Source organism: Drosophila bipectinata, chromosome 2R (genome assembly GCF_030179905.1).
Source record: "Drosophila bipectinata strain 14024-0381.07 chromosome 2R, DbipHiC1v2, whole genome shotgun sequence".
NCBI lineage: Eukaryota > Metazoa > Arthropoda > Insecta > Diptera > Drosophilidae > Drosophila > Drosophila bipectinata.
Genome location: NC_091737.1, coordinates 1194540 through 1338718, shown reverse-complemented (window position 1 = coordinate 1338718; position 144179 = coordinate 1194540). Strand labels below are relative to the sequence as shown.

Here is a 144179-nt window from a genome sequence, read left to right as displayed (position 1 = left end):
GGCTCCTCTTTATCTGCTCTAAGCATCGCCTCTATATCTGCACTACTAGAATGTTCGCAACATAAATATTCTTAGCATCATGGGTCCCGCACTTTATCTGCCCGCATGCCCGCACTTTATCTGGCCCTTTAAAAAATGCATAGACTTAAAATGAATCCATTGAGAACCCATTTCGTTGAGGGTATCAAGTCCAGCGTCGCCCGAACGTTCCGGTGAAAATTTCCGTAGTTCAACTTGAAACGTGTCCCTCAACTGTTTACATTTTTATACCCTTGCAGAGGGTATTATAATTTTATCCAAAAGTGTGCAACGCAGTGAAGGAGACATCATCGACCCTATAAAGTATATATATTCTTGATCAGGATCACCTCCTGAGTTGATATGAGAATGTCCGTCTGTCCGTCCGTCTGTCTGTCTGTTTCTACGCGAACTAGTCTCTCAGTTTTAAAGCTACCGTCTTGAAACTTTGCACACACTCTTCTTTCCTTTGCACGCAGTATATAAGTCGGAACGGCCGGGATCGGCCGACTATATCCTATAGCTGCCATATAACTGATTGGTCGGAAATCGTATAACTTTGGTGTTTTTAGTGTTAGAGAGTTCAAATTTGACATGAGAGCTATTTTTGGCAAAATATTACTGCATGCCAAATTTCATCGGCCGACTATATCCTATAGCTGCCATATAACTGAACGATCGGAAATGGTATTTGATAGAAAAATAAATTTTCGTATTTTTTGAAGATAGAAGCTTTGTACTTTTTTTTAGATTTTTTATTTTAATTAATTGGTTTTATTATGATGCTTTGCCTTCTTGTTTTAAATAAGAATATTTGTGTCCCTCCATCTAAGTAGCTGGAGATCGACTTTAAGAGGTCTGTAGAAAATCCCAGCTTATTCAGTTTACTCAGCAAGAGTGAGTGATTGACTATATTAAATTCTTTGATAAAGTCTGTGTAAATTACATCGGTTTGATATCCCTTACGAAAGCCATCTATGACAAAGGATGTCAACTCCAGTAAATTTGTGGTGGTGGAGCAACGCTTAATAAAGCCATGCTGACAAGGAGTTATAATCGAAGAGCAAAGGTTTTGCAAATGAGGGGTAATTAATTTTTCAAATAACTTTGGAATTGCCGACAACTTAGAGATGCCTCTGTAGTTGGCAGCCTCGGACTTTTTCTCTTTTTTTAATTTTTTTTATGTAGGTGAAAAATTGAGTTATCCAAAAATAAGTTTAAAAGTCGTATAAAAGGTTTGCACAGAGCCTGGTACTCCATTGGGGTCTGGTAAACTAGCCAGTTTGACCCTTAGAAGATCAGATAATAAACTATTCTCGGAGAAAAATGGACAAAAAAAAAATTTGCTGATTGGATGTTGTATACGTAAGGCTGATCTGTCAATTTAGGCGGAGAATAAGTTGTTTGAAAAAATTCGAATAGATCGGAAATGGCGTGATCAGAGGTCGCAGATGAATTTTCAAACGTAAGAAGAGGTGGAAGAGATACATGTTTACGCTTTGTGTTTACAAAATTATAAAACTGCTTCGGATCCTGAGTAAATTGAATCCGGCAGCGGCGAATATAATTCCTGTAACATTCAGCGTTATGCAGCGGAACTAGGCTGATGTCTTTGTACGAAAATATTCTCTAGCCAAAAACTGGGTGAACAATTCGTCTTGAACACCAATGCACTATAGGCCGGATGACTTGGTACCACTTTTTTTGGCCAAAAACCCATTTTTCGAATGTTCTTATAATTAAGATTTTATGACGTCATTATATTAGTATAATATCACGTGCGCTTGTTATCGGAAAAAAGAGTCCGTTTAAAGCTAATAAAAAAGGCACTAAACCTAGTAATTTATAAAAAAGTTTTTATGGCGTCGAAAGGCAGTGGTTTGTACTATATGTTTTCAATTCTCGAATGTTGAATTGTTTGTGATTGTCCTTTTAATTGAGTGTTTTTAACAGAGCTTTTGTGTGTGTTAATCAATAACAAAAACTAATGTTTAGTTAGAGATATAAACGGTCTTTAAGCTAGTTTGACCTTAATATTTATACTGGGTTGAAGGTAATTCAATTCTTGTTCGTATGAATGTAATATTAAATTGCCCTTTTTCGCGCTTTCTGCGTAATTCACTTTTTAAGGTCACAACCTCAGGCTCGCCAACATGGAGTTGTTCGATGTTTGGAGATCTGCTGCCACATAATGTGCGAAAGAGAACGCAATATTGGCTAGATACAAAGTTTCTATAGCTGGTTCTGTATATGAAGCCTAGAAAAAGCATGTGAGAAAAAGCAGTCAAAGCAACAGTTAAAAGGACGCATTCCACAGATCACTGGATACATCAGACCCTATAATATCATCGGTTAACGTAGCCAAGCGTATCAAACAACAAAACAGATTGCTTCTTCCAAAAGAAGTATTAGAATTGCTCGACGGTACCTTAAGGAGCGCTGATAATCAGTTTGAAAATATTGAAGACGATCCACTTGAGTTCAGGGATATGGAACTTAAGACCGAAGAAGATGTTGATTAGGTGCGCATGTGAAACAGTTTAGATTACTTTACCTTTACTTTACCTTTTTAATATTAATTACTTTAAACCAGAGGTCGGCACGGCCCTATCTCGGGGGCATAGGAAATTTCTCTGCCCAAGCTCTGCCACACACACACAGTATAAATGCGTGAAACGTCATCCTCACAGCCTACTTTCTGCTATTCGTTACTAACACTAATGCGGTAAAATCATATCAATGTATTGGGGTGCCGACCACTGCTTTAAACGGTTCGGGCGTAGCATTTGTAGAAAAAAAGTCCATAGTCCTGCCAGAAAGAGTCGGGGACACCTCTTTTTTTAGTACCTAAGCTTATGAAAAACCAAAATAAAAAAACCAGACCTTAAAATTATTGTTTGTTTATTATTTTTTTTTATTATTATTAAGTTATTATTTTTTTTTGTTATCAACTTCTGTATAACTTTGGAAGATATAAAATTTAGTTCCGCCCAGAGGGGGCGGTGCCACGCCTATTTTCTCAAAACATGTTCCTTTAGAACACTAAGAACCCAAATCAAAAAACAGAACCCAAATATTTTGTTTCGTTTAGAAGTTATTAATTTTGGCCAGAAAAAGTGGTCATACGGCCTATAGTGCGCTGTTAGGAGATAAGAGACGTCCGCTCGCAACGAGAGATTGTCGAAGACTGTATCAAAAGATAATTGATCCTTAAGCTTCAGATTTAGATATTTTAATTACAATAGCAAATTCGGCTGTATACATTTTTTAGATGGCCATGACTTTTTCAAAAAAATATATTCAAAGTTCCGTAATAATCTTATATATATAAAAATGCTCTGTTCATATCTACTTCCTTTATAGACTTGAAAAGTTCTGAATAGGGTGACCAGGCGTCCGTATTAATACGGACATGTCCGTATTTTTAGCTCTGTGTCCGTTAGTCCGTATTTTTTTTGTAAAATGTCCGTATTTTTTGCGTTTTTGACGAAAAAACAGGTTGCACCTGCAATTTTTCCGAAATGAGTTTCTAGACTTAAACATTCGAAAGCGCCCGCGCTCGCAGTTGACGTAGAGGACGCGCAATCAGTTTAGCACGCGTTATACGGTAAAATTCCCTAGAAATATGGGACGATTGCATACTGTCGCGTACATACATTGCTTATAGCGTTGTTTTGTGTATTTCTGTAACAGCTGACTTTTTATTCTCAATCAGTTAATCTGTAACAAAACAACCAATTCGTAAGTATTCTGAATGTTTTATAAACGATAATTACGATTAGATTAGTTGAAAGATTTATTGTAAAAAAAAAGTGTACTTGTTGTTGCAGATCCTGGAAATACAGGTTTCAAGTAATCGAATGGTCTGAATGTTTTCAACGTGAAATTCGGTAAAGCAAAATCTAACCTGACACCCGACAGGGACAACAAGCTTGTGACAATTAACACGGCATAATGTCCGAGTCACCCGATCCCAAACGCTTGAAACGCCGAATTCAACCAAACGCAAGTGTACATTTACAGAGGAGTTGAGAAAAACTTATTCTCGTAGTTTTAGCGATGGGAAATCTGCATATCTGCTCATTGCATTGTTTGTGATTGTGAGGTGTCAGTTGCAAATAGTGGCTTGTATTTTTTCTTTTTTCCATTTTTTTTGGTTTTGCTCGTTTTGGTTTTTTACTCTCTTCCGCCGCTTTGAGAAGTCTTTTTTTTGCTTTTTGGCATGAGCTGTTTTACGTCCCCGAGCCTGGTAGCACACATTCCTGCAAATTGTTTGCATTGAAAATTTTGTAGAAATTATAAAATTTTTTCAAAATAAAGATTGCGTTGCACTTATACAATCAGAATATTTTTAATGAATCTATAATATGGAATATATATGTATGCATGAATTACTAATTTCTTATAAAATTCAAAAAATAACATGTATTGTCACTGACAATAAAAATGATTTTTTTTTAATTTTTCTAAATATTTTCTATGAATAAGTTTATATATTAAAACTGTCATGTGTTTAATTTTGTTGTAAAAAAAAGTTTGTAACAAAATGCGAAGATTGCAAGCCAAAAATTCACATTTAATTGCTCAGAATTAACAAGAAAAGTGCTACCTAGGTTACCTTATGCTATTCATCCTTGTAAAATTAAATCATGAAATATCGCCTGATTGCTCTTGTGAAATTGTAGGAACATGTGATCTGGAAAAACACCTCCCTACACCAAAACATTAAAAAAAAGTGCAAGATGCATCTACTTCGCGTTCCATTTTGGACTTCACTTATCAAAAATCAGCAACAGAGGCCGCCCAGAGGCAGTTTGGGCCGCTGAAGAAACTTTGGCATACCACACCATAAAACATCATCAAAGCTACAGATCCATGGACTGCACAAGTCAACTCATTCGTTCACTCTTTGGCGATTCTCATGCAGGAAAAAATGTTTCTTGCGGACGTACAAAAACCGAAGCTATTGTAAATCAGGTTCTATCTGTTCATTCCAATGAAATGGTAGTGCAAGATTTGAAAAGGACTGATTCGAGTAATCATGGTAATTTGAAAATGTTCCCATTGATAGTCCATTATTTTAATCCTGCTGAAGGAGGGATAGTTGTCAAATTGTTAAATATCAAAGAAAAGTTTGATGAAAAAGCTCAAACTATTGCTAACATGATAAAAAGTGAATTGGATAAACATGTTTTGACTGAGAAACTGGTCGCATACGGAGGCGATAATATCAATACAAACTTTGGTGGGCTGAATGGCAAAGAAGGAGAAAACGTATTGACTTATTTAAGGCGTGAAATCAACCAAAATATCATTGGCATTGGGTGTTCAGGCTATGTCATGAACAATTCAGCTCACCATGGTATAGATCGGTTCGGTTCTTTCGACATTGAATGTATTGTAATGAAAATTTTCAATCACTTCTCGATTTACACTGTTCGGACAAATCAATTGAAGGATTTTTGAGATTTCGTTGATGTGGAGTACAGGAAACTGCTATCTCACAGCAAAACACGATGGCTAACCCTCAAGCCAAGCATTGATTGAATTTTACAAATTTTTCTACCTCTGAAATCATTTTTTTTATCCACTGACCATCCGCCAATTATTTTAGAGAGTTTTTTCAAAGATGATTTTGCGGAATTGCAATTGCTGTTTATCAGTTTACTTATGAATGTCTTTCACAATAGAATCAAAAGCATCGAACGCGAAGACAATTCTGTTCTAGACGTTTTGTAAATCATTGACGAAATATGGGAGACTTTGACTGAAAGACTCAATTCGAAATTTATACCATTCACAGTTATACCATTTATTTGCTGAAATGGAGCTAGTCATTGCGTTATTTGGAAGACTTCGAATGGTTAAATTTCAAGCCAGGAAAAGATTTGAGGTATGAATCTGTTGAAAAATCTGTTGCATTTCTCGCATCCAAAAATATTCAAATTGATGATTCAAAATTGTTCGACCAGTTTGTTAATTTAAAAAAATTTTTGGAAACGAGAAAACGGTGGTGTCCGTATTTTCCACTTCAGCTATCTGGTCACCCTAGTTCTGAACCGTTTAAGGACAAATTTTGACACAACATGCGTTGAGGTTCCAGCTCGGTTATTGTTTACTTTTGATTTTGATAGCTCATCTGCGTTTGCGAATATATCAGATTTTTCGAATCGCAATGTTGTTATTGGCCGGATGCATCAGGTCTGCACACACTGTCAGGCTCTCAAATTCAACAACGAACTAAAAGGATTGTGTTGCGCTTCCGGGAAAGTGAAATTGTCTCAACTTGAAGCACCACCAGAGCCTCTGCACTCTCTATTAGCTGGATTTACTGCTGAATCGAAACATTTCCTGTCGAACATTAGGAAATACAACTCTTGCTTCAAAATGACGTCATTTGGTGCGGAAATTATAACTGCGCAATTCATACCAACTTTTAAAATCAAAGGACAAATCTATCACAAAGCCGGTTCCCTGCTTCCGTTCTTAGACAGCGAACACAAATTTCTTCAAATGTACTTCATTGGTGATGATGGAGCTGAAGTCGATGCACGTTATGGAATCAATACCTCTGTGAAGAAACCCATTATTTCGCAGCTACAGAAGCTTTTTCACGAACGGAACCATTTGGTGCGTTTGCTCAAAACAGCAATCGATATAATGCCTTCGGATACCCATTAAATTGTCATTCATGCGGACAAAACGCCTGCTGGAGAACATATCAGGAGATACAATGCTCCAACTTTAGACGAAGTGGCAATTGTCATAGTCGGGGATCAGTTCAAACCTCGAGATATTGTTCTCCATCGACGAAACGTTCGATTGGTAAACGTCGCAGAAACTCACCGTTGTTACGATGCTTTGCAGTATCCTCTCATCTTCTGGGATGGTGCCGATGGATATCATTTCAATATGAGGATGGTACATCCAGTCAATGGTGTAGAAACGAATAAAAAGTGCAGCGCGATGAACTTTTACTCATACCGATTAATGGTTCGGAGGACCGATGACAATCATATATTGAAATGTCGTCAGATGTTTCATCAATACATTGTCGATATGTATGCAAAAATTGAAACAGAAGGTTTGCTGTTCCTCCGATTGAATCAGACGAAACTTCGGTCCGAGGAATATACCCACTTGCGGGATACTGTGATGAATGACCGTAATACAACCAACGTTGGAAAGCTCACGATTTTGCCATCCTCACACATAGGTAGTCCACGCCACATGCAGGAATATGCTCAAGATGCCATGGCATATGTTCGTTGCTACGGCCGTCCAGACTTATTTATCACCTTCACATGCAATCCAGTTTAAGACGAGATAGTGCAGCTGTTATTTCCTGGACAAACGTCTACGGATAGGCATACATCACAGCCCGGGTTTTCAGACAATAACTCAAGTCACTGATGGATTTCATTGTGAAACATGGAGTTTTTGGATCTGTGCGGTGCTGGATGTATTCAGTAGAATAGCAGAAGAGAGGATTGCCGCATGCACACATACTGATCTGGCTGTATGATAAAATTACTCCAGACGAAATCGACGATGTGATATGCGCTGAGATTCCACGGGCCGAGGTTGATACGGATTTGCATGCAGTTGTCATCAAGAACAAAATCCATGGCCCATGTGGTACCCTTAACCCAAGTTCACCATGCATGGTAGACGGGAAGTGTTCCAAGCGATATCCTCGAGCATAGGAAGTTAGTTAAATACCCTACGGAGTTTCTACACTCACTTGATCTGCCTAAAATGCCACCACACATATTGAAATTAAAAATTGGTGTACCGATTATCATGCTCCGGAATATGAATCAGCCGAAACTCTGCAACGGTACGCGACTCGCAGTCAAGTAATTGATGAACAACGTTGTAGAAGCAACGATCATAAGTGGTCCTTTTAAAGGTGAAGATGTCCTCATTCCTAGGATTCCTCTGATCCCGACTGATACATCGTTCCAGTTCAAGAGATTGCAGTTTCCCATTCGTTTGGCGTTCGCAATGACCATAAATAAAGATCAAGGTCAATCTCTGGAGTTTTGTGGTTTGGATTTGGATGAAGATTGTTTTTCACACGGACAATTATATTGCGTGTTCCCGTGTCGGAAAACCAAATAATCTTTATATTTACGCGGAGAATGGGAAAACAAAGAATATTGTATACCCACAAGTATTACAGAATTAAATTAATTTGAAAATTATTCTTTTTTGTTTGACTTGTTTCTTATGCGTGCAACCACAATACGCCACAGCGAAACGTGGCAGGGTACTGCTAGTTAAAAATAAAAAGCTTACATAACTAAAATACATTCCACAAATTGTTGTTGGATCTCGTTCCAAAAAGTATCCAAAATTAAACAAGAAAGGAAAGCTAACTTCGGGCGGAGCCAGTTCAAACCGTATCCATTGCTGTTCAAAACGAAAACATCAGATATAGTAGGTCGATCCCTATGAGAATATCATAATATAATCAATTTGCAAATTTCAGTCTGCATAGCTTTCTAGCTTTCTTAGCTTTCTAGCTTTCTTTGAGTTCGGACGTTTACTTTTTCGCTCATTTCGCCTCTCGTTAGCACCGAGTGTAGTGCAGAAGTTACTGCTACCCAATTTTGTGGGTGTGAGGCCGTTCGGTGCGCGTCGATCTGCCGGCGTGCCTACCACATCGGTTGTGTGGATTTGCCCTCGGAGGTTATAAAACTGTTTATTAACATTCCGAACTTAATGTGGCAGTGAGATAGCTGCGTCATTGAAAATTATTCGCATTCCAAAATTAATGAGTTTAATCATAAGGTTCCGGGTTTAGAATCGCTTTTCGAAAGCCTTAATGCCAAAGTGGATCATGCCCTGGTAAATGGAGCAACTGGACCCGCTGGACGCGTCTCTTCGGCTGGGGTGCATGTTGTTGCCTTCTATGCCTACCAGCACTGGGAGCAAAAAGGCTACACTGGGCCAGGCCCCAACGGCATCTAAGTGGGCTGTCCCGAGGAAAAAGCGGATCAACCCTAATAGGCGCCTTGTGGGACAAGCACCCAGTTGCGCTCAGCTTCAAGTGCTTCCCACTTTTAAATAACTTCATGTTGGTAAATTCGCGACATCTACCCATTCAGATGCACTGTGAAAGTTTGTCGCAGATAAGCTGAACGTGGAGCCGAGTGATTTATCCTGTGCTAGGCTGATCAAAAAAGATGCTGACATCAACGCCCTCAAGTTCGTCAACTTTAAATTGGGAGTTCTGGAGCAACATTTCCCCACAGTCTTCAATAATCATTTTTGGACTATTTCGGTAAAAGTCAGCCGGTTGTCCATAAAGAGCCTGCTAAGGTTATTGACTTCCCGGCGATTCGAACTTTACCACATTCGCCATCTTAAAAAAAAAACGCCGCTGGCGCCGTTACTTCTTTTCTTCTCAAGCTTCAGTTTGTCACTCCGATTGCTCTCTGCTGCGCTACCAACAACAAACGGCGTGAGCTTTAATGATAACGGTTGACGCGGTCTTCAATTCCTCCAATAATTTGCTTCGTTTGCTGCAACAACAACAACTTTTTTCAAGGCGAGTTGTTTACTTGTTATCTTCACTTGTGGATGTCCAGCAACAACAAGACGATGGTAATCGAGACGTTGGCAGAGCATCGCTGGTCATCTTATCTCTTTTCGCTGGGCCACTCGCTGGTGCAATAAAAGCCTCAAAGTTCTATTATAAAATATATCGGGAATGAGAACCAAGACCCGGATGGTATTCCTCAATTCTTCTGCCTGCGATTTTGATGTAATCATTCTTGTGGAAACGTGACTCAATGACAAATGTAGCTCATCTGAGTTCTTCGAGCCTGACTTGTAACATGTATTTCGAATAGACCGAGATGCATTCAGTACCCAGTGTGGGCAACGTGGTAGTGTGATCATCGCTATCCGTCGATCTCTTCAGGCTACACCACTGCGTCTTCCGGTGGCCGACCCTCTACTGGATCAGCTTGCCGTTTCAATCCAGCGCGTCCATGGCCCGTTCGTCATCAATAATATTTTTAATGATTTATCCAAAATTCTCAATCTTATATTTTAAAATAATGTAGTTAATAGTAAAGTAGAATTATGCAATGTACCATTAAGTCCATGTGATATACGCCACAAGCCATTAGTAAGTAACATATTGAGTTTTATAGTTTTTTGCCTCCTGCTTCATCCATTCCATATTATCATCTGAATGATACTAACTTGTCACTAATTAATGCCTCTATTTCAGCTTTTCATTGGGTTTCCCTTTTTTCGAATGGCTCAATCGATGATTGTTATACAAAATTCTTGGATTCCCTTTTTAATATTATTGATAAAAGGGCAACCAAGAACTTGCCCCTGTGAGAATACGAAGATCCTATAGGCTTCCCTGGTATACAAAAGGCTTAAAAAACTTAAAGATTAGAAGGGATAAGCATTACAAACGATTTAAAAAAGACAGGGGAGCCTCGAGCAGGAGAGCTGTACCGGCAATTTAAGAGGGAATTGGATTTCCTTAATAAGTTCCTTTACAATTAGTATATTTCCAATGTCGAAGCTAGCCTTCGATCCAATCCTAAAGCTTTTTGGCGGTTTGTTAACAGCAAAAAGTCAAAATCGGACATACCTTCATCCATACGTTATGATAATTTAGCAGCAGACTCGTATCAGGGCGTTCTGATCTTTTTGAAAAATATCATACTTTTCCTCTAACTTGGAGCCAAAGGTTCCTTGGAGTGATAATTCTAAAACTCTTCTTAGCATTGAGCCTTTTATCAATGTAAGTAACATGGACGTATTGGACTGTGACCTAGTTGAAGCCACAGGACATTTTACCGAGTCGCTCACACTTGACTTGGATGGTATCTCCCCATTCTTTCTTAAGAGGAGTATCGCTTCCCTTTCTACTCCCCGTCAACAGCTTTCAACTATAAATTAGGTATTCATTCCTGACTATTGGTTCGAGTCTTCGACCAAGCGGTCTCTTGAAATCTGCACGGGTTATTCCATCAGTAATTATAATCTGCCAGCTAAAGAGGAGGTGTTAAACCTTGGTTCCTTATTTGACAGCAAATTTAAATTTTCTGTTCACTTAGGCAGACTATATTCTGCCTAAAGCGTATGCTATGATGGGTTTTGTTAAGAGGAACGTGAACCAATTCAAAATTCCATACTCGAGCCTCAGCGTCTACGCTGCATTTATTCGGTCGAGGCTAGAATATGCCTCAACCATTTGAAATCCGGATTGTAAAGTTCGTTCCAACAGAATCGAGCGACTCCAGAAAAAATTTTTAAAATTTGATCTTCTGACTCTAAGGTTTCACGATCCTCTACCTTTATTCCAGAGCCGCTGCCTTCTTCTCAATGTTTGCACGTTGGAGGATAGGCGTAAACTGGCAGCCTTAACTTTTCTCTACAATGTAGTCGCTGATAACATTGATTTTCCTATTTTATTGGGACTCATTAAATTTAATGTTCCTCAAAAGGATCTTCGTACCTGTGCCCCCTTTCGGATCAAGTGTCAAAGGGCCAACTACCTTTTAAATGAGCCTATTGAGCGGGCTCTTTCTTATTTTAAGTCGTTGCCGCCAAGCCTCCGAATTACAGGGGGCTCTGATAAGGTTGTCTTCAAACGCTTGTTAATCAGACACCTTTTAAGTTTTTATTAGAATTTTACTATTATTTATTAGTTTGTAAGTTGTTATGTTGTAGTCATGTTAGGATTTTCCCGTTGGCAAAATAAATAAATAAAATTAAATAAATTTATTACAATAAAGCAACAAAAAAGTCCCAAGCCTCTATCTTTACAAATACCAAAGTTGGTATTTTTACCAAATATTATTTCCGATCGTTCAGTTATAGGGCAGTTACAGGATAAAGTCGACCGATCTTGGTCATTCCGAATGGTAAAAATGTAAAGAAGGGTAGGTGCAAAGTTTCAAAATGATAGCTTTCAAACTGAGAGGCTAGTTTTCGTAGAAACAGACAGACGGACAGACTGACATGCTTATATCAACCCAGGAGGTGATCCTGATCAAGAATATATTTATAGGGTCGGAGATGTCTCCTTCACTGCGTTGCACACTTTTGACCAAAATTATAATTCCCTCTGCAAGTCCATCGTCTTGTTAGCCGTTTTGTTTAAACAATCGACGCCAGACTTGTTTGCTTTGTAAAATAAAATTCCATCTGGTTTTCGAGCTTTGCCTTCACAATTCTTCATATAATGAACGGTTGACAGTAAATTTACTGCTTTTTACTTTTTTGTCACGTAGCTACAAAATCGTAGAGCGAAACCAAATTTTCATAAAAACCAAAGTTGAAAGCATTTAGCGCTAGAAAAATTTGTTTATGTCTTCTGGAAGGAAATTTTTATTTGATAAAAATCAAACGGTGCCGATGAATTCGGGACAAGATTATCAAGTCGTTTTGCTCCGTTCAACGTAGTGAAGAAATTCTTGGATACCAATGCACCATGGACAAAAATTTCCAAATTCCCAAGTCCCGTACCAACGAAACTTGGTACATATACCAAAAAAAAAACAAGAAAGGAAAGCTAACTGAGAGACAGGAGGTGATCCTGATCAAGAATATTTATACTTTATAGGGTCGGAGATGTCTCCTTCACTGCGTTGCACACTTTTGGACAAAATTATAATACCCTCTGCAAGGGTATAAAAAATGAATTTCGGTTTTTTTTAATTGGACCACGCCTTCCTTCCCGCCCACATTACCATAAAGTTGGAGTTTTGGATTTTTTTTCAATTTGTTTTAAAATGTTTTAAAGTTGTATATTTCATAAATGTGCACTAAATGTATTTAATTAATATATTTTTTAGCAAATTTGCATTATAAAGTTAGTTTGGATACCTGAAAAATTCAATTTAAAATTCGTAGGACGAGCCACAATTAATAGGTTAGTTAATTAGTTCCACACCTGAGTTCCATGAAACCATGATCATTTTTTTTTTTTTTTTTTTGTAATAGCAGGGTAATGTTTATTTAAAACTCTCCATTAGGGACAACCATTAAATGTTATCACGTAAACTTCATTTATAGATAATTTTAAATATTAATATGGTAGAAATAAATTAGAGTAGTAAGGGGAGGTCCAGCGGGTGTGTCCTTTTTAGTCTTCTGGGCTGCTCGCTGTTGTCCAGCAGGGAGCTGGCCAACCGGTTCGGTTGCTTATGAAGCCTCTGCATGTAACGTGCGCTGCTTTTTTGTATCTCGTCCTTGACCCAAGGGAAATTGAGAACCTCGTGGTTGGTGCGATTGTCATGATAGACGTGGGCCCCAGTGGCGATTCGAAGGGCTCTATTTTCGAAAGCTTGCATAGTTCGGACATTCGTCTTGCTCGCAGTGCCCCAGAGCTGTATGCCGTACGTCCAGATTGGGCGTATTATTGCCTTGTAAATGAGGAGTTTAGTGGAAGTTCTCAGCTTCGATCTCCTACCCATAAGCCAGTAGAAGGATCGAAGTCTTTGATTAGCTTGTTTCCTCTTCTTAATCAGATGGGGCTTCCAGGTGAGCCTCCTGTCTAGGGTGAATCCCAGGTACTTGGGATTGTCTACCTGTGGGATTGGAGAGCCGTTAAGGTTAACTGGAGGGCAGTTGCCTTTGCAGAGAGAAAATGTGGAGGCAGTGGACTTCTCATTATTGACGGCAATGTTCCATCGCTTTTGCCAGTCGCTGAGCAAGTCAAGCTTCAATTGAATCGTTTCGGCTGCCCCCAATGCGCTATCGGCGGTGGTAAGGAAGGCGGTGTCGTCTGCATAGGTTGCTGCGAGCAGGTCAGACCTCTGAAGAACAGGGAGGTCGGCCGTGTAAGCATTGTACATCAACGGGCCAAGAACGCTGCCTTGGGGCACACCAGCGTGAGCTTCTCTAACACCGGAGATGGCCTCGCCACATCTAACAGCAAATTTACGGTCTTCGAAGAACGACTTTAGGAACTGGAAGTATGGTCGGGGTAGGACAGTCTTTAATTTATATAGAAGACCGGGATGCCAGACTCGGTCAAACGCCTGCTTCACGTCCAGCATGACGGCCATGCAGTACTTCTTGGTTTCAAACGCGTCCAGGATGCACTGCACCACCCGATAGCACTGCTCTGGGGTACCGTGTCATCGCCTGAAGCCAAACTAGTGGTCAGGGATCAGTCCAGCCTCGTCAAATACTGGCAGTGCTCTGCTTAAACACTCTCGTTCCAGTATTTTGGAGAGCATTGGTAACAAACTTATTGGTCGGTAGGTTCGCTTCGGGTTTCCCGGGTTTAGGTATCATAGTTACCTGGGCACGTTTCCATGTGGACGGAAAGTACCCTATCTCCAATCATCTATTATAAATCCTCGTAATTAGCTGTCTAATAATTATGCTTGGAGGTGGTAACATTTTTAATGCAATTGCATTGATACCATCATCGCCCGGGGCCTTGTTGTTGCTCATGATGGTTATGAGCTCAGCTGTTTCCTCCTCAGTCACTGGTGGTATTGGATCGGCTTCCCTGGAAGGCTCGGCTAGAAGACGGGCAGTTTCAGCAGCCTCCTCCGGTGAGCAGCGATCGAAAGGCGTAAAGACACCTTCGAGGTGTTCGGCGAAAGCGTTGGCCCTGTCCATCTCCGATCTGCACCAGCTGCCGACGGTTCTTCGTACAGGTGGGATCCTTTTCAGCGGCTGTCTGATAGATTTGGTGACTCGCCATAAGTTATGTTGAGGGTCGCCTGGCTCAAGTTGTTCAACGAACCCGTCAAAGGCCTGCTTCCTTAGTCTTGCCAGAGTTTCTGTCAGACATTTGGTCGCTCTATTGAAGGCAGTTTTGTCCAAAGGATTCCTCGAGAGCATCCACACTCTTCGGAGTCGTCGCTTTTCAAGTTTGAGTTCTTCGACTTTTGGGCTCCAAAAATGGATGTCCCTGTCAGTGGCTCTTGGGCGGTTGAAGGGCCTTGGTGCTGCTTCAGAAGCTGCCGCCTGAATATGGGCTGTTAACTCTTCTACAACGGTGTCGATGTCAACCGGGGAGTCAAGTGTCGGGCTGGGGTCGGTAACGTTGTTCAGGTAAGATTGGTACTTGTCAACGTCTGTTTTCTTGTAGATCAGCTTTTTGCGGGTTGACCTGAGCAAGGCTGGGGCAAAAAGTGACACGGCAAAGGCGCTGTGGTCCGAGAAGAGGTCTTCTACTTCTCTCGCTTGAATTCCGGCAGAATCCAGTCCTCCGGAGATGGCGAAGTCTAGGACATCTGGGATTTTGTGGGGATCCGTAGGCCAGTATGTGGGTGCACCGGTTGCGTGACAGCTCAAGTTTCGGGACTGAATCTGCCTGTATAGGGCCGAGCCCTTTGGGTTCGTAATCCTGGAGCCCCACCAGGGGTGTTTAGCATTAAAGTCCCCTCCGATTATGAACTTGGGGCCGAGGCAATCCAGTAGCAAGTAGAATTCCTGTTCGTGGATGTTGTGCCTGGGGGGGGGCAATATGCTGCAGCGATTGTTATGTCACCGTTGGTAGTGGAGATTTTAATTTGGGCACATTGCACCCAGTCTTCGCACATGGCTGGAAGTGCCTCATACTTGATGCAGCTGCGAATAAGGATGGCCGCGCCCCCGCGACCTCTACCGTTCGGGTGGTTAGCGGCAATGAGGTCGTATCCTCTAATAGTCAAGTATGATCTGTTGGTAAAATGCGTTTCTGATATGAGGAGAACGTCTGCTTGGTGGGTCTTGCAATAAAGCTCGACCTCTGGCCTTCTTTTTACCAGGCCGTTAGCATTCCATATGGTTATATCTAATTGCGTATGCATAAGGATTTGCAAACGGTGGCCATCATTTGGGCTATTTGGCTCAAGACCTTCTCCATCATGCGCTCAAACATAGATTCCATCCTAGCCATTAGGGCGTCCATTGGATTACTTGGAAGACTGGGATCGGGATTGGGGTTGGAGTCAAACTGTGGTGCTCCGTTTTTGACTGCGCTAGCATAGCTGATGTTAGGGTTAATTTTGCTGAATTGAGGTTGCTTGCGTCTTGGGGCAGTCTGCTTGGGGGCGAACGTGCTCTTTGCCTTTTTGTAGGCTGGACAGCCCTTGTAAGAGGCCGCGTGTGATCCGTCGCAGTGGAGGCAGACGGCTGGTTCACTGGCGATTTTGGTGCATTCGGACGATGGGTGCCTATCTCCACACTTTACGCATCTGTACTCCAGATGGCAGTACCGTTTCGTGTGACCGAAGCCCTGGCAGCGATGGCATTGGGGCACATCGTCGAATTTTTTTGGTGGCTCAACCGTAACCACCGTGCTTCATAGCCGCTTGACTTGAAAGGCCTCCTTGTTGTTTTTGGCTGGCTCAAGGTTAATAAAGAAAACGTTTAGTGGCTTCTTTGTACCTTTTTGCGTAGGATTGTGTATATCCCTGACTTTGTGTCCATGGCTGCTGAAACCCACCTTAATATCCTCCGGGTCGGTGGAGAAGTGGAGACCTTTAACGACGATCCGATAAGCGCGCTCGTCTCGGGGCTGGAATGTGTGGTATCGATGGTTATTTTCGCTCAGGAACTTTTTCAGAGTTGAGTAAGTATCCTTGTCTGGAGTCATGACGCGAATTGTGTTGTTAGTGCTTGCCTTGTAGGTCACTTTAACATCCCCGCCTAAGAGGTGGGAAATGTCTTTGGAAAGGCCCTTGATGCTGGATACGTCCGGGATAAAAATTGGGGGCGGTTTGATGATTTTCGCCGTTTTTACCGCAGATTGCTTGGTCTTCTTGACATCTTATTTCTTCATACCGTCAACTTCCATGTCGCTGACACGATCTTCATCGTCTAAATCAGATAGAATTGCATAATAATTTTTTTCAATATTAGCTTTAAGTGCAGCTCTGGCTACTTCGCTGGTGGTAGGTTCGTCTTCCATAATAGGTTTTTTAGCAGACTTCCGCTTCATTTCTCCATGCTCGGAGTCGCTGGAATCGTCATCTTCAAAATTAGAATAGGCTTTCTTTTTCGAAGGCGGCTTGATTTTAATGGAACTGGGTGGGTCTTGCCAGCCCATTGAGTTGGTTTTGCCGGTGAATGGCCGCAAGATTAAGTAAATAAGAGTGGTTTTATATTCGTTTGGTGGTTGGAAAAAATTTTAAATTTTTCTTTTTATTTTTTTTAACAAACAATAAAACGATGCTTTAGGTTCAAAGCCTACCGGATCAATTCAATGATCATGAGTTCCTTTTGGAAACTGTTTTTATTTTGTACAATCTATATATATTGGTATACGAACTACCGAACTGAGCGGACGTGATTTGTCCGAGCTCCGGGAAAACTGCACCATAATACGGCTAACCAAAAAAACTGGGGCAATCCAATATAAGCGAAAAGACGCTGAACTACAATTTACTAAAAGCGACAGACCAGCTTTTTATAATAGTTGTGATGTGCTAAACCAAAACTAGTGCATTGTACAAAAAAAAAAAGTAAGAGCTACGCAATGAGCTCATTGAGCAGCGATCAAAAGAACGAGCGTAGAAGTTCAGTGAACCAAAGAAACGGCTTCTACTCTTACTTTTCAACCCGCGATACCGAAGGGGAAAAATCGGCGATTATAAGCAACCCGGCTTTACTGACCGTTGAAACCCAAAGGGCACGGTCTTGCTCACCCGCACTGCTCACTCCGACTCCCGCGTCAAAGAGTTCGCAGTGTAAAATATCCAATATCGGAAACAAATTTCGCACCAACAACTAGCAGTGCTACAACTTCTGCAACAACAGCGAAAACCTCTGCAACTCAAAGTACCGCGACGTCAACGACTACAGCGAGTACAAAAACAACAACCTCGGAAAGTGCCAAAGCGGTAACGGCCACACAGACTGGAATGGATCGCTACATCCAAATTAAGCGCAAGCTTAGCCCGCAGAGTAATCCGGCAGGCAACAAAACAAAAATTAACCGTGTCCTGAATATCGATAAAGACCAGACAGATCCACTACTAACAGATATGCCCTACTGGCGGAGGCTGAGGAAAACCAACCAGCCCAAGACACCGCAAAAAAACCCAAGCCCCCTCCAATCTATATTAGGGAAAAGAGCTTGAGTGCCCTGGTCAACAAAACTGTGTCGTTGATCGGGAACGGTGACAACTTTCATGTTGTTCCGCTTATCAAAGGGAACATCCATGAAACAAAGGTTCAAACCAAGACTGAAGAGCACTTCCGAATCGTGTCCAAATATCTGGACACTGTACAGAAAAACTAGTACACGTACCAGCTGAAAAGCAGTAAGGGCCTACAAGTGGTAGTAAAGGGAATAGAACCTGATGTTACCGCCGCGGAAATAAAAACCGCCCTTAAAGAAAAGGGCTTCTCCGCCAAGAATGTTATAAACATTCTAAATAAAGATAAAAAGCCACAACCCCTCTTCAAGTTCGAGCTCGAGCCAGAAACCAGGTCGCTGAAGAAGAACGAATTCCACCCAATCTACAACCTGCAATATCTTTTGCATCGGAAAATCACTGTTGAAGAGCCACATAAACGCAACGGTCCAGTGCAATGCACTAACTGTCAAGAGTATGGACACACAAGGTCTTACTGCACACTTCGTGCTGTCTGTGTAGTCTGCGGGGACGCCCACAAGTCCGTTTGCTGCACTACAAACAAGGACAGTACCGTGAAGAAATGTGGAAACTGCGGAGGCAGCCATACAGCAAACTATAGAGGATGTATGGTGTATAAGGAGTTAAAGAGTCGCATGCGTCAAGCGACCGCAACGCGCAACCAAAATCCACAGAATGCGTACATTGCGTCAAAAACTACGCCAGACGTCTTCTTCGCCAAAGCTGCGAGATCCTCATTCGGTCCACTAAACACCACCAACGGCTTCTCCTACGCCGATGCTCTACGATCTGGAAGAGAAATTCCAATTCAGCCTAACTCTCAAAGCGCTCAACAGGCCCCAGAACAGCCACACAGCAAAATGGAAACTATGATGCTTACTCTCCAACAAAGTATGATGGAGCTTATGTCATTTATGAAAACGACCATGCAAACGCTTGTTCAAAACCAGAACATGGTGATACAGCTGCTTGTAGCACAACAGTTTAAATAATCTATGCAGGCGCTACGATTATCAATGTGGAACGCCAATGGTGTCTCACGGCATAAGCTAGAATTGTCACAATTCTTGACCGAAAACCATATTGACGTTATGCTACTGGTGGAAACGCATCTTACAAGCAAATACAACTTTCATAAAAGAGGCTACACAATCTACCGCACAGATCATCCAGATGGGAAAGCCCACGGCGGAACTGGAGTTCTAATCAGAGAACGCATTAAACACCACTTTCCAAAAGGTTTGCAACAAATTTCTTGCAGGCCACATCTATACAAATTCAGTCAAGCAACGGAAGCCATTCAATCGCTGCCGTTTACCTCCCTCCTCGTTTCTCAATGTCGAAAGGACAATTTATGGATCCCCAAATTCACTTGGGGATCGATTTATAGCCGCAGGAGACTACAACGCCAAACATACGCACTGGTGATCACGTCTAGTGACTCCCAAAGGAAGACAATGCAATTGTAAATGTGAAAAATAAACTGGACTACGTTTCCCCTGGAAGTCCCACATACTGGCCAAACGATTCACGCAAGCTTCTAGTTCTTATTGATTTTGCAGTGACAAAAAACATACCTAGCAATCTAATAAGTGCCAAAGCAGTCTCGGACTTATCGTCAGACCATCGCTTCTTCAAAGCCCTGAAATAACCGAACAGCCCTTCAGCCTGACGACGACAGAAACGAACTGGTGAGTGAAGAAGAAGTACGTGAGTGCCCACGTAGAACTCACCCCGGAATTTAACATCTAATCGGACATCGACTACACTACGAGCGCCCTGGATGAAGTACTCGTTGCGGCAGCTAAAATCTCTACTCCTCATGGGAAAGAAGTAGACCGAAACAAATACTTCAAATCTAATCACCAAATCTGTTCGAGCTGTTGCTCGTGCGAGAAAAGAGGCACACGCGTCGTGATTGGCACTCAGCAGATCACCAGCTACAAAACAACGCCTTAAGGAAGCAACCTGATCACTCGACCATGTAGAATCTCTCGCCAATAAGCACAAAGTCTTAAATCTTAATAAGCACAAAATCTTAGCGCCCCAATTGAAACGACCACCCCGACAAGAAACTCTTCGGGATGCTGGGCTCGCAGCGACGAAGACCGATCTGAAACATTCGCCACACATCTCCAAAGTGTCTTCTAGCAAAACCCAGCCTCAAATTCATTCCTCCTGCCAGAAATTCAGCCAGAGTCCTCCCCTCAGCCAGCCGCACCTTCATTCCGGCCGAACGAAATTGAAAAAGTCATAAGAGGGCTAAAACCAAAAAAGGCTCCCGGTGGTGACCTATTGACCCCAAAGATGCTGATCGCTATAGAGGTCGTCTGCAAACTATTTAATGGAATCATTAATCTTGGCTATTTCCCAAAAAAGTGGAAGAAATCCATCATTATAATGATACCGAAGCCTGGAAAAGACCACACAATTCCGTCATCATACAGACCAATAAGCCTTCTACCTTGTTCGTCTAAATTGTATGAAAAATGTTTGTTAACTCGCATAATACCACATCTGGAAGCTTGCAATATCATCCCGGCACACCAATTTGGCTTTCAAAGAAACCATGGAACCATCGAAAAAGTGAACAGATTAACATCCGAAATACGCTCAGGCTTCGAACCGCGAGAATACTGTAGCGCTGTTTTCCTCGACGTATCTCAAGCTTTCGACCGAGTTTGGCTCATCGGACTCATGCACAAAATTAAAACGTATTTGCCAACATACACCCACAAGCTACAGGAATCATACCTCTACAACAGGGTATTCTCAGTGAGATGCAACGCAGCTACTTCGGGCGACTACACCATCGAAACTGGAGTTCCGCAAGGAAGCGCACTCGGCCCGTGTCTATATGTTTTGTATACTGCGGATATTCCTACGAGCGCACAACTAACAACCTCAACGTTCGCCGATGATACCGCTATCCTTAGTCGCTCCAGATGCCCAACGCAGGCAACAACCCAACTGGCTAATCATCTCACAATAGTGGAAAGGTGGCTGTCCGACTGGCGCATTAAAATTAACGAACAAAAGTGTAAACATATAACGTTTACTCTTAATAGACAAACATGCCCTCCGCTTTCACTAGACGGTATGCAGATCCCTCAAGCTAACAAAGTAACGTACTCTGGGGTCGACCTTGATAGACGACTAACCTGGCGTAAGCACATGGAATGCAATAATATGCACCTAAAACTGAAAGCCAGCAGCCTCCACTGGATCATAAACTCACGATCACCACTGTGCCTGGACTACAAGTTACTACTACTGTACTTCTGTAACGTTTCTACTTAAGCCAGCCCAAACGTACCACGTTCGATTGTATTCTGAAAATGATATAGGTATTAGTGCACCTAGCGATGTATTATTTATAACAACGGATTCTGAAGTTCCATCTGCTCCTCCGAACGATGTGATGGTAGATGCTTTAGGTCCCCAACAGGTAAGTAAAAATATTTGGTTTAAAAGAAAATTAATATAAGAATAGCTCATTCAGGGCAATGGTACGTTAGCTTACATCACATGCGTGAGATCCTCGCTGCTAATTGTCGCAGTTGTGGAAGAAGGCATCACAGCCTGTTGCATTTTCTGAAGCCTCAGGCATCTACCGGCTAGCCTTTGGTTGTTCCTCCCACGTCAGCCATAGCCGAGGTCACTGATTGCTCAAAGGCAAAGGTGACAAAAAACATACCTCGCAAACTAATAAGTGCCAAGCCAGTCTCCCACTTATCATCAGACCACTCACCTGTGCTGTGCTTCTTCAAAGCCCAACAATTACCGAACATCCCTTCAGCCTGATGACGCTAAAAACTAACTGGCTTAAATACAAAAAGTACGTGAGAGCCCACATAGAACTCGCCCCGGAACTTAACATGGAATCGGACATCGACTACACTACGAGTGCTCCTTCCCTCTACTAAGATCTCTACTCCTCATAGGAAGGAAGTAGACCGCAACAAATACTACAAATCTAATCACCAAATCGAATCACCAAGTTTTTTACCAATTTTTACAGCTCGTGCGAGAAAAGAGGTGCACGCGTCGTGATTGGCAAAACAGCAGATCACCAGCTTCAAAGCAACGCCTTAAGGAAGCAACCCGATCACTCGACCAGGCTCTTTACCAACAGGAAGAAAATTCACAGCTGAGGTACATACAGAATCTTTTGCCAAAAAGCACAAAGTACCCCCTGTGGAGGGCCCAGCCATAAAAAATGCGCATTAAAATAAATGAACAAAAGTGCAAACATATAACGTTTACTCTTAATAGACAAACATGCCCTCCGTTTTTACAAAACGGTATGCAGATCCCTCAAGCTAACGACGTAACGTACCTTGGCGTTCACCTTGATAGACGACTTACCTGGCGCAAGCACATCGAATGCAAAAAGATGCACCTAAAACTGAAAGCCAGCAGCCTCCACTGGATCATAAACTCACGATCGCCACTGTGCCTGGACTACAAGTTACTACTGGACAATTCAGTCCTAAAGCCAATCTGGACGTATGACTCCAAGCTGTGGGGGAACGCGAGCAGCAGAAACATAGACATCATACAGCGCGCACAATCGAAAATCTTGAGAACTATCACAGGGGCACCTTGGTATGTTCGCAACGAAAACATCCACAGGGATCTGGGCATCCTCGCAGTGAAAGACGAAATCCAGAAGTAAAAAGAGTCATACAAAGAAAAACTGAAAATTTCGCACCCAAATTTTCTCGCTCGGGGATTGACTCGGGTTTCTAGCGTATCCCGCCTTAGACGCAACGACCTCCCAACCCAGCAATCGATTTTTAGGGCCGTCTAACTCCGTATCAGTCAATATGACTGTTACTTAAGTTAAAAATATAAGATTTGATATACCTCTTGTTAGTCTCGCAAAGAGAAGATTCAAGAAATAAAAGCAACGTAAAAAAAAAAAAAAAAAAAAAATATATATATATATATAAAAATCTCTGTTCGTATCGACGTCATTTATAGACTGGAAAGTTCTGAACCGTTTAAGCCCAAATTTTAACCCAACATTCGTTGAGGTTCCAGCTCGGTTTATGTCTACTTTTGGGGCCGTCCATATATTGCGTGACGCGCCTAGGGAGGGGGGGGGAGGGGGTCAAAAAAGTCTTAAACTCGCGTCACGCAATATATGGACGGCCCCTTTGATGTTGATAGCTTATCTGCGGTTGCGAATATATCAGTTTTTTACCAATTTTACCAATCAGTTTTTTCATACCAATTAATGGTTCGGAGGACCGATGACAATCATATATTGAAATGTCGTCAGTTGTTTCATCAGTACATTGTCGATATGTATGCAAAAATTGAAACAGAATGTTTGCTGTTCCTCCGATTGAATCAGACGAAACTTCGGTCCGAGGAATATATCCATTTGCGGGATACTGTGATGAATGACCGTAATACAACTAACGTTGGAAAGCTCACGATTTTGCCATCCTCATACATAGGTAGTCCACGAAAATTATTCTTTTTTGTTTGACTTATTTCTTATGCGTGAAACCATAATATGCCACAGCGAAACGTGGCAGGGTACTGCTAGTTCTCTTATAAGAAAGATACATGAAAATCTTAAATCTTTTTAAAACTTCTTGTCAACACACTGCACGCTGACCTGCTATGCGACCCTTTCTTAAGTGCGATAAGCGCAACACTTATGTATTTGTGTTAGGCAGCAGGGGATCGGTTTTAACCCATGCTGTTTATTTCATATTTCCATAGGTCCGATCCCTTGAAAATCAATCTTTGGAATTTGTATTTAAAATCGTGTTCAATGCTTAAACAAAATTAGTTATAGCCCAATATTAAGTTTGGAACTCCATACCTTGATGCCTAGTTAATAATTTATTGTTGGAAGCTCCACAGCGAAACGTGGCAGGGTACTGCTAGTTCTCTTATAAGAAAGATACATGAAAATCTTAAATCTTTTTAAAACTTCTTGTCAACACACTGCACGCTGACCTGCTATGCGACCCTTTCTTAAGTGCGATAAGCGCAACACTTATGTATTTGTGTTAGGCAGCAGGGGATTGGTTTTAACCCATGCTGTTTATTTCATATTTCCATAGGTCCGATCCCTTGAAAATCAATCTTTGGAATTTGTATTTAAAATCGTGTTCAATGCTTAAACAAAATTAGTTATAGCCCAATATTAAGTTTGGAACTCCATACCTTGATGCCTAGTTAATAATTTATTGTTGGAAGCTCAATATCAGGAGATTTCAAAAGAGCTATAACATCTCTTGGTAGCCTTTTTTATAATTTAATCTTTGGCGTTCCTCTAGATTTATAGTTGAAAGAAGTGGGTCAGAGGAATCCATTTAGGCGACTGTTTTTCTCTTCTTGAGAAAGCCTATTGCGTGTGTACAATTTATTGTGGGCTTCTGACGCATTTTCACTAAGAGCACCTAGAGGAAGTATGGATGTTTCCATAATTTGGTGGCCATGTATCAATACTTTATGCACGGTTGGAGACAGTGGATACCAATCATAAGTTTCAACGAATAAGTTGAACGTTTTCGTACATAAATCTTAAAATTTTTTCTGGGCAAACTTTGTATTCACGCGATGCTGCAATTAAAATAAACCATTTTATCCCATAATCTACGTTAGGACCCATTTCATCCCAAAATTATCCAATACTTATTTTCCGTAACACAAGGACATATTTGTCTAAGCCTGTGACTCGCCATTTTTTTTAGCTCTATTCGATATGATACTTTTAACACGAATTTGAAGAATCGTATCAAAGATTATAAAGTACATAGATGGGACATCTCATACAAGGAAACATTTTCTATGGCGGGTTCCAGCAGTAGAACCCGCTGGAACGAGCGGGTTCCATTGCGCGACAAGTTAAGTTTGAGAAATTTTTCGCGCGACAACGAATGAGGAATAGCCGAGTGGTAGAGTGCTTGGCTGGAGTGCAAAGTAAAACGAGTTCAAACCAGTCTCGGGACATCCATTTTTTTTTTAAATTTAAAATCTATTTATATTATTTTTTTTATTATTTTAATGTGTTTTCCTAAATTTATAATCCAATAAAAAAAATACAAAGTTGTAAAAAATAACCTTAACATCGTCTCAGTTCGTAGTGGAACCCGCTGTAAAAATATCTATAAGTGCTGGTTCTACGGCATTTTGGCAGGCCGCGTCGTAGAACCCGCTCTCAAATGTTTTCATTTTTTCCGTCGTGGAACCCGCTGTGATAATGAAAACATTTGAGAGCGGGTACACGACAAACGGCTGGCAGATGAGAGAGGGAAAGAGAGAATTCTATTTTTAGATCGTAACATCTTTGGAACGATGAAAGTTTGAAACGTTGTAATCGAACCCATGTAAAAGTAAAGAGATCAGAAATATCTTTTACTATCTTTACTCGTCAGCTCTGTTTTTGGTATGGATTCTAGCGCCTCCTTTAACACCAATTTTAAAAATCGTAAAATCAACTTCGAGGGTAGCCTAGATAGATAGTGCGCGGTCCTTATTCATGGGGTCCTGGCTTCGATTTCAATAGCAGGCGGTTGTTTCAATTTTGATAAAGTTTTAGTTTTATAATTCTTTTTATAATTAATTTTATTTTTTTATTTTTTGTTTTGTTTTAATTTTTACGTTATTATTATTATTTTTAATTGCATTCTATTACAATTGTTGTAAAAATAAGAGACGGGCATGTCGGGTGGCAAAATACCGGACTTCTTAAAATTTTATTAGCATTTTATTAGCGGGACATAATGAAGAATAAAACAATTCTACAATTGTAAAATTAAAGAAAAATATTACAACTAAAAAATAAATAAAAAAAAATAATAATTATAAAAGAAAGAAAAAGTTCAAAGTCCTTACAAGGATTTGAACTCAGAAATATTACACATAGAGTAACTACTCTATGCATGACGCTACCATCCTGTCTCGAACTGCGGCGATTAAAAATACTATTTGTTCTACCAACTACCACATCGGCGCATCGAAAACAGAAACGAGAAATTGAGATTTGGAAGCCAAAACATTTTTACTCCGTCGTGCGAGCAGTCACACATACATACATGGGTTCACATTTTTGTTGACGGATACATGTAAAGAGTTCTAAAAATAGAATCGTATGCATGTGCGTTCCCCCCTCACCAACAAGCTCGACGAAAAAAGTTGACCGTTTTGGGCCCTGATGATCTATGTACTTTATAATCTTTGATCGTATTTTATTGACTCAATATTTTTCGTTTTCAAAAGTGTATTTGGCTTAATACCACATAATGGGCAGGATGGGCACATAATCAACTTCTCTTCCTTCCATTGAAGCGAGCGGTCGTGTTTTTTTTTGTGCCCACTGCGTTCATTATAAATATTGCCGTAAACCGGTGTTTACTAACTTGAGAATAGAACTTTGAGAAATTTCAGTTTATCCTAAACCGTATCGCTTCGCGAGTGCTGTGGTATATTTGTAGGCGAATTAATAATTTATTTAATTTCATATCCAATCTTCTTTTGTTTTTTTCTTTAGTGTGCAATAGAGGTCTGATCTCTATATCTTCAATTTTCCTTCGCACTCACCAAAGCTCCTTATCCACCAGGCTTCTTATTTGGCACAGTGGTTCAAGGTATAGTGTTTTTTAACTTTTTATACATTATTTTTTTATTGTTAATTATTAATATAGAAATTAAACTGGTCTATTCGATAAAGTCTTGTAACATCTCCTCATCCCAGCCTAAATCCGAGGTCTAAAAAACTTGATTCGGATTCAGTGACTCCAAAAACATATGGTAAACATGATCTGAGCCCAGAACTCGGAAAATAAAAATTTTATCAAGTTTTCGAGGTTTTGTCGTAACCCTGACATTCTGGAGTTTTTTAGACCTCGGATTCGGATTCAGCGACCCCGAAAACATATAGTAAACATGGTCTGACCTCCAGACCGGAAAAAATATTTTTTTTGTGTGGCTGTGATATCGGCAGATGCCATGTACGGCTGTTCTCCCGGCTGGTTTCTCGCTCGGATAGCTTAGTTTCTGATTTGGGCGTCAATCTTTTCGTACAGATCGGGTTCCTACGAGACCTTATGCAGGTAAGGCGCTTCAGAGCGTTACCCCGGCTCTCAGCGAGTTTGTCGATGCCGCCGCGTCACGGAAGTCCAACCTCATATTTTCTTCTTTTGGCAGGTGTTTCTAGAATCTTCACCACCAGCTTATCTTCACCTGAGTATAGTTTTCGTGGTACGAGTGCATCAAGGTTGAAATGTTTCTTGATGTCGTCATGAAGTTCTTGCCAGTCGCAGTCACAGTGGTTCATGAAAATGGATCGTTGTGGGTTCGCCGATCCTTCGATGCTCCATCCTAGCAGGCACTTCGATGCTACCGGCTTGTTCCATTTTCCTTCGCGGATCTTGCGGGAGACTGCCAGTTATTTGTTCCGATTATCAAAGTCGGCTGGGCAGAGTAGGACTATAGCGGCAAGTATCTCAAATGCTGGAATCTGGCGCATAGCTCTTTCATATTGACTGTCTGTCTCGATAATGCTAGGTTCTGAACGGTCTGGACGTTGTTAAACCAGTTAACCTTATCACAGTTCATTTCCGAGATTTGAACGGATGCTTTTACGGATCCACTCTCGAATCGAGTCGTCTCTCCGGTCCACTGCAAACACATTGGCGCTGCCTGGCGTTGTATTCCCAGTCTTTGGAATACGGATGCATCTGCTAAGGCCACGGATGATCCTTCATCTAGAAAAGCGTAGATCTCAATTTGCCTGCTGCCGTAATGCAGCTTGACTGATGAATGACTGAGGAATGATGCGAAAGAACTGACTTTCATGGTTGTTGTCTCGATGCGTACTCACGTGACTTTGTGGTCTGTCTTGGCCGATTGTGTTGGAAAAACTTATTCTGTATAAAGTTACTTATGATGTCTCCTTGTACAGCCATTAGTTCCACAGTTCCCGGTTCGACATCTGTTCCGGTGTACCTTAAGGCAGCAGAAGCAGCCTTTACCCGCTCTGATTACCTGCCACCTGTGCTCCGCGTCAAGGTTCAAGAATACCTGGCATTGTGCTGGGTTGTGACTCGGGTCGCCGCAAGCTACCCACCTGAATTGAACTTGCTGCTGAGCTGCTTCAGTATGGATCGCGTTCGATCGTGTTTGTCCTAGTGCTGGTCCACGCTCATCTGCCTCTCCCTTGTCCGGGCAGCGACTGTTGTGGGAATGAACGGCGCCCGTTTTTCGCACCGTTTTGTATAACGATGGCGCCACCACTAATGATGCTGCCTCTGCGATTTTGTACAGCCAATAACTGCATGCCTTGACTGCATGCCTTGATCTACCAGTTCCTTGACTAGCATTGGATTGTTGAGATGCGCCTTCAGTTCACACGCCTCCATAGTAGCACAGACGTTTCGTTCACAGACAGAACTGCCAGCGCGTACTCTATTAACGCCTCCAATCTGTCTTTGAGTGGTGCCAGTCTTCGCACCTTTTCCACCATTCTCTCTAGGATGTGCTCGGGTCTGCCGAAGAACATTTTCAAAGTGCTGATGACGTCTGGGACTAGGTTAGGAAGTAGTTAGGTAGTTAGGTTAGGAGTTTATCCAGTAATCGCAGCTTCAATCCTTGCTCTCAATTTCGTGTTCTACGCCGTCTTTCTCGAAAGGGTACCACCTCCCACAAACGTCGTACTGTACCCAATTTTCTGACGCTGTCTCGTTTTTGTTCTCGCAAATTCTGCACACTTCAATGTTTATGGTTCGCGTCATCCGGCGTGCGTGCAATATGGCGTCTGCTTTTCCTCTTGACTGCGTGCTTACTCGACCTAGCATGTGGCCGCCCTCTGCCGCCCCTAGAACGCTGCCGCTCCTATGTCGCGGCCTATGCGGCCTATTTATAAATCCAGTACCGTAATGGCGATAAAAATACTTAGAAACATATTGATCAACCACGTTAACCAAATAAGGAAAGAAACTGAATGTTGTATGATTTAAGTAAGTGAACTAATACTCAAGGAACGAGATTTTGTCAGAAATGGCATCCTTTGCGCGGGTGGTTATTATTAATTATTTTTTGTTTTCTGGGCACTTATTATTGATAGCACATCTTAACAAATCTAATGTTTGGGTTAGAAACAATTACACGCAGTCCATCCGCGCAAAGAGGCTTTCCATACTCTATGCTTTATTTATTTATTTCGCCAACGGATAAATCCTTACATGTTTATAAAAAAAAACGTACATACTAATACATAATAGTACAATACTAATAAAAACTTAATAGGTGCCTGATTAAATATGGCTTATCAATTCGGTTACATTATTTTTCCTCGACTCGTGTGAGCAACTGGATGGAAGATTAGATTATTTATTTATGCATCAACCAAACCAATATTTGAATGCCGATAAATCCATCCATTTAACTAATTCACAATACAATATTACACAGCTTTATTCCTGTATCTAAATTGAAAATTGGGTTATTTTCCATTCGAAAACTTGACACAGCGAATTCCTGTAGGCGATCATACCTATTCAGGCACTGGGCAGGATGAAATGCTTAATTGCTCGCACTCCTACTACTCAGGGATAGTATCACGTGTGCAGTATGGTTAAGTTTAACCACCAAGTTACTATCCTACAATTGTTTCTTTTCAATTGTACGCGTAAAAAGTGCACGCGTAAAAAAAGTACGCGTAAGGCAAATTCCCAATCGTACGGTATGAGGCAATGTGTATGAAAAGAAAGAAACTTGGCTCGTGTTGGCATTTTATATTCCAGAACTTTCGAGCGTTGCTTTTTGAATAAGTTGGCTGCAGTTCCCAACTCTCCGCATATGCAGGGCTGACCTCAATGTAATAAACTATTTTCTGTTTCCAAATTTCCACAGGCGACAAAATTGTCCGAAAGGATCGGTTAAAACGGAGGATCGGCTTCTCAATTTCGGCTCTCAGATGAACATAATTACCTCGAGATAGCTGCAGCATATTAATAACAGCCTAACATAAATTCTTTTGGGCCTTGTTATGCCGATGTTACAGAGCACACATCACTGTTGAATTGTTTTTGGCGGCGGTGATCAGCTCAGGTGTCTTTTCGAACTTCAATCGTCGGAGGTTCTAAGCTCGCCGCTAATCGCCGCTAAGCTTGTCAGCTAATGAGCTGTCCCTGATTCCCCTTCGGAAAGACATTGAAAATCTTTATGTATTTCCAAGGGGGGAGGGATGTCTATTCTTGCAGCCGTCTATAATTCGGGCAACTCAGACCAAGCTTGGCAAAGCTAACCGACGCCACATTCAATTGCTGCACTTTCGACCTGCGCTCTCATTGTCCCTTGCCAATTTAATCGATGCCGGCCACCTGGTGGACCCTTTTATCTTTGTAACGCACTAAGCCGCGCTTGCATTTATATTTTTGACGCCACCTCTGATTCTGGATCGTTCGCGACTGATTGTTTATATTAGCTTACATCTAAAATAAACATACATAACTAAACTATCGGGCTAATTCGGAAGGTATTTTGGAACATTAGAACAAAAATAATATTTCCTACAAAAAAAAGAAATTAAAGCTTACTTTGGGCAAAGCCTATCAACTCTGGCAACTAGGATAGTTAAATATTTGGCTAATCCCTATGAGAGTTTCTCATGACCGAATTTTTATTTTTTTCAGGAACCCAGGTGAGCCAAGACCGGAAAAAGACTGCATTGCTGGAAGAGCTAAAGGCTATACCGAAAAGTGATTATGGAAAGTGCTTTGAGGATTGGAAAAACCGTTGGCATAAGTGTATTGTATCTGAAGGATATTACTTTTAAGGCGACAACATGAATATTGATAAATAAATTAATAGTTTTTCTTAAAAATAAAAAGTCACCTTACTTTTTAGACACACCTCGTACATTATTGAAAAGTGTGCAACGCAGTGAAGAAGATATCTCTGACCTATCTTCGGCTTAGCACCATAAACTGGTCTAACTTCGGATCATTCAGTTTGTTCTGTCCGCAGAATAAATAAATTAAAACGTTTTAATTATTTAATTCGACACTTTATTTTGGAGTGGTTTGTCATTGTAAAACATCACTGATCAAACAATCATCTACTTAATTTTAATAACATAAAAATATTTAATGAAAAAAATAAAAATGTCAAAGTTCAATGCGTCAAAGAACAAGTTTAAAGAAAACTTCATTGCACTGGTTTATAATAGTTCAATTACATATGGGTTTTGATAATTCACTAAGAAACTTTTTGACATCCTGTCAGCATAATAGTATTTATGGGATACAATAATTTATTTTTAAAATAAATTTTAAATGCAAACATCATTAATAAATATGCTTAAAATGTGGTTAAGCTACTTTCACTTAAAAAGGTGTTAATATATTTTGGTTTTGTCATACATCGTAGCCGATTGTTTTTAGAAATCTAGAATTTCGTTTCTAAATTTAAGAACAATTTGTATGTTAAAGTCCGTTGATGAATACGTGACGCTTTTTTTTATGTAGCTGATGATTTACGCATGATGGGTGTCGTCCAAGTAGCTAAAAATATTCAAATATAAATATTTAAATTAAGTTTTGCACGTTAGTATTATAGTTATTTAAAAAAATAATATATTCAAATAGTTAAATAAAAAATGTAGTGTTATACTAATTCATAGACTCTATATTATCTATTTATATTTAATTAGTACGACTAATAAAGGATAAGTAAGTCTTAACATTAAAGAAAAGCTAGCTTTGGGCGGAGCCGAAGTTGATAGACTCTTGCAGTTTAGATCGAATATACATTGCGAAAATTGGATACAGGGGATTCAACTTTTAAGAAACGGTATTATTTTTGAAACATATCAATATTGTCTCATTAATCCTGAATAAAACGAGACTAATTTCATAATTTCATTCATTAATTTCATTAGGATTTTGAGGGTGTTAGAAATATTTCAAACACGGTTTTGTACTATATTCGACTTAATAAACAATTTCTACTAGGTTTCTTCAAAAGTTACAAATCACTGTCGCACTGTTTTATTGATCGTTAAATTAGAGTCGGGCAGTCACTTTGGATAACCTCATCGAGAAGTAAAATAAATCGACAAAACCAAAGAGCAGTGAATTAAAGTTCGACACATTTTTGTAATAGTGAATGAACAAAAGTAAAAAATAAATGTAAAATTTCTTTTTTTTTAATTTAAAAAAAAAACTAAGGTAGAAAATAAATAATGAAATTCTCCCCCTTTAATACTCAAATAAAAACCATTAAAGAAGGAAGATGACTAAAAAATACAATCTATAGGCTAAAAGAAGGAAGGTTCAAACCTGGATCAAAAAGCAACAAGAGGAAAAACAAGGAGGACAATTCATGAGCGATTATTCGTGTATAAGAAAGGCGTATAAAAAAATATATATAAAAACAAAGGTGGAAAAACTTATTTCTGCCGTCTCTAAAACAACCATGAGGCGTTATCAAAAAAATCAACGTTAAATGTAGGACGTTTAGTGCAACAAATTGTAAATCCGCTTTATATTTTTTATTTTCTGCAACCAGATAAAACTGGACGATCAAATTGAGATCGGCTGAAAAACGAGTGGGCTTGCGACCAACTAGGCATAATAAATAAACTATAAACTAATTCAGCGGCTGCTGCCTGACCCCACAAATAATGTTGGATGAAAAACGTTTGTAAGTTTCTAAGTAAGCTTCTAATCTATCGAAGATTTTTAGGGATTAGATATTTTTTAATTGTAGACATTTTTTTGGGATCGGTTTTGACCACATTGTGAGAAACAACGCAACATAGAAAAATAGAAACAGAAAATTACTTGAAGCGGATTGTCATTGAAAAATCTCAAACAGATGCAAATAAACATCTTAACAGAAAGTAGCGAATCGGAAAGTAGCGAAGCAGAGTGTTGTTTTGAGAATGTAATACACGAAACCCAAAACCTTTTAAACCAGTTTAACGAACTGGGAGGTAATTGGGAGGTAAAGAATACATAATTCAATTAATGTATTCGGAAATACTACCGTATAATAGAGTATGACACTCCAGAAAACTTTGTATCTATATTAAAGGAACATATTCCACCAAATATAACAGTAGGAGTCAATTTACTCTAAAGGACATTAATAGAATTAATTTTTATACCCAAAAACATTTGTCCTTGTCCTATCATTAATGATTGATAACAAACTAAGTTATTCTTCACCCCTATTAAATCCTTCGCACAAAGAACTGGAACTTTTGGACTTCGTCGTTCACTGCAAGGATGCCCCGATCCCGGTGGATGTTTTCGTTGCGAACATACCAAGGTGCCCCAGTAATAGTTTTCTGCATAGGGATCTGCGTGAGGGATCTGCATACCGTTGATTGAGGGCATGTTTTTTCTATTAAGAGTAAACGTCTTTTCACTTTTGTTTGGTTATTTTAATGTGTCAGTCGGCCAGCCACCTTTCTACTTCTATGAGATGACTAGCGAGTTTGTTTTTTGCTTGGGTTGGGCATCTGGAGCGACCAAGGATAGCAGTAGGATGTTTTCGTAGGAACATCCGCCGAATAAAAAATTTTTAAATATTTCATTAGGAACTTCAGCTTTGTTGCATCTCACTGAGAAAATCCTATTGTAGAGGCATAATTCCAGTGGCTTGTGGGTGTATGTTGGCAAATACGTTTAAGTTTTGTGCATGAGTTCATTAAGCCAAACTCGGTCGAAAGCTTGAGATACGTCGAGGAAAATAGCGCTACAGTATTCTCGCTGTTCGAAGCCTGAGCGTATTTCGGATGTTAGTCTGTTCACTTGCTCAATGGTTTCATGTTTTCTTCGAAAGCCAAATTTCTGTGCCGGGATAATATTGCAAGCTTTCAGATATGTGAGTTAAGAAGCATTTTTCAAACAATTTAGACAAACAAGACGATGTCGGAATTGTGTCATTTCCAGGTTTCGGTATCATTATGTTAATAGATTTTTTCCACTTTTGGGGAATAGCCAAGATTAGTGATCGCATTAAAAAGTTTACAGACTACCTGCGCATTTCGAAAGTTCAATCAACATCTTTAACGGCAGTAGGATATCACCCAGAGCCTTTTTTGGTTTTAACTCCCTAGTGACTTTTTCGATTTCGTTCGCCCGGAAGGCGAGTTTAGTTGGCAGAGGCGTAACTTTTGTCTGAATTAATGTCAGAAGGAATGACTTCGAGGCAGGATTTGACTGGAAGACCCTTTGGAGATATGTAGCGAATGGACCAGCTCCGTTTTCGTTGCTGCGAGCCCAGCCATATTTCTCTTGTTCGATTTGCTGATTTGATTTTTAGTATTTGTTTCGGTCTACTGTCTTCCATTGAGGAGTATAGATTTTAGCTGCCGCAACGAGTACTTTTTCCAGGGCGCTCGTAGTATAGTCGATGTCCAATTCCACATTAAGCTCCGGGGAGAGTTTGATGCGGGCACTCCAGTACTTTTTGTATTTAAGACCGTGCGTTTTCGGCGACGCCAGGCTGAAGAGGTGTTCGGTTATTTATGGGCTTGGAAGAAGCGTTAAAAGCACAGGCATTGTGTTGCTTAGTAAAGGTTACTTTTAAGGTAAAGGCTACTTGATTGACTTGAGAGCCATTTCTCTATTGCATCTAGATGGGTCGCAAGTTGCGCTGAAGCTTGTTGTGGACATTAAGATCGGCTCAGGGTCACGGTGTCATCGGCAAACGTAGAAGGGATATCGAAGGGATATCAGAAGTGTAGAGTAGATATAAAGTTGGCCCGAGAACGCTGCCTTGAGGAACTCCAACTTCGATGCTATTTTCAGCTGACATGGAAGTATTGAATCTTACAACAAATATCCTATTGTAAAGATATTACTTTAAGAGTTTATGCCTGTTATTAGGGAGCATTTATTGCATTTTATGCAATAAGTCGCAAAGCCATACTCTGTTGAATCCTTGAGAGACGTCCAAAAATACCCCAGTGCAGTATTCCCTATTTTCAAATGCACTTCGAATTTTTGATGTTATGCGGTTCACATGTTCGTTAGTCCATGTTTTTCGCGAAAGTCGAATTAAAGTGCTGGGATACTAAATATTATGTCTTCTGAAGTTTGGTATGATACGGTTTGGCATATTGCAAAGAGTTTTGATAGACACGAAACTAAACTTATAGGCTGTATGAGGAGGTGAGCGTGTAGTCGTTTCCAGGTTTTGGTATCAATATAATGATTGACTATTTCCACCTCTTTGCCTATGCATGCATATTGTACTAACAGCACTTGGTGTGACTTCGAATGGCCGAAACACAATTGGTTTTGCAATAAGAAAGTCGTCTTTTGTTTTTGATATTATATTACGCGCGTTTGTTACTGGATTTGGCTGGAACACAGTTTAAAGGTGAGCAGCGAATGTGTTGGCTCTGCCTTTGTCGCTTCGCCCATCAGCCTGCAGGGGTTATGAAATATCCGAGAGAGAACTGGTGCTTATCAGATTTCATGGGATGTTTTATGTAACTGAGAAGTAAATCAACTCTGGCAGTTTCCTAAGGTCAATACGCCAGTGTGTAGGTGAACTAGGGGAAACGCAGTCAAGTTTATTTCTATGTTTTATAATTGAGTAATAGAGTTGTCTTCCTTTCGGCGTCACGAAGATCCCCTATTTGCCTAGATATCGTGAATCGAAAAGTATACCGGTATACAGTATACTTATGCTATAGCTAGATTGTGACAACCCAACTGTATATTGATAGATGTGGCTTACAGGTAGTTGGTAGCAAACGTGTTGTTGAAAAATATATATTCTTGGATTAAGGAATATTATTTTTTGGTAAGTTGGGTTTCTGCAAGTTAAGTTACGTCGATTTATTTGTTATTGAAAAATTAGGCCAGCTCATGTTTGTGCCGTTAAACACCGTTGGCCACCGTTGCTGTGATCTCCTACGAAGTTATTCACTTACCAGAAGTATGCAACCTTCCTAGTATTCCTGGCAAACGTCATTGCTTTTATTAATCTTTAACAGTGATTCTGCGATGCAATAGATACTGGAGATTGTTTATTGTATGGACTTGATTTTTTAAAGCTTTCTGCGTTTTCGACTTGGGCCATTGTTTTATAGTCTAAGGCAAGGGATAGTGAAAGCAGTTATATCCTGCGATACTGGGTCTAGATCAGTGGGGGGCAAACTCTCATTTTCGATAGCATGCGCATGAAATTCTGCTGCAGCACTGCCGGCACACTGACAGTGTGAGAACTTTCAAATTTCAAGTTGCAAAAAGTTTTCTCCATAAAAAATATAGATAGGAGAGCGAAATTTTTATACCCTTGCAGAGGGTATTATAATTTTGGTCAAAAGTGTGCAACGCAGTGAAGGAGACATCTCCGACCCTAAAAAGTATATATATTCTTCATCAGGATTACCTCCTGATTTATATGAGCATGTCCGTCTGTCTGTTTGACTGTCAGTTTCTACGCAAACTAGTCTCTTAGTTTTAAAGCTATCGACTTGAAACTTTGCACACACCCGTCTTTCCTTTGCACGCAGTATAAAAGTCGGAATGACCGGGATCGGCCGACTATATCCTATAGCTGCCATATAACTGATTAATCGGAAATGGGATAACTTCGGTGTTTTTAGAGTTAGAGAGTTCAAATTTTACATGACAGCTATTTTTTACATAAAATTTCGTATCGATCGGCCGACTATATCCTATAACTGCCGTATAACTTAACGATCGGAAATGGTTTTTGGAAGAAATCTCAACTTTGGTATTTTTGAAGATAGAAGTTTGGGACTTTTTTAAATTTTGTATTATAATTAATTGGGTTATATCATAATCGGCCAACTATATCCGATGTTTGCGATATATATCCGGTTTTAACTGCAAAGGTATATCAACTTTGTCTCCGCCCGAAGTTAGATTTCCTTTCTTGTTTATTTGTTTAAGAGCTGCTTCTAGCAAAGCTTTCTTTAAAATAAAATACACTATTTCAACTTTTGAATTAACAAAAAAAGAAATAAAAAACTACGTGTTTTTCGCTCAGTAAATTCTCTGCTCTCATTTTTTTCTCTCCTACGCATACACTCAAATATTAAACATGTGTGCGTTTTGCCCCCCCACTGGTCTGGATATTTGCCAATAGGCACTGTCGCCGCTTGGCCAATCAATTCTGAAGTAATTACAATATCTATTTAGCTCTTACATTTACTTAATTGGCTAACGTACCGCAATTTTCTCTTCCCTCTCCTTGTGAATGCGCAAAACGGTGTAATTGTTCGCCATATATTGTTTTTATTTTTACCCGATTTTAGTGCGACCGAATAACCTGAACTAAAAATACTAGACTTCATAATAATACTGACTTTATAAAAATCCTGACTATCGATAGCGCTAATCCGTTCCGCGACCACGTCCAGGACAGCTTCAAAGCGGGACGCGTTGTCTTGGCTCGATCGTTAGTCCGCACTGCTGCTCGACGAGGTAGAAGAACACCTCTTCCATGACGCCTCGTTTCCACTCCCTTCGTGGTATGGCTGGATCACAGACAACCACCAAATCTCCTCGACGAATGGGCTCGACGTGCTTGCACCATCTCTTCCTGCGCACAAGAGTCGGCAGGTACTCATGCACCCATCGCTTCCAGAATCGATCCCGCATCATCCTCGATATGCGCCACTGCTTCCTGGTAGCGCATCTCACGGGCTCTTGTCCGTCATCCTTGGGAAGATCTGGGACATCGGGTGCTCCCTTCAGCCAATTGTTGGGTGTCAGTGGAGCCTCCTGGTCCACCATCACTGGTAGATGTGTGAGCGGACGAGTGTTCACTATGCTCTCTTGGGCGCAAGTTCCTTCATTGTGTGCGGCAGCACCTTCTTCACACACTGCACCATCCCTTCCCAGGCGCCACCCGCAGCTGGGTCCGCCGGGCAATTGAAGATCCATACGACTCCTTTAGTCAACAGCTCGCCCTGGATCCGTACAGGCTCGAACATTTCGCTGAACCTCTTGGCCTCGCGGTCGGCTCCAACGAAGTTCTTTCCATTGTCGCTCCTAATCCTGACGACGGGTCCACGTCGGCTATTGAAGTTCCTTATGGCGATTATGCAGGAATCGGTAGACAAATCGTGAGCCATCTCCAAGTAGATAGCCTTTGTGGTCAGACACGTAAACAGTGCCACCCACCTCTTCTCCGTGCGACGTCCAACCGTCACAAATAGCGGTCCAAAATAGTCCAACCCGGTGAACTTAAAAGGCCATCCGTTGGCCTCCAGCCGGTCCTCTGGCAGGGGTCCCATCTCGGGCTGAGTTGGTCGTGCTCTTTGCAATTTGCAAACGTTGCACTTGCTCACCATCTTCCGTAGCAGCCTCCGTAAGTTCTTGATCCAGAACTTCTGATCCAAATCCAGGATCGCTCTGATGGTTGAATCCGTGTTTTGCACAATCATCTCCACCAATGCCTCCTCGTGAGACAGTATGATCGGCCGACGCGCGCTGTATGGCACACACGTCGCGTTGTCGATCCTTCCGCTGACTCGCATTACTCCGTCCTCGTTGAAGTATGGGGACAGTCCATGCAGTCGGTTGCCCTAGACGGCCTTTTCTTGGCTGTCCTCAGCAAACGCTTCTCGCTGCGATTGCCGTACCAGTGCGCACTCAGCTTCAACGCACTCCATCGACGTCAGTCCGTGATCTACCGTATCGTAGACCACTGCACCGTCGAATGAATCTGAGCACCCATGCGGTGCTCCTCACCAGTCGATTGTAATTTGAGAACCTCTGCAAGGATATGAAATTTACCATCACCAAGGCAAACTCACATATCATTTCCTCTTCGTCCTTCATCGGAAGGATCCATCCTCCGCTCGATCTTGGCCACCTCTCACCTGGTACTTGTAGAAATGGTGAACCACTTAGCCATCGCGAATCAATTCTCAGGTCCACGGCCTTGCGCGGCCTCGTCGCGTCATCTGCCACGTTTTCGGCAGACGGAATCCATCTCCACTGGGACGCCTCCGAGGATTCCAAGATCTCTGGCACCCGGTTACCGACGAACTGTTTGTATCTCCGGTGAGTGCTGCTTATCCAGTGCAACACAGTTTTTGAGTCCGTCCATAATTCGCAGTTGCTGATAGGCACACCGTGCTAGTGCTTGGCGGTGTCCGTCAGTCTTGTGCCCATTACTGCTGAATATACTGTCAATACTGAAGTTCCAGTCGCGGGATCAACATGGTCCTCATCGGAGCGCATTTCGTCTTGGAGCTTATGAAATGCGCGTCTCCGTTCTCGTAGGTTGCCCGCCAATAGGCCGTTGCTGCGAACGCCGACTGTCTGGAGTCCACGGAGATATGCAGCTGTAGCATTCTCACGCGTCCACCGCCGAAGTAATAGCGCGGACATCGGAACTCTTCGATTTTGCTCATTCCTTGGCGCCAGTCTTCAAAGGCTGCGGTCAAATTATCGGGTAGCGGCTCGTCCCAGTTGACTCCTCTTTTCCAAATCTCTCTCATTAACAATTTGGCAGTCACCATGTAGCAGCTCAGGAATCCAATCGGGTCAAATGTGGACATGACCGGGCTTAGGAACTTCTTCTTGGTAGGGACGCGTACCTCTGTCATCACGCTTCTCGGGACTCGATGATACTTGACGCCGAACTTAAAGTCATCTGTAGCCGGTTGCCAGGACATTCCCAGAACCTTCTCCTCAGCTTCGGTCCATTTAACGCTAGCGATGGGTTCAAGTGGGTTCAACGCTCGGACCACACTTGCCGAACTAGAAGTGAATCGACACCAAAACCTGACAAACCGACAAATCAAAACCTGCATCAGCATGAATCTCTCTCACCCGTGTCGAAATGGCTAGGGCTATACTGCTGAAGCTGTCGACGTAGTCGTCCACGTATTGGTATTCCTTAATAGCCAGGGCGTCTCGTGGATCCGTGCTGCTGTATTGCGAGGCATTCAAGGTCTTCACATAGTCCGCCGATCATGGTGAGCCAGCTGCTCCGAACGTAATCACTTGCATCTCGTATACGTCCGGCTCCTGTTGGTCTTCTCCGTTTCTCCACAGGAACCTCTGGGCACATCTGTCCTGTGGCTGCATCAGTACCTGATGAACCATCTCCTCTCCCGAAAATGGAAGAGCACTGCTGGGAGGGGCTTATAGCGCTGTGGGCCTTTCATTAGCGCTGAGTTAAGGGAAACGCCGTTCACCTTGGCAGCCGTGTCGAAGACCAGTCGGACCTTTCCATGTTTGTTTGGGTTATCCACCCCGATGTGCGGCAGGTACCATAACCCCTTCTTGACATAATCAGGTAGACGCGCATTCGCCTTCTCTACCTTTACATCCGTACACGTTCGTCAGCCCATGGCGCTTTGGCTTGCCCGCTTCACTGATCTGCAGGTCTGATCGTGTGCTCTTTGGCAGATTTTCCACCAAAACACTGCACGTTCAGTTGGCGACTCTCATCTTTCAGGTTCAGGCCGCGGAAGAGTTCGTCGTCGATGAGCGTGACAGACGATCCTTCATCCAACAGTTCATAGGTGTCGATCTGTGTATTCTCCCCGTACAGCGTCACGTGTAGAATCTGGAATAGTAGGTGGCATCCAATCGACTCAACACAGCTGAGATTTCGATGCGGCAGTTCCTGGCGGTCACACGTCGGTCGCCTTTCATCCTGCTCACGCCCCGCGTCTATAACTGCGGCTGATGTAGGACGGCTCCTCTCGTGGGAATCCACTGGTCGTGGCATTCCTCTCCTGCTTCCTCCATCTGCGACTGGCGGCTGTCTCGGATGTCCAGGTGACTCGTGGAGAAGGAAGTGATGCCTCATTCGGCATCCATGGACGTTGCATCCGCGGCTCTTCCTGCAGGACCGGGACATATCTCCGGGCTCCAGACACGAGAAGCATAGCCTCAGCTTCCTCGTGGACTCAATCCGCGTCGTTGTAGAAGCGCTGTTGAACTCCTTGCAGTCCCTGATCTGGTGTTGTCCCTCGCATATAGGGCAACATCTGGGGTGGAAAACTATTTGCGTGCAGGATCCTTCGCTTCGGTTGCTCCTTGGCTCCAGCGTCCGTGACAGTGCACATCAGTCTTACGAATTCATGAAGCCATTCGCTCAGGTGCATCACTGTCGGTACGGCTCTATCGTGATCTCGTGCTTCGCCCAGTCCAACCTCCTGCTCAGCGGCACATCTTGCTCAACTTGACGATCAGCTCCTCCATTAAGGTTGGGTTCTCTAGGTGCTGGTTGCCGATCGGCCTCCTGTATTGGCTGCGCATCGCGCACGCTATCGAGTTGGCTACGGATGAGTAGCTCCGGACGTCCATACCGGAATCGAAGCTGCTCCATAACGGCTCCTAAGTCGCTGGGATGGATTCATTGTCTCACGGGCCACGCCCCTCAAGGCTTTCACTAACCTCAGGTTGTTTTCCAATTGGGTGCACTGGTAGACTGCCGTTGTCTTCGTTAACGCACACACGAATATTGGTCATTCCTCTGGCTGACCCTCAAAAACGGGAAGATCAGGTAGTTTACGTGGCGTCCATCCAGATATGCTCGCCGTCGTTACTCCATATGACAGGGGCGATGGATGAACATGTTCATTCCGTGGTGCACTGCTCACTCCAACGCCGCGTGCTCCGATTCTAACGGGATCTCTGGCGTCCTCTGTTTGTTTTCCATTTGCCTTTTCCAGCTCCGACTCCGACGTTCGATCCTTTCCATTAGGGCAGTTGTGGAGTCCGTAATCTGCCCCGTTGCCTCTGGCTGCAGGTTACTTGCCGCTTTTCTGGCGGCTGTTCCACTTTTCTTTGGAGTCTGTGGCCGCTGCCGATCACTAGCCATACTCGCAGAGCTGGGCGAAATGCCAGTTGCTGTGGCCGTGGTGGTCGCAATTGCGGGAACACCCGAGGCTTCCAGCCTGGGGCTCCGGCGGGGCGAGTGCTTCATGGGCATCATCTTTCAGAGTGCGAATGAAAGTTAATGTCGCCGCTTGGCCGATCACGGGGAATGCCTTTAACAAACGTTGGAGTTCAATTCGTTCGTTTTATTCTGAAATAATTACAATATCTACTTAGCTCTTACATTTACTTAATTTGCTAACGTACCGCAGTTTTCTCTTCCCTCTCAAAAACAAAATATTTAAAAATTGTATCAGAATCTAAGAAATATAAATATTCGGTCGAGGACGCCATTGATATTGACAACAATTCTGCATTATTTTATTAAAAACAATTAAGAAATAACACAAAAATGGCTAAAACTTAGCAATTTTTTGTAGCATTTTTTGTTTTAGCTATTTCTTGCATATTTTTTCTATCAATTTATCTATTTGAGTCCATGAAATTCTGGCAACACTGCTTCTAAATTCTAAATTTAATTCATCAAACGTATTAAACTTCTTTTATGCTAGTGCTTGGACAATGCTGGGATCAGTGCTCGATATGGGCCATTGTGAAAAGTGTGGAATATGAGCTACGAGGTACGAGGTCGGAGCAACAGTGACACGGCGTGGTTACCAGTTTGGGTTACGCCGAGACACGGATGAGCTCTATGTCCTTGCAGCCTAGGCTGACTTCGCTTACTGCCTATTGCATCATCAGATTGGGGTTATTTTTGCACGTGTGCTTGGCTCCTTTTCCACGAGATCTTCTCTGTCCTTCTTTGATTCCACCTTATACCGCTTTACTCCTACCGACCGGTTGCCTTTGTATTTTGGCAACCACCGGCCGGTACTGATAACGCTACGGATCACGCCACTGTAACACAAATATGTCTCACCGAGCTTTCCACTATTTATCCCCTATATTTACCTTTTAGCTAGATTATGTTCCCTTTTAGTTTAGTTATGTTATTGGTCTTAGTGCAATAACTTTGGACCAATACACCTACTACTTGGGCACGTGGCTGCTGTTGCTGTATGATTTTTAGATTACTTATTACAGATTACTTATTTTGATGCGTCTGTTCTCTTTCGATCGCAAATTCAAATTGTCGACAACTTCTAGGCTAACAATCGTCGGCTAACTTCCAGTTACGGAACTTTTCTTGATCTTCTCTATATCTGCCCTCAGTGCTTTCACATTAAGCGCGCCAGAAAGAGAGTACGAATCGTAAATCTTCGAGTCGAAGCGAGGCGAGCATTTCCGACTGCATTTACGAATAAAACTAACCGATTTTCCTATCCCTGGACCCCACAAGCTAAGTCCTTATCTCAACGCTGAAGCCAACGTAGGCAGCTCAGTTAATTCACTGCCGTCTGTTCTCATCTCTGCAGCTCGAACTTCAACACCTTTAACTACAAACACGCAATGCAACCAATAGAAGCCGTATCTACAAATCGAACAGCTCGTCCTCGAAAAGCGACGCTTACGTTGAGAGTGGCGATTCCACAGATCGCCATCTGCTAAGCAAAGATAAAGACATTCCTCAAATCTCAAATCTTGCCAAGTCTTCGGCGCTACATAGAGCATTTACCTAATAAACCGAAGATTAAAATTACCTAAAGTACAAAACACTCACTATAGAGAGCTCACCGAAATAAACATTGATGCCTGTTAGCGAAAAGCTGAAAAAGCACTGAACAATTGAGTAGATCAAGCGGATAACATCAGAAATTCGAAACGGGCGAAGACTTAGAAAAACGAAACGTACTGTACGATCATATATTTTGATGTTTCTCAAGAACTTGAAAGAGTCTGGTCAGAAGGTCTAATGTACAAGATCAAGACAATGCTCCCCTACAACACCCACAAGCTTTTAGAGTCTTACTTTTACGACAGAAAATTTGCTGTGAGGTGCATGAACTGATGATTTTATTATTCGAGCTAGAGTTCCTGAAGGTAACGTGCTAGGGCCAACATTATAAGATCCCTACACAGCGGACATCCCGACAAACACACAACTAACAACATCCACGTTTGCTGATGACAAAGCTATTCTTAGATAAAACTGCCTGATGAAAACTGTTCTGCTAGCTTTTCAAATGGTCGATGGTGAAAAATGGGTATCAGATTGGCGAATTAAAGTGAACGAACAAAAATGCAAGCACGTTACATTCACATTGAACAGGGTAAAACTGACCGCTACTTACAGTAAATAATACTTTAATCTCGCATGCAAACGAAATGACATATCTATATGCAAAGATTATAAAGTACAAGATGGGACATCTCATACAAAGAAGAATTTTCTATGGCGGGTTCCAGCGCTGGCACCCGCTGGAACGAGCGGGTTCCACAGCGCGACAAGTAAAGTTTGAGAAATTTCTCGCGCGACAACGAATGAGGGATAGCCGAGTGGTAGAGTGCTTGGCTGATGTGCAAAGTAAAACGGTTCAAACCAGGCTCGGGACATCTATTTTTGGATGGGACATCCATCGTTCAAATCGAACCAGTGTGAGAGCAAAGAGATCAGAAATATCTTTTACTATCCTTCCTCTTGAGCTCTGTTTTTGGTATGGATTCTCGCGCTTACTTTAAAACCAATTTTAAGTATAATTAAATTAACTGCGAAGGTAGCCTAGATTTATAGTGCGCGCTCCTTGTTGTAATAGAGTAACTACTCTATGCATTTCGCTACCACCCTGTCTCGATCTGTAGCGATTAAAAATACTATTTGTTCTACCAACTACCACATCGGCGCATCGAAAACAGAAACGAGAAATTGAAATTGAAATTTGGAAGCCAAAACCTTTTTACGCCGTCGTGCTAGCAGTCACACATACATACAAAGGTTCACATTTGTGTTGACGGATACATGTAAAGAGTTCTAAAAATAGAATCGTATGCATGTGCGTTCCGAGCTCAGTCAGTCTTAAGAACAATCACCTGGGCAACGTGGTACGTTCCCAACGAACACAAACTAGCGACTTAAACATACTACCACTTAAAGATGTGATCGCAGAAGATAAGGAAAAGTATTTTACCAATCTTTTGTGGCATCCAGAATGGCTATTATTTCGGCAGAAAAGATGGTTGTATGGGGGGGGTAGGATTCCATATTTTAGTTCGGAACTTTTTGTTGTGATAGCATATCCTGTCGATCCATGTCTTTGAGATCCGTGAATGAAGAAAACGGAGGTATTTTTATATTGATTTTCTTGAGTTGTGTTAAATCGGGTGGATTGGAATTTTTTCTTGTACTCGTAGTAGCTCAATGAGGTATCTTCAGTCTTATGGTTCAGGGCCCAGGGCGGAAGTTTTGACTTAATTTTTTTGGTGGGTTAAGTTTAAATTCAAATATTTTGTGAATAGCAATTATTCTGCCAAGAAGGGCAGGTTTTTTATTGATTTTTGGCTCTTTATATTTTTTTATTATTTAAGAGATAGGTGAATCTGCACAATTGATTATGGATGTGAATAAATTTGCTGTCAGGTGTTCTTTTCTATTTTCAAGATTTTAAATGTTAGCCTCATACATGGTGTTGTTAATATGAGTCGTACGAAGAGCGCCTAGGGGAATTCTTACTCCTGCGCGTAGTATTGATGATATTTTATTTAAATATTGTTTTGGGGCTATACCATATAGTGGGAGTCTGAAGGCTATTTTTTAAAGAACAAGCTGCTTTTATTAAGTCGTTTTTGAAGAGAGGTACCCAAATACTTAATGTGTGAATTCCATTTGTGTTTATTATTAAATATAATTCCAAGGGTTTTAAGTTGGTTCACATTGGGGAGTTGAAAATACCTAAAGGATACATTGCATACACAGTGGGGTTTTTTAAAAATATGCATGTGCTTACATTTTGAACGCCTGAATAGGAGCACCAATTTGAAATGTCGTTGGCCAGTTGATCTAAAATAATATGTTTATTTTTGTTTTTGTCTAGTTTAATAATAAGGTTTTTTTGTCGTGTAATGATTTCGGCTAATTTTTGGTACACTATGACAAACAAAACCACAGACAACGGCGATCCCCGATCAAACTCTAACGTTGATTTTTCTGTCGTCAAAAACTTGTCTTACTTTTCCGTATCCGAACGTGTTTCTTCGATCGCTCTCGCCAGATTGCATTTATCTTTGATCTTAGAATTAAAGTTTTCTCCTTTCGCGACAAGTGGAAATATAACGATTAATTCTAAAAATATATTTAATAAGTTCATTGAATTATTTATTTCCTATACAAACATTAAATCTTGTATAGCTATTTCTTTTGCGCTTTAACTACATTAGTCTAACTAATGCTAACTAACGCTTTAACTACATAAAGTCTCTTCGAGCTGCACTCTCTGGACGCAACCCGTTACATCGTAGTTACTGTGGAGTTTGTTGTTCTGCATGACGCCTAGCCTTCGTTGCGCATCTCTTTTGTAACGACGTCTTTTACATCTTATCTGATCGACTACTCTCGGCTACAGAGTGCATATTAAAATTCTTTACACTCTGCTACAGTGGTGCAGTCCGTCAAAAATGTGTCTAATTTGCACAGCCAAAAAATGTGAATTTGATGGATCCATCACGGATGACTCATACCTGTCTTTCTGGCTTTGCAATAACTGCTCACATATAAAATGTGCTGTAGGTGGACACAATGGACGGATAAATAATCTTATCAATAAGAAGATTGGCCCGACGTGGTCTTGCATCGGTTGCAGAGAAATCGAGTCAGAAATGCGGACTTTTATGAAACAGACTAGAAATGGTTTCCTTGATGTTCGCAAGCAATTCTCGGCCCTTAATGAGCAATTTCTTGCACTTGAAACCCAATTCCTTGATCTAAAGTTGTTAAGCGAATCTCCAAAAAGAAAAATTCCGAACACCAACCCGCTGACTGCCAATTTATTGGGTACCCCTACATTCCATGCTGTACAAGTCGATGCATTTTCAACACCAAATATTTTACCGCCGCCTAATTGTCTACCAACTGAAGCTTTTCTTGTACCAAGGGACATGATGACCCTTCCAGCAGGGAGTACAAACCCTGAGCCTTCTATCATCTTGGAGCCTCCATCGTTGGACAACCTACATTCTGCTCCTGCTGTGTTGTCTCCAAGGCTTCTGACTGGTGTGGCGCCTGAGGTTAGATCTGCTGGACTTACGCTGAGGGCGGTTGCTCCCCGTAAGGCCATATTTGTTTCTCGCCTTATGACGGACGCTACTGTTGATGATGTCAGGAGTCACCTGTTAAACCATTTTTAGGCAGCTCCTAAAAAAATGGCTGTTTTTAATTTTAACTGCAAACATAAGCGTTCTATATCTTCTTTTAAAATGGTCCTACCTGATTCCTACCTCGAAAAAGTACTTGATGGCCTGAGCACAGTATTTTTAATGAATTCCTAGCAAAAGACGCTCAGTATCCTAGCCCTGCAGAAACTGGTTCAAAAAAACTGGTTCAAAAGATAAGTATTTTCCTCTTGCTATTAAAACGTTCGAAAAATTCTGGGTAAATTGGGCCAATATTCTACAATGAGTGCTTCTTATGATTTTGATGCTAACTGAAACTTGGATTAATTCCTCTGTCTATGATTACGAAATTTTTGTTCCTAAGTTCACTGTGTTTTGATTAGATCGTCCATCTTTTGAAGGTGGTGTCCTCATTGCTGTTAATAATGAGTACCCGGCTGAACTTTTCCTTTCTCAAATGAGTTCGGAATAGACTTCATTGTGGGGAAAATTGTAACTGGCTCGTCTCATATTTTCCTGACCTATTCCTACATTCCTCCCATGGTTAAAGATATTGTATATTTTCACCACCTTGAGGCCATTAAGTCTGTTTTTTCGTTGGTCAAGGACTCTGATTTAATCCTAATCATGGGAGATTTCAACTTTCCCCTCATTCCATGAAGACAATCCCTGCTTTTCATTTGACAGAACGAGTTTGTCGATGGTTTATCTGATTTTGCCCTATTCCAACTTAACCCAATTCATAACTCTCATGGCAGATTTCTGGGCCTTATATTTTCCAATGTGTCATCCACTGTGACAGTCACTCGGTCCTCGTCGCTATCGCTTCCTGAAGACTTTCATCATCATACACTATGTATTGTGCCTCATAATGATGCTGGCTTTAATGTTAAAGGTCGTTTCAAATGGTTTAGATAGGCAGATTTTTGTGCCCTTCGCAATCATTTGGATGAAATTGATTTTAATTTTCTGTCATCTATAAACAAAATTGAAGCAGCTACGGATTCGTATTACGAAATAATTCATAATGCGATGAATAAATTTGTTTCTGAAGTCCCATCATCATTGTCTACAAAACCACCTTGGTTTTTTAAACACCTTTTTCGTCTTAAGAAGAGAAAATCTAGAGCTTACAAGAAGTTTCCTTCGTCAGGATTATTGTTCCATCAGTCAAACTTTCTAAATATTCGCAACCAGTTTATTATACTCAACAATCAACTGTATAAGCGGGACATTCGCTCTACCGTCGTTTTACCACAACTAACCTTCTTGAATTTACTTCGATCATCCACAGAGTTTTTCTGAGCCGCATGCAAACTGATTTGGTATATACTGATTTTAGCAAAGCATTCGATTCTGTGAACCATTATCTCCTCCTTCATAAGTTGTATCTTATGGGGTGTTCACCACAAATCGTACACTGTTTGACCTCCTATCTATCGAACCGCTCGCAGCGTGTTTTGTTAAAAAAAAAATTTCATCACAGATTATAAACATTTCATCTGGTGTCCCACAAGGTAGTCACTTAGGACCTCTTCTGTTTGTTTTTTTGTTAATGATTTACCTAGTGTTGTAAACTATGCTACTACATTTATGTATGCTGATGATGTCAAGTTATTTCTTTCTTTCTCAGACCATTTCCTTCATAGACATCTGCAATTAGACCTTAACGAAGTCTTCTTGTGATGTTCAATCAATCTCCTTTTACTTAACTGATCTAAGTGTAAGGTTATGACGTTCAATCGCAGTTTGCTTCACATCGTCTCGTACTAACTTGGGAATAAGTGGAGTCCTTTTTGACAATAAGTTGTCGTTCAATGAACACATATCATTGACAGTTATAAAGCCAGGGGTGTGCTAGCTTTTATCAAACATTGGTCAAAAGAATTTGATGATCCTTTTACAACTAAAACTCTACATGTATCATTGGTTCGTCCTATCTTGGAATACGGTTCGTGCGTTTGGAGTCCGAAATACTTTGTTCATCAAAGAAGGATTGAATTTGTCCAAAAGCAGTTTTTATAATTTGCATTAAAAAGCTTAAACTCTCACTGGGATACTCTCACTTGCCTTTTGTAGTGTCATTGCTGGTTAAAACTATTAATCCTACCTGCATTAAAAGAGCTCCGTACGTGTGCTGGGGCTATGCTACTTCATGTGCTTTTTCTTGAACAGGTGGACTCAAAATTATTTCTTGAAAAATAAATGTTTTCTGTTCCTGATAGAGTAACTAGATTTTTCCGACCTCTTTAATTACCAATTTCTAGGTATAATTTTTCTGAACAGGATCCATTTCGCGTGTAAAAATTACAGCTCCTTGTACCATTTATTATCCCCTGAACTATCCCTAGATGTAATAAAATCCAAAATTATGGAATTTTTTTTAACTTAATTTATTCTTACTTTTAATTATAATAATCTAGAACAAAACATCATTATTAATCAACAAAATCTTCAAAAAATCTTTCAAAATTGTATCCCGTTTTATATGGATTTATCTCCTCCGATTGGGTTTTTTCTACTTGTATTGGCGTTACAGAAATTTGGGGGAGCGGGAGGGGGCGTTGCAAAATTTTCAAACAAAATTGAACTGCGTGGCTATTACAAGAGCCTTTATCTCAAACCCTATAGCTCTATCTCTTATAGTCTCAGAGATCCCCGCACTTATACTGACAGGCATTGTAGTTTGACATATGCACAACACAACCCTCTTAGGGTCTTACGTTTGAACTACAATGGTCTCGTTTATGTATTCGCAAGCATATATTAAATTTATTTAAGTAGGAATTTAAGGAATAGGAGTAGTAGTTAATACAAGGGGTTATTAATATGACGGGGAATTGATGAATTGCCGTGACTGCAGCTCGATCTGCAGGGGCTCACGATTAAGTGAAGACTGACTTCAGTCGAACGAGATCGCTGCGCGAGAGAATTAAGTCGCATACACAGGGCCGTAGCTAGCATGGGGCAGATGGGGCGGTGCCCCAGGGCCCCCGAAGGGAAGGGGCCCCGCCGGAGCAAAAGACTTCCGTATAGGGGGCCCCAAATTTACTTGTTGCCCCAGGGCCTCCGAGGCTCTAGCTACGGCCCTGCGCATACATAACACCTCTTAACACCCAGAAGGATCGATGAACTGGGGGCGGCGACGGTCACGGGCCGATCTGCGTGGTGGTCCTCCAGTCCCGTTTGGCTCAGGCGAACGCTGTGGCCCAGCTGGAGTTATGGATCCGCCAGCTACCGCTTTAGCTGGGGTTGGAGTGGAACAGCTAGTTGGTGATTCTGTCTCCTCTAGTGTTGGCTGCTGCGAAGGTCTGCGCAATCGCAGTTGATCCAGATGTCGCATGACTGTTCGGTCGTCCTCAAGACAGACCAAATAGGAAATCGGTCCCGTTCGCTTCGAGAAACAGGGCTGCCTGTAAAAAAAGACTTTTTAGTTTGGGCCTTGCAGATCTTATGACCCATGTCCATATCCATATCAAGATCCATATGACGCCATGTCCATTGTTCTTTCTTGTCTAGAAGTCTATGTAATGGCTCCGCATGGTGGCCTTTTGGGGCAAGAATGAGTGATAAAACTTGGTCAGTCCCAAAAACGCTGGCAACTGTTTCTTCTCCTTTGGCGGTGACGCCTCATAGACGGCTCTAACTTTGTCGGCTGATGGCCTAATGCCGAGAGCATCAAAAGAGTTTATAAGAAAGAGTCTACTATTATAAGATGGAAGGTGAAGATTTGCATCCCAATTCAGACCTCTGAAAGAAAAGGTTAAGAAATTCTTTTGTACGGAATCTCCGCGGACCTGATGTACTCCATATTGGCGACTCCAGACACATGAACCGTACCCCAGTATCGGACGGAACAAAAAAATGAATAATGTTTTGGTTATATATTGGTCATTAAATTCTTTTGACCGCCTTTTAATAAAACCAAGGAATCCTTTAGCCTTATTAACCACTAAGGAAATATGGTCGGCAATTTTAAGTTGAACGTCTAATAGGACACCGAGATCATTAACCTAAGATTTTTTTTCAACGTCATTTCCATAAAAAGTGTATGAAGCATGCAGAGGGCAAGAACGATAAAAAGACATAAGCTTGCATTTTGATCTATTAAGTATTAAATTATTAGCTGAACACCATTTTTGAAAGTTATCAAGGTCAGACTGAAGACTGCATTGGGCAGAGATGGATTTGTACTGAAGACAAAGCTTTACATCATCTTCATACATAAGAACTAGAGAGTTCGTTAAAGCAGGGGGCCAGTCATTTAAAAAAAGAGTAAAAAACAACTGGCCAAGATGACTTCCTTGAGGGACGCCAGATGTAGCACGGACCAGACGGTGTGTTTTTAAATAAGACCCTTTGTGTCCTTCCATTTAAGTACTTGGAGACCCACGTAAAGAGGTCTGTAGAGAATCCCAGCATATTCAGTTTACTCAACAAGAGTGAGTGATTAACTAAATCAAATGATAAGTGATTAAAAAGTGGAAAGAGTGAAGATCTTTTTGCCTTTTTTATGTAGGAAAGATTACTTCCACCTAAGGGGAAAAATCGAGGTTTGTAAGATAAGTTGAGAATTCTTAGAAGAGGTTTGCACTGAGCTCTGGCACAGTATTTTAGCACACAGCCTGGTACTCCATCAGGGCCTGGCGAATAAATGGGTTTGACCTTTGGAAGATCAGATAATAAGATATTCTCGGAGAAAAATGGACAGAAAATAAGATTAGCTGATTGTATGTTGTAAACGTAAGGCTGATCTGTCAATTTAGGCGGAGAATAAATTGTTTGAAAAAATTCTGCGAATAGATCGGCAATGACCTGATCAGAGGTCGCAGATGAATTTTCAAATGTAGTGGTGGGATGTTTACGCTTTGTTCTTACACACTCAAAATAAAATTTACCCTTAAATTTAGAAATTCGCCATAAAACTTAATTTTTTCTAAATACAAGAAAAAATTTCTAGTTTCTAGAAAAAATTTTCTGAAAACAAGAAAAATTTCTTAAATCAAATAAGTTTTTCTCAAATATAGAAATAGTCGCCATAAACTGAAATCGCCTTAAAATCAAGAAAATTTTTCTATAAATAAGGCGAATTATGACTTATTTTCAGGAAATATTTTCTTAATAATAGAAAGGCTCACCATAAAATTTACTAACCCTAAAAAATAGAAAACTGTTTCTACAATATAGAAATCCTTTTCTTAAAAAGATACTAACCCCAAAAAATAGAAAAATGTTTCTACAATATAGAAATTCCTTTTTAAAAAAAAAACTAACCCTAAAAAATAGAAAACGGTTTCTACAATATAGATATTCCTTTCTAAAAAAGATACTAACCCTAAAAATAGAAAACTGTTTCTACAATATAGAAATACCTTTCTTAAAAATGCACAGTGTTACCCCTTAATTTATGTAACCCTAGAAAATAGAAATATTTTGTTGAATATAGAATTTTTTGTATATTTTATCTCTGTCAGTGGTCGGCACCCAATACATTGATATGATTTTAACGCATTAGTATTAGTATAGCAAAAAGCAGAAAGTAGGCTCTGAGCATGACGCGTCATGACGTTTCACACACTTATACTGTGTGTGTGGCAGAGCACGGGCAGATAAATGCAGACTGATCTATATTATATTTTATGTATAAAGTTTTAACATGTTAATACCAAATACATTTTAAGGTTATATGGCTGATGTTCAATGAGGTGAAGCGGTGAAGCTTAGCCTTGTGAAGAGGTCAACGCAAAATTTGATCTTACTTTTGAGTGGCGCAAAAGTTTCTTTTTCTACGACGATACAAGTGTAGCTACACTTAGCTTAGGAGGAATTGCCTATTCTTAAGCAGAATTATGAACACAAATTGGTAATATTTTTTATACAATAATTTTGTTTTATTTAATCCATTTATTGAATAAATTCTTAGATTGTGGCAATTTTTATTTCGTTAAAAGGAAATCCAGAGTTTTATCTTACTAAAAACATTCCCTCAACAAAGCGAAGGTAAAAAGGCAATAATTACACTACCTTAAAACATGTTTTAAAACATTCACGATTAAATAGTATATTGATATATTTATATCGCAATATTAATTGACGTTATTTTCCACAGATAAAAAGGACGCACATGATTCACGCTATTCTAGTCCCCACCAAAAGGGGAAAACGTGGTGCTACTGGAAATTAAAAAGTCAAGTATACAATTCAAGATTCGAGGGTCAAATTTATTATATACCATAAATAAAGTGTTATGTGAAAGTAAGAACTGAATAGAGCTATCAAAGAAAACAAATGTAAATGTAAAAATATGTAAATTTATAATGTAATGTGTAATGTAAAATGTAGAAATAAAATTTCTAGAATTTAGAAAAGGTCACCTTTAATTTAAGAAATATTTGTATATATTGTAGAAAGGGTTTTCTTAATTTTAGGGCGCCTTGCCCTGGGGCTTAGAAAAAAATCGCCATGAAATCAAGACATTTTTTCCTTAGTTTTAAAAAAGTACTTTCTAAGACCTAGAAAAACAAACCCTAAATTAAAGAAATTGTTTTCTATTTTTTAGAAATTTTTTTCTTGTTTTAAGGGCAATTTGCCTTAGATTTTAGAAAGGAAACGCCATTAATTTTATAAAAAATTTACCCTAAATTTTATGGTGCGGTGCCGTTAAAGACAAAAATAGGGCGAATTTCTCAATCTTAGGGTTAATTTTATTTTGAGTGCAATATTATAAAACTGCTTTGGATCGTGAGTAAATTGTATCCGGCAGCGACGAATATAATTCCTGTAACATTCAGCGTTATGCACGGTAAAATTTGACCGAGGTAGTAGATATCTTGAAAAATCGATACTTCTGCATGTTTTTTTATATTTAAGAAAGAGGCACTTTGTAAACCAAGGGAAATTTTTTGAAGCGGACGGAATTTCCATGGCACACAGGAGTCAAAAAATGTATTTAAAGTACAGTTACATTTTTCTAAGGTGACATTAAGATCGGTGCATGCCAGAATATCGGACCAATCATATGTATCGATAAGGCTATTAAGTTTGTGAAAATCAGCTTTACGGAAACAGCGAAACTTATTTGCGACGCATGGAGGCATCTGATCGATACCAGGAATGGTTCCGATTGAGACCTCCAGCTTGGGGTGATCTTCTGGGGTTGAAAGGAGGAAAGCTCTGGAGAGAGCGGTACCATCGGGATCAGATACAAAGCATTAGACTAAAAGCCGATCAACGAATTTCTAACATGGGTAATTTGACCTAGGGACAAGTCAAACATGCCCGCGGTGAAGTCATGGTGAGTGATAATTGACAAAGATGGTGAGTTATCGACGTTGGACCACTTTAATTCTGGGATATTAAAGTCGCCTACAGCGACAAGCAGGTCAAGATCAGTCGTAAGATTAAAAACGGATTGAACAGCGGACAAATGCTGCTAATATGTGGGAGGTTCAGACAAAGGCGGTATATGAACATGTAATGTATAAAGATTTCGCGGACAAAATGATTTTAATGCTAATAAACTCTATGTAACCAAAATCTTGTGAAAACTCTTTAAATCCATTCTTAGTCTGTCTCATGAACGACCTCATTTCGTCGTGGACAGCACGACAATTTTCACAACAATAATGCAAGCCAGACCTACGGGAAATGGAATCCGAAACTGAGGCAGTGAACCCGGCACACTTGGCGTGTACGACGTTTTCACATAGCCAGCAGTGGATGGTAGGCTGGGATAAGAGGATTGTCTTGTTACAAGACTTCATAGAACAGACCAGTTTAAATTCCATATTATTAATTAACAAAAAAAAATTAAAATATAACAAGAAAGGATAGCAGTTGCAGTTGATATACAGTTGCAGTTAAAACCGGATATATATCGCAAACATCGGATATAGTTGGCCGATCCTTATGAGAATATGATAATATAACCCAATTTATTATAATACAAAATCTAAAAGAAGTCCCAAACTTCTATCTTCAAAAATAGCAAAGTTGGTATTTCTACCAAAAACCATTTCCGATCGTTCAGTTATATGACAGCTTTAAGATATGGAATCGTTATGAAATTTGGTATGTCGGGTTAACTGACCAAAAATATAATCTGTACCAAGTTCCAGCTTTCTATCTTCAATAACACGAAAGTTACGAGTAGTCGGCCAATCTTTCGAACACCGAAGTTATACCATTTCTGATCAATCAGTTATATGGCAGCTATAGGATATAGTCGGCCGATCCCGGTCGTTCCGACTTATATACTGCGTGCAAAAGAAAGAAGGGTGCAAAGTTTCAAGTCGATAGCTTTAAAACTGAGAGACGAGTTTGCGTAGAAACTGACAGATGGACAGACGGACATGCTCATATCAACTCAGGAGGTGATCCTGATGAAGAATATATATACTTTATAGGGTCGGAGATGTCTCCTTCACTGCGTTGCACACTTTCGACCAAAATTATAATACACTCTGCAAGGGTATAAAAAGTTAAAAAACACTATACCTTGAACCACTGTGCCAAATATGAAGCCGAAGCGGGAGCTTTGGAGAGTGCAAAGGAAAAATGCAGAAATAGAGATAAGTCGGGGAAGAAGCAGAGCTTAGCTTTGCTTGGAATTCAATTTAAACAAATTATTAATTTGCCTCCAAATATACCACAGCACGCGCGAAGCGATACGGTTTAAGTTAAAACTTTAAGTTAAAACTGCCGCAGCGGCAGCTTCACTAGTGACGGCTCGTTCCATGGTCCGCTGCATTGTCAATTCGTGGTCAGCTAGCAGGCTTCGCTGGAAACCTCCGTCGCGCATGCCACGCACAAATCGGTCCCGCAACATGCGATCTAACATTTGTCCGAAATTGCACCCTACCATCAAACTTCTTAATGCGGCCATGTAGTTACCGACGGACTCGTCGGAGTGACCCTGGGTCTGGGTGATGCTAGCGACACTAGTAACTCATAAAGGGGTGCGCCCGCTAGTGTAAAAAACGCTGCTAAAAGGTACAGCTCGAAACGATCTCGGTACGCCTTTCCAGAAAGGTACGCCTTTTCGAAAGATTCCAGAGTTCCAACTCCCGCCATGGCGACTCCGAAAGTTTGGAAGACCACTTTTGGCTTATCACTACTGGCCCCCGGATTTGGCTCAACTGTACAGCCGCTCTCAGAGAGACTCTCTCGTGGAGTTGATTGATTATCACTTATATTTTGTTTTACCTCTTTCCCGGCGCTTTTCTTAGCTTGACCGACAGTTCGGCGCTTATCCATTTGCTTGCTTCAAAAATAATATAACTACTGCAATAAGACGTATGGTAAATACTCGTCGCCGTGATTTCCGTCTCTCTCTCTTTTTAAGTAATTCAGTAATGAGAAACAGGAGTAACAATTAGTACAGGGGGATATTAATATGACGGAGAATTGATGAATTGCCGTGACAGTAGCTCGATCTGCAGGGGCTCACGATTAAGTGAAGACTGACTTCAGTCGAACGAGATCGCTGCGGAAACTGGAAAAAAAACTATTTCGCCCTCCTACCTGATGAAGACGATATAGATGATAATGACGACATGGAAACGGCCGATGACGATGAGAGATAGATATCTACTAAGTCCCCCAGAAAGGACGACAAAGTAGTCAAAGCACCCAAGAAGATCAAGCTACCACCGATTTTTATCCCGGGCGTAACAAATATGAAGGCCCTCTCCAAAGCCATCTCTGGCGCTCTAAGTGACAAGGTTGAGATCACTTATAAGGCCGACCAGAAAAACTCTATTCGAGTCATGACTCCGAACAAGGACGCCTTAACCAAACTTAAGACGTTCCTTACTGAAAATCAAAAGAAGTTCCATACTTTCCAACCCAGAGTCGAACGCGCCTACCGGGTGGTCATCAAGGGCCTCCATTACTATACTGATCTGGAAGATATCAAAGAGGGACTCGGTCGGCTCGGGCACAAAGTCAGGGAGTTACATAATCCCACACAAAGGAGTACCAAGAAACCCTTAAACATCTTTTTTGTTAAACTGGAGCCAGCCAAAAACAATAAAGACGCGTTCCTAATCAAGCGGTTATACAGCTCAGTAGTGACGGTCGAACCGTCAATTAAATTTAACGATGTCCAGCAATGCTACCGCTGCCAGGCCTTTGAGCACACCCAAAGATACTGCCAACGTGAACATCGTTGCGTAAAGTGTGCAGGTGAGCACCCAAAGGCCGAATGTAAAAAGAATGCTAGCGAACCGGCCCTCTGTCTCCATTGCGATGGCCCTCATGCGGCCTCTTACAAAGGCTGCGCATCCTACAAGAGAGCGAAAAACCTTTTGGCCCCAAGCAGGCAGCTGTCCTACGGTACCAGCCGCCCCACTTTAACAGGATTGACCACACTCTAGCAGGGTTAACCCAAATGTCACCTACGCTGACGCAGCAAGGAATGCTGCCCCACAACCGGAGAAAAGTTCTAACGCCAACCCAATCCCGCCAGGCAACCCACTGGACGCGGTTATGTGCAGAATAGAGGCCATGTTTGAGAGAATGATGGAAAAAGTTATGGGTCAAATGACCCAAATGATCGCCACTGTCTGCAAGTCCTTATGCAAATGGGACTAGACGTCACAATTTGGAACGCCAACGGCCTGGTGAAAAGCAGGCCAGCAGTGGAGCTCTACTGCAAAACTTAGGCGGGGCTCTAGTTAGGCTCGTAATCTCGGCTGTCATACTACAGGCGCTACAACCTACTGGCCAACAGATCCGTTGAAGATCCCAGATGTCCTGGACTTATTTATAAGATGACGGACATCGGGAAATTCCAGTCCTGGATGTGCTCTGCCGCGGATCTTAACAGAACTCTGGAATCCCCCGACCAGATTGAGGCGGCCGTCGAGGAACTGACCGCACAAATCCAAGCTGCAGCAGCCGAGGCAGCTCCAAGGCTTTCGAACCGCCCGAGAGCCACTGACAGGGATATCCATTTTTGGAATCCAGACGTCACGGCTCTCAAGCTGGAAAAGCGGCGACTCAGGCGGGTCTGGATGCTGTCCAGAAACCCGAGGGACAAGACCATCCTGAATAGAGTCTCCAAGTGTTTCTCTAAACTCTTGGCGGACTTGAGGAAGGAAGCGTTCGACGGGTTCGTTGAACAATTGGAACCGGGTGACCCACAAAACAATCTGTGGCGCGTCACGAAAAGCATACGACGTCCTCTTAAGAGGATCCCACCTGTTCAGCGAGCCGACGGCAGTTGGTGCAGGTCAGCAGAAACGGAACCACTCTTGGCAGAGACCGCACGAGGCGACGACAGAATACCACCTGTGACGGAAGAGGAGACAGCCGCCGAGATTTCAGTGTTGAGCAACAACAAGGCCCCGGGCGATGATGGCATCAATGCAGCCGCGTTAAAACTGCTGCCATTTCTAAGCATCAAGATACTGACGAAAATTTATAATAAATGCTTAGAAATTGGGTACTTTCCAAGCCCGGAAAACCGGAAGCTGATCTTGCCTCTTATCGTCCGATTAGTTTCCTATCGATACTCTCCAAAATTCTTGAAAGAGTGTTTTTAAGTAGAGCATTGCCAGTACTGGACGAGGATGCTGGATGTCAAGCAACATAAATTGAAGACTAACCTGCCCAGACCTTACTACCTCTTTCTGGAGTCGTTCATGAAGGAGATGCGGAGAGGCCACTTCCGGACTCAGGGAGGTCCGCACCGGAGTCCCCCAAGGCAGTGTGCAGGGCCCTTTATTATACAATGTCTACACGGTTGATCTCCCAATTTTGCGGAACCCCAACATAATGGCAGCGACCTATGCGGACGATACCGCCTTCCTGACCGCTGCTGACAACGCTACAGAGGCAGTTGCTGTCATGCAGGAGCAACTAGATCTTCTCGGCGATTGGCAGAGAAGGTGAAATATTCATGTTAATAACGATAAATCCACCACCACCACATTTTCTCTCCGTCGGGGAAATAGCCCACCTCAATCCACCTCAACAGCTCCCCCATCCCACAAGTAGAAAACCCAAGATACCTGGGCTTCACGCTAGACAGGAGGCTTACTTGGGAGCCTCACCTAGTCAAAAAGCGAAAGCAGTGTGAAGTAAGATTGAAGGCGTACTATTGGCTGATGGGTAGAAGGTCGAAGCTAAGGACTTCTTCGAAAATCCTAATCTATAAGGCGATTATTTGGACATACGGGATCCAATTTTGGGGCACGGCCAGCAAGACTAATATTCAAACTATCCAGACGTTTGAAAATAGAGCCCTCCGTATCGCCACTGGGGCCCACGTCTACCACGAAAACCAGACAATCCAGAAGGTACTTGGCTTCCCATGGGTGAAGGAGGAGATACAGAGAAGCAGCAGCCAGAGGCTACACAACCACCCCAACGACTTGGCGACCACTCTCCTCGACAACAGCGAACAGATGCGGATGCTGCGCAGAGCTCACCCGCTGGACATCATCCGGAATAACTTAGACTTTCTTATTTTTCCACCTCTAACTTAAGTTACACATAATCCAAGTTTTCTGCCACAATATTTAATGGTTGTCCCTGTTGGACAGTTTTAAATAAAACCACACCTGTCATAATAAAAAAAAACTTGCCTCTCTTCCAAACTTAAAAACAACTTTTTTAAATTTCCTAAAAGATTCTTCTTCTTATTTTTAGATTTTTCTATTCAATAACTTTAAACCGCTGTGCCGTACGTTATGCGCCCCTCGGTCGGTTAGGGTTAGGGCCATTCCAAAGATTCTGACAGACCAGGACAAAAAAATAAAAATTTCTCATTATTTCTTTTGCCATCTATAGTGTCTTCACTGCCGTCCACAGTGATTTTCAAAATATTTAAAAATATGTTACATTGAAAGCTTTCAAATTTATCAAAGGTAAATAAAAGGACCAAATACATATTCAAAACAAGAGTACAAATAATGAAAAAGAAAATAAAAAATGAACAATATTTTAAAAATGTATTTTTACTTACCATTATCAACAGCAACATTTTGGGGTGAAAAAAATTTACTTTTTACAGGAAATTCGTCACATTGTTCACCATCACTATTTAAAATATCATACTCCTCTGAGTCTGACTTACTTAATTTGGAAGAAATATTATTCTCCTTATCAGTGTTTATGTGATTATACTTTCGATTTAATTGAACATTTCTCAATGATGTCGTTATATCGTTAACATGCGTCAATGAAGAATCTAACTTTATTTCAGCGGAATATAGAGGACTGTTAGCTATACAACTGGATGGTTGGATGTTTAATATTTTTCTTATTTGACCTTGTGAGTTGTTTTGAAACACATTTTCATTGTCATGTAAATCAAATTTTGCATAAGGTTTGATACCTTCTCTATTATGGGGTGAAATACTATGTTTAAAAGCTGATTTAGGTTCATTATTACGGTAAGATTTACGTAAAGTTCCATAAAAATGATCGCAACTTTGAGTGCTTGTTTCCATATTTAAACCATCGGTAATCTTGCTATCATCTAATGTAGTGTCACGTGAATCTAAAGTTATTATAAAAAATTTTATATGCACTTTTATTACCTTAAATATTTAAATTTATATACATACATTTTTTTATGCATATTAGTGCTCCAGCTAAGGCAAGAAAAATTCCAAAAATTGATGTTACAATCACTGCTATTAGTTGTGAATCGCTAATGATGGTTTTTACAAGATCCTTTTCTTTGTAAAGTTCATTAATATTTAGGGTTGTAAAGCACAATTCTTCTTTGGTGGAGCCGGCGTTATTATAAGCTGTCACACGCAGTTTATATGCAGTTCCTGCCTCTAAGTCTCCAATTAGGTAACGTGACTTACGGTACAAGGAAATAATTTTTAAATTGGTTAAATAAAATTAAAAAAAGTATGAATTATAAATTTTCCTTACATGTGATTCGACTTTATTTGAAACAATAATCCACCTATTCGAGGGTTCATTCCGCTTGAATTCTATACTGAAATGCGATATCGCGCAACCTCCGTCTTGCCAAGAAGATAATTCCAATGAAATTGAGGTTGTATTTAAACGTATTAAAATATCGTCGTGCGGGGCAACAGGCTTCTCGCCTTTAACAAAAATATTAATGAATTTTTTTTTTAAACTAATTATTAAATTTTATTAGCAATACCTTTTGTTTTTATGGTTTTTATTTCACTTGAAGGGCTTGTTCCAATTCTGTTGTATGAGCTAACAGTAATCTGATATGGGGTGCCACATTGTAGATTTTCTATGACCACTGAGTTTAAGCGGGCATCTAATAAAAGCTCCTTCCATAATCCAATTTCTCGTTTGTACTTCAAAGTAAAGCCTTTTATGAATGATCCACCAATATCATCTACTTTCCATTGAACTGATATTGACTTTTTTTCTATGGAAGTTATAGATACTATTGGTGTTGAGGGTGGGACTGGAAAAAGTATCAGTAAATAAAACGGTCTACTTAAATATATTGTAATCTTACCTTGAACGAATAGTTGATATGTAATTTGGTCGGAGCCAAATAGGTTCTTTACCATGCAGGTGTAGTTGCCTTCATGAGCTCTTTGAATATTTCGAAGACTTAAGGTGTTGTTTTTGCTTATTTCCATTTGAATGTGTTTCTTGGACTGGTTGTTTACAACATTCCATTTCACCGCAGCCTTTGGAGATCCGACGAAAATACAGGGGAAATGTAAATCAACAGTCCAACCCTGTCTTAATACTTGACTAAAAGATATTATGGCCGCTGGTACAACATTGTTGGCTATAAACTTAATAACAGGGGTACTCGGACCTTGTCCGACTTTTGTAGATGACGTCACCCAAGCTTCATAAGTTTCTTTTTTAATAACACCTTTGACTTCATAATACAATTGTTGTGATGGCAATATTTCTTTTAATATTTTAAGTTCCTTTCCCTTTTCAAGAACTCTTATGTATACATCGTATTTAATAATGAGGCCGTTAGGTCGTCGTGGAGGCATCCAGCTAATAATTACGGATGATTCGGAGCTAACGATGGATTTTACACGCTCTGGTGCATCCGGAACCGCTTCTTCAGTGATGCATGACACGGAATTGCTTAAATTGCCTTCCCCTGCGCGGGTGAAAGCTAATACTTGAATCGTATAATTAGTAAAAGGTTGCAAACCATGCAATACAGTGGTAAGTGCTGATGAGACTTTCGTTTCCCGTGCGGTTAACTGATTTTCTAATAATCTGGGCTCATAAAATATTTTATAGCCTTGGATAATGCCATTGCAGAATTCTTTAAGTGGAGGCTGCCAAAACAGTTGAATGTTTTGTGATCCAAGAGCATTACAAGAAACAGATCGAGGGCTTGCAGATGGTGCGTCTTCTAAGGTATGACCTAACACTATATCGCTTGGGGGTCCGTCTCCTTTAATATTATATGCTGATATTGTGATTTCATATTGTGTGTATTTATCCAACCCACTTAGTCGAAAGTTATTAAAGCCATCAGGTGGCAGTCTATTTACCTTTGTATAATTTCTAAAACCAGTAATAAAGCCATTTCTTTGGTATTTAATTGTGTACCCCAATATTTCTCCGTTCCAAGTGTCACGTATAGGTGCTCGCCATGTTATTAAAAGCTGTCAAATTGAAAGAAAATTAATATAATCAAAATATGAATGGGTAGAAAAATTCAAAATAATTAGTTATTATATATAAATGTGGAAGGCAGTCCACAGGTGACGGCGAAAGAAAACCTTAGCGCTTTCTATTTTCGTTTGATCTGAATGATTGATAACCAATACAAATCAGAATGTATTGCTTTAACAAGATCATTTTTGCAAAAAATTCTATCAGTTTGGGAGGAATTTGCGTAAAAATACAGGTATTTTGACACACTTAATTTTGGCTAAGGGCTGCATTTGAGTCTCCATACTTACAAAGTATTTTTTATTTACATTACACAAAAAAAGAAAAATTGGAGGAACTTTTGAAGAGACCTAGTAGGAATTGTTCATTAGGTCGAGTATAGTATAAAACCATGTTTGAAATTTTTCAAACACCCTCAAAATCTTGATTTATTTGGAAAAAACGTTTTTCGGGACTTTTTTGCTCTTAAAAATTCCTAAACGCGTAATTTTAAACCGATTTAAAAATTTTTTTCGTTTTTCAATAGTTAAATGTTGCAGATTTTGAAAAAGAAAATAGATCTTTAATTTATTTCAACAAAAAGGATAAAATTTTTACGCAAGAAACTGACATTTTTGAATTTTTGTAGTGTTTTTCGGACTTTGACGCCATTTTTTCGGTACAACTTCCAAGAAATGCTATCATTTTTAATACATATCAATATTGTCTCATTAATTCTGAATAAAACGAGACTAGTTTAATTTCGAAATTGTGAAAATAGTTGAAGTTATAACGCTTACAATTTATGTCATTTGAAAGGTTTTAAGTTTTTCAATTCTCCTTTTTTTAAACCAAACATATAAAAATTAAAGAAAAAAAAATACGCTGAACTAATTTTAAAGTGAAACTTCTTTAGGCGCGTCGGGAGCCCCAAGGCAGATTGAAAATAGGCGAGTGAAACAGTAAGTTCGGAGAGTTACCAAAAACCGTCAAATGTCGCTCCTTCCCACTCTCGCTTATTCGCTCTCTCTGTAGTTCTCTCGCATCGCAAGCGCTGAACGATGTGAGAGAGCCACTGAGACACGCCGTCTCCAATATGCCTGATGAAATACATGGCAATCCAAGGTAAATATATATTAAGTAAATATATCAAATAAATGTATCCAAAAACAAGAAAGGAAAGCTAACTTCGTGCGCAGCGGAAGTTTATATACCCTTGCAGTTAAAACCAGAAAAAATATAATCTGTAATCTGTAAGTTCCAGCTTTCTATCTTCAAAAACACAAAAGTTGGCAGATCCTTATGATTACATCATAATAAAACCAATTTACTAAAATACAAAATCTAAAATAAGTCCCAAACTTCTATCTTCAAAAATACGAAAGTTGATATTTCTACCAAGTACCATTTCCGATCGTTCAGTTATATGGCAGCTATAGGATATAGTCGGCCGATCCTTATAAAATTTGGTAGGTCGGATTAACTGACCAAAAATTTAATATGTACTAAGTTACAGCTTTCTATCTTCAAAAACTCGAAAGTTGGTCCATTTCCGATCGTTCAGTTATATGGCAGCTATAGGATATAGTCGACCGATCCTTATGAAATTATGCATGTCGTAATGTTTTGACAAAGATAGCTCTCGTGTCAAATTTCAACTCTAACTCTAAAAACACCAAAATTATACCATTTCCGATCAATCAGTTATATGGTAGCTATAGGATATAGTCGGCCGATCCCGGTTGTTCCGACTTATATACTCCGGCAAAGGAAAGAAGGATGTGTGCAAAGTTTCAAGTCGATAGATTTAAAACTGAGAGACTAGTAAACGTAGAAACAGACAGACAGACGGACAAAGGGACAGACGGACATGCTCATATCAACTCAGGAGGTGATCTTGATCAAGAATATTTATACTTTATAGGGTCGGAGATGTCTCTTTCACTGCGTTGCACACTTTTGGACAAAATTATAATACCTTCTGCAAGGGTATAAATATATCACATAAATGTACGATGAAATACATCACGAATGGGGGATTTTGAATACATAACCTTGTTAGCGTGTGGGTTTGAATAGAAAATTCCCTAAACTAGTAATTAATACACAGCTCCGGTAAATTGGTTTATCGCTTTTTATACACTTTTTAAACGAAACCTGAATATGGAAACCTGAATTCAACACGAGAGAGGGGGGAGAGATCTAAACCGAAGCTCGCATGCATGGGAAAACCAACTTAGAAGTTTCACTTTAAGTTTTCCGACACAACGGCAGTTTGAGATTTTCTACAAATTTTTTCCATCCGTCTCCGTTTTGTGTGCTTTGCCATATTTCTCGCCGTTTTTGGCCACTCCGTTATCCATTTGCTTGTCAACGGTCGAGGCATAAGGGCATCCATATATGTACATATATACAAACATACATATATATTTTTTGCGGTCCAATAAATCCACAAAGAAGAAAATCCGCAGCCGGTGTGAATTAGTTCCGGAAATTTCCAAATTTTATTTTTCCAAATTTGTAATATTTTTTTTTTTCCCCAATTTTTCACACCACATAACTTTTCTGTTCCACCAGTTATACTGTCCACTTATCAACAAGCGCTGACCAGCGAATTGGACTCTGAGAATGCCCACGGGAGACGACCAAAAGCCACGTCCGATCCCAACCATCCGTTTGGACAGATCTAAATCCGCATCTCCGCGGACGCCTCTGTTGAAGCCTAAGGCGACTAGTGCCATTCCAAGGGCAAAGAGCGACGAATCCGTCAATAGAACCTCCGGTCCTTCACAGAGGCAGACTCCCTCCGTTGCGAAAATTGCTCAAAGTGCGGTCGAAGTGGCGCTGAAAAAGTTCATCGCCACAACAGATCGAATTAGCCAATTTGAGGCTAACATAAATACTCCGGGCGTCCCAGAAATGGAAATAGGCTCCCAATACATGTGCGAAGTCTATCGGAACCAAATTGGGGCACTGTGGGAGAAGGTGGAGAAGATCTATGAGAGCTGCTCCGATTTGCTAGCCGTGTCCGACGACTATGCGGCCACCTCGACAGGGCTGGAATCGAAGTACAGCTACTGTTACTCCGTCTATTCGAGGTGTATTGCCCAGCTTCGGGAAAAAATTGCCTCCCAATCCACTCAGGCTTCCGTCAATGTCTTCACACACGCCCGCGTCTACAGGCTGCCGGTTACCTCCGGTGGATACCAAGGTCTTCGCGGGTGATTATCTTCGGTGGCCCACCTTCATAGACTTGTTTACGGCCATTTACATCCAAAACTCGCGGCTCACCCCGGTAGAGAAGTTGTTCCACTTTACTGTCAAAAACAAATGGTGACGCCCACGCCATTGTATCTAAGGCTCCGCTTACCCATGAGGGATTTGTCGCAGCGTGGCAAAGCCTCACAGACCGCATTAAAAACCGGCGGCTATTGGTCAAAAGCCAGTTGAAGATCCTTTTCAACATCCAGGCTATTTCTCAAGAGTCCGGGGTCGCGCTGAAGGAGCTGCAAGCCACCATTCAGAGTTGTCTGACAGCCCTAGCATAGGAGGACAGAAATGTCCTCCATCAATGTTGGGGCTTGGGACTGTCTCCTGGTATTTATGATTTCCTCAAAGCTCCCCAAAGTCACACTTTCTATGTGGGAGCAATCCGTACATAATAAGGCCAAAATATCAACATGGATATCAACGTGCCATCGCACTCTGGAGGCCATCGACGACGTCAGGCCTAGTAGCTCCGGGCAATTTCCGCCAAGGTCGGGACTTCCTACTGCCCCTGCTCGGAGGCTCACTTCATACGAGACTCGAGTGGTTCCGGGCCAAAAGGGCTGCGATCTCTGTTCGAGGGAGGACCACCCCATTCGCTTATATCCGCGTTTCCTAGAAATGGATGTAAATGGGCGCTCTGACTAAATTAAGAGGAGGCAGTTATGTTTAAACTGTTTTGCCCGAGGGGCAGCGAGACTGCACAAGCGCCCATACCTGCTTCACATGCTACAGCCGACACCACACTCTCCTGCACCGCGGCAATCCGTTCGCCATAGCTCCAAGTCCACCTATGCCAGCAAGGGCTCGACCCGCACAGACTGCCAGAAGCACAAAAGGCTCAGAGGATCAGTCGGATATGCAGGTGTGTTTCGCTTCCGGGTCAGGAGCCGTCCTACTGGGCACGGCCTTATCAACGTGTGCAGTGCAGCTCCATTCAGACCATTTCCGCGCAGTCTACTAAATTGTGCCATTTCTCCATTCGGTCGCCGTCTAGACCCGGGCAACAATTAGAGACTGCGGCTTACGTTCTTCCGCAGTTGGCAGGAAATCTGCCATCATATCCGATTCCGCCAGATCGCCTCAAAGGGCTGCCCGACATTCCCCTGACGGACCCCAACTTCTTTGACAGCTCCCAAGTGGATGTGTTAATAGGAGCTGACATTCTTCCGTCCATTCACCTCGGTAATTCCAAGACTAACATGTGTGGGTCGCTTCTCGGTCAGGAGAGCATTTTTGGATGGGTGCTGACAGGCCCATTATCTCCAGCCAACCCCCGCAGGGTGTCCATTTTTTCCACACGAGTTGCTCGCAGCCTCGGTGACTCTGGGATTCTGGGAGGTGGAAGATGTGCACAGATCAGTTCGGAATCGGATTCAGTTTGCGAGCACAATTTTTGTCCAGACGACGAGAAGTGACGAGTGTGGCAAGTACGTTGTGATGCTCCCCTGACGCGACCCCGAGCAGAAGGGTTCCGAGCTAGCGGCTTCACGGTCCTTTGCCAGGCAAGCCAAATTATCTATTTTATGTACGTTGATGACGTTCTCGCGGGCGCAGCCCAAGCTGCGATTCGGGAGCTGAAAGGGGCCCTAGAGTCGGCAGGGTTCCCACTTAGGAAACGGACGTCGAATAGCAAGGGTCGCGTTCCGACCACACCTAAAGGTCGAACACCACGGCGTACGGCGCAGCAATTTACGTTCGTGTCGAGGTTGGGTACACGGTAATAGTGACCCTGCTGACTGCAAAGACTCGAGTGGCCCCAGTTAAAACGGTGTCGCTCCCTCGGCTGAACGTCTTCTACTTTTCTCACTTTCATGGCCAAAACGCTTTAGGTAGCTTCGGAAGCACCTATGCCCCCTGAGGGCCTGAGTAAGGTAAAAGTCTACCTGGCCGTGCTTCCTTCTGGTCCGCTCTCCCACGTCCGGAATGAGACGAAACGTCCAGTGTCCCTTAGATGATGCCTCCCATCGCCGTTGCCAGTTTGACAAGCTAGTGGCTGTCGCTTCCCTCTTCCTGGCCGACGACGACCCATGTTGGCCAGCTCCTTCCTCTCTCGGACTAGCTCTTGGATGGGTATCAGCCCTGCGATCACTAGGGCCGCGTCGTCCGATACCGTCCTAAAGGCGCAGGATGTCCGATGAGCTTTCGCCTTTCTTGCCTTGGGCCTCTGATGTTGAGGAGCATCCGCGAGAGGGGTCTCGTCGTCTCGCTCGCCCTCCTGTGGGCGTACTCGAGGTGCTCCCGGAACGAGAGCCTTGTATCCAGCCAGACCCCTAGGTATTTTATGGCTCTCCTCGAGGTTACGGCCACTCCTCCTACAAGTTCTGTCGCAGTCTCGACCTTCTTTCGGCTCGAAATTAGCACTGCTTCCCTCTTATATGGGGCGGGGAGAAGGCCGGCGCTAGACATCCATGCCTCCACTTTCGCCACCGCGGAGTTTGTTAGGGTTTCCACCCCACGAATCCTACGATCGTCGGCGAATCCTACGATGGTAGTACCCTCCTCCATAGGTAATCGGAGTACTCCATCGTACATAGTGTTCCACAAGAGCGGCCCCAGTACAGAGCCGTGGGGCACTCCCGCGGAGATCACTCGTTCTTTCTTCCCTTCCCGCGTGTCGTACAGGAGTACTCTATCGCTCAGGTAGCTGTCCACCATCCTTAGCAGATATGCCGGGATCCTCAGCTCCTTCAGGGCTTGAAGAGTCCGCGGCCAGTTCGCCGTGTTGAAGGCATTCTTCACGTCCAGGGTGGTAACCAGGCAATATTGCTTGGCACCCCCATTCCATCTGGTGCCTTGGATGGCGCTTGCTGCCAGGTTCTTTACCCTCATAATGGCCTCCACCGTTGACTTCCCTTTCCGGAACCCGTACTGCTCCTCTGCCAGTCCACCCTCCCTGCTTATCGCCGCCTGGAGTCTCGTGGCCAGGATCTTCTCCAGTACCTTGCCTACCGTGTCTAGAAGGCAGATTGGTCGGTAAGATGCGGCCTCTCTGGGTGGCTTACCTGGCTTCATTAGCAGAAGGAGCCTCTGCTTCTTCCACACCTTCGGGAAGGATCCTTCATACAGGCACTGATTGTAAATGGCTGCTACCTTTTCTGGTATTTGGGCCAGAACCACTTTTAGCGCTCGATTTGGCACCGCGTCCGGACCGGGAGCTTTCTTAGAGGCTAGGTTCCGAGCGGCCACTAGCACCTCCTCTGCTGTGACTGCTTCCACCGACTCGTCTTCCAAATTCTCAATAGCCGGGCGGATTCCCTCCGCTCTACTGCTTGGGAACAGGACGTCAATTATCGCCCTCAGTGCTACCGGGTCGGAGGGGGGCTGGCTCCCCGCCTTGACCTTTTTTGACACCATTCTGTACGCCTGTCCCCATGGGTCGTGTTCCGCTTCATCGCATAGCTTGAGAAACAACTCTCGCTTGCTGTCCCGTATGGCTGTTTTCAGTGCTTTCCTAGCTGCCTTGAACTCAAGGTGCCTTTGCTCCTGCGCGTCGGTGCCTCGAGCTCACTGCAGGGATCGTCTAGACCTTAGGCACTCTTTGCGGAGAGACGAGATTTGGCTTGTCCACCACGGGGCCGGCTTGTGATGCCGAGCAAAGTTCGTGCGCTCCTTCATGCTTGCCTTGCAGGCCGCATCAAGGACCGTAGCAAGCGCCTCCGCCGATTCGTTGGCTGTCTCGTGGAGATCAAGCTCCGCCGTTCGCATATGGGTTTCCAATTGTTGGACGTCTAGCGTATCCTGCCGAAACGCCTTGCCGCAGGGGGGAATGCTCGAGATCGCTTGGCTGGTTCCAAGCGAGCAAAGTATGGCCTCGTGGTGACTGGCCGTGTAGATGTCGGCGATTTCCCACTTTGATATCCGTGACAGACTTCTGCTGACGAAGGTCAGGTCGATGATGGAACCGGCGCCTGCTCTTTTGAAGGTTTCCTGGTTGCCCTCGTTGAGAAGGGCGAGGTCCAGGGGTGCTAGGATCTCCAGCAAGGCTCTGCCTCTAGCATTCGTGGTGGTACTCCCCCACTCCTGTGCCCACGCGTTGAAATCACCTGCTATTAGCACTGGGTGTTTGCCTCTGGCATCTACCGCAAGCTCCTCTAGAGCCTTGCAGTAAGCATCGAGTGAGAGGCTTGGGGCTAGGTAGCAGCTATACACCCATGTACCTCCCCACTGGATTCTCACGAACCCTTCGCCTCTCCTTACTTGACATGGCCCTTCCGCGGAACTGTTGCAGATCCAGATGGCCGCCTTGCCCTGATTGTTGGTCGCCCACTCCTCGCCTGGCCCGACGCCGTACGGCTTGCTGAGTATAGCTATGTCAGCATTCACCTCGCCTACGGTGTGTCGCAGAAGGTCCTGCGCCGCTCTGCAGTGATTCAGGTTGAGCTGGATCACTTGCATCCTGTCTTATCTTTTACTGCTCCATTGGAAAGCGGGCACCGTCGACTTCCTGCCAGGTGTTTTGCCTCCTTCTCGCCTTTTGATGCGCAAACGAAGCAGGTTCTCTCGTTGGGGCAATTGGCGATCTTATGCCCGCTTTTGCCACAGCGGATGCAGCATCCGCTCCTATCCGTGGGGCTTCGACACTGGCTCGCAATGTGGCCAACTTCCAGGCATCGGTAGCACCTCGGTTGACTCTGCCTCTCCCGAATCCGACACACAGTCCATCCTATCCTCACCCTCCCTTTGCTCGCAACTGCGGTCGCAATTTTGCTGGGTAGACCGATGATAGCGGTCTGCGTGTCCCAGGATTTCGCACGAAGGCTCCTTAACCTGACCGCCTTCCCATCCACTTCGAACTGCTCGGTCAGTGCAAGCCGAATGTCCACTTCTGCCGCTAGCGGATCGAGGTCCCTGATCTCTAGGTACGTCATTTTGCTGTCCTCAGACAGTGCCCGCACTTCGGCAGCCCCTTGTAGTACCTTTTCGAGGTTCTCCCTCATTGCGTCCGTGCTATCCACACGGTTTTTTGCCAGCTCCAGCAGAAGGTTCCCCGTAGCTGTGCGGCGCACTTTGTGAACATTTTGGCTGAATTCCTTCAGCTGGCCGTCCTGCCGTCTGGAGACCAAGGCAAGCACCTCGCTGTACTTCATTCCCTTGGCTTCCAAAACTAGCGCGTCGGGTCGGGTGGACGTCCTTGGCTTCCTCCGTGACGCTGTTTCCCATCCTGGTCCTGACGCTGCGGTCTGTGCGGCCATGCTCTGGTCCCCTGCTCCCGCGGTCCTGGCGTCGGGGTGGCTTGAAGTCCGCTGGGTGGGCCCTTCTCTTGCTCGGATTTTCGGGGCTTTTGCCGAGGCCGGTGGCGCGCCTCTTGGTGGTGGAGCCGCGCTATCCTGGCTAAGCCGTCGCCACGGGTCGGTCTGGGCTGCCGCTTCCTTACGCCGGGTTGGGAGGGTTTGCGTTCTCTGGTCTGTCTTCGCAATATCTGCCTGACCGCACCTCGTACAGACGACCTCCGCCGCTACCGCCGTTGTCCCTACATCGCTGGGGTTGGAGAGGATCCCGCTAAGGCCTTCCTGTAGCTTCTTCATCCTGCAGAACATCCTCTTCATTTTGAGATTGATGCTCCTCACCTGTTTCTCATGAGTTTGCTGGATAATGTCCTCCAATATCGCCTCTAACTCTGCCAGCATGCTGGAGCAAGGCTGCTCTGTTGTCGCTCTCGTCCTCTTGGCTGGAGTCGATCTCTGGGGCTCTGATGGACTGGATTGTTCCCTCGTCCTTTTTGGGATCTCCTTGTCTTCACCCGCGGGAACACCGCCTGTTGGCATCGCTGTGCTCCGCGTTGCCTGCAGAATGGGTGAACGCAGGATCTTGGAGCTGCTCAGAAACGCTGAAGGTTGCTCCGCACTTTGTTGGCTTGTCGCTTTTACTGCCGGGGCGGCCAAGCTAGCCACCGCCTCGTCAGTCGTGGGTTGAATGGTGTTTGGGGCCTCCAGAATCCGTGCCCCGACCGTGGGTTTCCCCACGGGTGGATTTCCACTTGAGTGGTTGCCACCTGGAGTATTTATGTTGTTAACCATCATTCTTCCAGTTGTGCTTTTTATACCTACTGCCTGGTTTGCATTTTATACCTTCTGCCAGGTTGGGGGTTCGCTGCCGGCCACTATGGCTCAGACGCAGACCCCGTAGCCGCCCATTATGGGACAGACGCTACGAGGATTTGTAGTGGGAAGAAGGGGGAGGGTGGGCGTGATCATCAGGGCTACGATGGGGGATATACCGCCCCTGCTCGGTCGCCAGGGCCCCGTTTCCAGAGTGCACCGCCGCGGCGGAGGGGTTGGACAATGGTCGGCTCCATGACCTTGTGGACTGCTCCTAGGATCCCACCCGCCCTCATAAGCGCGCTATGGAAATTACTCCTGGTGCCGCCCTCTGCGGATGGCGTTAGCAACGACGATACGGCGCCAATGGCGCCCTCTTCAGGTACTACCGATTTGATCAGGGCTGGTCACACTGCCAGTCAGCTGTGATCAGCTGGTACTGCGATCCGCATCACTGACCAGCACAACCCAATTTGGGCGAATTTGCAACGCGGGAAAAGCGATGCCACCAAAAGAGAGGGAGAAAGCTTACCCTGCACAACGTGTAAAACGGCTGTAAAACGTGTGGTCAGGATCACCACACGCTGCTGCACCTCGTGGAGAAGCCACAGGCTCGGCTCAAGGCACGTCAAGAGGAGCACCGGTCACGGAGCGCAGGAGACAGGACACGGAGTGCCCCGGCTGGCGCCTGGTCATCATCCGCCAACTCCCGACGCGGTTCGGGTGCTTCTCGGCCTTCGTCCGCCACTTTCCGGCACTCACAAGCCGATCTACGGCCACCGACATCCCGGAGTTCCGCCACTCATCGGTTGTCGTCTACCGCTCATCCGCCCGCGTCATCCGCGCTTAGGTAATTTTTCGCCTCTCGTCGAGGGCCCCCGCAGGACGCGGTCGCTGCGCCCACCCTATCGTCGCTGCTGTAGCGGAACAGCGTCTAGCCCTCATCGACCCGTGCACGCCCTCGAGCTGCATCGACGCGTCGCTAGCGGCGTGTTTTCAGCTGCCCACTACCAGCGTCGGGGACGAACAAGTGTGTTCGGCCACCGTGGGGTCAAAGACCGATGATAGCGTTCGGCCGGAGGTCATCTTTAAGATCGAGCCTCACGTTCGTACGCCGTCCCGAGATCTGAGCGAGGCGGTGCGTGCCCACTTCCGAGGCGTGACATTGGCGCTCAGCTGTGCATAAGAAGAGCGCATCCGCGCTGAAGAGCGCATCCGCGCTGAAGAGCGCATCCGCGCAGAAGAGCGAATCCGCACTCGCCCCTCTGTGCACTCTTTCTCGCTCGTCGGCCGTCGTTGATCGTCCGTTTATTGTTCTAGTTAAGTTTTAATCTCTTGTAAGCAACGAATAAAGCTTTTTTTATTTCGCCACTTCTGAAATCTTTTGCGGCAGCAACGCCTCCCTACATCACTGTGGAAGCCCTGGGCAGAGGGATAGTTCTGAGTAATGAGTAATTCAGATAAGTAATTCTTAATACTATCGTTCTTATTATTGGTTATCTTGAATTGGTTGTATTTTGAACTTGTAAGTTAGTGAAGTCTTAGGGATATGATAGCTTAGGGCGAAGCGCGAGAGAAGCTCATATTCGCCCCTGCTTCGCCGCAATAGATAAGTTAGATAAGTAAGATAAGATAAGTAAGTACGGCTTAAACTTAGAATAAATATAGCACATTATAAAACGATTATAGTACATGTAATATACATGTATATAATACAGTCGAGTCCCGATAATTCAAAATGGCAGGGGGATCACTTTTTTTACGAATTAGACGGGAATTCGATTTATCGAGATTTCTATTTAACGGGGCTCAAAAATGATGTCGAATACATATGTATTAAACTTTTTTTTTTTAAATTTGTTTTTCAAATTAAAGGAAAATTAAACAATAACATAAAATTATAATAAAAATAAATCAAGCAATTAAGCAGAAACATTAAATTATAAAAAAAAAACAAAAATGCAAGCTTTAAAATAGTTGGTAATTTTTGGTAACAATAATTGGTAACAGCAAACTAAACGAAAGCAGTGAGAGAAAAACAAATTTCATAATGCATAGCGACATAAAGGCGGCATAGCTGTCTGCAAAATCTAACGGTGCTTTAACTACAAAAAAATTGGGTCGCATTACGTTTTATAAGAGGTTACGAAACAAAATTACGATTTATAAGAGGTTCAATATTCTTTGCGTTGCGCCAAATACTACGAATTAACGAGGTGACCAAAATGTATGGAATTTTTACGAATTAACGAGTTTTTTCAAGAGGGGTACGAATTATCGGGATTCGACTGTATACAAAATATACATGTTTTTAAATATAAATGCAATCGTTTCCTCACTTTGTCGTATACAGACTTTTTTTTTAACGCTTTCGCCAGATTGCCTATATCTTTGATCATTCAATTAAAATTTCTCTTTCCGCGACAAGTGGAAATGTAACGATTAATTCTCAAAATATATTTGACTTAATAATTTCATTAAACAGTTTTTCTTATATACATATACAATTAATCGTTCGTAGTTATTTCTGTTGCGTTATAACTATATTTTCTATGAAGAAAAATTACTAACGATTCAAGGAATCTTGTTTCTAACCTGCTGACTGCTAATTTATTGGGTACCCCTACCTCCCATGCGGGACAAGTCCATACATTTTTACGCCAACTGCAACATTTTTGTGAAAGCATCATTTCCACTTCACAAAACGGTTTTGCAAGCATCGCTCTACTACTTATTCACTTCGATCATCCACAGGGGTTTTCGGAGCCGCATGTAAAATGATGTAGTTTACACCAACTTTAGCAAAGCATTCGATTCTGTAATCCATCAACTCCTCCTTCATAAGCAGTGGTTGACTTCCTATCTATCGAGCCGCATGTAGCCTGTTTTGTTTAAGACGTTTGTAAAGATGTAATTAAATCTAAAACTATGGAATCTCTTTTAGCTTAATTTATCTTTATTTTTAATTATTGTTGGTCAGGGAGCAAACAATTAGGTTAAGTTTAAATAATTAAATAAAAATGTACACATTGTTGGTCGCAAGCCGACTCCTTCTCGCACACTTAGCTACAACTAATTTAGCATCTCAAGCTAGTGAGCATCCGCTCAGCTATCCGTTCGTTATCTCTATGCGCTGCACCCTAAATTGGCGTTCTTTTGTATATTCCCAATTTCATATGCGACTACATAAAGATTTTTATAACGTTTCAAAATACTAAATACTTTCGGACTTCTTAAATACCGTCATTGAAAAATATTAATGATCAAACATTGGTGACCTCTGACGTGATAGTAAATATATTTAACACATTACTAAAGTCAAACTAGACCCGGGAAACCATATGTGATGTAAAACAAACAGTACATAAACAGTGTTTTCATACGCGGCACGTCGGTGGCTAATAAACAAACAGTTTGTTTTCTTATAAGAATAAACAACTTATAATATATAATAAAGATAATATACCTAAAGACAAATATAAACGGCAGTACAACGAAAGTGCATTCGCCCGCGCATAACTTCATATATATGCATATACGTTCCACAATTTCGCTACGGTTCTGAGCGCACAGTGGGACAGTCGGACAGCAAATAATTTTTTTTTTTTTGTTTTTAAACGTTGCTTTTATATCTTGAATCTTTTTTTTTGCGAGGTATGTTTCCGTTGCGAACATACCAAGGTGCCCCAGGGATAGTTCTCGAGATTTTTGATTGTGCGCGCTGTATGATGTCTATGTTGGTGCTGCTCGCGTTCCCCCACAGCCTGGAGCCATACGTCCAGATTGGCTTTAGGACTGAATTGTAGAGTAGTAACTTGTAGTCCAGGCACAGTGGCGATCGTGAGTTTATGATCCAGTGGAGGCTGCTGGCTTTCAGTTTTAGGTGCATCTTTTTGCATTCGATGTGCTTGCGCCAGGTAAGTCGTCTATCAAGGTGAACGCCAAGGTACGTTACGTCGTTAGCTTGAGGGATCTGCATACCGTTTTGTAAAAGCGGAGGGCATGTTTGTCTATTAAGAGTAAACGTTATATGTTTGCACTTTTGTTCATTTATTTTAATGCGCATTTTTTATGGCTGGGCCCTCCACAGGGGGTACTTTGTGCTTTTTGGCAAAAGATTCTGTATGTACCTCAGCTGTGAATTTTCTTCCTGTTGGTAAAGAGCCTGGTCGAGTGATCGGGTTGCTTCCTTAAGGCGTTGCTTTGAAGCTGGTGATCTGCTGTTTTGCCAATCACGACGCGTGCACCTCTTTTCTCGCACGAGCTGTTCGATTTGGTGATTAGATTTGTAGTATTTGTTGCGGTCTACTTCCTTCCTATGAGGAGTAGAGATCTTAGTAGAGGGAAGGAGCACTCGTAGTGTAGTCGATGTCCGATTCCATGTTAAGTTCCGGGGCGAGTTCTATGTGGGCTCTCACGTACTTTTTGTATTTAAGCCAGTTAGTTTTTAGCGTCATCAGGCTGAAGGGATGTTCGGTAATTGTTGGGCTTTGAAGAAGCACAGCACAGGTGAGTGGTCTGATGATAAGTGGGAGACTGGCTTGGCACTTATTAGTTTGCGAGGTATGTTTTTTGTCACCGCAAATTAAAAAAGGTCTGGGATTTTCCGTGAGTCGGTTTGCCAGTATGTGGGAATTCCAGGGGAAACATAGTCCAGTTTATTTTTGCACATTTATAATTCCCTTAAGCAAATGCCTTCCTCTGGGAGTCACTAGACGTGATCCCTAGTGCGTATGTTTGGCGTTGGAGGCTCCTGCGGATATAAAACGATCCTCACAAGGAAATACATTTGAGCGATACAATTTGGCCCTGTAATTAGTTTCTTTGAGTTGGTCGGAACTTAATTTAATAAATTATGAATTCCAGAGGCGCAGTCACAGGAGCACCCACTCCAACTCGTGGTGCTAAATTAAAGTGCAAAAGTGCAAGGCCCCGGGAATTCTCCAGGACTTACAGAGGATCCAAGGAGCTCTTCAGCCTATTTCCAAGGTGGATAATGCCATGCTACACGTGCGACATGGTCAGATAGCCACCATGTTCAGTGACTTCAAGGCCATCCACGGGGAGCTTGAGGATTGTACATTTCGCAGATCAGTGGACTGTGGACCTCCGATGGACTGTTTCGGAGCTCGTAGCGACGATGCATCCCGAAATCGAGCCTGGGACGACCCTTAACTCTTCTCGAATTGCTCACCACTCCACCCTTGCTAACGTAATGTCCACCATTGCGCACAGGTTGAGTAAAGCTTTAGAAGCTTTAGCAGCCAGCTAAAGCTAAAGCAAAAAAAAAAGCTGCAAAAGTTGCGATCTTGCCTTCGGTAGTCCGCTTTCGTGGCATTTCATTAGCTGGAAGTCTCCGACGAGAATTATGATGTCACGCTGAATTTATTGGAGAAATGATTTAATAGCCGTCTTTAAATATTGTAGGCTCATGTGAACGAGATTCTGGGCCTCAATCTGTTGGAAAGTGGCTCAATAGCAGCTCTTCGAGGTCTTTCGGACAAATTCAATGCCCATATGCGAGCCTTAAAGAATTTGGGTACATTAGTTCAGATCGCCAGCTGCATCATCATCCAAGTTCTGCTTCAAAGGTTGGACCTCAGGTTCAGACGCCATCCCTACTTGGGAGTCGATTGCCAAATTTTTGGAGCAGCGGTGTAGGACGCTGGAGGCTATGGACGTGGCCATGGAGTCAAGGTGCAAATAATAGTAGATCATCCTTTATTGTTACTAATTCGCTTCCCTCTACCTGTGCTCTATGCGGGGGATGGTCCCATATAATGTCTGCATGCCCCCGATTACTATAAATGCCCCCTGAGATCCGCCTTGGTGAGGCCAGGCGACTCGGTCTTTGTCGGAAGTGTCTGCAAACGGGCCATCACATGCGTGAGATCCTCGCTGCTAATTGTCGCAGTTGTGGAAGAAGGCATCACAGCCTGTTGCATTTTCTGAAGCCTCAGGCATCTACCGGCTAGCCTTTGGTTGTTCCTCCCACGTCAGCCATAGCCGAGGTCACTGAGCCTGTAGCCTCTTCGCCGTCCACTGCTAATGCACTAGTTGCTCAAGGTCGCAGCGGCGATATATCGTTGCTTGCTAAAGCGAACATTCTTGTTCGTAGTCGCGCTGGATCCCTTTTTCCATGCCGAGCTCTGTTGGATTCTGGATCTCAGGTGCACGTGATCACTTCCCGGCTGGCAAGTCAGCTGCAGCTCCGGAGGTACAAATCATTCATGGCGGTGTCTGGTATTGGCATAACCGGCTTCTCGAAAGACCGATTCTCTTTTGATGTTCTCCTGCGGCCCCCTGCTGCAAATAATCTGCCATGGTTAACGCTGTCATCGCCGCCAATATGACAGGCCTGCAGCCTAGCTTCAGTTTGGATGTCTCCTGTTGGAATATTGCGGGGAATCTTTCTTTGGCTGATCCTGAATTTTTCTTTATGAGCTGCTGTGTGTTGGGCAAATTCAGTTTTCAGTCGACCTGCCGTTGCTGCAGAACATCCGACTTGGATGGGTCGTATGTGGGGGCGGTTCACATATCCAGAGAAGAGCACAAGTATCCCTCAAAGATGTTATGAAAAGCGCAACTATGCTGGATGATCAGTTATATTATCTGCTCCGCCGGTTTTAGGAAATCGAAGACTGCTTCGAGCCTATTGTGAAGCGGACGAAAGAGGATTTAGGCGTTTACGCGTCTACGCCGTTGAATTGCAGTTCTAATCTTACTCCCAAGCCGTTATACGATTTCTCTCCCTCAAATGGAAGCATCCTCAATTGAAGGAGCAATATGCTGCCTTCATAAAGGAGTATTTGGAGTTATGTCACATGTCTCCAGTCCCTTCTGATGCGAGCGTCACTGGTCAATACTTTCTTCCACACCATTGTGTTTTAAAGGAGGACTGTTCAACAACCAAGCTCAGGGTTGTTTTTGATGGATCTGCTGTCACAACTTCTGGATATTCATTGAATGACGTGTTGATGTCTGGCCCAGTTATTCAGCCAAAGTTACTGCATATTCTGTTAAGGTTCCGATGCCATCGGGTGGCCATTACTGGAGATATTTGTAAAATGTATCGTTGCGTCAGGGTTTTTCCTGAGGACAGCTATCTTCAGTGTATTCTTTGGCGGGATTCCACCCAGGATGAGTTACAGGTTTTTAAGCTGGACACGGTCACCTACGGAACGAAGCCTGCCTCATTTTTAGCAGTTCGGACAATGCATCAGTTGGCAGATGATGAGCAATTAATGTTTCCAAAGGGGGCCGAAATTCTGCGTCGCGACTTTTATGTGGATGATCTGCTTTCCGGAGGCGACTCTATAGATGAAGCTATTAGCATAATGCAGCAAACATCCGCGATCCTTGCCAAAGGCCATTTTCGGTTAAGGAAGTGGTGCTCCAATGTTGCTGACGTGCTGGATGAGGTTCCTGAAGAAGATCGGGAGTCTTTCCTAAAGTTTGATGATGGTAGCAACTTCACAAAGACACTGGGTCTTGCTTGGGATCCTGCAACTGACCGCTTGCTGTTTTCTTTTGAAGGGATTCAGTCAATCTCAAAGCCCAATAGGCGCATTGTGCTTTCTTCAGTCGCTCGGCTTTATGACCCCTTAGGCCTTGTTGGTCCTGTAATTTCAAAGGCAAAGATCTTTCTCCAGAAACTGTGCCGTGAGAAGTTGTCCTGGGATGAAAGTCTTCCTCAAGCTCTCCACTGCGACTGGAATATGATTTGTAGCAGCTTTGTTAGTACGCCGAATTCCCTAGATGGGTGCTAACATCGAAATCCGAGGTGGAGGTCCATGGATTCTGTGACGCCAGCATTGAGGCGTATGGGGCATGCGTTTATGTCGTGTCCAAGGGCGCAGGATCTGCAAGCTATTTACTCTGTTCGAAGTCCCGAGTTGTGCCGTTAAAGACTGTTAGGGTGCCGAAGCTGGAGTTATCGGGAGCTGAGTTGTTGGCTCGACTTATGTCGGAAGTAGAGCAGTTGAAGGTCTACGTTGGAAAGTATTTTTGCTGGTGCGATTCTGCTGTGGCTCTGTCTTGGATTCGAGAAGAACCTTCTCGGCTTAATGTTTTCGTCGCCAATCGAGTTTCGACCATTCGACCAAGCTAACTAGAGAAATGGAGTGGCGCTATGTTCCCACTTCTTTGAACCCAGCAGATATCCTGTCGCGTGGTGCTCTTCCCAATGAATTGGTTGAGAATAAGCTGTGGTCTCATGGATCCCGTTTCTCGTTGGATCCCAAGAGACGTGGCCAACCGCGGTCCCATTTGAGAGATCAACCCTGGAGTTACGTGCAAAGGTCCTGCTCATTCAGTCTCCGTACGAAGATATAACAGCGGTTTCTAAGTACGCTAATTCGTTTCCAGCACTGCAGAAGGTATTCGCTTACGTATACAAGTTTTCTCAACGAATTCACCACAACGGTGTTACGGCTAGCGATATAAAATCTGGAACACAGCTGTTATTGCGGCTAGTGCAACGTGTGCATTTTTGGGAGGAAATAAAGGCTCTTCAAAATGGAAAAGACATAGCGGTATCCAGTGCCCTTGCCTCATCCTCTCCCTTCTTGGACAAATTTGGACTGTTGCGCGTAGACGGTCGGCTAAAAAATTCGTCGTTGGATTTTGATAAACAGCATCCAATTATACTTCCAAGAAGCCATCCAGTTACGCGGGCTATAATTGTTGACTTCCATGAGCGAAATTTACATACGGGACCTCGCGCACTGTTGGCAATTATTCGGTCCCAATATTGGCCAATTAGGGGGAGAAAAACCGTGACGAAGGCAATACACAAATGCATCCGATGCTTCCGGACTAAGCCTCGGTTGTTGGAGCACATTATGGCTGATCTCCCAGAGCAAAGAGTTATCGGCTCCCAGGTCTTTGGAGTCACTGGTGTGGATTTTTGTGGACCGTTCTATTATAAGTCGGAAGTGCGTAATAAGGCTTCAGTAAAATGTTACGTTAGCATTTTCATTTGTTTTGCTACCAAAGCCGTCCACCTGGAGCTTGTAAGGGATCTGTCCACAATGTCTTTTTTGCAGGCTTTGAAGCGTTTTATATGCACCCGCCGAAGGCCTCAACATATTTGGTCTGACAACGCAACCAACTTTGTTGGAGCCAAAAACGAGCTAAAGGAGCTGCGCCGATTATTTCTAAGCGAAGAGCATCAACGGGCACTGCTAGAGTTTAGCTTTATGGAGTCCATCGAATGGCATTTTATTCCTCCTCGATCTCCGCATTTCGGTGGTCTGTGGGAAGCGGCTGTTAAAACCGCCAAGCACCATTTTTACCGAGCTGTCGGATCTGCAGTTCTTGGATTCGAGGAGCTGCGAACGCTGCTGTGCCATATTGGGGCTGTTATAAATTCACGACCCTTATTGTCTCTTTCAGAAAATCCTGCAGACCTTGATGTTCTGACCCCGGCTCATTTTTTAAATGGTGGTCCGTCAGTCAGCTTTATCGAGCCTGATGTCACAAAGCTGAACTTTAACCGGTTGGACAGCTGGCAGCGCATGTCTTTCCTGCAGCAGTCTTTCTGGTCCCGATGGAAGGAGGAGTACCTAAAGCTTCTTTGGCAGTGCCACAAATGGCGTGCTTCCGGTCCTGCCTTGGCCATGAACGAAGTGGTGCTACTCAAGGACCTACCTCCGATGAAATGGCCGCTTGCGAGAATAATGTAGTTAATCCCTAGTTGAGATGGAGTCTTTCGAGAGGCGGTGATTAAAACCTCATCTGGAGTTAACAAGCGCGCAGTATCTAAGCTGTTCCTGTTGCCCCTTAAGGATGAAGTTAAAGAAGAAGCCCCAACTGGGGGGAGAAGGATCAGGCAGCAAACAACTGTTAGGTTTAAATAATTAAGTAATAATGTACGCATTGGCTTCAACTAATTTAGCATCTCAAGCTAGCGAGCAACTCCTCAGCCTATTACTAAGGCGGGCACACTCTCGTTCGTTATCTCTTTGCGCTCGCATCTTAAATTGGTGTTCTTTTGTATATTCCCCAATTTCATATGCGGCCAAATAAAATGTTTTTTTTTATAACGTTTCAAAATTAAATACATTTGGACTTCTTAATTACCGTCATTGAAAAATATCAATGACCAAACAATTATAATAATCTTGAATAACAGATCACTTTTAATAATAATAATACATAATAACGTTATGTTATAACACATAAATTTCTTTAGCACAAATTTTAATTTTTTAAGATTAAAACTGTTATATGAAATAAACAAAATCAAACGCAACAAAGTCGACGCAATACCAAACATTGTCATTAATCAGCAAAATGGAGAGTTAGCCGACCTTCTTAGTGCTGATGGATTAAGTTTAATTCCTGGTCAAGGGAATTTTTTTTGTTTGATGGTATTATGGTCGAAGAAGACGAATGTGTGATAAAATACGCTTCATAACACCAAGGTAAAATACTGCATGGATCATTAAAGCATTGCCTTTTACGGCTCTTTAATTGCACTTTGATTTAATTTGTCTTGTCTAAAAATTTTTAAAAATTGTCAACAGATCAAATTTTTATTTCATAGGTTCAATTTTTTTTTTCACATAAAATTGAATTGAATAGTATTTCAATTTTAAAATTGAAATTGATTAACGTTTTTCAACTTTTTTCTACGTTTTTTTCTCTCAAAAAAAAAAAACTCAAAAAAAAATTTTTGAGCATTTTTTTTCAACTCAAAAGCGAAAAAATCGCCTTTGAGCCAAAAAAATTTCCCTCAAAAATATTGGGTATTTATATGGCGACCTCTACATGTCAACATTGAGAAATCATGGCCCACAGATGGCGCACCAACGAAATTGTGTCAGGTAGAATTTAAGATTCGAAACGAAAGTTAAATTATAATTAAATTAAATTAACGACAGACAGGTCTTTCTTTTAAATTAAAAATTTTCTCATCCTTTAAGATCAAAAATGTAAACAAAAGTTTGTTAAACATGAATTGGACTAATTGCACAATTAATATCATAAATTTAACTCATTTTTAATAATGAAATTGAAGAGCTGTTATATGTAATTCCGGATTAATTAAGATTCTCTCTATCTATGAGTTGGTTCACTCAGGGAGATTTGCATATATTTTCAAATTATGTTTATCCATAGCTAAAATGGATAATAGTTAGTTTAGAAATAGTTAGATAATAGATAGAGGAAATTCTCATATTTTACTTCAATTTCACTTTAATGAAAATCTTGCAGTCTTTTGCCTAAAATAAGTAACAAAATTTAAAAAAATTAAAAACTTAATTTTTATGTTAAAAGTTCTGTTGATCCATAGGGATTGTTAAACTTGGGACTTGACTGCGTTAAAAAATAAAACATTCCGTGGACTTAATTGGAAAAATAAAGATGTTTGTAAAAGAAATGTTTTTTTTTACGCAGAAGGCCAAACAACTTCAGAGTTCCGAAAGTGATTTTAATTCAGAGTACAATTTTAAAAATAAAATGTATTGAATGAAGATCAAATTTATTTTTCCCCTTATTATGAATAAAGTTTTTTGTTGGTTTTCCTTTCAATAAATTTCAATAAATTAAATTCAAATTCAATAAATTAAATCCTTGAATATGTACCTCTAATATGTACTTATCTACTTATCTTACCTATCTCAAATTAGATAATTTTATGAAATGATTTCTGATGAAAAGGGTATCAGTTTAAGAGAATTTAGGGCAAAAGAAAAAAATTACAGCTCCCAGATAAAACATAATTTTATTTTTATACCCTTGCAGAGGGTATTATAATTGTGTCCAAAAGTGTGCAACGCAGTAAAGGATACATCTCCGACCCTATAAAGTATATACCAATATTCTTGATCAGGATCACCTCATGAGTTCATATGAGGATGTCCGTCTGTCTGTTTCTACGCGAACTAGTCTCTCAGTTTTAAAGCTATCGACTTGAAACTTTGCACACACATTTCTTTTCTTTGCACGAGGTAAGTCGGAACGGCCGGAATCGGTCGACTATATTTTATAACTGCCATATAACTGATTTATCGGAAATGGTATAGCTTTGGTTTTTAAGAGTTAGAAAGTTCGGGTGCCTGCAGACACCGACACCGAAAGAACGATCGGAAATGACGAAACTTTCGTGATTTTGAAGATAGAAAGTTCGAACTTCGTACAGATATTATCTGATTTGAGATTTTATTTTATTTATTGATCTTATTTTGTAGTTGATCTGACCTACCAAATTTCATAACGATTAACGGCCGAACAATTACATTAACGGCCGACTATTTCTGATAGCTGTCATATAACTGAACGATCTGAATTTTTTTTATTTTTTAAAATACTATAAGAAATTGACTTTTTAATTATAACCGAATCGATTAGCCAACTAAATCTGATGTCTCCGATATTCCCTATATAAATGGTGAAGTTTTTAAGGGGTTATTTACAGTTGTGATATATGAAAAAATCGATTTTTTTGTTATTGAATATTCTTTAAGTATATTTTATTGGAAATACTCTCACAAAAATTCATAACGATCGGAGCATTAGAACCGAAGCTGTAGCTATTTATAGCGCACTATCTGCATATAAAACTTGAACAAACTTGAAACTTTAAACGCGATTATCTCAGAATCTTTTTTTTGGGAAATTACCTTTGATTACTAAAAAACTACTAATCCGATCAACACCAAATTTTGACCACTTATTTATTATGATATTAGCTAGTCCGTGAACGAGGGATTTTTTTGAAAACTCTTTTTTTAAAGCACAAAAAACGAAAATCTTATACCTTGAAAAAGTAAATTTTTTGTTAAAAACGTCGCCATTTTTTTTTTAATCCATGTTTTTAAAAATCCCTCATTCACGGACTAGACAATACAATATACTAACTAAACTTTTTTGAATTTTGGATTTCGGATGAACCGTTTTCGAGAAATCATGTCCACCGCAAGACACCATCGAAAAGAGACGATCCGGGAATTCGACTATAACATTTTTGTTATGTAATATTTTTTTATGAAAAAATTTAATTAAGTACCCAGAAACATGTACTAAACAACATCGGTAAAACATTTTTCATAAATATTTTCTATGGTGTCAAAAAAAAATCGATAAAATTCCATATTTTTGCGCGGTACAACTGTATATAACCCCTTAAGTCATTATCCCATTTGGCAAAAAATTACACCACTAATCTATCTAAGTGTATTTGATGGCACAAAACCATTGCCCTGAATGAGCTATTCTTATATTAATTTTCTTTTAAACCAAATATTTTTACTTACCTGTTGGGGACCTAAAGCATCTACCATCACATCGTTCGGAGGAGCAGATGGAACTTCAGAATCCGTTGTTATAAATAATACATCGCTAGGTGCACTAATACCTATATCATTTTCAGAATACAATCGAACGTGGTACGTTTGGGCTGGCTTAAGTAGCTGTAGTTGTGTCGTTGTCCGATCTCCAGGCAATCGATTTTGATTGTTATAATCTGTCCAACTATCTAAAAAAATATAAATTCAAAAGAGTTGTCAAAATATTACATCTAAAATGAAGGTTAGAATAAGTTATGTGGAATCTCTCTCGAGGAAACTATACAAAACAAGAAAGGAAAGCTAACTTCGGGCGGAGCCGTAGTTTATATACCCTTGCAGTTAAAACCGGATATATATCGCAAACATCGGATATAGTTGGCCGATCCTTATGGGAATAGGAATATATAATCCAATTTATTACAATACAAAATCTAAAAAAAGTCCCAAACTTCTATCTTCAAAAATACGAAAGTTGATATTTCTACCAAATACCATTTCCGATCGTTCAGTTATATGGCAGCTATGGGATATAGTCGGCCGATCCTAATGAAATTTGGTAGGTTGGATCAACTGACCAAGAATTAAATCTGTACTAAGTTCCAGCTTTCTATCTTCAAAAACACGAAAGTTGGGTCATTTCCGATCGTTCAGTTATATGGCAGCTATAGGATATAGTCGGCCGATCCTTATGAAATTTGGCATGACGTAATGTTTTGCCAAATATAGCTCACATGTCAAATTTGAACTCTCTAACTCTAAAAACACCAAAGTTATACCATTTCCGATCAATCAGTTATATGGCAGCTATAGGATATAGTCGGCCGATCCGGGCCGTTCCGACTTATATACTGCGTGCAAAGGAAAGAAGGGTGTGTGCAAAGTTTCAAAACGATAGCTTTAAAACTGAGAGACTAGTTCGCGTAGAAACAGACAGACGGACAGACAGACGGACAGACGGACAGACGGACAGACGGACAGACGGACAGACGGACAGACGGACATGCTCATATCAACTCAGGAGGTGATCCTGATCAAGAATATATATACTTTATAGGGTCGGAGATGTCTCCTTCACTGCGTTGCACACTTTTGACCAAAATTATAATACCCTCTGCAAGGGTATAAAAACAATGGAAATAAAATGTAATAGTGAAAGACGATTATGGCACGTCAAATATCTATGAATTGCCGCCTATATCTTTGAATTGCGAATTAACAAGGCCAGCTTATGTCAAAGAGTTTATTTTAAACTCTCACACGTTAGCCCGTTTTTATTAAAAAAAGATATGTAAACAAATTAAAATCAAAAGTAAACATCAGCTTCCCTCCGAAGCCCAATCAATTACGCCTTTTGCGTTTCAATTACCCACCAAATTGCATCGATCAGCTTAATCGAATTTCACAATAAGATGCGACATTTTCATCTTAAGCCTCTAATCTAAACACAACTCATGGCTGATGTTATACATTTTTATACAAATGTAAAGCTAAAATCGCCAAGCTTCAGTGCGCTTGCATGTGTAGTCTTGGCCATCCCGGCTACTCAAGTATCTGTTGAAAGAGCATTTTCAGCATTTTCAAACCAAAATCAAAAGAAAGTAAGTCTCCTGCTCTGAGAGAGATTGATTGTCAAACTTTTTTCGGTTGTTCTCTTAAACTGAACAGAAACAAAAAGGTTAACAGTCATTTGCGAGCTATGGTCAAGAGGAATATTTGTGTTACAAAAATGTTTATTTTTGAACGTATCGAGTTTTATAGCACAAAATCTTTAGAACCCATTAAGGCGATTTTGGGAAAGCAAGCCAAAAAAAATTTTAGCAGTCAATATTTTTGTTAAAATAAATAATGGCTCAAAACTCAAATAAAATAAAAATTTAAACCAAAGTTATTTAAAATTCAAAACCTAAAATATTTGTATGAGAAAAGTTCGTGTTTTTATTTGTGATAAAAATAGTAGAAAACGTTTTTTTTGACGAAAAGCAAAGGTTTATATTACATATACGGCAGACAATTTGAGTTTCGGAAGTACAACCTGGAAGCTTACAGGGTTTTTTTTGTCAGCGCGTGATAAAAACATGGGAAAATGTTCGACAGTATCATAACATACATCATTAGTCGGTAGGAACGTTTTCCTATCTGTGCATTTATTTTCCTTTCCAGCAAAAAGTCGTGGGCGCCCTGGTTCTTTTGTAGGATGCAAAGCACAAATACGACCTCCGATCAAAAGTGTGGCAATTGGTAATTTGTGTTATTAACGGTGGGGTAGATTATTCGGTTGAACAAACTTTAAGCTAAGTGCTTTAATTTAAGTGCTTAATATTTAATTCAAGCATACCTATGTGTAAATAGTCGATTTGTGTACTTTTTGCTCTTAACTGGAGTTTTATATCGACCAATAAGTGTGTCCGTAAAGTCTATGTGGCTGTGAATATTTGTGAATTACATTTGGGCAATCTAGAAGAAAACGTCTTTCCTAAAACGTCAGGAAAGGCTTTGTGTCCGCGTAAGTCGATGCAAGTCGCCCTGCCTTTTTGTCCTTCCAAACCTAACTAACATACATAGAATCTGACTTTTGCACCATTCTTCAATCGCTTCTTGATCTTTCTCACTGACAGAATACGATGCCTCGCAAACCGTCAAATTGTCCTCCAGTTCTTATTTTCCGTCCGTGTCAAAGTAAAAAAAAATTGAATTTGAAAATTTCTTAATCTCTAAATATTAATTAATATTTACTCAATCATGTGTACTTCAATGTATCATAAGTTCATAAGTTCATTCATCATAAGTTGTTCTACTTTTAAACCTACCTAATAATTTTTTTCACCCGAATTGTCTCAATGCCGCCTCTTGACGGGATGCGACATATAATTAATAAAAAGCTACCAAAACCTTTTTTTAGTGCGGGTTCCATTTTTTTTTGTCTCTAAGACTATTAGCAACACAGTTGGTTTCAAGCAGAAACTATTAACAACACTTAAAAAAATTTTATTTTGCTCTTGGTAATTATTTTGTTTGAGTTTCTAATTCAAATAACTACGAGATTGCCTTTCGTAAAGTTGCTGAACCAGTGTGCAGCTCGTCTTTTATTTACGCTCTTGCCCACGTAATGATATACAACTGCATTGATCGGAGCTTCTCATAATAAGCTTCGATTACTTTTATATTCAGTATTGATTTGAGCGAATGGAGATTTTAGGGTTAAATTCAATTAATTCAGCTCAACCCCCAAATTAATATTGAAATTGAACTGCAACTTTTTTGCTATTTATTCGGCCGATATAAAAAACTATTATTTTCTTAACATTTTGGTGATCCCGACCTGATTGTACCCCGTACTGGGTCTGCTGCTTCAAGCAGGAAGAGAAAGCTGCGGAAAAGAGCAGAGGTGGACTGTCAGGAATTGTACGTTCTGCACCAGAAGAACAAGGTTGCGATGCGGATTGAAGACTCATCCATTATGACCTTCAAGTCAATGCAGAAGCGTTGCACAAACCTATGCTCAGGCCTTGCATCGGTTCCAATTGCACGAACGCAAGCTTGATCTTCACTAAGCTGCCTCATATCCCTCAATTGAAGCAGCTAAATTATAATGAAATCACAAGTGACTTATTTTGGAAATTATTCAAGCTGGCCATGGACGTGCAGGATATCGCTGCATGAGAGTTTTTTTATTTTATTTTTTTTTGTTTTCCCGGTCTTTCCTAATTTTAAATGGCTTGTGCATCAATTAGAGCATCAGCTAGCATTTTTGTATTCATCATAAAGCTCAGAGGCCCAGACGCCCGAGGGGCGCTCGAGAAACGATTTGTTAGTACATAATAAGCTATTTTAAATTTGTTAAGCTAAGAGGAGTTAGTAAGGAAGTTTAAAATTCTATATTTTAAATTAGAAGGACAGGAAAGAGATGTAATAGAGTAGAGACCATTGTAGTTCGAACATAATACCCTAAAAGGATCGTCTTGTGCATATGTCAAACAAAAACGGCTAAGGAATAGATGACTAAAGTTTCGAGTCCTTCTATTAGGAATGTTAAAATTTAAGCGTGTTAGTAAATGCTGGCTAACTACATCCCCGTTAATATGGTTATGCAGAAAGACTACACCATGCATTGCCCTACAATTTGTTAAGCTAGGTAAGTTTATAAGTAAGAGTCTACTATTATAAGATAGAAGGTGAAGATTTGCATCCCAATTTAGACCTCTGAAAGAAAAAGTTAAGAAATTCTTTTGTACGGAATCTCCGCGGACCTGATGTACTCTATATTGGGGACTCCAGACACATGAACCGTACTCCAGTATCGGACGGAACAAAAAAATTAATAATGTTTTGGTTATATATTGGTCATTAAATTCTTTTGACCGCCTTTTAATAAAACCAAGGAAAGGATTCCCTTATCCTTATTAGCCTTATTAACCATTAAGGAAATATGGTCGGCAAATTTAAGTATAACGTCTAATAGGACACCGAGATCATTAACCTAAGATTTTTTTTCAACGTCATTCCCATAAAAAGTGTATGAAGCAGAGGGCAAGAACGATAAAAAGACATAAGCTTGCATTTTGATCTATTAAGTATTAAATTATTAGCTAAACACCATTTTTGAAAGTTATCAAGGTCAGACTGAAGACTGAATTGGGCAGAGATGGATTTGTACTGAAGACAAAGCGTTACATCATCTGCATACATAAGAACTAGAGAGTTCGTTAAAGCAGGGGGCAAGTCATTTATAAAAAGAGTAAAAAACAACTGGCCAAGATTACTTCCTTGAGGGACGCCAGATGTAGCACGGACCAGACGGTGTGTTTTTAAATAAGACCCTTTGTATCCTTCCATTTTAGTACTTGGAGACCCACGTTAAGAGGTCTGTGGAGAATCCCAACATATTCAGTTTGCTCAGCAAGAGTGAGTGATTTACTGAATCAAATGCTTTGCTGAAGTCTGTGTAAATTACATCGGTTTGATATCCCTTACGAAAGCCATCTATGCCATCTTCCATTTGAGGGGAAAAATCGAGGTTTCCAAAGATAAGTTGAAAAGTCTTAGAAGGGGTTTGCACAGTACAGTAATGGCACAGTATTTTAGCATACTCCATCATTTAGCATTTAGGTACTCCATCAGGGCCTGGCGAATAAATGGGTTTGAACTTTAGAAGATCAGATAATAAGCTATTCTCGGAGAAAAACGGACAGAAAATAAGATTTGCTGCTTGAATGTTGTATGCGTAATGCTGATCTGTCAACTTAGGCGGAGAATAAGTTGTTTAAAAAAAATTCTGCGAATAGATTGGCAATGGCCAGATCAAAGGTCGCAGATGAATTTTCAAACGTAAGCAGTGGTGAGAAAGATACTTGTTTATGCTTTGTGTTTACAAAATTATAAAACTTCTTCGGATCCTGAGTAAATTGTATCCGGCAGCCAGGAATATAATTCCTGTAACATTCAGCGTTATGCACGGTAAAATTTGACCGAGCTAGTAGATATCTTGAGAAATCAATACTACTGCAGGTTTTTTTATATTTTAGTAAAAGCCTTTTTTTAGTAAGCCAAGGAGGATTTGTTGAAGCGGACGGATATTTCCATGGCACACAGGAGTCAAAAAATGTATTTAAATTAAAAGTTTAAAGTTTAAAGACCAATCATATGTATCAATAATGCTATTAATTTTTCTGAAAATCAGCTTTACGGAAACAGCGAATCTTATTTGCCACGCATGGAGGCATCTGATCGATACCAGGAATGGTGGTATCCAGCGTGGGGTGATATGGATCCTCTGGGGTTAAAAGTGGGGAAAGCTCTGGATAGAGCGGTACCATCGGGATCGGATACAAAGCATAAGTCTAAAAGCCGACCTAACGATTTTCTAACATTGTTAATTTGACCTAGGGACATGTCAAACATGCCCGCGGTGAAGTCATGGTGAGTGATAAGTGAAGATGGTGAGTTATCGACGTTGGACCACTTTAATTCTGGGATATTAAAGTCGCCCACAGCTACAAACTGGTCACGATCGGTCATAAGATTAAAAACAGATTAAATAAAAACCAAATTATGCCAAAATGTTGTTGGTTTGGACAAAGGGAATTTATATGAACATGATATTTAGAAAGATTTCGCGAACAAAATGATTTTAATGCAAACAAATTTTATGTCACCAAACTCTTGTGATTTCACCTCTTCAGAAGCAAGAGTGTACCGAAATCAGAACTCCACCCCCCTTTCGGTAAGGTCGATCCCGTCTACTTACTTGGAAAAACTTTGGAGCTAAAGATCTCAGGCTTTTACCAAGTTTCTGTAAAGACTATAATATGGGATGCAAGGAAAGAACTATCAGAATATAGTTTGGGGAGTTTGCTACATAGCCCCTAGTATTCTGATAGGTAAGTGTTAGTGACGATACTGGTTTTGTGGGTTAGTGCACGAAGAAGAGGTGGAAGGTTGGTCAGTGGTTCTAATATGTGGAAGTTTCACTCCCACTTGTTTTTAAACTTTTTTCTGTACAGTATTAGATTGATGTTCTTAGACGAAAATGTTCTCTGGCCAAAAACTGGGTGAACAAATCGTCTTAAACATCAGCACAGGCACACGAATCTTGAAAAAAGACGTGCGCCTTACATAATTATATTTAAATTTCGCTTAGTCCTCCACCTTTGTAGTGGCTTTTGTTTTGGCTTTGATATTAGCGGAGATATCAATCTCTGAAGTATCAGGGGCAAGCCGAGAAACAAATATATGTTTTGGTGTCGCAGGTACGAGAACTGCAGTATCAGTCGGTGCCGGTGGTCCCTACTGTGGAATACCCTGTTGGGTGACTCTAACGGCGGTTTCGTTTACTAGGACCTGTGGTATCACTTAAAGGGATACCACGGAGGACATATCGGATAATTGCTCATTTTCCTTGAGAAATTCGGACGGCAAATTGTTCTCAGTTCTAGCTCTTGGGGTGGCTTAAGATATGAGCGACTGCGTTTTTCATGGCTGAGCAGGCTGAGGCGGATCACAAACAGCGCATTTTTTACTCTTAGGGGACTCATTTAGCAGCTGAAGGTCGCTAAACTGAGTGTCAAGCGCTCAGATCTGGTCATTGATTTTACGAAAACCAGTGATCATCTCTTTAAATCCATTCTTAGTCTGTCTCATGAACGCCCTTATTTCGTCTTGGACAGCACGACAATTCTCACAAAAATGTTAACCAGACCTACGGGAATTGGCATCCGAAACTGAGGCAGTGAACCCGGCACACTTGGCGTGTACGACGTTTTCACATAGCCAGCAGTGGATGGTAGACTGGGATGAGGAGATCGTATTGTAACAAGACTTCTTAGAACAGACCAGTTTAAATTCCATATTATTAATTAACAAAACAAAATTAATATATTAAAAGTTAAAAAACACTATACCTTGAACCACTGTGCCAAATAGGAAGCCGAAGCGGGAGCTTTGGGGAGTGCAAAGGAAAAATGCAGAAATAGAGATAATACGTGGAAGAAGCAAAGCTGAGCTATGCTTGGAATTGAATTTAAACCAATTAATTCGCCCCCAAATATACCACAGCTCGCGCGAAGCGATACGGTTTAAGTTAAAACTTAAGATTCTCAATAAATTCGATTCACAAGCAAGTAAACACCGGTTTACCAACCGGCTCGGTTCTTGAAATGGTGCGTTAATACTCCGGTTTCGTGTGCCTCGTGCGGTATCCTGACACATGCTGTACCTTCTTGCCCAAGGTTTCTCTCCTTGCCAGTTGACAAACAATACCATGAGGTCCGGCGTCAACATTCACGTCTGTGGCTGATCAGGAGCCTTTCTTCCATCCCGAGCGCTACTTGACACCGGCTTTAAGTTCATCTCATCACATCGGCTTCATCGATCCCATGCTCTACGGATGTATCTATGTATGGATACGGATAGAGCATCGGTTAATGTTTGCCTGAAGTATCGCATATCCATATATTCTGTATTCATTGAGGCAGTTGTGGCGTCTCTAACCACAGAGCGTCAACTTGGCCTGAACATAGATGTCCCCAACTTGACGGTTTCTGCCAATCTGCCTTCCACAGAGCGCAGTGTGTGGATTTGCTGATTAGACCCAGCCTGTTTTTTGATCTGCTCTCAGTCTCAATCCAACTAGGAGACGGTCTGCCTCTTGTACAGAAGATGTTTTGGATGGGTAGTTTCTGGAGTTTTTTTCACTCCGGGGAAACCTTGTTTGGCCGCTTCATGTAAGGTGATACCATCCCGCCAAATTTGGGAACTGGAAACCTGCTCTGATTCGGTCGTTTAGGCTTATAACGAGGATCTCGGTTGCGATGCCCACTTCGCCATACACCAAGTTCGTCTTGAATCAGGTGCATATTTGGTTCGTTTTCCAATCAAGCATAGCGTGGAGCAGTTGGGGGTAACCTATGCACAGGCCTTGCGTCGGATCTTCATCCAAATTGAAAGACCAAATATGCTTCGTTCATCAAGGACCTTGATGAACCTGGTTCACATGTCTTTGGATGAAGGAAGGAATTGCAGGAATTGCAAGGTAAGAGCCAGTATTTCCTTTCCCACCGTGATTCAAACTTAGCTCATCCATACCTTGCTTAGGTTTCGCTCTCACCGCTGCGTAAGAGTTGCCCTTGATAATAGCTTTCTGCAGTGCATCCACTGGCGAGATTGTATCCACGATGATGTGAAGGGTTTCAAGCTCGACACCTGCTGTTTTCCTTGGAAGCCCCACCACCAAACCAACCAGGAGATCTATCCTATCTTCTGTTGCGCGGTTTTATGACCCGATGGGCCCAATTATGACCCTATCTAGCACTGCTAAAGGCTGAAGTGGCTAATCTTGGGACCTATAACAAAGATTATTACTGTTCGTTTGACTCCTCGGTTGCCCTATTCTGGATTCAAGACGAACCTGCTCGATTTAACGCCTTTGTTTCCAATCGCATCTCTTCCATACAGGAGCTCACCAAGGAAATGAAATGGAGTCCCTATTGTCCCTATTCCATTTAAACAAAGATTATACAATACATAGATGAGACATCAGGGCCAAAACGGTCAACTTTTTTCGCCGAGTGAGGGGGAACGCCATGCATACGATTCTATTTTTAGAACTCTTTACATGTATGTGTCACAATATTTAATGGTTGTCCCTGTTGGACAGTTTTAAATAAAACCACATCTGTCATAATAAAAAAAAAATATAAAAAAATGTGTGCCTTTGTATGCAAATTAACAACACAGTTCCAGTTCCGATACATAAAAAATAACTTTAATAAAGGTTGGAGTTATAAGCACATTTATTTTTTTCATCCTAATTCCGACTCTCCCAGGCTTGATGACCCGAAGATGAATTCGAATTCTTTCATTCATTCGGTTTAAGAGTTCGTGAAAGCTTTGCGGCAAGACAAAAGCCGCCATAGTACTAATTGTTTATATTTTGTTTATAGTACTAATATAAAATATAAAAAAAAATTCAAGTTCATTCACCCCCTCCTAAGATGAATCGTCCTGATTCATTACATTTGTGCGGCGAAAGAGGAGATTAAATTATTAGGTTCGTTAAATGTTAATTCAATATTTCTTTCTGTTTCATTTTCTTCTGTAGCTTAGATTATGGCATCGGTTTTTGGAATTTGTATTGTTTTTTAAGTTTTAGTACATTTTAACTGAATTTGCTTTATTATTTTGGGTAAGAATTTTTGTGATTTATATATAGTTCCATCGGAGAACCATCGAACTACCGAACTGAGCGGATGTGCTTTGCCCGAGCTCCAAAAAAACAGCTAATCAAAAAAAAAAAAATAACGTATATCCCAATATAAGCGAAAAGACGCTGAACCACAATTTATTAAAAGCAATGGAAAAGCTATTACTAACAGTTGTGATGTGCTAAACCAAAACAAGTGCATTGTTTTACCAACGATCAAAAGCACGAACGATCAAAAGCACGAGCAAAGAAGCTCAGTGAACCAAAGAAACGGTTTCTACTCTTACTTTTCAACACGCGATACCGAAATGAAAAGCAACCCGGCTCTACTGACCGCTGAAAGGCAAAGGGCACGGTCTTGCTCACCCACTCTGCTCACTCCGACTCCCGCGTCATATTGTTCGTAGTGTAAAACCCCCCCTCCAATGCAGTATAGGCCGGATGACCACTTTTTCTGGCGAAAATTAATAACTTCTAAACGAAACAAAATAGTTGGGTTCTGTTTTTTGATTTGGGCTCTTAGTGTTCCAAGGAAAATCTTTTGAGAAAATAGGCGTGGCACCGCCCCTTCTAGGCGGAACTAAATTTTATGTCTTCCAAAGTTATACAGAAGCTGATAACAAAAAAAAATAATAACTTAAAAACAAACAATAATATTAAGGTCTGGTTTTTTATTTTGGTTTTTCATAAGCTTAGGTACTAACAAAAGACGTGTCCCCGACTCTTTCTGGCAGGACTATGGACATGTTTTCTACAGTTGCTACGCCCGAACCGTTTAAAGTAATTAATATTAAAAAGGTAAAATATAATCTAAACTGTTTCACATGCGCACCTAATCAACATCTTCTTCGTTCTCAAGTTCCATATCCCTGAACTCAAGTGGATCGTCTTCAATATTTTCAAACTGATTATCAGCGCTCCTTAAGGAACTGTCGAGCAATTTTAATACTTCTTTTGGAAGAAGCAAATTGTTTTGTTGTTTGATACGCTTGGCTACGTTAACCGATGATATTATATACCGATATTATATTACCGATGCCCTACTGGCGGTCATTGAGGAAAACCTACCAGCGCAAGACACCGCAAAAACACCCAAGCCCCGTCCAATCTATACCAGGGAGAAAAGCACGAGCGCCCTGGTGAACCGAATTGCGGCGTTAATCGGGAACATCAAAGGGAACATCTATGAAACAAAGATTCAAACCAAATATATCTGGACAATGGTCAGAAAAACTATTACACGTACTAGCAGTAAGGGCAGTAAAAAGCAGTAAGGGCCTACATGTGGTATTAAAAGGAATCGAACCTGATGCTACCGCCGCGGAAATAAAAACCTCCCTTTAAGAAAAGGGCTTCGCCGCCAAGAATGTTATTAACATTCTAAATAAAGATAAAAACCCACAACCCCTCTTCAAGGTCAAGCTCGAGCCATAAAGCAGGTCGCTGAATAAGAACGAAGTTTGCATCGGAAAATAACTGTTGAAGAGCCACACAAACGCAACTGTCCAGTGCAATGCACTAATTGCCGAGAATATGGACACACAAGGTAATACTGAACACTTCGTGCTGTCTGTGTAGTTTGTGGGAACGCCCACAACTCCGCTCACTGCACTAAATACAAGGACAGTACCGTTAGGAAGTGTGGAAACTGCGGAGGCAACCATACAGCAAACTATAGAGAATGTATGGTGTATAAGGAGTTAAAGAGTCGCATGCGTCAAGCGACCGCAACGCGCAACCAAAATCCACAGAATGCTTACATTGCATCAAAAACTACGCCAGACGTCTTCTTCGCCAAAGCTGCGAGATCCTCATTCGGTCCACTAAACACCACCAACGGCTTCTCCTATGCCGATGCTCTACGATCTGGAAGGGAAATTCCAATTCAGCCTAACTCTCAAAGCGCTCAACAGGCTCAGCGCTCCCAAAACAGCCACACAGCAAAATGGAAACTATGACGCTTACCCTCCAACAAAGTATGATCGAGCTTATGTCATTCATGAAAAACTTATTCAAAACCAAAACATGGTGATACAGATGCTCGTAGCACAACAGTTTAAATAATCTATGCAGGCGCTACGAATATCAATGTGTCAATGGTGTCTCACGGCATAAACTAAAATTGTCACAATTCTTGACCGAAACCCATATTGACGTTATGCTTCTGGTGGAAACGCATCTTACAAGAAAATACAACTTTCATATAAGAGGCTACACAATCTACCACACAGATCATCCAGATGGGAAATCCCACGGCGGAACTGGAGTTCTAATCAGAAAATGCATTAAACACCATTTTCACAAATGGTTTGCAACAAACTTCTTGCAGGCCACATCGAGACCAAATTCAGTCAAGCAACGGAAGGACAATTTATGGAGTTCTACAATTCACTCGGGGATCGTTTTATAGCCACAGGAGACTACAACATTTGCACTGGGGATCACGCCTAGTGACTCCCAAAGGAAGGCAATTGTACAATATAATTATAAATGTGAAAAATAAACTGGACTATGTTTTCCCTGGAAGTCCCACATACTGACCAACCGACTCACGCAAGCTCCCAGACCTTATTGAATTTGCGGTGACAAAAAACATACTTCACAATCTAATAAAAGCCAAACCAGTCTCCCACTAATCATCAGACCACTACCCTGTGCTTTTAACGCTTCTTCTTCTTCTTAAAGCTGACCCATTCAAAAATAATTGTAGCCTAACCAACATTAATTAATTAGCAAGTAGTAATTAGCAATAAATTAAGTTCAATGCATAACTCTGGCTAGTCGTTTGGATTCAAAATTCCCCCGAGCAAAACTGTGCTCAACTGTGTCACAGCATTTTTGAGGGGAACAATCCACACACGACTACACCATCCATGGTCATCTCCGACAGTTCCATCGAAGTCGTTATTGAAAACCTTATCTCAACACGAAACCATTATTCTCCTTTTCAACTTCTTCATTCTCATCGACAAAGAGGAAGCGAAAATAACGGAATTAAGCTTTGCATCGCACGTGTCAGGAAAACGCTAGCCCATTGTCGCTCTCTCACTTTGGAAGACCATACATACATAGTGTGAGTGCATACGCAAAATGAGCAAGCCCAAGTCAGTGAGCACTTCCAGTGCAGAGCCTGAAACAATACAAAGGGTGGCAACGCCGACAGCTTATTTTACAGAAAGATCTTCACAATCAGCTCAACCAACTCCAGGTAAACTTCAAGAAGGACAGCCCTTCTCGGAAAACTAGCCTTATTTCCAACTGCGCCTTTCCAAACTCAACTTATTAAGCCAGAAATTTAACAAGAATTTAACAAACAGCGTTCTGTTTGATATCTACGGAGTCTGAAACACTTTTCCCGAGTCAGCTGTCAGCGTGCACCGAGCAACAAGCGACGCCTGTTCCTAAAATACTCGGCCCTGTTGCGGCAGTCCAACTTCCAAAGTTGCCAGAACCTAACTTTTCTGCAAACTATACAGATTGTCCAGCTTTCCATGATTTATGCAACTCATTCACCAGAACCAGGCGTAGTCAAATCTTCAGGGGTTCCATTTCCTCAAGCAAGCACTGCCTAAAGAGCAGGACCAAGATGTACACCAAATGGAACTAACGGATGGCGCCTACACTATCGCATGGGATCTTATCAACAACCGCAATAATAACCCACGTTTACAATTCATGCACCTCATGAATGCCCACAACGACTTACCCTTTATCTCAAGGGAAAGCTTATCAGAGATCAAACATATGCTGAACGTAACCAACGTATGCATCAACGAGTTCAATCGTCTCAAAACGAATATCCATTCACGCAATGGATAGTCCAACATTTGATCGATAGACTACCTACGACAATTGTAGAAGCCTGGGAACATTGCTTAGGAAACTCCAGTGACTTGGAAACCTTCCTCAACAACCGCCTCGTTAGCACAAACATCATTAAGAACCGGAAATGTTCCCAGCCCACGCAAAACGCTGCAATCAACAAATCAACAAACAAGCAACTCTCTGAAGTCACACCGCAGAAGCTCGACATCACATGATCACTCCAAAATGTCAACAGTATTTCTTATCATGTACTCTCCCACACCACGCCGTGGTAAAGGAGGACAACCAACAACCAAAGTTCGGGTGATGTACGAAGCATCATGTACCACTTCGAATGGAAAATCTCTTACCGTCATATTTTTCATTGGCCCACCGCTACAAAATGATTTAGGAGGAGTCATCATGAAATGAAGCCTACACCATTTCGTGTTTGCAGCAGATATCCAACGAATGTATCGCAGTATCGACACGCACCAGGATGATGCTCAATTTCAACGCATCTTATGGAGGAATGATCAAAACAAAATTTCCGAAAAATATACAAATATAAAATATACAGCCATACGCGTGCTCCGTCAACTCGCTCACGACGAACAACATCGCTACCCATTAGCAACTTCAGTCTTATTAAATGAAGTATATGTCGACGATGTCCAAACTGGTCACAATACTATTCATGGAGCATTGGAAATACGAGATCAACTAATCGCTACACTAAAATCGGCAGGAATGGACATCAAATCATCCACAGATCTTATCCGGAATTCCTGACCAGTACATGGATCAAAAGAGAAATGTAGAAGTAAATTTCCAGGAGACTATTAAAAATCTGGGACTTTATTGGATCCCATACGAGGATTTCTATAGCTTCAAGGTTCGATTTGACCTTTCGGCCTCCTTTATTAAACGTTCCTTTCCGTTCCGTTCCTTTGATCCCTTAGGCTTTGTAGTTCCTGTCAATACTGCTGCCAAGAGTATGCTAAAAGAAATCTGGCAGTGGCGACCCGAGACATCCGACAAAAAACAAACCCAACCTCGATTGGGACGGCCCGTAACACTTAATTCTTCAAGCTTGATTCCGACATCATTTACCAAACATTGAGAAGTTTAAAATACCTCGATGGCTTGGTCACCAGACCGGTGTACCACAGTCACACCAACAACACGTCTTTTGTGACGGCTCCTCGCAAGCATACGCAGCCTGTGTGTATCTCCAAATACAATATCAATCTGGGAGAGAGAGCACGGCCCTATTAACAGGACGGAGTCGAGTCACGCCCATTAAGCCACTTACAATTCCTCGAACATTCGAATCGCACTCTTTGGTGCAGGGCTGCCTGCCCAATGGGTACTAACGCAGTTTTCATCCACTGGAATTTTCATGTCCGTTTATTTCTGGACTGATACATCAAATGTTTTATATTGGATTAAAGGAAATCCGACCCTTTCGTCTCCAACCGAGTTGGCAAGATGTTGGAACTAAGTACTACAGCCCAATGGCAGCACGTACCTTCGGGAGAAAACCCAGCCGATTGCGCTTCAAGGGGTCTTAACCCTAACCAGCTAGCCAGGCATGACATCTGGGGGTTCGGCCCCGATTGGCTACGGGAGTATAAGAATCGGTGGCCGAAGAACACGTACTCCCATCCCCCTGAAAAACATCACGAAGAAAGAAGACAACCAACCAACAGCACATGTTTGTTCACTTGGCGACTCAATCATCACTTCTTATTCATCATATAACAAATTGTTATTATGTAGCAGCAATTTCTCCACAGATCAACCGAGTCCTGGCACGAAAATCTCTATCCACGCACAGTGCCCTCAGCCCAGCTCACCTTAGCAACCATTCGGCATACATTATGGACAGTCAATGGGAAACAAGTAATAAAAAGGATTCTACGGCAATGTTTTCAATGCTTCAAACATCGCCCAAAGCCTGCCTCACAGTTAATGGGGGATCTGCCACTAGATCGAGTCAATCCACCTGGTCGAGCCTTTTAAGCCACTGGCGTCGACTACACGGGCGCCTTTTACTTGAAAGCCTCCAAATTTCGTGGGCATCACACATACAAGGCCCATATCGCAGTGTTCATATGTTTAGCAACCAAGGCGATACATCTAGAAGCAGTCACAGGACTATTTACTTAAGGGGAGGTTCTTTTGGATTTTTCCGAAAATTAAGCAAACTTTGAATGATTGCGTTTAAATAAAAAAAAACATACAAACTTATGCTTTTGAACTTTTGATTCGTTGTTTATTAACGATTAAAAAAATTATTCAATATTAAGGAAATTCAAAATGGCGGATCTCGTCGACCTCTATTTTTCTGCTTTGGCCGCTGCACTATGGTCCAAAAGCCCAAATTTTTGGCATAAAAGAACTTTTTTTCTATGAAACAATTTTATTTGTTTTATTTTTTTGATATCTTCAATATTAAAATGATATAAAAAAAAATGAAAAGATTTTTTCGCAATACCCATAATATTTGGCGCGCTTTTAAAGTCAGCTGTTCAGTGTCGTTTTGTTTTAGCCTAAAAAAGCGGGAAAATTTTCACAACTTGCAGGTAGTGAGTCATTGAAAGTAAACATTAAAAGGTAAAAGTTTCTTAATGGAAAATAAAGGCCAAGGTACGTAAATTTATAATTTCTAAACGTTTTTCTTTTTTTATCTATGTTTGTTTTGTTTTGTTCAATGTGTTGAAAATGTGTTGTTCTAGGATATTCTAACAAATGTACACGTGTTCTGTAAAGGTTTTTTTTTAAGTGCCTCCAAGTGCCTTGAAGGTAAAAATGTAATGTTGTTAACTAATGTCTAAAAAATCAATTTTTAGTTTGGCTTTTTCCCGTTTTTGCCCCTTTTTGAAAAAACAATACATGTTGCAGGTGTTTATGAGTTTTCTCATGCAGCGCTCCTCGAAGTTTGCGAGGAGAGCAATCGTAAAGACGACGCAGTAAGAGGTTTTATTATAAAACGAATAACAGAAAGCGAAAGAATTGACTTATCTGAAGACCATATGGAGGAAATATTAAACAAAGTTAAATATTTTATTAACTATATTAAAAGAAACTTACCGAAATGCAATCGTATGTTAGAGCGTTTGAAATCAGTTCACTCAAAATGGTTTGGTTCTAAAATGGTTATACGCATTGACAAGCAACCTGTAATTTCGAAAACTGGGAGAAAAAAGACGAATTATGAAGACGCAGGACCTCGCCTTAAAAGAAAATTATCATCTGAGCTGGCCTCAGAAGAAGCTCATTCAACATCTTTCCTTTTACACGCAGCCTCCACATCAGCAAAAAAGTCTAAGAAACCAGAAGCCAAAAGCAGTGAAGACATAGAAGTCTTAAAAAAAAGCTTAATATGAATGAGCCGATTCCATTAAGTCCTGATAGTGCACTGTCATTCTTTATTGAAAATGGGTTTATAAAGCAGCAATATTTTTATGTAAGAGCACTAAATAAGCAACAAGGATGTGGTATTTTCCCTTCATACCATCAAATCGCCGAATCCAATGCAATGCAAGAGGAAGTTTTGGATATTTGGCCAGATGCAACAGAATGCACCTTAATTGTGAGCTATGGGTTCGATGGGTCTACTGGGCACAGCACGAATTGAACGAATCTGTCGGGTTAGATCATTCACTTTTTGTTACATCAGTTATACCGTTAAAGCTTATAGATCAGCGTCATCGGGTTATTTGGATGAATAGGACTCCACAGTCAGTGAGATTTTGTCGACCTTTGAAAATTGAGTTCGTGAAGGAAAGTACGGAACTAATATTAAAGGAGAAAAAAAATCTGGACGCGGAAATAAAAAACCTAAACGTATTATTTTATAGCTACAAAATCAATAAAATAACTGTGAAATACCAAACACATATGACTTTAATCGACGGTAAGGTTTTAAACATTTTAACCGGAACCAATTCGTGTCAATCATGTCCGTTATGTGGGGCGAAGCCTACTCAATTGCTTAAAACAACAGATCTTAACTCGCCGATTTTTAATGTGAAACCAGAAAATTTAAAATATGGAGTGAGTCCGCTTCATGCATGGATACGGTTTATGGAGTTTTCCCTGCGAATTTCCTATAGAATTGAATCAAAGACATGGCACGTCAAAGGGGATAAAAGCTTAAGTTATCCTTGCGTAAAAAACTGATACAAGAGAAGTTGTGGACTGAGCTTGGCCTTAATGTAGATACACCAAAACAAAATGGAAGCGGTAATAGCAATGACGGAAATACCGCAAGACGGGCATTCTCAAATAGTAAAATATTTTCGGCCATCTTGGAATTGGATTATAATCTCATCTATAATTTTTATATTATTTTAATAGCTATTTCATCTAAGCATATTATGACTCCGAAAAATTCAAATCTTTGTGTAACAAAACTTTTAATTTATATATGAAACTGTATTCTTGGTAGCCAATGTCCCCAACCGTACATAAAATATTGGTTCATGACTACCAAATTATAAACCAGTTTGTGGTTCCAATTGGTGTCCTTGGAGAAAACGCATCCGAAGTGAGAAACAAATTGTATAAGAGCGATCGAAAGTCTCATGCCAGAAAATGCAGCCGATTAGCAAATATTGAAGACGTCTTTCATCGAGCACTAGACTCTTCCGACCCATTTCTTTCTACAATTTCTTTAAAAGAAAGGGAGAAAAAAAACCAAAAAAGATCCCTCCCAAAAGAAGTAATCGATCTATTCGAAGTTCCTGATCCAGAACTATATACGATCAGAAAGCCGGATGGAGAAAAAGATGAAGACGATTTTTTTTGCTTAGACATTATTATTTTGGATACAGAAATTGAAAATGAAAACTAGTTTAGTAATTAGAAAATTAGTAATGATAAAAACATATTTTAAAAAAGTATAATGTTTTTTACTTGTGTTGTTTTATAAAACGACTTTACTATATGTTAAACTTTTTCCTCATAAAAAAATAAATTTCTCATAAAAAAGTAAAATTACAATGGTTGCGCCGAAAAGCCAGAAATTAAGCTTAAGGAAATCTAAAATTTGTTTATAATAATATTTATAATAATAACATTTTGAGTTCAAATATTTTTAAAAATACATATGATTAATTTGTTGTCAGTTGTATGGGGGCGGGGGAAGGCGTGGTCAAATTAACACCCAATTTTTTTCAAAATTCTATTTTATCCTCCCTGATATTTGTGCAAATTTTCAGAATCTTAGGTTCATTTTTAGAAAAATTTGGTCTTTTGGACCACAGCGCGCTGGTAGTGAACGGAAATTAGAAATGTATATAATTTATTAAAATTGATGGAACTTTCTATGCCTTGTACCTAACGACAACTAATTTTGGTAAAAATAAACCAATTTCATGGACGTTAAAAAAAAATTGTCATTTTTTCTTTTTTTTTTTTTCTTCGATCTCGTTAAAAATTATAAATAAACATTTTTTTATGCCAATTTTCGGTATAAGGCATACAAAAAAGTATATACTTTTAAAAATTTTTTGAATGAAGGAAATCGGATCAATAGAATGAGCCCTGTGCGCGACAAGAGGTTTGAAAACATGGTTCCGAGAAAAACGAGTTTAAAGTTTTTAGAAACTTTGCCTTGAGATAGCATTCTTGTTATCATGGGTATGTTTGACACGCTCTAGCTCAAGAAATACGCGTCGTATCGAAATATCCCTTGGCACGTATATTCTACACATATGTAACTTTCATTTTATTAAAAAAAATCGATTTTTTCAAAAAAATCCAAAAGAACCTCCACTTAACACTTCCTCTTGGCTTTTCAACGCTTTATCAGAAGTAGAGGTTTGTGCAAGCATCTATACAGCGATGGAGGAACAAATTTCATCGGAGCAGACAATTCTTTTTGCATCTGGCAAAACGAGTTACGAACTGCCATCGACACGGACAACGCACCGGCCCGTGGAATCCAGTGGCATTTCAACCCACCGCACAGTCTTAATTTTGGGGGACTGTCAATTTTGGGAAACTCATCAGTATCATTCCTTTAAACCCACTGCTATGACCTATGAAGAACTATCCACGGTCCTTACCCAGAACGAATCGTGTTTAAGCTCACGTCCACTCTGCCCTTTATCAGCAGTTCCAAACGATCTGTCCCCACTAGTCATGGAAGATGGCTCGAATAATCGATTTGCATCCTGGAGCAGTTTGACAAGTTTGCGTCGCCTCACTGAAAACCGGTTCTGGAACCTATAAAGTTATGTCCATTGCCAATAGTCACCAATACTACTCCAAAATCTGAGGAAGTCCAATAACACATGTACAGTCCAATATCATGCTGATCCTAGCATTCCAGGGGCGGCATGTACGGGCGTTATTTATCTTTCCGATTTATCGCTCCATCTTCAGCAAGCTTGGAATCCACACAGATTTCTCCCAGTAATCTTCGTAAAGCTTAACTTGTATTTTCTCTCCGCTAGTAAAGTAGTTGTTTAAAAATAGTCGTTGAGCCACCAATCGGCGATCAAAGTGTTGGAAAAGGTCAGGGATAAACCACGAGGTATTAGAGCTGACCCTTTCAGAAGTAATTATAGCCGAACCAACATAAAATTAATTAATTAATCCCTACAAAATTCGGAATTAAAAAGAGTCATAAAAAGAAAAACTGTCTTCACAACGAAATTTTCTAGCTCGTGGATTGACTCGGGTTTCTAGCGTATCCCGCCTGCGACGCAACGACCTCCCCAACCCAGCAATCGATTGTTAGGGCCGTCTAACTCTGTATCAGTCAATATGACTGTTACTAAAGTTAAAAATAGAAGATTTGATACACCTATTGTTAGTCTCGCAAGAAGAAGATTAAAGAAATAAAAGCAAAGTGAAACAAAAAAGAGCAGGCAACAGATCAAGCAGTAAAGCGAACTCAAACCATGCGAACCGAGCCATCAGTTCAACCCAAAAATAAGCAATTGCGTATAAATAACAACGAAGATGACTATTTTTAAGAAGATCAGTAGGTCTGCCAAACACGTTTTTAAAATCGTCAAAAAAGAAAAGGTATTTACGAAAACGGCATGTTATGACAAAGGCCTTTTATGGGCGGAATGTCATAGTTGAGCACAGTTGAGCACAATTCTGCTCGGGGGAATTGTAAATCCAAACGACTAGCCAGAGTTATGCCTTGAACTTTATTTATTTATTTACTTGCTAATTAATTAATGTTGTTTATGTTGGTTCCAGCTGTGGAGCTATACTAGGAGCTGGAAGCTTGTATACTGGGAGCTAGTATCTTGTAGTCCAGGCACAGTGTCGATCGTGAGTTTATGATCCAGTGGAGGCTGCTTGCTTTCAGTTTTAGGTGCATCTTCTTGCATTCGATGTGCTTACGTTAGGTAAGTCGTCTATAAAGGTGGACGCCAAGGTACGTTACGTCGTTAGCTTGAGATATTTGCGTACCGTTTAGTGAAAGCGGAGTTTCTCTATCAAGAGTAAACGTTACATGTTAAGACTTTTGTTTGGTTGCCTCTTCACTACTATGAGATGATTAGCGAGCTTGTTTGTTGCTTGTGTTGGGTATCTGGAGCGACTAAGTGTTAAGAGGAGCCCCAAATAAAGGGTCTTACTCCAATGAGTTCCTTTTGGAAACTGATGTTGTTTTGTAAAGTTTTCTTATAAGTAGGATAAATGAAAATCTTAAATCTGTTTAAAACTACTTATCAACGCACTGCACGGTGACATGCTATGCGACCCTTTCTCATGTGCGATAAGCGCACCTTTTATGTATGTGTTTGTGTTAGGCTGCAGGGCATCGGTTTTAGACCATGCTGTTTTGTAATATGCACATATGTAGAAACATGTAGCGAGGTAACACTGTACCCTGCATGCATATAACAAACAAATAAACCAATTCAAGTGCGCGAAATATGACCGCCCAGTTATGAGTTAGGCTAAGTCAGCGTTCCCACGCTGACCGCATGTGCATAAGACTCACTCTCTATACATTTACATAAACTAAGCGTGCATGCTCATGTGACATGCTCGCCCAACAACATACCACCTAAGTATATGTATATAAGAAATGCTGCCGGCTGAACTGGCAGCGCAGCGCGCGCCAAACTTATGTATTTAGACTTAGAGGATTCTTTATATTTTGAATTTAAATCAGAAATAAAAGAGTATTCAAAGAGCACAGACGTGCATATATTATTGATCCTTCTACATGGCGATCCTGCCAGGAGACGAACCTGGAATCTTCTACAGTTTGTCTCTTATTTCATGGGTCCGATCCCTTGAAACTCTAACTAAAGAATTTGTATATAAAATAGTGTTCAATGCTTGAACACTAAGGATAGCGGTATCGTCGGCGTACGTTGACGATGTTAGTTGTGCGTTCGTAGGCATATCCACAGTATACAAAAGATATAGACACGGGCCGAGTGCGCTTCCTTGTGGAACTCCAGCTTCGGTGATGTAGTCGCCCGAAGTAGCTGCGTTGCATCTCACTGAGAATACACCATTGTAGAGGTATGATTCCAGTAGCTTGTGGCTGTATGTTGAAAAATACGTTTAAGTTTTGTGCATGAGTCTATTAAGCCATGCTCGGTCGAAAGCTTAAAATACTTGGAGAAAAAAAAACGCAACAGTATTACAGTATTATTGAGAAGCGTGACAGTATTCTTGCTGTTGGCTGAGCGTATTTCGGATGTTACTCTGTTCACTTGCTCGATTGTTCCATGGTTTCTTGGAAAGCCAAATTGGTGTGCCGGGGTAATATTGAAAGATTCCAGAAATGGTATTATATAAGTTAATAAGCATTTTTCAAACAATTTAGACAAACAAGATAGAAGGCTTATTGGTCTGTACGATGATGATGGATTTCTTCCACTTATTTGGAAAATAGCCAAGATTAACGATCCCTTTAAATAGTTTGCAGACGACCTCTATAGCGCATTTTGGAAGTTCGATGAACATCTTTGGCGTCAGTAGGTCACCACCGGGAGTTTTTTTTGGTTTTAGCCCTCTTATGACTTTTTCGATTTCGTTCGGCCGGAACGAAAGTGTAGTTGGCAGAGGAGTTGCTTCTTAATGAATTAGTGGCAGGAGGAATGAATTCGAGGCAGGGTTTGGCTGGAAGACACTTTGGAGATGTGTGGCGAATGTTTCAGCTCGGTCTTCTTCGCTGCGAGCCCAGCATTCCAATGAGTTTCTTCTCGGGGTGGTCGTTTCAATTGGGGCGCTAAGAGTTGGCTAGGCCCTCCACACTTACTTGGGGGTACTTTGTGTTTGTTGGCGAAAGATTCTGGATGTACCTCAACTGTGAATTTTCTTTCTGTTGGTGAAGAGCCTGGTCGAGTGATTGGGTTGCTTCCTTAAGGCGTTGTTTTGAAGCTGGTAATCTGCTGTTTTGCCAATCACGACGCGTGCGCCTCTTTTTTCGCACGAGCTGTTTGGTTAGCAAACCGATTAGATTATTAAGTAGAAGTATTTGTTTCGGTCCACTTCTTTCCCATGAGGAGTAGAGATTTTGGCTGCCGCAACGAGTACTTCTTCCAGGGCGCTCGTAGTGTAGTCGATGTCCGATTCCATGTTAAGCTCCGGGGCGAGTTCTATGTGGGCTCTCACGTACTTTTTGTATTTAAGCCAGTTAGTTTTTGGGGTCGTCAGGCTGAAGGAGTGTTCGGTTATGTTCTTGACTTTGAAGAAGCCTTAAAAGCACAGGCGAGTGGTCTGATGTTATGTCCGAGACTGCCCTGGCACTTATTGGATTAGAAACTGTGTTTTTTGTCACCGCATTATCAATCTTGCGTGAGTCTGTTGGCCAGTATGTGGGACTTCCATTGGAAAAATACTCCAGTTTACTTCTCACATATATGATTGCACTGTACAATTGCTTTCCTTGGGAAGTCACTAAACGTGATTCCCATTGCGTATTTTTGGCATTTCCATTGCGTTGTCCACGGCGGCTATGAAACCATACCCAAATGAATGGTAGAAGTCAATAAATTTTCTGTGCAGATGATCTGATTGTGTAGACTCTTATATGAAAGTTGTATTTTCTTGTAAGATGCGTTTCCACCAGTTGCATAACGTCAATATGGTAATCGTTCAAGAATTGTGATAATTCTAGTTTATGCCGTGAGACAAAATTGGCGTTTCACATTGATATTCGTAGAGTCTGCAGATCATTTAGACTATTATGCTGAGAGAAGCTTTATTGCCATTTCATGGCTTGGAACCAGTTTTTGCATGATCATTTTCATGAATAACATTAGCCCCATCAAACTTTGTTGGGGTGCTAGTATCATAATTTCCGTTTTTCTATGTGACTGTTCTAGGCCCTGTGGAGCGCTTGTGGTCTGGATTTTTGCTGACCGTTTTTCTTCAATGCACAGTTTTGGAATAAGGGCCTCATCAAATATAACGTGAGCTTATTCATCTGCTTCAGTACAAAACAATAAATTTTTAGTTAGTCAAGGACCAAGGTCAACTTCTTTTTTAGGCGCGCTCAAACAATTTATTTGTGTCCACGATGTAAACCTAGACATTTATGGTCAAATATTGCTACCAACTTTGCTACCAACCAAAAATGGTCTGGTTAATTTGAAGCGAAGATTTCTTAGCCAGGACCTTTCTGCACGAGTTTTGCCTGTCAGAAACTATCGAGTGGCGGTGTATTCCACCACGCTCTCCCCATTTTTGTGCTCTATGGGAAGCAGCAGTAAAGACGGCAAAACACGAGGAATTGAACACCTTGTTATGCTACTTAGCCTCAATCGTTTATTCCAGACCTATTGTTTCGATTTCAGAAAATCCCTCTGACCTAGATTTGCTAGATCCGACTTATTTCCGTAATTGTGTTGTTTCAACAGCTGTCTTTAAAACGGCTTCACGCTTCACTCCGTATATTGGTAGCAAGCCTGTAGAAAGTATTAAAGTTTCGGTGTTGACTGGAAAGTCTTAAGCCACTTCGTGGAGCTGCGTCGCAGAGTAAAGGACGAGGTCGACGCGGTAACACGATACGCATCAAAAAGAGGACGCGTATTTGCATTCATACCATTGCGGCCTCGGCACATGGGGGAATTATACGAGGTAGACCTTGCCTGTGCTTGCGGCGATGGCGGCCTGTGTCGTCAATCAAGCAAATGTTCTGGCAGCGAAATGGCAGAGCCAACAGGAGGACATCCGGAGGACATTGCTTAGGAACAGAATTTACGAGAGCAGTCCGCAAGCTGGTGGTGGGCGGCTACGCGACGGCCGAGTGGAGACATTCAGCGGGACCAGTATAGACTGAGAGGCCATAAAAATTTAAGTTGTTTTAATTTTAAAGTTAAATTAATTTTTAAATAGAATTTTTTTTTTATTTGTTCCGAAGAATTTGTGAGATGACTCCAAGGATGCCTAGCTTAGGGCTACCGAACGGGTCGCACGCTGCGAATAGCGAACGGCTTTTACTAGAAGGCCAGCTGTGAATACAGCAAGGGCCCCATAGTAGGGCTCTCCTCAAAAATAAACAGCCCTAGAAAAGCAGCGTAACAAGCGCCACTTGTGTTGCATCCTCTAGTAAGTAGCCTCACACACTCCCAATTCCCCCCACTCTGAACCTACCCACTTCCCATCTCAAAACACCATCTCAACCATCGGGACTAAGGTGTTACTCGATCCCTGCCAGAGGTAGCCTGGCTGGGGGCCCAGGCAATAAGTTCTGCCAGTCTTTAACGGAGAGCTCAAGGTACCTGGTGACCCCCTGTTCTAAGAAGTCTTACCCGGGTGTCGTGAATCTCCACCCGGGCGGCCTACCCTTTCTCCGCAACTCTTGGGACTATCCATGTAGAATTTAAAGAAACCAAAAAAATACGGAGTCGGGATTTCCTATAAACCCACTAACCTGGCATTGATGAGTCAGTCTAGCCAGAGGCCTAAGGCAGATAAGATGGCAAGGTAGCCCACTCTCCAGAAACTTTGTAAGAACTTTTTTTTCTTTCTAACTACCTTAGCGTCTAGACTTGATGCCATATAGGCAGTAACCCAAAAACGCACGGGTACCTAGAACATACACAAGTAAAAACAACAAAACCCTTTCCACCCATTCGTTTTGTATGTGTGCGTCCGATCCACACTCAAGAAACTTACCGAGTAAAAAAAAGGCATGTACACAAAATCATGGGTGTTTGCTGACACCCGCTCTTTCTTGCATGGTAAATACTTATACCCAAAACTTCGTGCATGAAAGACACTCGTGCGTCTAAAATACTCGATGTTTTTCGTGCGTACTCATTGTGCGAGTGACGTGCTGCCGTTCTCTGGTTCCCAGACAAGGACGATTTCAGCTCCATCCTCAGCCAGATGGAGCAGAAGAGCAACTGAGGTAGAAGTTACAGTGATGGAGGTTTATTTGCAGAATCCGGAGGGACATCCATCCGACAGCTGCCATGCGGCACAGCAGAGAGCCATCCCTTGTGTATTTTTCCAGGGCATTTTCCCCCCATCTCCACTTGTTTCGCGGTAGCTTACCGTCAGAGTCCTCGGTCCATAACTCGTAAGAGTATGCGGCTCTTAGCAATTTTCGCAAATGACCTTTGGAGCTGAGTGCGAAAACGTTTGGCCTTAGGTCCTCCTTGAACATCTTGGGATCGTTCTTGGGAGCTTGCTTCCAGCCCCCAATTTGAAACAGGGTCCTGCCGGATGCTGCTTTGCGGATTTGGCCTGGCAAGTAGGCTACCTCGCCATCTTATGAATTTGGAATGCATTGGAATATAGACATAATTAAAGCCCGGCATAGCCCTTAAACTCAATTCATTTACTTAATTGGTTACCGAGCCTTAAGGGCAGTACAAACGGAGTTAGTAACTCCCATCATAATTTCCCGATCAGAAGGAAGAACCCCCTCGGCAACCACCACGGACAACACTCACCTCCCACACCTGTGACGTCATTGCCATCAGCGAGCGATTAACAAATACACCCTACCACCCATAATCTTACTAACTGCCGCCCAACGTGAAAGTCATGTAAGCGAGCACTTTCATCTAGAAACTCAATAAAAAAAAAAGACAAAAGTAGTGAAATTTTGTTCCTTACATTGGCAGATAAAATCTTCAGCCCTACTGATTTCTTCAGCTGCCGCAATAGATTTCGGCAGTCGTGACGGGGCGGTCGTGGTTGAATTCAAAACGCATTCACCTTTATTCGCTGCTTACAAGAGATTGACCACTTAACTAAGAAGAATAAACGGACGATCGATGACGGCCGACGAGAGAACGAGAGTGCATAGAGGGGCGAGCGCGGATGCGCTCTTCAGCGCGGATGAGCTCTTCAGCGCGGGTGCGCTCTTCAGCGCGGATGCGCTCCTAAGTTCAGCTAAGCGGCGGCCCAACGGCCCCTCACATAAACAACATCATTTAATTCCCATTAATTGGTTGACGGTTTAGCATTAAATTATTAAAAACAGGAAAGGAAAGCTAACTTCGGGCGGAAACGAAGTTTATATACCCTTGCAGTTAAAACTGGATATATATCGCAAACATCGGATATAGTTGGCCGATCCTTATGAGAATATCATAATAAAACTAATTAATTACAATAAAATATCAAAAAAAAAAAAAGTCCCATGCTTCTATCTTCAAAAATACCAAAGCTGGTATATTTACCAAATACCATTTCCGATCGTTCAGTTGTATGGCAGCTAAAAGATATAGTCGACCGATCGTTATGAAATTTGGTATGTCGGATTAACTGACCAAAAATATAAAATGTACTAAGTTCCAGCTTTCTATCTTCAAAAACACGAAAGTTGGGTCATTTCCGATGGTTTAGTTATATGGCCGCTATAGGATATAGTCGGCCGATCCCGGCCGTTCCTACTTATATACTGCGTGCAAAGGAAAGAAGGGTGTGTGCAAAGTTTCAAGTCTGTGTTTCAAGGGTGTGTGCATAGCTTTAAAACTGAGAGACTAGTTTGCGTATAAACAGACAAACGGACAGACGGACATGCTCATATCAACTCAGGAGGTGATCCTGATTAAGAATATATATACTTTATAGGGTCGGAGATGTCTCCTTCACTGCGTTGCACACTTTTGGACAAAATTATAATACCTCCTGCAACGGTATATTAATTCATATAATTGTTTGCATTTAATTCATCTTTTACATTTCTTTTTTGTTATACACGAATTCTTGGTATTAGCTGCGCAGTCTTGGTTATTTATTTTTCTTTTCCGTTTTGTCTCCCACTCCATTTTCGGGAATACGATACGGCCGAGCATGCAGTGTGTGGCGCTTTGGTTTTTTTTTTTTATTTTTCTTTGTTCGTCATAGCGGAGGCTCAGTCCCTGCGCACCCCTCAACTGGTCTCTACTTGGCAAGGCAATATCGCAGTTCGACGAGCTCTTCAATTGAGTTAATGAATTGAGTTTAACGGCTGTGCCGGAGTATTGAATAAATGTCTCTACTTGGCAAGGAAATATCGCAGTTCGACAAGCTCGCACACATAGCTTAAGGGGCAGCTCTGCCACCGCGGCCCACTCACCAGCCCAATTGTCTGTGTGGGCATGCAATTCGAGCATGAAATAATTTTTTTTGGGCGATTTTATAGCTACAGCTCTACATGAACAATCCCTTCCAACAGTACTGGAACACAAGGCAATTCTCTAGTGATTGAAGATTGATTCTCTAGTCCGAGACCGAAGGGCCGGGCAAATTTTCCACATCAAAAAGCGCAAACGCTAGCGCACTCACATACGCAAACATGGCTTTCAGCATGGAACAAATGACAGCCATTAAACAGGCGGCCGTTCAACACGCCGTTCAAGAAGCCAATATCGCAAGCCAACGTAGGGAAAACTGCGCCTGGCTATACACCAGCTGACCGAACAGGTCAACGCAGCACAAATCGCTCCCGCCCAAGCGGAATCTCCCAAAATCAAAGACTATCAACCCATAGAAATTAGGGACAACGTCAAATGTGACAAGCCCCTAGATGCCGTCAAGTGTCTGCCCAAGTGTCAAATTTACGAGAGCAGCGGACGCATAAGTTTCCTGGCGGCAAACGGCAGTAGCCGCATATTATTATATATTATTTTTAAGATTTACGTTAATAGCTCGCGCCATTATCAGGAAGTTATTATTACTAGGAGTAAAATAAGAGGCCCTGCCGATGCCGTGCTATCCTCGTTTGAAACTGTGCTAAATTTCGACGCGATTATAAATCGACTCGACTTTACGTACAGTGATAAGCGTCAGATTCTCGTCATCGAGCAGGAAAAAGATACTGTCAGGCAGGGAAATCTTACTTCCTCCAACGACGTGGTCGAGAAAAAACGTTAGTAGCTTTGTTGGTAAGCAAGGTACGTTTTTGTCGTACGAAGCCTCGGCGGCAAATGTTTTGTGTGACGAATTCCGGGATGACGCACTCCGAGTATTTATCTCGGGACTCAAGCACAGCCTTTGGGATGTCCTTTTTTCGGAAAAGCCGAAAGGTATGCCATCAGCTCTATCTTTGGCGCAAGAAGTAGAATCTAAGCACGAAAAATACTCATTCACGTTTTCGTTTGCCAGAAGCCAGGGGGACAAGGATAAAAAACAATATCCAAATGCGCAAGAACACCAAAAGGGTCCTGCGTAAACAAATGCCCATACAAGCGCTGGCAAAAATTCGTACTACACAAAGCAACACAAGGCGCAAAGGGCGCGTCAAAAAAATGCATCCGTCGGCCCAGTAGATACGCCGTTTTCGGTACATTTTATGCATGGCGTTACCACGATCACGAAAAAATGCTTCATATCCCTATTGAACTTGACGGCCACGTTCTTCATCTTACCATATTTTGTCCTCCTTTGATGCCATTATCGACCTGCTGACTTTGCAGCTGTTATGGTAGCATATGGTGCTAATAATTAATATTTTGAGTATGAGGCATAATAGTTTGATTTTTTCTTAATACATTCCCATTAATTTTTTTTAAATCAGAGAACTTTCAAAAAATGATTAAATGCCACATAAAGTGGTCAAAACCCCATAGTCAGGACAGTGGTGGAGCCACATAGCCTGATTGATGAGGAGCCCATTTATGCCAGACCCTATCCATACCCTATGGAAGCGGCAAATTTCGTCAATCGCGAACTTTAAGACCTACTAAAATATAACGGCATAATCCAGAAGTCGAGATCCCGCTACAATAACCCAATATGGGTAGTAGACAAAAAGAGCACCGACGAATCTGGCAACCGTAAAATGCGGCTGATGTAAGACTTTCGAAAGTTAAACGAGATGACAGTACCGGATCGCTACCCTATGCCAATTATCTCTATGATACTAGGGAGTTTAGGCAAGGCCAAATACTTCACAACACTCGACTTGAAGTCTGGCTACCACCAAATTATATTGGCAAAGCGTGACCGTGAGAAAACCTCCTTTTCCGTTAACGGACAAAAATACGAGTTTCGCCGACTGCCATTCGGGTTGAGGAATGCTGTCAGCATCTTCCAAAGAACCATCGTCGACATACTGCGAGAGCAGATTGGCAAATTTTGCTATGTCTATGTCGATGATGTTATCGTTATCTCAGAAGACGCAAATGCCCATATACGGCACGTAGACGACGCCAGCATGAGAGTGTCGGTCTTCTCGGTCTTCTTAAAAAACAAAAGCGGTAACTTTTTTATATTTATAGTCATCAGCGAAGGAACTACGACAGACCCGGAAAAAGTCAGAGCCATCAAGAAATCCCCGGAACACAAAAACGTGTTTGAAGTAAGATCATTCATGAGATTGGCTGACTGTTATAGGTGCTTTATTAAAGATTTTGCATCAATTGCTAAGCCCATTTGAAACATTTTAAAAGGGGAACGTGGAAATGTCAGCAAATACAGATTCAGAAAAATCCAGGAACAGTTTACCGAACCGCAACGGCTAGCTTTCGAAAAGCTGCGTAACATCCTGGCCTCTGAGGATGTCATCCTTAGCTACCCCGATTATAAAAAGGCATTTAATCTGACAACAGATGCGTCTGCATACGGCATTGGCGCAGTGCTTTCCCAAGAGGGACTACCCATTACTATAATCTCTAGAATCTTAAAGGTCAGAGAGGTTAACTACTCTACCAATGAAAGGGAGGTGTTAGCCATAGTTTTGGCGGTAGAAAAACTGCGCCACTACTTATATGCGGTCAAAGATATAAATATCTACACTGACCACAAACCTCTGACCTTCGCGGTATCAGATGCCAATCCTTGCTTCACTTGCGAGGAGTCATTGCTGGAGGAGCTCGCGGAGTAACTCTGGAGGAAGCACGCGGGAATAGGGAAAACACGAAAAATTGTTATTTTAATTGCCCTTTGCAACGGAACCTTATAGCGTGAACCTATACAGCGAGAGCAATGGGATGAGCTACACTGGTCTTAAAACTCTTTCTTTGATCTGGTTAACTATTTTTTTCTGTTATATCTAATACATTATGTATTTTGCTGTAGCGTTTACTTATTGAAAATTATCCTTTTATAATAAAAGGAAAACGGCTTCTTTAATCTCACAAGCTCATCGGAGCGAATAAGATCACAAACAGACCTTTTACGGTTATTTGCAATGACGTCCGTGTATGCCTCTAACTTGCAGCCCCTTGTTCCGTTTTGCATTAAGAGAGGAGTCTTCTTAAGGGGTTTCTCTGCAAACGGCTCTTAAAAGCGTTGATGAGCCTAGTGAAAACGAACTGTTTTGAAGTAAGCAATTGATCAATAAGATCAATAGGAAATAGGTTTCCATCGTTTTCTATATCTAAAAAGGGCTACGAGTTCTTATTCTTTATGAGACATTCGAAAAGAATACCTCTTCACCTTAGAAATGAGGGTGCTTCTGTAGACTTATCCTTTCTGTAGGAAGAATGGCACTTTGCCTGCATGTGGGATTTGTGCGGGAATGATTTCGTCGGGACCAGCTGATTTGGAAAAAAATTATTTAGTCACTGGTGAATTAGTTTAAAAAAAAATTAATTTTGACTCTTTAATTTTATTTCTTTACTATTATAATATTGTGTCAAACTTTTATTTACTGCTCTTTGGTTCTCTCGGTGTATTTAACTGCTCGTTAAAAATGAGCGCTTGGCTCAAAATTGTATATAAATTTGGTAAGAGCCCTTGGGTAAGCCGTCATATAACTTTTCCTATTCTAAATTGAATCGATCCGATTCATTGGAATTTATGGGTGTATTGAATTTACCTGATTAGTTTATTCTACAATGATATACTCTTTAAGGTTATTTTTATTATAGGGAATATTATTTGTAGATTTGTAGTTATTTGTAGTTGTAGAATTTGTGTATGACTTTGCCGAGGCTTAAATATTAGGAATTTTCTGTATTTGATTATAATTATAAAAATTAAGCACATAAATTTGGTAATTTGGTACTCCCACGCTGCGGTCGGTGGCGAGACAGTTGGGAGAGATCAGTGGGATGACTGGCAGTTGCCGCGGTAGTTACTGGGAAGTTATGTCGGGAGTTTCTAACTTCGTTGATACGGCCATTAAGGCACGGTAACCAATTTCATTAAATGATTTGAATTTAACGGCTAAGCCGGAGTATTGCAATTAATGAGTTCTTTATACATTGAAGCTCAAAGACAAACTGACTTAAAACTAACAAAAATTGGATTTCATAGCGGCTCCGCAAATTTTCTGTGTTTGCCGACTATACAGAAGTATCCGGCCAGACGCTGTGTCAGAAATTTGACCGGAGCGTACTCTTGGACGATCAGTCAGCGTCGCCCGGTTAACTTTGTTGACTTCTCTCCTTTCAGGAATGAGGCCGCCCTCGCCCGACCTTATTGGGCAGGTATGTATCTTTTTTAGCTGGGACGCGGTTCTTCGGGCCTCAGGTCAAGCCGATGCAAATCAAAGCGCGAGCCGGCCACTCCTAGAGCCCTCTTCTGGGCTGTGTCATGATTGACCAATCGAGTTTCGTTGACGATGGCACCTTCTGCAAAGATGACAAGATATATGCCCCTTATATTGACACAGGTGCCATTATCCACACACGCGAGCCGGGCGATCATTTATAATTACAATCCCCTCATCAACGTAGGTAATGGGGTGTAAATCTTTTCGCTCCAGCTTGCAAAATATAGCCCCTGATGTCGAAGAGCAATTTTTACTTTGTGGATGTCACCGTTACATTCAGCAATGACGGTATCTTCCAGTCTGAGTATGGTGTCGTGATGCGACACCGGGAAAACGGTGATCTTTTTGCAGCTTTTTGCTACTCTATAATGGATGCTCATCGAGTCGAGCAGGTCGCCTAGATGGGCGACATCAAAAACCAAGAGTTTCTGCATGTGGGACTGAGGAAACTTAATAATAAAGTGTAAGATGTTATCGGATTGTAAGATTTTAACGGACGATACGGACAAAACATCCCGAATTGCGGTCTCGGTGGGCTCTTCCATACACACACCTTTTAGGTCTGCATGATCTAGGGCTAACTAAATTAACCTTGGCAAGTGCTACCGCCAGTATTAAAGCTCCCTGCAGCTCCATTGCGATCATCATATTTCGAGTTAAAAGTATCTCCAATGTATCAATTCGGCACTTTTTAGCTGACCTCAGAAGTTGGTTAACGGTAGCGGAAATTTTATTAATTTAAATTTGTACTTTATTGATGATATTGACCTGCCTATTGTTTGCATTTATTAATTTGAATTCCCTAAATTTAATTTTTTCAAAGTCTTCCGCGTCCGGCGTTCCTGCCACTATTTTTAACGCGGTCCCTAGGAAGTCTAAGCTTTTTGCTACTCTATAATGGATGCTCATCGAGTCGAGCAGGTCGCCTAGATGGGCGACATCAAAAACCAAGAGTTTCTGCATGTGGGACTGAGGAAACATGTCGGTCATCCCATTAGTTTCTTCTATGACACGCCTATATTCCGAAATATTCGCGGAGTGTTTTACAAACGCGAATTCCTCCTATATTAGAATCCGGCCATCAACGATGGGAATGCATTTGGCTTTAGAATAGTCCGTGACGCGTGCCGATGTTGCGGCCAAATGGAAAATAAGGGATATGGTTGTAAACCTGTAATTTGGCTGTGCTGTAAATTTTGTTGAAATAAGGTAGCCCACCACCAAAGCGTGATTAAAATAATATTGGTAGCGAAAACTTACACCAAGTGGCTAGGAAAAAGGACAATAAAAAATGAAAAATTATCAGGCGAGCGATAATATAGTCATCCTCGGCCTACCTACGGTTGTCTTTGTGGACCACCTTTCCCTTAATGAGAACTATGGTCCCCATGTCCGCTTCAACGGTTTTTTCCTCACATAACGATGAGATTTTTTTTCCTAGGCGTCTGTTGGACTTCACTAGGACTTTTTCGGCAACCTCGGACACTCGATTTGGTCGGTAGGCATTTTCCCGGTTCCTTGTCCTGGGTGTGTTTTTTTTATCCCGTAATTCGTATTGTGGCTCATTCGATTGTGTCTGAACCACGTCGACCGGCCTCTTGTTGATGACCGAATGGATAGATTTGTTATATCTGGTCGTAGCCAGTAGGATCAGCTCTACGGTATTGCTAATGCCTTTATCGATTTTAAGGGATTTGGCAAGCTCTACCAGAGTGCTGTAGATCCACTTGTCGGTTTTAGACACTGTGGAAGGGCGGCGCATTTGAGATGCTAACGCCGAAATGGTTTTCCAGCATGGCCACGATGGAGTGCGAGTTCAACGATGGTGCGTTGTCGCAATATATGACCTTGGCCTTAGAAAAAATGTTCATCATCTGTAGTAGCGCTGGTTTGAGGTCCTTTATACCTAGTTCTACAGGGAACTGGTTGGACGACGGCAAGTTTTAAGATTCGTCGATGCACGTAAGGGAATACTTTTTATCCGTGGAGAAGATGTCTATGTGCAGCATTTCTCCTACCTGAGATGGCATTTCGCCAAGCTCATGTTTGATTGGATGTCTGTCTTATTTAGCCTTGGCGCAAGTTTTGCAAGAAGCGACTATTTCGTTCGCTAGCTTGGTCATTTTCGGTACTCGGAGAGTAATTGCATCACGTTCTCTTGGGCAGATCTGTGAGCTCTATTGTGCTTGACATTGAGAATTTCCCGCCTGTCAGCAATTGCAAAAATGTCCGTTACTCGGTTTTTCCAGTGCCAAAATTTGGTGGCAGGGAATTGCCGAACCAATTTGTCCTGTATCATTGCTAGCGTACGCTATTAGGAACTATTATGTCCGCGAGCTCCTCCAACAATGACTCCTCGCAAGAGAACTCTCTTTATTCCAAAGAGAACGAAGCTGCGTTTTGATGGAATGCGTGCTTCCTCCAGAGTTATTCCGCTAGCTCCTCCAGCAATGACTCCTCGCAAGTGAAGCAAAGATTGGAATCCGATACCGCGTAGGTTAGCGGTTTGTGGTCAGTGTAGATATTTATATCTTTGACCGCATATAAGTAGTGACGCAGTTTTTCTAGCGCCCAAACTATGGCTAACAGCTCCCTTTCGTTGGTAGCGTAGTTAACCTCTCTGTCCTTTAAGGTTCTAGAGATCATAGTAATGGGTAGCCCCTCTTGGGAAAGCACTGCGACAATGCCGTATGCTGACGCATCTGTTGTCAAATTAAATGCCTTTTTATAATCGGGGTACCTGAGAATGACATCCAACGAAGTTAAAAACTCCCGACATAACTTCCCAGTAACTACCTCGGCAACTGCCAGTCATCCCACTGATCTCTCCCAACTGTCTCGCCACCGAAGGGTGGCGATTCCACCGCAAGGGAGTACCAAATTACCAAATTTATATACTTCATTTTTATAATTATAATCAAATACAGAAAATTCCTAATATTTAAGCCACGGCAAAGTCATACACAAATTCTACTACTAAAAATAACTACAAATCTACAAATAATATTCCCTATAATAAAAATAACCTTAAAGAGTATATCATTGTAGAATAAACTAATCAGGTAAATTCAATATACCCATAAATTCCAATGAATCGGATCGATTCAATTTAGAATAGGAAAAGTTATATGACGGCTTACCCAAGGGCTCTTACCAAATTTATATACAATTTTGAGCCAAGCGCTCATTTTTAACGAGCAGTTAAATACACCGAGAGAACCAAAGAGCAGTGAATAAAAGTTTGACACAATATTATAATAGTAAAGAAATAAAAGTAAAGAGTCAAAATTAATTTTTTTTAAACTAATTCACCAGTGACTAAAAAATTTTTTTCCAAATCAGCTGGTCTCGACGAAATCATTCCCGCACAAATCCTACATGCTGGCAAAATGCCATTCTTCCTACAGAAAGGATAAGTCTACAGAAACACCCTCATTTCTAAGGTGAAGAGGTCTTCTTTTCGAATGTCTCAAAAAGAATAAGACCTCGTAGCCCTTTTTAGATATAGAAAACGATTTCTGACGCCTTGGTGTATCTTGGGGTGGATGGAAACCTATTTCCTATTGATCTTATTGATCAATTGCTTATTTCAAAACAGTTCGTTTTCACTAGGCTCATCAACGCTTTTAAGAGCCGTTTTCAGAGAAACCCCTTAAGAAGACTCCTCTCTCAATGCAATACGGAACAAGGGGCTGCAACTTAGAGGCATACACGGACGTCGTTGCAAATAATAATTTCAAATAACCGTCAAAATTAACGGTCCTTTGTGACCTCATTCGCTCCGATGAGCTTGTGAGATTGAAGGGGCCGTTGTCCTGTTATTATGAAAGGACAATCTTCGATAAATAAACGCTACAGCAAAATACATAATGTATTAGGTGTAACAAAAAAATATTCAACCAGACCAAAGAAGGAGTTTTTAGACCAGTGTTTCTCATCCTATTGATTTCGCTGCTCATTTGTGTTTTTGCAAATGCTCATGCACACGGAGTTGTGTGTGACTGTTCACGCTATAAGGTTCCGTTGCAAAGGGCAATTACAATAACAATTTTTCGTTTTTTCCCTATTCTCCTCAATCGTGCTAAACCGAATGCATTTTGTTGTTAGAGTGCCGAAAACTTTCACTGCAAGAAATTCATTGTTGTTGTTTTTGTTTCTGACAAAATGGTCGACCTGAAGCGATAAGTTTCTTCTTCGCAGAAAATTTTTTTTTAAGTAAAAGGCTCTGCATTATTTGTCACATTACAATAATGAGCTATTGTTAAAAATATATTTTTAATTATATTTATATCTTTAAGCCCCTTGTAAATGTTACCATAATTTCATTTTTCAGTACACCCACATGAATGGAAAAAAAAAATTCTCGCTATGTATTGATGATTTTTCGCATTGGTTTGGGACTTTACTCCGTATGCAGAGCTGGGGCATCACTGTTTTAGCCCAATTACAATTTTTTAATTCATCTACAACTCAAATTCGAATACTTAAGTTATTATTTTTACCTGCTATTTATTATTAATTAAAATTTATTAGCACACAATTAACACATATAAACATTGATTATTAGCTTGTAAGAAATAACTTTTAAAAGCCATGGATAAAATCCAGCCATACTGCTTGAAGCTCAAATTTAGAGAAAAAGAACACTCCCTTCCTTAACTCATCCAAATCCAAAGTGGAACAGGATATTCCGAGGGATGCGTGTCAAGTGGGGGACCCTGGGCGACAGGCCGACCAGCTTCAACCAGGCTTGAAGCCCCTTAGGGTGACTACACTCGGAGGTGGGACGCGCCGGTACGAGGGGTACCTTACCTTTTCAAGGGACCACCAAACGGCGTGGGGTGTAAGACCTCGGGGTAAACCTTTATAGTATGCCCTAAGGCAAGCCCTGCAGCATCTTACTCGAAACAGCGCATAGACCCCTTGAGGACAAGAGAATGGCAGCCTTCATATTGATGAGGGTGGACCTATCGGTGGAACCCTCCCCAGACCAAGCCGAAATTATAAGATGGGCAAAGAAAATCTTACCCGACTTTCAACCGACTTTCACAGTTGGGAGGGAGGCTAGAGGCACCCCAGGCTAGAAACAAAAAAACTGGCAGGAGTAGGCACCAAGGCTACCAAGGCAAGGCACACCCCAGGCTAGAAACAAAAAAACTGGCAGGAGCAAAAAGATCGCGCAGAATGCTAAAAGGCTGAGGTCAACCGAATGTGGAGCGCTCCAAGAGGCAATTGGATCGTTCGCTGAGGCTACGAAAGGACGAATACTCATTGGAGTCCTTGATAGGGGATCCAAAGATGATCTGATTTCCGAAGTCTTCTGGCGCAACGTCGTAAATAAGCTACATGGAGGACCTTTTTTTCGGAGGAAGCAGGAGGATTCGGGAGTTTTTTAGGACGAGTCTTTTTAGGAAGCTTGTAGTGTTGAGTTGGAGGACCGCCTTTGGAAATTTAGAGCAGGGGTACCCAAGCTCTGCATACGGCAGAGCAAACTTTTATACCAATGAAAAAATCGCCAATATCGCCATTTGGGTGCACTGAAAATAAAATTATAGTAACATTTACAATGGGCTTAAAAAAATTAGAATAATAAAAAATACATTTTATTATGGCAATTAAAAAAAAGGACCTCAATTTTTTACAATAGCTTTTTCTTATACTACAAAAAATAATGCAGAGCTTCCTAATTAAAAAAAAAAATTTTTGCGAAGAAGAAATAGAATAAATAGAAGAATAAATTTCCTGCAGTGGAAAGTTTTCGGCACTCCAACAACAAACTGCATTCGGATTAGCAAGACTGAGGAGAATAGGGAAAACACGAAAAATTGTTACGACACGGCGGGAAATAAAATTCAAATGAAAATTAAAACTTTAAAAATATTTACTCAAATCCAAACTTCAAAATTATGTTACAAATTTTTGTGACTCAAAGCTAAATAAATCTTAAGTTACTATAGGAAATAATTTTTTGTTTTTCTACACTGAACATTTTCAACATTCCTATGGTTCGTGCCCCTTCAAAGTAAAGATGTTATGGGTGGATTGGCCGACCAGGGGATGGCCAAATAAATATCCAGCAGTGTGGATCGCTCGGTGGTGGAGACTTTCGGTGGTGGAGACTTCTGGCGGGAAGAGTGGGTTAAGCTAAGCGGATTCCGATTCCACACCTGACGACTCACTATTTTGATCTTTAATTCTTACCCGTAGTGGTAAACTAAGCCCCACGAAAGCCAAACAATTAACAGCCAAAGTACCGCCTCAGCAATACCCTCGGCGGCTCCCCACCAAGACTCCCACCGCAGCCAAATAATTAGTAACCAAATACTTTGTTGGCAATAAAACACAAACATCTAGCAACCAAACCTAAACGTCGGAGCCACTTCAAATTTAAATCCGCTCCAATCTCAAATCCATTCCACTAGTTCAACATAAGTGCATGTAAGTTATCCAACCCCTAAATACAGGCCACATATGGCTTTTATAAACAATATTTTCAATCTCTGCATTTGCCTTTGGCTTGATCTTTGGCTCAATTATCCAACCCATAAATCCAGGCCACTTATGGCTTTCCACTTATGAATTTTATAAACAATATTTTCAAACTCTCCATTTGCCTTCGGCTTTGTCTTTGGCTCTGAGGCGCGATCTCGGTTCCCCATAAACAAATCAAAATCAAAAGTAAACATCAGCTTCCCTCCGAAGCCCAATCAATTACGCCTTTTGCGTTTCAAGTACCCACCAAATTGCATCGATCAGCGTAATCGAATTTCACAATAAGATGCGACAGTTTCATCTTAAGCCTCTAATCTAAACACAACTGATGGCCGAGGTTCTTTGGATAAGATTAAGAATTAAGGAGTCAGTCCTATTTTGACCGAGACCGCGAACGGTTGACAAAAGTATTTAAGAAAAAACCAAAAGTGTCTTGTAATTTTTGCGTTTAATAAATAAAGGTTTAACACCAAGTTGTGAAATTAAAAAATAAAATTTTCATTTTTTTAATTCACCGAACTACAAACAATTTAACTGGCGCCCAACTCAAGGGGCCGCGTCACATAAAGCTCCAAAAAATAGTTTAATGAAAAATAAGTTAAACATAAAAGGAACTCACGCGGTCAACAACTCAACATTTTTAGTGGAAAAATTAAAACATCCACCAAACGACACTACCAAGTGACAGTGATCGTTAACAATAAAGTAGATGGAAATTAATTAATGAAATAATCCATAAAGAGTGAATTAAAACAAAGGTGGACCGAAATTTTAAACCAAACAATTACAAGAACACAAAAACCAAAAAAAAAAAAAAAAAAAAAAATCAACGCACAAAAAAACAAACTAGAACAACAAAAATAAATAAAACGACAACTCCAACAAGAAAAACCAGGAAAAGAAGGAGGGACATTCTCAAATAAAAACGACAACTCGCTCCAACAAAAAAACCCAAGGAAGGGAGACAGGACATTCTCTATCAACCACCAACCACACAGAAGGAAGACCCCAACGGGACAATATCGTGAGGAATTAATTTAAAATAAAAAAAATTAAAGACTAAAATTTAAGACCTGTAAATTTGAGAAAAATAATATAAGATTTATATATTGCAAAAAGTAAGATTCGCGATTTAACAAAAAAATATAAAGAATAATTCTGGAAGATTTGATAAATAGCTTTTGTGAACTAAATCTAACAATGGCAACCGGAGGTTCAGCACCAAATTTTTCTGCAGGCAGTGTAGCCACAGCCGGCAGTTTAACAGTAGAATTGATAAACAGATTAATAAACGCTCAATTGAATGAAGTTAGCAGGAAAGTAGAATGTTTAGAAGGAAGGCTAGCCACAGATGCAAACACTGTGGAAGATTATAAAGTACAAACAATTGACCCAGCTATAAAATGCGATACAACACTTGAAGTGGTAAAATCCTTACCAAATTTCACAGGGGAAACAACACAATATGTAGGTTGGAGGGAAGCTGCAGAAACTGCAATGAGTCTCTATAAAATTGAAAGTGAACAATATTTTATCGCCCTAACAATTTTACGAAATAAAATTATGGGAGCTGCGCATGATGCTCTTACCAATCATGGCACAGTTTTAAACTTTAAAGCAATCTTATCCCGATTGGACTTTATATATAGTGACAAACGACCAATACATGTTCTCGAGTCAGAACTAAGTATCCTCAGGCAAGGACGAATGACAATTACTGAGTACTATAACGAAGTCAATAAAAAAAAAACAAGAAAGGAAAACTAACTTCGGGCGGAGCCGAAGTTTATATACCCTTGCAGCTAAAACCGGATATATATCGCAAACATCGGATATAGTTAGCCGATTCTTATGAAATTTGGTACGTTAGATCAACTGACCAAAAATAGAATCTGTATTAAATTTCAGCTTTCTATCTTCAAAAAAACGAAAGTTGGGTCATTTCCGATCGTTCAGTTATATGGCAGCTATAGGATATAGTCGGCCGATCCTTATGAAATTTGGTACGTTGGATTAACTGACCAAAAATAGAATCTGTATTAAATTTCAGCTTTCTATCTTCAAAAAAACGAAAGTTGGGTCATTTCCGATCGTTCAGTTATATGGCAGCTATAGGATATAGTCGGCCGATCCTTATGAAATTATGAGTCTCTAACTCTAAAAACACCAAAGTTATACCATTTCCGATCAATCAGTTATATGGCAGCTATAGGATATAGTCGGCCGATCCGGGCCGTTCCGACTTATATACTGCGTGCAAAGGAAAGAAGGGTGTGTGCAAAGTTTCAAGACGATAGCTTTAAAACTGAGAGACTAGTTCGCGTAGAAACAGACAGACGGACAGACGGACAGACGGTCAGACGGACAGACGGACATGCTCATATCAACTCAGGAGGTGATCCTGATCAAGAATATATATACTTTATAGGGTCGGAGATGTCTCCTTCACTGCGTTGCACACTTTTGGACAAAATTATAATACCCTCTGCAAGGGTATAATGACCTTACTAATAAACAAAACCATAATGACATACGGAAAGGACAGTGTAATTACCAAAGAAACAAACAATTCAATGCTCTACGAGTATTTATATCCGGACTTAGTGGATCTATTTCAGAAACTCTTTTCTCATTAAATCCACCAGATTTGCCCAATGCTTTGGCAAAGGTCCAAGAATTAGAATCAAACAACTTCCGTGCTCAATTCGCTAATAGGTTTAATGGATTTAAAAATGAAAGTAAATATCGGGGAAACAACTTACGATTTGATCAAATACGGCAAAATAATAATACCACTAAAATGGGAAATAATTTTAATCATAACCAAAATTACAATTGGCCACAAAAGGGAAATTTTTGGCAAAATAATAATCAAAATAATAATCATAAGCAACAAGCTATCGAGCCAATGGATGTTGATCCACCGATTCAACTCCAGAATAAATCTAATAACAATCGGCAGCCGAGCCAAAATTGGCAGCCAAATAATAACCAGGGAAGATATAATAATTGGCAGGCAAACGATAATCAAGGTAGATATAATAATAATTATCATCAAAATAAAAATCGTTCAAATTTTTATAACACAAATCAAAATAGAGAGCAAACTCAAGCTCAAAAAAGGGAATCAGATGGAACAGAAAGTCAGCCAGCTAATAAAGTAACCAGATTAAATAATATTAATGAAGACCATTTTTTAGACCAGACCCCTACAGAGGAATGCCTTATTTAAATAGGATAGATCGAAAAATCGATAGATAGGATAGACCAAGATCGATATAGATCGATAGGATAGACCAAGAAGCAGCTAAAAGTTTTAATAGATACAGGAGCTACTGCTTGCTACATAAAAAGGGGAATTTTTGAAAATAAAAACGAGCTACCAATATACAAAAAGGTAACAACAGTTCATGGCTACTCAATTATTAGGTATTACCATATTATAAATATATTTGAAACAAAACAATTATTTTATGAAATCGAAGGTTTAGAATCTGATATTCTAATTGGATTCAATCTATTAAGAAAAATTGGAGCTATAATAAATATAGATAAGGGAATCTTGGAATATAATGGGAAACAGGAGAAGTTAAAATATTATGATAATGAGGAGAAAAACGAAATACGTTTAATTGAAGAAAATAATATTCTTCCGTTAAAAGAATTTATTATAAAAAAGTATTTTGATGATAATGGTAGCAAAAACCCAGATTCATTATTTGTTGAAAATAGTGAGAAAAGCTTGGGAATTAAAAATCCTGAGAACGCCGACGTAGAAATATCCGTCAATAAAAATAAAAATATCTCGGGAATTAAAAATCCTGAGAGTGCCGACGAAGTAAATACCGTCAAAAATCAAATAAATAATATAGGTACCGACCAATTAGGCGGACTGAGGGAAAAGATAGTTCACTATATTGAAAAGGAGCATTCAAAGATAAATATGCAAATTCCTTTTAGAACAGACATAAAGGGGGAAATAAATCTAATTCATGATAGGCCAATATACGGGAAGCAATATCCGTATGCTCTATCTGTCAACGATTTCGTGAATAGCGAAATCAAAAGAATGTTATCAGAAAAAATAATAAGGCCTAGCAGAAGCCCTTACAATTCACCACTTCTGGTAGTCCCAAAGAAAGGAGAGAATCAAGACGGAAGCCGTAAATTAAGACTCGTCATTGATTACAAAAAATTGAATGAAAGTACTATACCTGACAGGTACCCAATGTAAGACCCATCAGTAATTCTATCAAATTTGGGGAAAGCAAGATATTTTTCAACAATAGATTTAGAGTCAGGATTTCATCAGATACTAATGAAAGAATCTGATGTCGAAAAAACAGCCTTTTCGATAAATAATGGAAAATACGAATTTTTAAGAATGCCATTCGGATTAACAAATGCACCAAGAATCTTTCAGAGAGCAATGGACGATTCTAAGAGAACAAATAGGGAAAACGTGTCATGTCTATATGGACGACATAATAATATTCTCAAACTCAATTGAACAACACTATACAGATCTAAACAGAATTATAAATATATTCTTGAGGGCAAACATGAAAATCTCTTTAGAAAAATCTAAGTTTTTCAAACGCGAAACCCGTTTTCTAGGATACATGGTATCTCAAGAAAATCTCATTGCTCAAGTAGAACTAGTTCAACCGGACTATAATAAAAAATTTACTTTGACCACCGACGCTTCAGACGTCGCAATTGGTGCAGTTTTATCTCAAGAAGGAAAACCAATTACTTTTATTTCAAAAACCTTGTCTAAAACAGAACAAGCTTATGCGACTAATAAGAAGGAACTTTTAGCGATAGTATGGGCTCTTAAAAATCTAAGAAATTACTTATACGGAGTAATTGGAATTGAAATTCAAACCGACCATCAAACTTTATCTTACACAATTTCGGATAAAAATCCCAATGTAGATATGAAAGGATGGTATTCTTTCATTCAAAGTTTTACACCGAAAATAACATTTAAGCCCGGTACAACAAATGTAGTTGCAGACGCATTATCTCGAATTCAGATAAATAATATTACAGACAGCGATATAGAACAAACAGACCAGTCAGACTCAGATCAGAACACACTGCATTCAGCTGAAAGTAGTTTTGAAAATGTAATACAAGAGACCCGTAAACCGTTAAATCAATTTAAACAACAACTGTTATTAACAACGGGGAGGTATACAATACATGAGTCACTGAAAATTTTTGACAGGACACGACATTTAATTGAATATGACACACCAGAAAATTTAATAACTATATTAAGAGAGTATCTTCCACCTAACATTACGGTAGGAATTCATTGTACCTTAGAGGACTTATTTCAAATTCAATTACCTTTAAAAAATAATTTCACAAACACATTCCCTTTTACAAGAATCTTTCTACAAGACGTGGAAAACGAGGAAGATAAAGCTATAATAATAGAAGAAACGCACAGCCGTGCTCATAGGGGGCTAGAAGAGAATTAAAAACAGATCAGTAAATTATATTATTGGCCAAACTGTTTTAAAAAATTAAAAGAATATATTAAAAATTGCGTGATTTGTAACGAAAATAAATATAACAGGCACCCAATAAAAATTCCAATTGGGGAAGCCCCAATTCCAAGTAAAGAAGGAGAAAATTTACACATTGATATATATTACGCGCAAGGTCTTACTTTCATAACTTGTATTGACGCTTACTCAAAATTTCTAGTAGTAAAAGAAATCCAAAATAAATTAAATATCGAAAATAAAGTAATGGAACTTCTGCAGCATTTTCCACAAGCAAAAGTAATAATGACCGATAATGAACCGAGCTTTACCTCGGCCCAATTTAAATCTTTCGCACAAAGGTGCAATTTAACTTTACATTACGCAGACCCGAGGCACAGCACGTCAAACGGACAGGTTGAAGGGGCATATTCTACATTAACAGAATTAGCTCGATGCATTAAAGAAGAATTTAATTTAACTGACTTTTCCGAAATAATAATAAGAGCCGCTCAAGAATATAATCAGAGCATTCATTCTACAACGAACCAAAAACCTTTTGACGTATTATATAATAAAATAGAGCACGATAACATTCCTGAACTTTTAAAAAATACTCAAGAGAAAATGTTGGAAACACATAATGAAAACAGAAAAGAAAAAGAATATCATGTAGGACAGGTAGTCTATGAAAAGAAACACGGGGAAAGAAATAAACTTAAAACCAGATATAAAAAACAAATAGTTAAGGAAAATTTACCCAACAAAATAATAATCAACAATAGAAATAGAATTATTCACAAAGATAATATAAAATTCTAAGTATTTATATATTATCCTTTTTTCTTTCCTTTCCCAGAAAATGTTTTATCAGGTGCTCATACTACACCTTATTTTATTAACAAAATCAGAAATAATTGACTATACAAGTCACGAATATCTTCTATTTAAGGACAATAAAGACGTATTGACGTACGATTCATACGCAGATTTATTCCATGTAACTAACTTAAGCTTTTATAAAGAAATAATACATTTGGAATCAGATAATATTAAAAGGGATACTAATAAAAGGTCACAATGGGAAATTAAATATGACATAAAAGTAATCGAACTAATTTTATCGCAATTAATATCAACTAGATCAAAAAGAGGGATAAATGAGTTAGGCACCGTGTGGAAATGGTTAGCTGGAACTCCGGACCATGATGATTTTATTACAGTTCAGAATAAAATTAATGAATTAATTGAAAACAATAATAAGCAGTCTATTATCAATTCCCGATTATTCAAAGAAATATAATCTCTTTCCGATGATTTTAAAAAAGTATTTATTGATCAAGATCTACCACTTCGAAAACATCGCTTGCGATTATTAACATTTGATCTGCAAAATTTAATTGACACAATCACTCTAGCAAAAATAGACGTTTTTAATACCAAAATTTTAAACAATGATGACATCTTGGAAATATTAAAACATGAACCAAAACCAGTAATTATAGCTGATTTAATGGACATCTCTTCTTTTAAAATAGCATTGCATAAAGAACTTTTAATAATTTATATAAAATACCCAATAATAAAAAACAGATGTGAAATATATCACGCTAGAGCGATTTCCCAAATCGATGGAAAACTAGTTTTAAGCAATCAAGTCGCAAAATGCGAAAATGTTTTTTACGAATAACTTTTTAACGTTCTTACGAACTTTTTAATAATTTTGCACTCTAAGTAACAAAAAAACTTGTTTTACCCGATTATTAAATGGTGAGAAATCAACCTGTAAAAAAATAAGAGAAAAAAATAAAAAAAATAGACATCATACAATATGGTGCCATTCTTATAAATGGGAACAATATTGTTAACAACTCCCATTTAAATGGTTCGTTTTTAATAACATTTAATTGTACAACTAAAATTTACCAATTTGGAAAATAAAATTCTTGAATACGTAACTACGAACCATTTCAAAAATTATGAAATATCCGATTACATATTATCAAATAACTCTGATCTTTCTTTAGATAATATAAACATTTTAAACCCTTTCGTTAAAATTAAGAATACTTAAATATCGCTTACCTTTATATTATTTATTTTAATCATTATATATTTGATTCTTTCACTTATTATAAAATACAAAAATGCTATATTATTTGTAACCAAAAAACATCGGCCTGAACCAGAAAAATCTATTAACCAAGAAAATTTTTTAACAGAATTAAGAGATCATTTAAACGAATTTCATATTGAATCGGGACAATCCATTTTAGAAGGGGGAGAGTTATCCAACCCCTAAATACAGGCCACATATGGCTTTTATAAACAATATTTTCAATCTCTGCATTTGCCTTTGGCTTGATCTTTGGCTCAATTATCCAACCCATAAATCCAGGCCACTTATGGCTTTCCACTTATGAATTTTATAAACAATATTTTCAAACTCTCCATTTGCCTTCGGCTTTGTCTTTGGCTCTGAGGCGCGATCTCGGTTCCCCATAAACAAATCAAAATCAAAAGTAAACATCAGCTTCCCTCCGAAGCCCAATCAATTACGCCTTTTGCGTTTCAAGTACCCACCAAATTGCATCGATCAGCGTAATCGAATTTCACAATAAGATGCGACAGTTTCATCTTAAGCCTCTAATCTAAACACAACTGATGGCCGAGGTTCTTTGGATAAGATTTAGAATTAAGAAGTCAGTCCTATTTTGACCGAGACCGCGAACGGTTGACAAAAGTATTTAAGAAAAAACCAAAATGTCTTGTAATTTTTGCGTTTAATAAATAAAGGTTTAACACCAAGTTGTGAAATTAAAAAATAAAATTTTCATTTTTTTAATTCACCGAACTACAAACAATTTAACTTGTACACATTTGGGTTATATGTGTTAGATATACACAAAGATATGTTATAGAAATTAGACTCAATTAGACTCGAGTGGTCAGTTAGTGGCCTCCCGCATTGCCGCCTCAACCCAACCTGGCCTAATTTATTCGAACAAAAAATTTACCTTTTTGTGAACACAAATAACTTTCATACACAATCCGAGCTCTCTTACTCAAAAAACATCAAAGTTATAGCATTTCCGATCAATCAGTTATATGGCAGCTATAGGATATAGTTAGCCGGTCTCTACCGTTTCGCCTTATATACTGCATGCTAAGGAAAGAAGGGTAAAAAACAAGTTTCAAAGTATGCAAAGTTTCAAGTCGATAGTTTAAAAACTGTGAGACTAGTTTTCGTAGAAACAGAAAGACGGACAGACGGACATGCTCATATCCACTCAAGAGGTGATCCTAATCAAGGATAAATATACTTTATAGCGTCGGAGATGTCCCTTTCACTTCGTTGCACTCTTTTGGATCGATTCATTATCGAACTACCGAACTGAGCGGACGTGCTTTGCCCGAGGTCTGGGAAAACTGCAACGTAATAGTTTTTTAATAAAATAATAAAACAGTTAACGAAACAAAAAATCTGGGGTAATCCAATATAAGCGAAAAGACGCTGAACCACTATTTATTGAAAGCAATAGACAAGTTTTTTATAACAGTTTTGATGTGCTAAGTAAAAGTGCCAAGCAATGAGATCATTTAGGAACGATTATAAGAACGAGCGTAGAAGCTCAGTGAACCAAAGAAACGGTTTCTACTCTTACTTTTCAACACGCGATACCGAAATGAAAAGCAACCCGGCTCTACTGACCGCTGAAACCCAAAGGGCACGATCTTGCTCACCCGCTCTGCTCACTCCGACTCCCGCATCATGGAGTTTCTCAGTGTAAAACCCCCCCTCCAATATCGGAAACAAATTTCGCACCAACAACAAGCAGTGCTATAATTTCTGCAACCACATCGACAACCACTGCAATTTAAATTACCGCGACGTCAACGACTACAGCAAGGACAAAAACAACAACTTCGGAAAGTGACAAAGCGGCCACACAGACTGGAATGGATCGCAACATCCAAATTAAGCGCAAGCTTAGCTCCAAAAGTGATCCGGCAGGCAATAAAACAAAAATTTACCGCGTCCAGAAGATCAACGAAGAACCAGGTAGATCCAGCAGTAACATATTTGCCCTACTAGCGGAGGTTGAGGAAAACCAACCAGCCCAAGACACATCTGCAAAGTGTTTTCCAGCCAAACCCAGCTTCAAATTCATTCCTTCCGCCATAAATTCAGCCAGAGGCTTCCCTTCAGCCAACGACACCATCATTTTGGCCGAACGAAATCGGATAGTCATAAGAGGGCTAAAACCAAAAAAGGCTCCCGGTGGTGACCTATTGACCCCAAAGATACTGATCGAGCTTCCTATAGAGATCGTCTGCAAACTATTTAATGGAATCATTAATCTTGGCTATTTCCCAAAAAAAGTGGAAGAAATCCATCATTATAATGATACCGAAGCCTGGAAAAGATCACACAATTCCGTCATCCTACAGACCAAGCCTTTTACAGACCAAGCCTTTTATCTTGTTTGTCTAAATTGTTTTTAGACCAATTTGGCACACCAATTTGGCTTCCGAAGAAACCACGGAACCATCGAACAAGTGAACAGATTAACATCCGAAATACGCTCAGCTATTTCCTGACGCTTTAAAATAAACGAAAAAAATTGTAAACATATAACGTTTACTCTTAATAGACAAACATGCCCTCCGCTTTTACTAAACGGTATGCAGATCCCTCAAGCTAACGAAGTTGGCGTTCACCTTGATAGACGACGTACGTGGCATAAGCACATTGAATGCAAGAAGATGCACCTAAAACTGAAAGCCAGAAGCCTCCACTGGATCATAAACTCACGTTCGCCACTGTGTCTGGACTACAAGTTACTACTGTACAATTCAGTCCTAAAGCCAATCTGGACGTATGGCTCCCAGCTGTGGGGGAACGCGAGCAGCACCAACATAGACATCATACAGCGCGCACAATCAAAAATCTTGAGAACTATCACAGGGGCCCCTTGGTATGTTCGCAACGAAAACATCCACAGGGATCTGGGCATCCTCGCAGTGAAAGACGAAATCCAGAAGCAAAAAGAGTCTTACAAAGAAAAACTGTCTTTGCACCGAAATTGTCTCGCTCCTGGATTGACCCGGGTTTCTAGCGTATTGCGCCTGCGACGCAACGACCTCCCAACCCAGCAATCGATTTTTAGGGCCGTTTAACTCTGTATCAGTCAATATGACTGTTAGTTAAGTTAAAAATATAAGATTTGATACACCTATTGTTCGTCTTGCAAAGAGAAGATTCAAGAAATAAAAGCAACGTTTAAAAAAAAACTTGTGGACGAAATTATAATATCCTCTGCAAGGGTATAAAAATAACATATAACAAGACGTACCTTCTGCTTTTTTGTACTGTAAAATATACTTCAATATTGGTTGCGAATTTTCCATGACTTCATGCGATAGATTAGATTCTTGACTAATTGAAGACCATTCCAAAGTTACTGAGCGACTTTCCAAATTCGTCACGTGAAAGTTTATAGGAGCGTTTGGCAACTCTTGAACCAATAATTTTATTACGCCAAGGTCGTGTCCATAAATGTTTTTGGCAATGCATGTGTAGTCTCCGTTATCATGTAGTGAAGTTCGCAAAATGGTTAGATCTGAAGAAAGGCCATGAACCATAGGTGATTTTTTTATGCGATATTGAAATTTAAAAGAATCATCAATTGTATTAGTTTTGGTTCTCCACGTTATATCCAAAGGATGGTCTCCTGTTGCTTCGCACCGCATTGTCACATGCTCCCCTCGCCGTATGTTGACCAGTTTTTTAAAAACGGTAACAGAGGGTCCCACTATAAAGAACCAGTTATTTGACGTCATAAATATAGATGATTTTTAAGCTCTTACCATGAACTGCTACTTTAACAAAAGCGCTAAGACCAGCACCAATACCATTACTAACTTCGCACAAAAAGCTTCCCTCATGTTCGCGGGTTACATTGGGAATTATCATTGTATCATTTATATGAGTACCAATAACGGTATGTAAAATATCAATTTCTTTTCTGTAACCTAATTTTCTATATTCTCCGGAATTACCTAAAAGAAAGTTTTAGTATATTTAGTGAACTATATTAAGTAAACTATACTTAGTAACTATAATAGTTTTTCCACAAGTATGAAACTTGCCTATCAATTGCTTCCACTGTAGAGTAGGTGTTGGGAAACCATCAGCCACGCACGATAGCTTAACGGAGCACCCCAGAATTGCATCTTGGTCGCTTGGTTTATGGATCCATTTTGGAGGAACTGAGTTAAAAAATTGAATTTTTTAAAAAATGGAGTGAAACCCAAATGTTTCACGTGCATTATGTTCTAATATTTTTCATGCACTATGTTAGTATATTATATACATTCACAACATATGAAAATATTTTTAAATAAACTAAATGTATGCTTAAAAAGAAATTTATGAACTTACCTTAAGAACATGAAATTGAGTGGAGGATTTTGAATACGTGAAAATATTATACAGTTAAAAAATATAAAAGCATAAATAAATATTTTTTATGTTTCCGTAGCACACACATACTCACCGTATGATATAGTTTAGATCTAGACTAATCCCAGGAATCTAGACTAATCCCAGGAATATAAATTGTGATACAATTGGTTCTCGAAGGGCTTGAAATTAAAAGAAACTCTTACACTCCTAAATAAAAGGTACTGTTGATGATATTAAACTGAACATTTCCTACTCAAACTAGGGAATTTAAATTAGCATCATTTTTGTCTTCAATATCATCGTTCTTTTAAATTCGAAATGCAAAAAACTAAAAATTTAAGTAAGCTTTCTGTAGTTATAGATTGGCATCATATCTGATTTAATGTTTTTGGAATGTTTTGAACCGTGAATAACGAAAACGATCTAAATTTAGTGTTGTGACCTGATAAATTGTCTGTACAATGATAAATTGACTGTATCGACATTTATATCGTTGCTATGTTTGGATGAGTGGGGGGATTTTCTATTTCTAGTGCTATTTTCCATAGCACGCGTGCATAAAGTAGGAAATTCTGTCGCAGCGCTGCCGGCATACTGACAGTGTGAGCAAATTTCAAATTTTTTTAGAAGCTCTCTCATTTGCTCTCATTTTGACAGCCTAAACTTAAAATCAAAATGTTTCCACTAAGAAAAATTGTCTTAAGAATTGGGTTGGAAAAAGTTTTATCAATAGAAAATATAGTTCTCTCTGCTACGCATACACTCAAATTTTAAACATGTGTGCGTTTTGCCCCCCTTTTGTTTGGATACGCATCGACCCCGGAGTTGTAGCCCATTCTACAGTATTTCCCTAGCTATTCAATTACACATAAAACACAAAACATTGAAGAAAAACCAACTTCGGGCGGAGCCCGTTAAAAGAGTTAAATATTTATATTAATAATCATATCACAAACATCGGATATAGTTGGCTAATCCTTATTTAGATACAAAATGTAAAAAAAAGTCCCAAGCTTCTATATTCAAAAATACCAATGTTGGTATTTTTACCAAATACCATTTCCAAACGTTCAGCTACCATATAGCTAAAGATTCTATAGTTTAGAATATAGTAGGCCAACCTTATGATATTTGGTAGGTTGGATTAACTGACCAGTAATAGAATCTGTACGAAGTCCCAACTTTGTGTCCAAACTGATTTTATTTTGTAAAATTCTCTTATAAGAAAGATACATTAAAGTCTTAAATCTATTTAAAACTACTTATCAACGCACAGTACGCTGACCTGCTATGCGACCCTTTCTCAAGTGCGATAAGCACACCACTTATGTATGTGTTTGTGTTAGGCTGCATGGGATCGGTTTTAGACCATGCTGTTTGACTCGTTTCATGGGTCCGATCCCTTGAAACTCTAACTTAAGAATTTGTATATACAATAGTGTTCAATGCTTGAAAATTCTGGAAAGGGCTCCAAAAAAGGGGGGTAAATTTAATGTGTTTTTATTTAAAATTTTTTTGTTTAAATAAATGAATCTTTCTGTCGGGTCAGGCAGCAGCACACCGGTGTAATTTTAATGTTTAAATATGTTGTTTGCGAGATGTCAGGCTCAATAGAGCTGACTGACGGACCACCAGTTAAAAAATGAGCCAGGGTCAAAACATCAAGGTCTGCAGGATTTTCTGAAAGAGACAATAAGTGTCGTGAATTTATAACAGCCCCAATATGGCACAGCAGCGTTCGCATCCTCGAATCCAAGAACTGCAGATCCGACAGCTCGGTAAAAATGGTGCTTGGCGGTTTTAACAGCCGCTTCCACAAACCACCGAAATGCGGAGATCGAGGAGGAATAAAATGCCATTCGATGGACTCCGTAGAGCAAAACTCCAGCAGTGCCCGTTGATGCTCTTCGCTTAAAAATAATCGGCGCAGCTTCTTTAGCTCGTTTTTGGCTCCAGCAAAGTTGGCTGCGTTGTCAGACCAAATATGTTAGGGCCTTCGGCGGGTGCATATAAACCGCTTCAAAGCCTGCAAAAAAGACATTGTGGACAGATCCCTTACAAGCTCCAGGTGGACGGCTTTGGTAGCAAAACAAATGAAAATTCTAACGTAACATTTTACTGAAGCCTTATTACGGACTTCCGGCTTATAATAGAACGGTCCACAAAAATCCACACCAGTGACTCCAAAGACCTGGGAGCCGCTAACTCTTTGCTCTGGGAGATCAGCCATAATGTGCTCCAACAACCGAGGCTTAGTCCGGAAGCATCGGATGCATTTGTGTATTGCCTTCGTCACGGTTTTTCTTCCCCCAATTGGCCAATATTTTGACCGAATAATTGCCAACAGTGCGCGAGGTCCCGTATGTAAATTTCGCTCATGGAAGTCAACAATTATAGCCTGCGTAACTGGATGGCTTCTTGGAAGTATAATTGGATGCTGACTATCAAAATCCAACGACGTATTTTTTAGCCGACCGTCTACGCGCAACAGTCCAAATTTATCCAAGAAGGGAGAGTATGAGGCAAGGGCACTGGATACCGCTATCTCTTTTCCATTTTGAAGAGCCTTTATGTCCTCCCAAAAATGCACACGCTGCACTAGCCGCAATAACAGCTGTGTTCCAGATTTTATATCGCTAGCCGTAACACCGCTGTGGTGAATTCGTTGAGAAAACTTGTATACGTAAGCGAATACCCTCTGCAGTGCTGGAAACGAATTAGCGTACTTAGAAACCGCTGTTATATCCACGTACGGAGACTGAATGAGCAGGACCCTTGCACGTAACTCCAGGGTTGATCTCTCAGATGGGACCGCGGTTGGCCATGCCTCTTGGGATCCAATGAGAAACGAAGGACCGTGAGACCACAGCTTATTCTCAACCAATTCATTGGGAAGAGCACCACGCGACAGGATATCTGCTGGGTTCAAAGAAGTGGGAACATACCGCCACTCCATTTCTCTAGTTAGCTTCTGAATGGTCGAAACTCGATTGGCGACGATAACATTAAACCGAGAGGGTTCTTCTCGAATCCAAGACAGAGCCACAGCAGAATCGCACCAGCAAAACTACTTTCCAACGTAGACCTTCAACGGCTCTACTTCCGACATAAGTCGAGCCAACAACTCGGCTCCCGATAACTCCAGCTTAGGCACCGTAACAGTCTTTAATGGCGCAACTCGGGACTTCGAACAGAGTAAATAGCTTGCAGATCCTGCGCCCCTGCACACGACATAAACGCATGCCCCATACGCCTCAATGCTGGCATCACAGAATCCATGGACCTCCACCTCGGATTTCGATGTTAGCACCCATCTAGGGAATTCGGCGCGCTGCGTACTAACAAAGCTGCTACAAATCATAATCAGTCGCAGTGGAGAGCTTGAGGAAGACTTTCATCCCAGGACAACTTCTCACGGCACAGTTTCTGGAGAAAGATCTTTGCCTTTGAAATTACAGGGCCAACAAGGCCTAAGGGGTCATAAAACCGAGCGACTGAAGAAAGCACAATGCGCCTAGTGGGCTTTGAGATTCACTGAATCCCTTCAAAAGAAAACAGCAAGCGGTCAGTTGCAGGATCCCAAGCAAGACCCAGTGTCTTAGTGAAGTTGCTACCATCATCAAACTTTAGGAAAGACTCCCGATCTTCTTCAGGAACCTTATCCAGCACGTCAGCAACATTGGAGCACCACTTCCTTAACCGAAAATGGCCTTTGGCAAGGATCGCGGATGTTTGCTGCATTATGCTAATAGCTTCATCTATAGAGTCGCCTCCGGAAAGCAGATCATCCACATAAAAGTCGCGACGCAGAATTTCGGCCCCCTTTGGAAACATTAATTGCTCATCATCTGCCAACTGATGCATTGTCCGAACTGCTAAAAATGAGGCAGGCTTTGTTCCATAGGTGACCGTTTCCAGCTTAAAAACCTGTAACTCATCCTGGGTGGAATCCCGCCAAAGAATACACTGAAGATAGCTGTCCTCAGGGAAAACCCTGACGCAATGATACATTTTACAAATTTCTCCAGTAATGGCCACCCGATGGCATCGGAACCTTAACAGAATATGCAGTAACTTTGACTGAATAACTGGGCCAGACATCAACACGTCATTCAATGAATATCCAGAAGTGGTGACAGCAGATCCATCAAAGACAACCCTGAGCTTGGTTGTTGAACTGTCCTCCTTTAAAACACAATGGTGTGGAAGAAAGTATTGACCAGTGACGCTCGCATCAGAAGGGACTGGAGACATGTGACACAACTCCAAATACTCCTTTATGAAGGCAGCATATTGCTCCTTCAATTGAGGACGGTGACAGAGCTTCCTTTCGAGGGAAAGAAATCGTCGAACGGCTTGGGGGTACGACTCTGTCGGGTCAGGCAGCAGCACACCGGTGTAATTTTAATGTTTAAATATGTTGTTTGCGAGATGTCAGGCTCAATAAAGCTGACTGACGGACCACCAGTTAAAAAATGAGCCGGGGTCAAAACATCAAGGTCTGCAGGATTTTCTGAAAGAGACAATAAGTGTCGTGAATTTATAACAGCCCCAATATGGCACAGCAGCGTTCGCATCCTCGAATCCAAGAACTGCAGATCCGACAGCTCGGTAAAAATGGTGCTTGGCGGTTTTAACAGCCGCTTCCACAGACCACCGAAATGCGGAGATCGAGGAGGAATAAAATGCCATTCGATGGACTCCGTAGAGCAAAACTCCAGCAGTGCCCGTTGATGCTCTTCGCTTAAAAATAATCGGCGCAGCTTCTTTAGCTCGTTTTTGGCTCCAGCAAAGTTGGCTGCGTTGTCAGACCAAATATGTTAGGGCCTTCGGCGGGTGCATATAAACCGCTTCAAAGCCTGCAAAAAAGACATTGTGGACAGATCCCTTACAAGCTCCAGGTGGACGGCTTTGGTAGCAAAACAAATGAAAATTCTAACGTAACATTTTACTGAAGCCTTATTACGGACTTCCGGCTTATAATAGAACGGTCCACAAAAATCCACACCAGTGACTCCAAAGACCTGGGAGCCGCTAACTCTTTGCTCTGGGAGATCAGCCATAATGTGCTCCAACAACCGAGGCTTACTCCGGAAGCATCGGATGCATTTGTGTATTGCCTTCGTCACGGTTTTTCTTCCCCCAATTGGCCAATATTTTGACCGAATAATTGCCAACAGTGCGCGAGGTCCCGTATGTAAATTTCGCTCATGGAAGTCAACAATTATAGCCTGCGTAACTGGATGGCTTCTTGGAAGTATAATTGGATGCTGACTATCAAAATCCAACGACGAATTTTTTAGCCGACCGTCTACGCGCAACAGTCCAAATTTATCCAAGAAGGGAGAGTATGAGGCAAGGGCACTGGATACCGCTATCTCTTTTCCATTTTGAAGAGCCTTTATGTCCTCCCAAAAATGCACACGCTGCACTAGCCGCAATAACAGCTGTGTTCCAGATTTTATATCGCTAGCCGTAACACCGCTGTGGTGAATTCGTTGAGAAAACTTGTATACGTAAGCGAATACCCTCTGCAGTGCTGGAAACGAATTAGCGTACTTAGAAACCGCTGTTATATCCACGTACGGAGACTGAATGAGTAGGACCCTTGCACGTAACTCCAGGGTTGATCTCTCAGATGGGACCGCGGTTGGCCATGCCTCTTGGGATCCAATGAGAAACGAAGGACCGTGAGACCACAGCTTATTCTCAACCAATTCATTGGGAAGAGCACCACGCGACAGGATATCTGCTGGGTTCAAAGAAGTGGGAACATACCGCCACTCCATTTCTCTAGTTAGCTTCTGAATGGTCGAAACTCGATTGGCGACGATAACATTAAACCGAGAGGGTTCTTCTCGAATCCAAGACAGAGCCACAGCAGAATCGCACCAGCAAAACTACTTTCCAACGTAGACCTTCAACGGCTCTACTTCCGACATAAGTCGAGCCAACAACTCGGCTCCCGATAACTCCAGCTTAGGCACCGTAACAGTCTTTAATGGCGCAACTCGGGACTTCGAACAGAGTAAATAGCTTGCAGATCCTGCGCCCTTGCACACGACATAAGCGCATGCCCCATACGCCTCAATGCTGGCATCACAGAATCCATGGACCTCCACCTCGGATTTCGATGTTAGCACCCATCTAGGCGACTGAAGAAAGCACAATGCGCCTAGTGGGCTTTGAGATTGACTGAATCCCTTCAAAAGAAAACAGCAAGCGGTCATTTGCAGGATCCCAAGCAATACCCAGTGTCTTAGTGAAGTTGCTACCATCATCAAACTTTAGGAAAGACTCCCGATCTTCTTCAGGAACCTTATCCAGCACGTCAGCAACATTGGAGCACCACTTCCTTAACCGAAAATGGCCTTTGGCAAGGATCGCGGATGTTTGCTGCATTATGCTAATAGCTTCATCTATAGAGTCGCCTCCGGAAAGCAGATCACCCACATAAAAGTCGCGACGCAGAATTTCGGCCCCCTTTGGAAACATTATTTGCTCATCATCTGCCAACTGATGCATTGTCCGAACTGCTAAAAATGAGGCAGGCTTCGTTCCATAGGTGACCGTTTCCAGCTTAAAAACCTGTAACTCATCCTGGGTGGAATCCCGCCAAAGAATACACTGAAGATAGCTGTCCTCAGGGAAAACCCTGACGCAACGATACATTTTACAAATTTCTCCAGTAATGGCCACCCGATGGCATCGGAACCTTAACAGAATATGCAGTAACTTTGACTGAATAACTGGGCCAGACATCAACACGTCATTCAATGAATATCCAGAAGTGGTGACAGCAGATCCATCAAAGACAACCCTGAGCTTGGTTGTTGAACTGTCCTCCTTTAAAACACAATGGTGTGGAAGAAAGTATTGACCAGTGACGCTCGCATCAGAAGGGACTGGAGACATGTGACACAACTCCAAATACTCCTTTATGAAGGCAGCATATTGCTCCTTCAATTGAGGACGGTGACAGAGCTTCCTTTCGAGGGAAAGAAATCGTCGAACGGCTTGGGGGTACGACTCTCCCAGCAACTTAGAACCGCATTTTATTGGAAGCCTCACAGCGTAAGCGCCGGAATCCAGCCGAGCAACATGTTGCACGAAATGCGCATCGCAATCTAGCTCTTCCTTCGTCCGCTTCACAATAGGCTCGGAGCAGTCTTCGATTTCCCAAAACCGGCGGAGCAGAGAATCCAGCTGATCATCCAGCATTGTTGCGCTCTCCGGAACATCCTCGTGGGCAGTGGAAACGAGTGACCTTTTCTGGACATGTGAACCGCCTTCACACACGACCCATCCAAGTCGAGTTTTCTGCAGCAATGGCAGGCCGGCTGAGAGCTTAATTTGCCCAACACACAACAGCTCATAAAACAGACTGGCTCGGATAAGAAGGTCGATGCGCTGTGGGTGGAAAAATTCAGGATCAGCCAAAGAAAGAGTGCCAGAAATATTCCAGCTGGAGACATCCAAACTGAAGCTAGGCTGCAGGTCCGTGATACTGGCGGCGATGACGCCGTTAACCAGGGCCGAGTATTCGGAACAGTGGGAACGTAGGAGAACATCAACAGAGAATCCATCTGTCGCAAAGCCGGTATCTCCAATACCAGACACCGCCATGAATGATTTGTACCTCCGGAGCTGCAGCTGACTTGCCAGCCGGGAAGTGATCACGTGCACCTGAGATCCAGAATCCAACAGAGCTCGGCATGGAAAAAGGGATCCAGCGCGACTACGACAAAGAAAGAGTGCCAGAAATATTCCAGCTGGAGACATCCAAACTGAAGCTAGGCTGCAGGTCCGTGATACTGGCGGCGATGACGCCGTTAACCAGGGCCGAGTATTCGGAACAGTGGGAACGTAGGAGAACATCAACAGAGAATCCATCTGTCGCAAAGCCGGTATCTCCAATACCAGACACCGCCATGAATGATTTGTACCTCCGGAGCTG

The 144179-nt window shown here is 41.2% G+C and overlaps 1 protein-coding gene across 3 annotated transcripts; it reads right to left on the bottom strand.

Annotated features, from left to right (window-relative positions):
- Positions 1–31172: 31172 nt before the first annotated feature.
- On the bottom strand, positions 31173–136850 carry LOC122321275 (cell adhesion molecule Dscam2-like). 3 transcript variants are annotated; one of them, XM_070278942.1, is made up of 12 exons: positions 136426–136850; positions 136314–136356; positions 135907–136026; positions 135625–135816; positions 135111–135569; positions 85353–85573; positions 61662–62793; positions 61329–61607; positions 61088–61266; positions 60769–61012; positions 60165–60701; positions 31173–31636 (listed from the first exon to the last, which is right to left on the bottom strand). In XM_070278942.1, exons 4-12 carry the CDS (start codon positions 135728–135730, stop codon positions 31593–31595), a joined length of 3201 nt encoding a protein of 1066 aa, XP_070135043.1. In that variant the 5' UTR covers positions 135731–135816; positions 135907–136026; positions 136314–136356; positions 136426–136850; the 3' UTR covers positions 31173–31592. The 3 variants fall into 3 exon arrangements, with proteins under 3 accessions (XP_070135043.1, XP_070135042.1, XP_043066912.2); XM_070278941.1 differs by having other exon boundaries at positions 136314–136850; XM_043210977.2 differs by lacking the exons at positions 136314–136356; positions 136426–136850 and having other exon boundaries at positions 135907–136070.
- Between the last annotated feature and the right edge of the window lie 7329 nt (positions 136851–144179).

Coding starts and splice junctions, on each gene's coding strand:
- LOC122321275 (XM_070278941.1), bottom strand. CDS start 135,730: ATGATAATTCCCAATGTAACCCGCGAACATGAGGGAAGCTTTTTGTGC. Junction 62,794..85,352: donor ATGCTTTAGGTCCCCAACAG/GTAAGTAAAAAT, acceptor TCAATTTGACAG/CTTTTAATAACATGGCGAGC. Junction 61,013..61,087: donor CAAATAAAGTCGAATCACAT/GTAAGGAAAATT, acceptor TTGTACCGTAAG/TCACGTTACCTAATTGGAGA.